Source organism: Phyllobates terribilis, unplaced genomic scaffold (assembly GCF_046119375.1).
Source record: "Phyllobates terribilis strain yellow unplaced genomic scaffold, ASM4611937v1 Scaffold_376__1_contigs__length_1858288, whole genome shotgun sequence".
In the NCBI taxonomy this organism is placed as follows: domain Eukaryota; kingdom Metazoa; phylum Chordata; class Amphibia; order Anura; family Dendrobatidae; genus Phyllobates; species Phyllobates terribilis.
Window position 1 is genome coordinate 309,025 of NW_027363136.1, and position 144,179 is coordinate 453,203.

The window sequence follows — 144,179 nt, forward strand, 5'->3', positions numbered from 1 at the left end:
GGTGGATGCTGGTATAGCATGGGGCTGAATGATGAGCTGCTCTTCGCCCGGCTTCTGTAGTTAGAGAGAAACCTCCCTACTAATTCTCTGGGGTTTCCTCTTCTCCTTGTCTCTACAGTCTGTGGTAGTGCAGATGAATCATGTACTGCTGAATACATGGACCTGATGCATGAAGACTAGTGATGAGCGAGCATGCTCTCTACTGCTCGGTGCTCGCCCCAGCATCTCACTGCTGGAGATGCTCCACGCTCGCCGAGTATTTCCGGGGTTGCTCGGCGGGAGCTCGAGTCCCCTCCCTGCATGTTTGTTGCTCTTTACCGAGCTAATGAACATGCAGGGATTGCCTGTCACTCATTGTAATGCCGCAGCCATGTTGGTTGTGGCATTACAGTGATTGGCTGGCCGCACAGAGTCATCAGGTCTATATCAGACCTGGGGCCGCTGTGCTCGTCAGTCACTCCGGAATCAGACAGTGGAGGGAGAGCAGGTAGATCTGTGGCTCACACCGCCGAGCCTAAAGCCAGGCATGGTCGTGTGTGACAATGGCCGGACCCTGGTGGCAGCTCTGAGGCGAGCTCACACACGTACCATGCCTGGCCCATGTGCTTAACCTCGTGGTTCAGCGCTGTCTCAAATCCTACCTGGAGCTGCCGGATCTGCTTGTTAAAGTACGCCGCCTGTGTGCCCATTTTAGAAAATCACCTACAGCTTCCGCCGCCCTTGCCGTGTTTCCGCAGCGTTTGCAGCTTCCGGCCCATAGACTGGTGTGTGATGTCCCTACGCGTTGGAACTCTACACTGCAGATGTTGGGAAGGATTTGTGAGCAGAAGAGGGCAGTTGTTGACTACCAGCATCAACAAGGCCGTCGGTATTCAGTTCAGACTCCACGTAACACCTCAGGAGTGGACATGGATGTCAGACATATCCTCCAAAACTTTGAGGACTCCACCAAGATGGTGAGTGGCGATGTCGCCATAATTAGGCTATGTGCCCACGATGCAAAAATGAAGCAGAAAATTTCTGCATCATTTCTGCATCTCCCTGGCAGATTATGCATGCGTTTTTCCTGCCAAATACATGCGGATTTGAAGCGTTTTCACATGCGTTTCCGCATGCGGATTGACAAGCGCTTTCCAGGCGATTTTAGCATCACTTGGAAAGTGCTTGACAACTAGGTCACACTATATAAATCCATGCAACCAGCATGGATTTATATAGTGTGACCGTAAGAATGTTTAAAAATAAAAAAATAAACCTATACTTACCCTCCGATGGCCCGGCGTGTGTAGCTGCGCTCGCTCCTGTCTGCCAGCTGATCGCAGGACACTGCACTGAAGGGCCTGCGGTCACATGACTGTGACGTCACCGCAGGTCCTTCAGTCCTGCCCGCAAGCAAAGGGAAGGAGACCGGGGGCCGTCGAAAGGTGAATATAAACTTTATTTTTTATTTTATTCTTTTTTTTACAGGTACAATGGTACCCAGGTCTGGATGAGAGTCTCCTCTCCTCCAGGACTGGGTACCATCCGCACATTGAAACGCATATAATCCGTGAGTACAAATGTACTGACACGAATTATGTGCGTCTCAATGCAAGTCAATGGCGGCGATTACGCTGCGCTTCCGCAAAATTAATGGACATGCTGCGGATTTTTGAGCGCAGCATAAACGCTGCGGAAACATCCGCAGCATGGGCATAGAACTTGCGGAATCCCCTTGGGGACCATGGGGGGCGGATTACCTAGCGTTTAACAAGCGTTTATGCTGCGGAAATTCCACAGCACATACGCTTGAAAAACGCTATGTGGGCACTTAGCCTTAGCGTCACCATCCTGCTTCTGTCTTCTGAAATGCTCTCTGCTCACAATAAAAGAGTATGCACTGCTGGCGGAGCACGATGAGATGGAGCAAGGAACCATACAGGGTGATTACACACAGCCCAGCCTCATCTCATCCCAATGTGGATTGGGTGACAATGAGGAAGAGGAGGAGTAAGAACAGGAGCTAGTTTCCTGCGCTATAGATGGTACTATCTGCACTACTGTCATACCGTCTGTTCAGCGTGGATGGCCTGGGGACAGAGAGGAGGAGAGCATGGTCAGTGGTCCTATTGGTGAGGACACAGAAGTATTGCCTGTTAGCAGTCTGGCACGCATGGCTGAGTTTGTTACGCTGCCTTTCCCATGACCCTCGCGTTCTCAAAATTTTGGGTGACCGTCATTACTGGTTGGTGACACTTCTAGACCCACTCTACAAGGAGAAATTTCTATCTCTTATTCCTGAGGCGGACAGGTCTACAAAAATGGGGCAGTACCAGAAGGCCCTTGTTGCGGAACTATTAAAAATCTGAAAACGCTGGTGGCAGAGGTCACAGTTCGTTGGACAACCAAGCAGCAGAGGCGAGAGACACAACTCCAATCCAGCAGAGGCAGTGGAACACTGTCCAAGTTCTGGGAGAATTTTCTCTGCCCCTCCCAGGCCCTGAGGCTCGGGGTACTCTCACAAGGAGAGCAAAGTTTGGGAAGATGCTGAGGGAGTACCTTGCCGACCGTACCAACGTCCTCTGTAATTCCTCTGTGCCTTATAATTGTTTGGTATCCAAGCTGGATACGTGGAATGAACTGGCTCTCTACGCCTTGGAGGTCCTGGCCTGCCCTGCCGCTAGTGTTTTATCAGAGCGGGTTTTTAGTGACGTTGGTGGAATTATAACTGATAAGCACATCCGCCTGTCAACTGAAAATGCTGACAGGCTGTCTCTTCTAATAATGAACAAGGGCTGGATTGGGCCAGACTTCTCAACACCACAGTATGAAAGCAGCGTAACATAAACTCAAATCCAGTGTCTTTTTTTTGGGAGGTGTATTCACATGCACCTTTTCACACCCACACATGGGTATACGCTTCCTGATTTTGGTGGCTATTTGCTCTTGTCCTCCTCCTTCTCCTCATCATCCACCACCATATCACCAGGGTGACCGTGGTCCGTGATGCAACACCCACAAATTTTTTTAAAGGGTGTTTATGATGCCCATAAAAAAAATTTTTTATGTTGTATGTTATCTGTCAGGACCCTGTAATGGGTAATTGCTGCAGTGTAGACATGGCGGCTGATCAGTGCTGCTCATAGCACTATGGATCTGTCAGGTCCCTGTAATGGGTAATTGCTGCAGTGTAGACATGGCTGCTGATCAGTGCTGCTCATAGCACTATGGATCTGTCAGGACCCTGTAATGGGTAATTGCTGCAGTGTAGACATGGCTACTGATCAGTGCTGCTCATAGCAGAATGGATCTGTCAGGACCCTGTAATGGGTAATTGCTGCAGTGTAGACATGGCTGCTGATCAGTGCTGCTCATAGCAGAATGGATCTGTCAGGACCCTGTAATGGGTAATTGCTGCAGTGTAGACATGGCGGCTGATCAGTGCTGCTCATAGCACTATGGATCTGTCAGGACCCTGTAATGGTAATTGCTGCAGTGTAGACATGGCTGCTGATCAGTGCTGCTCATAGCACTATGGATCTGTCAGGACCCTGTAATGGGTAATTGCTGCAGTGTAGATATGGCTGCTGATCAGTGCTGCTCATAGCACTATGGATCGATCAAGACCCTGTAATGGGTAATTGCTGCAGTGTAGACATGGTGGCTGATCAGTGCTGCTCATAGCACTATGGATCTGTCAGGTCCCTGTAATGGGTAATTGCTGCAGTGTAGACATGGCTGCTGCTCAGTGCTGCTCATAGCAGAATGGATCTGTCAGGACCCTGTAATGGGTAATTGCTGCAGTCTAGACATGGCTACTGATCAGTGCTGCTCATAGCACTATGGATCTGTCAGGTCCCTGTAATGGGTAATTGCTGCAGTGTAGACATGGCTGCTGATCAGTGCTGCTCATAGCACTATGGATCTGTCAGGACCCTGTAATGGGTAATTGCTGCAGTGTAGACATGGCTGCTGATCAGTGCTTCTCATAGCACTATGGATCTGTCAGGTCCCTGTAATGGGCAATTGCTGCAGTGTACACATGGCTCCTGATCAGTGCAGCTCATAGCCCTATGGATCTGTCAGGACCCTGTAATGGGTAATTGCTGCAGTGTAGACATGGCGGCTGATCAGTGCTGCTCATAGCACTATGGATCTGTCAGGTCCCTGTAATGGGTAATTGCTGCAGTGTAGACATGGCTGCTGATCAGTGCTGCTCATAGCACTATGGATCTGTCAGGTCCCTGTAATGGGTAATTGCTGCAGTGTAGACATGGCTACTGATCAGTGCTGCTCATGGCTCTATGGATCTGTCCGGTTCCTGTAATGGGTTGTTGCTGTGGTTGGAGGCACAGTCCTCTATTCTCTGGTCCTGGCATCTGTAGGAGGATCATCGCTATAACACTGGGCACCTGCTTACCAGGAATGGCTTCCTCTCCTGAGCTCACGCTATACTCCTCCTGACAAGGACCAGCATTATGAAGGGCTCCTCTAATATTCCTGAGTTGTGGTGTCAGGAGATTGTCCAGGGGTTGGTGAGGAGGACACTACTTGTTGGTGTGTTCTAAAATGAAACGTGGCTCATTCTTATATTTTGCCTGCAGAATCTGACTATAATGGCGACCGTGATCTACAGTGACCAGGAGAACGGTGATGTTAATGCTGCGCTGTTGTCCAGAGATCGTGCACAACTATCAGGTGCCGGTAAGTGGTTTCTAAAGGTAACGGCCGATCTGGCCCCAATTCATCAAGGGGTTTAATAGATTTCTAGCAGAACTCTGACAGGTCAAAACTTTTATGCAACTAGATGTTAATTTTTTTATATAATATATATATATATATAATTGGTTAGTATATGGGTACAGGAGGCGCTGTGGGCTCGTCACTACTAGTGGCAGCAAATTTGTGGACAGGGAACCAGGGTTGTCCAAATAAGTGTTGATATAGCCGAGAAGAAGTAAATTTGCGCTAGTGGTAGTGAACAGAAGGACGGCACGAGAGATTTTGAGTGCAAGGGATAATTTTATTTAATCGAACATGTGCTTAAAAATAGCTAGTTAAAATGATTCAGACTCAGTGAGGTCACTGGGTCGGATATAAGAATAGTTATTAAAAGTATTAAAAGTTATAAAATCGATAAATAGATCGGTGTCCACTGATACAAGGTAATCACTGATTGATAAAAATAGGCCTTTTTCCCTCGTAGTCTGAGGATGTTCGGTTGCAGTAGATGTATAAGGAGGCAAAGGCTTGTAGACCTGGTGGGATAGAATAGGAATGTATAAATATGGTATACTAATGAGCGATGGGGGAAGGGGTAGGTATCTGTTTGTCTGTGGTTACCTGATACTGGTGCCTCGTATGGGGTATGGAGGTTCACTGGTGGCACGTGTTGGTGCCTGGGAGGGAGGACGAGGGGTACCTAGAGTGGGGTACACAAAAAAATGTATGGATAAGTGGGGGTGGAACTCGACAGAGATGTCTCTGCTGGACTCTGAGTTGGGTCGTGAGTTACCTGTTCTTGGTATGGTACTCAATAGACTGTGGTAGTAGTTAGCTGTTGATCCACAGTAGCACTGCTACTGGTATGACAGTCAGCAGGCTGTGTGGATAATACTGGATTCACCGGAGCAGTACTATAGGGAGTGAGAGGAGACAAGTATTAAGAATAGGGTGCAGGGCTCAAGGGTTAAGGTACGGGGTTCAAAGAGGGTAGTTTTGGATTAGTTACCTTCTAGAGGGTAGCGGGGGGTGTCCTGATTATTTTGGATGACTAGGAGGTATCGGTCCTGGTCCTTCTTGGAGAGAGGTAGAGGATATGTCACACACGGCTGTGGGTTGATGATCTGAGTTAGATCTGCAGGGGGAAGGAATAGGGATAGATCATAAATTAACTGATGTAGCTGTGGTACAAGCCTTGGAGACAAGAGTTTTGGGGTTACCTGTTGGTAGGTACAAGGGGCATCCAGGGACGTCTTAGAATGAGCTGGAGGTAGTAGTCCTGGTCCCTTGTTGAGTGGAGGTAGCACGAGGAGGTCAGAAGTAGGATGCAGCAAGAGGCTTGTACTAGCATGTAATGCCTCTGTTCGCTGTATAGAGATCTGTAGGGAGGGGGAGGGGGTGTATCTGTTAAGGTATCACTGGATTGTGGCTGTAGCCTCCAGTTTTTACCCAGAGATTGTGATTTACCTGCTTCGTAGGGATTAGGGTGTCAATAGTAGATGCTGGTTCAGGTCTCCATAATGTAGATACAGCAGGGTGCTGTAGTAGGAGGCTATAGTTATGTCAGAGGTAACCAGAGATAGGATACAGTAGGAGGCTTATGTTTTCCTATGTTGGGTGCACCAGGAGGCTCTGGCTGGAAACAGTGGGTGCCAGATTCAGCAATAGGGAGGGTGGCTGGTGCAGAGCCCAACTGAAGGGGTTGATAGCAAGTACTGCGGGGAACAGGGAAAAACCGTTAAAGGGTCAGCTGCGTACAGTATGGACTTGGTGGGGCAGGGGCCCGTTGTTACTTACGGTCTGTAGAGGGCTTCACCATCTGGGGGTGGTCGAGGTCCGGAGCGAGAGCGGAGTCCTGGCCGGTGACTGCCGCGTGCTCGCTACTTCCGGGTAGGAGGAGGAGAGAGAGAGTATGTGGAGAGCGCACGAGAGGGGGGCAGCGTGACGTGGGGTCACGTGGCGTGCAGCGTGCACAAGGTACGGAGGCCTGTGGGCGCCTCTTTAGCTGTGTTAAGGGTCAGACCGACGCGTTTCAACAACTGCGGCTGTCTTCCTCAGGGATGGCTTAACCCAGTCAAATGGTGTCCTTATATATGCAGGGCTGGTGACGTCATAGGTCAATTTGTTAGTCATTAAATGCAAAGAGCTCTATTTCGCTGTTCAATCCTCTTGGTCTTAAGGTGTTCAGTTTAAAAATCCACTCACTTTCTTTCCTGGACATGCTCTTAATAAAATCTCCTTGTCTCCAGTTCTTGTGGACGATTTGTATACCTACTATTTTAATTCCTTTTATTGACCCATTGTGTTTTTTTATAAAGTGTTTTGAGAGAGGGTGGCCCATGTATTTATTTTTGATGTTCCTTAAATGTTCGTTGATCCTGATGTTCATAGGTCTTTTTGTTCTGCCTATATATAATTTGCCACATGGGCAATATAGCCCGTATATGACCCCTGTGGTGTTGCATGTTATAAAATCTGTGATGGGGTATATTTCTTTTTGGTGGCTGACGGTGTGTTGTTTTGGTGTGTTTAGGGTTTTGCATGTCTTACATTGTTTGCATGGAAAGAAGCCTTTTAGTTTTTGATGGAATGGGGTTTGAGGTTTTTGAGAACTGGTGTGTATCCTTACTGTGGGGGCTATAATTGATCCTAGGTTACGTGCCTTTTTGAAGATGAATTTGGGTCGGTTTGGGATTTTGTCATCGTGTTCAATTAAATAAAATTATCCCTTGCACTCAATATATATATATTTATTTATTTAAGCACTTTCACTCCAGCTCTGCCAAGTGGACGGAGCATGGTGAAGCCACCTGAGTCACAACTTTCCATAAATTAAGTGCACCCCATCACTATGGTGCGCCTCACCAGAAGTGTTAAGTGGAGTCCACCTCATAATAAACTTTGCTTTTACTTTTGCCCACCCATCTTTAAAGAATCTCTCCCATCAGTTTTTATTCTCTATATATTGCAGTCATCATATTATATAGCACTGTGTACTTACAATTGCTCATTTTGCCTTTCTACCCAGCTTATTGTCATTTACCTAATGGAAAAGAGATGTGATTAAAAACTGACTAGCTGAATCCTTCTAATCTCTATGTTAACACAAGGTGAACTTTTCCTGCATGAGTCATAAGTCCCTGCAGAGGAGGAGGGAGCAGCTGGGTCAGGAGGTGAAGAGGAGAATGATTTTTGCAGGGAAGAGGCTTCCTGTTTCTACATAGAAAAGAATTTACTGGATAGAAAGGTAAAGTGAGCAATTGTTAGTACACAGTCCTATATAATTACAATATATTAAGAGGATAAGCTCTGATGGGAGAGGTTCTTTAAGACTGTCATGTATTGGGTAATGAGTTGGGGTGTCAGTCTCCATCAGTGCTGGCTGAACACTGACTATCCTGCTCAGATTACTACACATGGCGCTGCTCCTCCCTGTAGTATGGGCTACGCAGGACGGGGCCGAGGCTCCAGATTCTACCTGCACAGCAACAAGGTCCCAACACTTCTACCTCTATAACTTGCCTAATGCAGACGCAAACCTGCAGCCTTTCCACTGAGATCTTGTCGGCCTTCTACACTGCCATGGCTTTGTCTGCACAATGTAGCTTAAAGGGAATGTCCACTTCTTAAGCATCCTAGAAGTCTACAATATAAGGTCAGTATTCCTCTAACCCTCTGCCTTATTTGGCTGCCATTGAAGGCAGTCAGCGAAATGGGTTCAATTTTCTATAGAAGTGGCAGAATTTAACCCCTTCCTGACCGTGTTATTTCCCATCTCTGCATTTTTCTTATTCTTCTAAGAGCAGTAACTTTATCTTTCTGTCAATACAGCCATATGAGGGTTTTTGTTTTTATGCCGTTCACTGATCAGGTAAATTATTTTTATATTTTGATTGGACTTTTACAGAAGTAACGCCCATATGTTTTATTTTAAAATGGGTCATAGAGGGGCAGGGGTGATTTGAAGGTTCAGATTATACTTTTTCCTTTTTGTCCCCTTAGGCTGTGTGCCCACGATGCATTTTTTAAGCATTTCCGCAGCGGCAAAAATGCTGCAGAAACGCTTAAAAAACACATGGTAGAAGGCCTGCCATGTTCCCCAATGATAACCCGCATGTGCTGTGCACATGCTGCGGAAATTTCTGCTGCGGATTATCATTGCGGAAAAAAAACGCAGCACTACCAATTATTTTGCGGAAGTGCTGCTTTTTCGCCGCCACTTACTTGCATTAGATCGCATGGATTACGCATCACTGTATATGTAGATGCGCAATCCACGCGTTCCAATGTGCGGATGGTTCCCAGGTCTAGAGGAGAGGAGACCGTCCTCCGGACCCGGGTACTATAGAAACTGTGAAAAAAAGAATAAAATAAAAACTAAATATGATACTTACCTTCTGGCGGCCCCCGCTGCGCCCCTCCTCTCATGCCGGCAAATCGCGATGGACTGAAGGACCTGCGCTGATGTCATAGTCATGTGATGGGTCACGCGACGCTGACGTCGGCAGGTCCTTCAGTGCAGTGTACCGCGATCTGCCTGCAGTCAGCACCGAGTGAAGCAAGACTCTGGGGTCTATCGGAAGGTAAGTATAGATTTATTTTTTATTTTTTGACATTCTCTCGGGTCACACTATATAAATCCATGCCGTTTGCATGGATTTATATAGTGTGACCAAGTTGACAAGCACTTTCCAAGTGATGCTAAAATCGCTTGGAAAGCGCTTGACAACCCGCATGCGGAAATGCATGTTAAGAACTCTTCATTTCCGCATGTCCCTGGCAGGAAAATGCATGTACAATCCGCATGTACAATCCGCATGTACAATCCACATGTACAATCCACATGCGTTTTTTCTGCCAGGGGAGATGCAGAAACGCTCAGGAAAAATCCGGAGTATTTCTGCATCGTGGGCACATAGCCTTAGGGGACTTGAACATGCAATCATCTGATTTCTTGTTACGTACAGCAATACTGCAGTATATAGCCAGCATTCACAGATCTGTCATGACAGGCATGGGTCTTTTCAGCAGACTCCTTTCTGGCAGTGATGGCATCCCACGATCGTGTTACAGGAGCACAGATGGGCACATGGCATGACTCCCTTCTCAGTTCGCTGTTAATGCCGCTGTCCGTCTCTAACAGGTGGAGCTGTGCCCTACATGTGGCTATTAGAGGTTGATGATGGCTAAATATCACAGCTGGCATATGATGTAACTGCAAATCATGTTGGTAAGGGGTTAAAGTGCCACTCCAGTGGGTTTTTTTTCTTTCACTTTTAGTGCAGAAATGATTTTCAAGTATGTGCTCAGATTGGGCATGGGTGCTGGGATTACTAGTACACCTGACATCCAGGTGGGCATAATTCTGTTCCTTGCGTATTGGAAGACTCTGCCACTGCTGCTTTGGTGTTGGCAATCTTTCAGTTTCTTGCCCATTGATGCTCGGGAACAGTCCTCAAAGTATCTATTTATCGGTCGACCATGACTGCACCACGAGAGAGGGAATCCGCCCACCAAGTACAAGAAACCTACAGGCTTAAAAGGGGCGGCACCTCTCGCCTCAGTTTGGTTTCCTATCCTTGATGAAGGGAACCTGTGGCAGGCTTACCTGTTGAAGATGTACGGATTCTGAAGAATCGAGCTGTCGAGCAGCGCCCACAGCCTGGGGTCGGCAGCTCCAGCATCGCTCTGCGTCAGTGGCTGTGGAGCGGCGCCTATGTCTGGGGTTGGCAGCCCCAGCATCAAATGGGCGCTGGATGGCAGCAGGGGCTGTGCCCCTGTCTGGGGTTGGCAGCCCCAACATCATGCTGGTGCCAGATGGTAAGGGGGAGCTGCGCCCCTGTCTGGGGTGGGCCGCCCCAGTGTCGTTCTGGCGCCAGGCAGTGGTGTCCCTGTGGGAAGTTGCAGCTTCAGTGCCGCATGATACGGCGGGGCCACACGCTTCCGGTCTCTCTATGTAGCCGGAGGCGTGGCATGATGCTGCTGTGCGCCCCGGTGGTCACGTGACCGGACCAGGAAGTTCTGGCCACATGTGTGCCGACTCCAAAGGGAGTGCTGCAATAACCTCTACGGCCAGCAGGTGGCACGCCCAGTGGTAGAATTAGCAACCCTTAAATCCCTCTCCCTTAAAACAGCACTACTAATAGCTTTAACCTCTGCTAGGAGGATTGGTCACATTCAGGCTCTGTCTACGGCCTTACGATTTACTCAAATCCTGGATGATAGGCAGGATCAGGTTTAAGAATGACTCTATCTCCCTAAGGTAGCTACTCATTTCCACTGACTTCAGGAAGTAGTACTACCCTCCTTCTGTCCTAATCCGAGTAACCAGAAGGAAGCAGAGTTGCATACATTAGACGTAAGGAGTTGTGTGGTTAGGTACCTCTCGGTTACCAAAGACTTTAGGAAAGAGAGCTCATTGTTTATATCCTACCAAGGGGTTAGGAAAGTGTTTAAAGTCAAGGTCCCTGTAGCTAGATGGATGAGGGAGGCTATTTCTCTAGCTTATGCGTTTAGTGACGAAGAAGTATCACAAGGGTTGAACGCTCACTCCACCCGGGCTGTCTATCTCCTGGGCAGAGAAGACGGGTGTCTCGATAGACATATGTAAGGCTGCTACCTGGTCTTCTCCCTCTACATTCTATAGGCACTATAGACTGGATATGGGTGTTTCATCTGACCTCACCTTTGGGAGATGGGTGCTCCAAGCTGTGGACCCTCCCTAGACTTCTTAATCTCTACAATTCTCTCGTGGTGCTGTCATGGTCGACCGATGGTCATAAGTTACTTACCGGTAACGGGATTTTTCTGAGACCATGACAGCACCCTTATATTTCCTCCCTTCATGTTTGTGGGAGCACTCTGTTTGTTAGAATTTCAGACTTAATGGGTGGTGTATGAGTAATTTTGTGATTGTTTGCTATGTTTATCCTGGCAGTCCTCTCAATACTCTGTAATCCAGACTGAGGCGAGAAGTGGCACCCCTTGTTAAGCCTGTAGGTTTGCTGTCCTTGGTGGGCTGACCCCCCCCCCCCCATGGTGCTGTCATGGTCTCCGAAAGATCCTGTTACCGGTAAGTAACTTGACTTTTTCCCTATAGGAAAGTCGCTTGTCAAAAGCCACAAGGGCAAAGTGCGCAGTTCTGCATCAAGTGGGAAAACATCAAGAAAAGCTCTGGGAAATGTCAACAAGCAAGTAATGACCCAGAAGAACGGGCAGCCTCTGAAAGGAGACCGGAAAGTGCCAAAGCCTGCGCCAGCTGTTATACAGGTATAATGTATTACCGCAGCTCTGATCATACACCGCTCTTGTGTTCTGCCCTGTACTGATGTACAGACTTGTATCTACATAATCCTAAAATGCCACAGGAACATCTGCAAGAAGATCACATGGCATGTTCTACTATTACAAGTCCCATTATTATCTGTTGGATTAAAGTGGGCTAATATCTGGCTAATCTAGCTGTGTAATGTGTATGGGGGTCTCCTGGCTGCCCTAACAAATGTTCAGTTCAAATACCCGCTCCTTGTTCTCTAGGCACAAATTGCTTAGAGGCAGCAGATTACCCTCCTCCCCACAGAACACATGAGAGCTCATCTGTATGTTGGGAGAGATGGCTGCTAGCCAAACAGTGTATGGCCAGGCCACAGCTATGCCACAGGGGCTTGGCTGACTCCTTTTCAGATCATATATGGAGAACCTAATGGCAAACACTGGATAAATGAAGCTTGTGACCTGGTTCCTGTTCCCCTCTAGGTTTCTGGCACTTCTGATAAGACAGACGAGCAGCAGTACCCCGACATTGAGAAGTTTGTTCCCTACAATCCTGCAGGTAACTCTTCCACACCTTGCTGTACCTATTGCCTGCCATTAGCCACTTGCCTTTACATTTAATTTTGAGCATGAGAATCAATTCTAATACTTGCACCTGAATCTGGATGGGGTTAGTGAATTTGTCACCAGGATTTTGCTGCCCCATCTGAGAGCAGCATGACTTAGGGGCAGAGACCCTGATTACAGTGATGGATCACTTGGTGCAGTTCAGAGTAACTGTGTCTGCTGCAGATCTACAAATGCCCTGAATGCTGGGCTCTGTATAACCCCACCCACATCACTGATTGGTAGCTTTCTGCCTATGCACAGTGTACAGAACTATCCATCCATTGTGGGGACAGGGTTGGACTACATGGCAGAAGCTTTACTAGTCATCTGGTGGCAGTCTCCTGCTTGTGGAGGATCTCTTATCAAAACTACAGCAATCAGCCCAGAAAGCAACACGTCACTGGAATTGGGGATCTTTGTCCCCACGTTGTGCTGCTCTCAGATCAGGTGGCAATAAACCTGGTGACAGATTCCCTTTAAATGCAGTTTAGGGCCATCTCTGTTACACTCTTACTCTCTATTAGCTGCAATGTCCCATCTGCCTAATGCAGCCACAGATCTCATGGCTGCAGTATCCGGATCTTCAGAAACTCGCTGACATCGTGTCAGTTAATCCAATGAGTGTTTGCAGTGACAGCAATGTCTGTTAGCTGGGCTTCTGCTGCTGCTCAGTTGTGGAGGAGAGCAGACAGATGTCAGTGTGGTGTTCGGAGGCTCCTGGGGCCCCTGCACGTGACATTAGGAGTGCCAGAGATCCAGAGTGTGGTCTTGGGCTCCACTATACAGGTGGGACTTTGCAGCTATTTGGGGGTGGGGAGAGGAGGACACAACACTGACGTGTGCAGTGAAGGTGGTTAAAGTTCATTGACGCTAGATGACTCATTTTGTTGCATTGAGCCCATAGACAAACTAGGAATGCCAAAGAACCAATCAAGAACAACCGAACTAAATAGTCAAATTCTGCAAAAATAGGAAATTTAAAAAACGTATAATGAATACACGGTTAAGTAAGTGACACCGTAGAGACAGGCACTCACACCAATGTACATACAATAGTTAAAATAGAAAAATATAGAATAGATGTATACTACCAGGAGTAGTTCTAGAACGCACACCAGGGGTAGGTGTAGAACCACCCGCCAGGGTTAGTACTGGAACCGCCCACTGGCACCAGGGGTAGTACTGGAACCGCCCACTGGCGCCAGGGGTAGTACTGGAACCGCCCACTGGTGCCAGGGGTAGTACTGGGACCGCCCACTGGCGCCAAGGGTAGTACTGGGACCACCCACTGGCGCCAAGGGTAGTACTGGGACCGCCCACTGGCGCCAGGGGTAGTACTGGAACCGCCCACTGGCGCCAGGGGTAGTACTGGAACCGCCCACTGGCGCCAGGGGTAGTACTGGAACCGCCCACTGGCGCCAGGGGTCATACTGGAACCGCCCACTGGCGCCAGGGGTCGTACTGGAACCGCCCACTGGCGCCAGGGGTCGTACTGGAACCGCCCACTGGCGCCAGGGGTCGTACTGGAACCGCCCACTGGCGCCAGGGGTCGTACTGGAACCGCCCACTGGCGTCAGGGGTCGTACTGGAACCGCCCACTGGCGCCAAGGGTAGTACTGGGACCGCCCACTGGCGCCAAGGGTAGTACTGGGACCGCCCACTGGCGCCAAGGGTAGTACTGGGACCGCCCACTGGCGCAAAGGGTAGTACTGGAACCGCCCACTGGCGCCAGGGGTAGTACTGGAACCGCCCACTGGCGCCAGGGGTCGTACTGGAACCGCCCACTGGCGCCAGGGGTCGTACTGGAACCGCCCACTGGCGCCAGGGGTCGTACTGGAACCGCCCACTGGCGCCAGGGGTCGTACTGGAACCGCCCACTGGCGCCAGGGGTCGTACTGGAACCGCCCACTGGCGCCAGTAAACGTACTGGAACCGCCCACTGGCGCCAGGGGTCATACTGGAACCGCCCACTGGCGCCAGGGGTAGTTCTTGAACCGCCCACCAGGAGCATACCAGGAACAGTACTAGAACCGCCCACGAGGACTTGCACGCTAGGAGTAATTCTAGAACCGCCCACCGGCACCAGGGGTTGTTCAGGAACCGCCCGCCAGGGGTAGATCTAGAACCGCCCTCCAGCACCAGGAGTAATTCTAGAACCGCCCACCATCACCAGGGGTTGTTCTGGAACCGCCCACCAGGGGTAGTTCTAGAACCGCCCACCAAAACTAGGGGTAGTTCTAGAACCAACCACCAGGGGTAATTCTAGAACCGCCCACCATCACCAGGGGTTGTTCAGGAACCACCCGCCAGGGGTAGATCTAGAACCGCCCTCCAGGAGTAATTCTAGAACCACCCACCATCACCAGGGGTTGTTCTGGAACCGCCCACCAGGGTAGTTCTAGAACCGCCCACCAAAACTAGGAGTAGTTATATAACCGCCCACCAGGAGCAGTACTAGAACTGCACACTAGGAGTACTTCTAAAACCGCCCATCAGCACCAGGGGTTGTTCCAGAACCATCCGCCAGGGGTTGTTCTAGAACCACCAGCACCAGGAGCAGTACTAGAACTGCCAACACCAGGAGCAGTACTAGAACTGCCAGCACCAGGAGCAGTACTACAGTAGAACCGGCAGCACCAGGAGCAGTACTAGAACCGCCATCACCAGGAGCAGTACTAGAACCGCCCCGCCAGGAGCAGTACTAGAACCGCCAGCACCAGTACTAGACCCGCCCCGCCAGGAGCAGTACTAGACCCGCCATCACCAGGAGCAGTACTAGACCCGCCCCGCCAGGAGCAGTACTAGACCCGCCCCACCAGGAGCAGTACTAGACCCGCCCCGCCAGGAGCAGTACAAGACCTGCCCCGCCAGGAGCAGTAGTAGACCCGCCCCGCCAGGAGCAGTACTAGACCCGCCCCGCCAGCACCAGGAGCAGTACTATAACCGACAGCACCAGGAGCAGTACTAGAACCGCCAGCACCAGGAGCAGGACTAGAACCGCCAGCACCAGGAGCAGGACTAGAACCGCCAGCACCAGGAGCAGGACTAGAACCGCCAGCACCAGGTGCAGTACTAGACCCGCCCCGCCAGGAGCAGTACTAGACCCGCCCCGCCAGGAGCAGTACTAGACCCGCCCCGCCAGGAGCAGTACTAGACCCGCCCCGCCAGGAGCAGTACTAGACCCGCCCCGCCAGGAGCAGTACTAGACCCGCCCCGCCAGGAGCAGTACTAGACCCGCCCCGCCAGGAGCAGTACTAGACCCGCCCCGCCAGGAGCAGTACTAGACCCGCCCCGCCAGGAGCAGTACTAGACCCGCCCACCAGCAGCAGGAGCAGGACTAGAACCGCCAGCACCAGGAGCAGTACTAGAACCGCCAGCACCAGGAGCAGTACTAGAACCGCCCCGCCAGGAGCAGTACTAGAACCGCCCCGCCAGGAGCAGTATTAGAGCCGCCCCGCCAGGAGCAGTACTAGAGCCGCCCCGCCAGGAGCAGTACTAGAGCCGCCCCGCCAGGAGCAGTACTAGAGCCGCCCCGCCAGGAGCAGTACTAGAGCCGCCCCGCCAGGAGCAGTACTAGAGCCGCCCCGCCAGGAGCAGTACTAGAGCCGCCCCGCCAGGAGCAGTACTAGAGCCGCCCCGCCAGGAGCAGTACTAGAACCGCCCCGCCAGGAGCAGTACTAGAACCCGCCCGCCAGCACTAGGAGTAGTTTGAGAACCTCCCACAGTCAGCAGAGGGTAGTTTTTTGACCGCCCCACAGTCAGCAGAGGGTAGTTTTTTGACCGCCCCACAGTCAGCAGAGGGGGTAGTTTTTTGACCGCCCCACAGTCAGCCGAGGGGGTAGTTTTTTGACCGCCCCACAGTCAGCCGAGGGGGTAGTTTTTTGACCGCCCCACAGTCAGCCGAGGGGGTAGTTTTTTGACCGCCCCACAGTCAGCCGAGGGGGTAGTTTTTTGACCGCCCCACAGTCAGCCGAGGGGGTAGTTTTTTGACCGCCCCACAGTCAGCCGAGGGGGTAGTTTTTTGACCGCCCCACAGTCAGCAGAGGGGGTAGTTTTTTGACCGCCCCACAGTCAGCAGAGGGGGTAGTTTTTTGACCGCCCCACAGTCAGCCGAGGGGGTAGCTTTTTGACCGCCCCACAGTCAGCCGAGGGGGTAGCTTTTTGACCGCCCCACAGTCAGCCGAGGGGGTAGCTTTTTGACCGCCCCACAGTCAGCAGAGGGGGTAGTTTTTTGACCGCCCCACAGTCAGCCGAGGGGGTAGCTTTTTGACCGCCCCACAGTCAGCCGAGGGGGTAGTTTTTTGACCGCCCCACAGTCAGCCGAGGGGGTAGCTTTTTGACCGCCCCACAGTCAGCCGAGGGGGTAGTTTTTTGACCGCCCCACAGTCAGCCGAGGGGGTAGTTTTTTGACCGCCCCACAGTCAGCAGAGGGGGTAGTTTTTTGACCGCCCCACAGTCAGCCGAGGGGGTAGCTTTTTGACCGCCCCACAGTCAGCCGAGGGGGTAGCTTTTTGACCGCCCCACAGTCAGCCGAGGGGGTAGCTTTTTGACCGCCTCACAGTCAGCCGAGGGGGTAGTTTTTTGACCGCCCCACAGTCAGCCGAGGGGGTAGCTTTTTGACCGCCCCACAGTCAGCCGAGGGGGTAGCTTTTTGACCGCCCCACAGTCAGCCGAGGGGGTAGCTTTTTGACCGCCCCACAGTCAGCCGAGGGGGTAGCTTTTTGACCGCCTCACAGTCAGCCGAGGGGGTAGCTTTTGACCGCCCCACAGTCAGCTGAGGGGGTAGCTTTTTGACCGCCCCACAGTCAGCCGAGGGGGTAGCTTTTTGACCGCCCCACAGTCAGCCGAGGGGGTAGCTTTTTGACCGCCCCACAGTCAGCCGAGGGGGTAGCTTTTTGACCGCCCCACAGTCAGCCGAGGGGGTAGCTTTTTGACCGCCCCACAGTCAGCCGAGGGGGTAGCTTTTTGACCGCCCCACAGTCAGCCGAGGGGGTAGCTTTTTGACCGCCCCACAGTCAGCCGAGGGGGTAGCTTTTTGACCGCCCCACAGTCAGCCGAGGGGGTAGCTTTTTGACCGCCCCACAGTCAGCCGAGGGGGTAGCTTTTTGACCGCCCCACAGTCAGCCGAGGGGGTAGCTTTTTGACCGTCCCACAGTCAGCCGAGGGAGTAGTTTATTGACCGCCCCACAGTCAGCCGAGGGGGTAGTTTATTGACCGCCCCACAGTCAGCCGAGGGGGTAGTTTTCTGACCGCCCCACAGTCAGCCGAGGGGGTAGTTTTCTGACCGCCCCACAGTCAGCCGAGGGGGTAGTTTTCTGACCGCCCCACAGTCAGCCGAGGGGGTAGTTTTTTGACCGCCCCACAGTCAGCCGAGGGGGTAGTTTTATGACCGCCCCACAGTCACCAGAGGGTAGTTTTATGACCGCCCCACAGTCACCAGAGGGTAGTTTTATGACCGCCCCACAGTCACCAGAGGGTAGCCCCTAACCTATTAGTCCCCTGTGCAGCTGCACTGGTTGCACCAATGATATCCACTTAGCCTAGTAAAATCTATCATCCCTTATCAAAGCTGAGCAACAAAAAACTCTCCTAGTTACCCATAGCAATCAGAAATTAAAAGGGTATTCCCATCTCCAAGATCCTATCGCAATATATAGTAGGTGTAATAATAATAATATTAGCAAATACCTCCAATAAGAAATGTAGAATACTTTTTCTGATTCGCTATGTTTCTTTCCTCATGTGCAGGCATTGCAGGACCTTAGGTATCTATGGTTACGACCACTAGCAACTAGATAACTATCGCTATAAGTGGTTTGTAAGCATGGATAGCTAAGGTCCTGCAATGCCTGCACATGAGGGAAGAGACATGGCGAATCAGAAAAACTATTCTACATTTCTAATTGGAGGTATTTGCTAACATTATTATTATTACACATACTCCATATTCCACAGTGATATAAAAAAAGAATAAAAAGGGGAGACAAGGGGCGCAGAGTCTAAGTGTAGATGAATATGTGCATTTGCCACAACAATATTTGTTTTTTGCACTCACCCTTTAGATGTCTTGTATTTTCACTCAAATGATCTGTATAGTGGATCAGCTCTTTGCAATCCTCTGGTCTGCAGCACAAATGCGGGAACTATGTCAGCCCTGGTATAAGGCTTGCATGTTGGATATTGTAGTGGAGAGAAGATTTCCCTTTTTCGGCGCTTCCAGAGGATAAGGATCGTTACAGATGAATTCTTTTTCTCAAAATCCGATTTATTCGGACACTATATTAAGAACAAACAACGTGTTTCTGCCAGCAACGGCCTTCATCAGGTATAATATGCACTTGTAAGGACTTTAAGGGAAGACCATCTTTATAGACTAGTTACTCTTAAGATGTCGTGTTTTTTTTTTTTTTTTCTTTCCTTGACTTGGTTGAATTGATTAGGATTGACACCACACCCCAATTAAGTTAGGAGAGTGGGTAGTTGTTCAGCATTACATTCTAGCACCATTCTGTGTACTAGAATGGTAGATTTTTTGATATTAGAATGAACATATATATAATAAAATTCCTTTCTCTTATCATTTCCTTCACTTTCCCCTCCTTATATATATAGAAAGAGAAAGTGATATATAATAGTAATTTTAGAATACATAGTTGTGATTAAAATATACCTGGTGATGGTTATATTTATATATAAAAAAATAATAATAAATAAATTACATAGTACTGATCATAAAAATACATAATTGTTAGTCTAGTATATAAAAAAATTCATAAAATATAACAGTTATTTTTACAGGAATGAGATCTTACAATAAAACAAATATTATTTTCAGTATTGGTAAATAGGGCTGTGCATTATTAAATATACATTTTTTTTCTTCTTTTCCCCCCTCACACATTTTCCACTATATCATTAAGACCATCTGGATATAGGGTTTTCAATCTAAAGATCCAAAAAGACTCTTTTCTGTTTAGTTTCTGGAGTTACCTTTATGTCAAATTGTTTGTGGTGTTTAACTAAAAGGTGTCTGGACAAACTGTGTTTTAAAAAACCTTTTTTGGTGTTGTGTCTGTGGCCATTCATACGCGACCGCAGTGTCTGTGTAGTGCGGCCCACGTATTGAAGACCACAGGCACAATTGATCACGTAGATAACGTGATCACTCTCACAAGTAAGGTGCTGGTTTATATTTATTGTCTCTCCTGTGCTTCTTGATGTGATACATTTTTGTTTGTGACTAATGATATTGCAGCAATGACATTTTTTTGATCCACATCTAAAAACTCCAAGGGGATTTTGTATAGGAGTCTTTTTTGGTCTTAAAGGAGAGAGGGGTTTCCCTAAGACACTAGGCGCAATAATGTTCCCAATAGTAACCGCCCTCCAGAATGTGATACCAGGATTCTCCGGTAGCCACTTTTTGAGAAAGGAATCCCTTCTTAGAATGTACCAATACTTTTTTTAAAAATAATAAATACAAAAATACTGAAAAAATATCATTCAGTACCAAAGACAATATTTCAAAATCAGAGAAGTTAGCTCTCAAGCAATTGAAAAATAATAAAAAAAATAGTCATCAGACAAGCTGATAAAGGAGGTGGAGTGGTCATTCAGGACAGGGAAACATATCTGCAGGAAGCTCACAATATCCTAGCAGATAAAAAATACTATAACAAATTAGATACAGATCCTGCAAAAACATTTAAATCAGAATACCACATGTTCATAAATGTAGCATATTCACAAAATATTATCAATAAAAAAAAAAAACGTTTCCTGACAAACAAAAACCCAAACACAGCAATTTTTTATCATTTACCAAAGGTCCACAAAAACCCTGTAGTACCACCAGGTAGACCGATTATTTCTGGTATTGGATCTCTAACTAGTCAGTTATCTCACTATATAGACTTACATCTTCAGGACCTTGTAAAAAAGCTACCGTCTTTCCTCCATGATTCTTACCAACTTATAAAGGAATATAGTTATTTAAACTGGGAAAATGATTATCTTTTCATTACACTGGATGTGAATGCTCTGTACTCCAATATAGAACATAATATGGGAGTTGAAGCAGTATCACACTATTTATCTGAGATTCCAAATATGCCGTCGGCCCAGAGAGATTTCCTTCTATTAGGCTTAAAGTTTATATTGGAGCATAATGTTTTTGAATTCCAGGGTGAATTGTTCCTGCAGCAGTTTGGCACCGCGATGGGGACTCGGGTCGCGCCAAGTTTCGCTAATCTTTTTATGGGGCGATTCGAGTCCTCATCTCCCATCAGCCAAACACCATTTAAGGAACACATATTGCTATATAGAAGCTATATAGATGATTTAATCATCTTCTGGAAGGGCACAGAAAAACAAGCTATTTCTCTTATAGAGGAACTTAACAAAAATAGTTGGGGTATTTCATTCACATATAACATGGATAAAGAAAAAATCCATTATCTGGACCTGGAAATCAGTCACTCTAATAATAAAATTATAAGTAAAACCTTTTTTAAAAAAAACGGATTCTAATGGATTTTTGGACTTTCGGAGCGCACATTATCCAAAATGGAAGCAGAACATACTGTTCAGCCAATAGCTGCGCATCCGAAAGAACAATACGAAAGACAAAGATTATGTGGAACAATCCAAAATTCGGACTAAAAAATTCTTGGATAAAAAATACCCCAAAAAATTTATAGCAGAAGCCTATGACACCAACCTGAAAAAAACTCAAAATGAATGTCTGTATGAAAAATTCACAGAAAAAAAACAGTGCTCTGTTATAGACAATGAACAAACAAATACGTACAAAAAGAGAGATAAAGAAAATAATACAAGATGGCAATATAATTTTATTACTGCTTTTAATCAGGGAAGTGTGAAAGTAAGACAGATTTTAAAAAAGTATTGGTACATTCTAAGAAGGGATTCCTTTCTCAAAAAGTGGCTACCGGAGAATCCTGGTATCACATTCCAGAGGGGGGTTACTATTGGGAACATTATTGCGCCTAGTGTCTTAGGCAAACCCCTCTCTCCTTTAAGACCAAAAAAGACTCCTATACAAAATCCCCTTGGAGTTTTTAGATGTGGATCAAAAAAATGTGATTGCTGCAATATCATTAGTCACAAACAAAAATGTATCACATCAAGAAGCACAGGAGAGACAATAAATATAAACCAGCACCTTACTTGTGAGAGTGATCACGCTATCTACGTGATCAATTGTGCCTGTGGCCTTCAATACGTGGGCCGCACTACACAGACACTGCGGTCGCGTATGAATGGCCACAGACACAACACCAAAAAAGGTTTTTTAAAACACAGTTTGTCCAGACACCTTTTAGTTAAACACCACAAACAATTTGACATAAAGGTAACTCCTGTTGAACAAATACCACAGAATGACATAAATAGGATCCAGAAACTAAACAGAAAAGAGTCTTATTGGATCTTTAGATTGAAAACCCTATATCCGGATGGTCTTAATGATATAGTGGAAAATGTGTGAGGGGGAAGAAGAAAAAAATGTATATTTAATAATGCACAGCCCTATTTACCAATACTGAAAATAATATTTGTTTTATTGTAAGATCTCATTCCTGTAAAAATAACTTATATTTTATGAATTTTTTTTATATACTAGATTAACAATTATGTATTTTTATGATCAGTACTATGTAATTTATTTTTATTTATTTTTTATATAAATATAACCATCACCAGGTATATTTTAATCACAACTATGTATTCTAAAATTACTATTATATATCACTTTCTCTTTCTATATATATAAGGAGGGGAAAGTGAAGGAAATGATAAGAGAAAGGAATTTTATTATATATATGTTCATTCTAATATCAAAAAATCTACCATTCTAGTACACAGAATGGTGCTAGAATGTAATGCTGAATAACTACCCACTCTCCTAACTTAATTGGGGTGTGGTGTCAATCCTAATCAATTCAACCAAGTCAAGGAAAGAAAAAAAAAAAAAAAACACGACATCTTAAGAGTAACTAGTCTATAAAGATTGTCTTCCCTTAAAGTCCTTACAAGTGCATATTATACCTGATGAAGGCCGTTGCTGGCAGAAACGCGTTGTTTGCTCTTAATATAGTGTCCGAATAAATCTGATTTTGAGAAAAAGAATTCATCTGTAACGATCCTTATCCTCTGGAAGCGCCGAAAAAGGGAAATCTTCTCTCCACTACAACCTACTCCATATTGGGAGAGGATTTTGGAGATGGGAATACCCCTGTAATAAAAGCTGAGCTCTGACTGGTTGCTATGGGTAACGAGAATAGTTGTAATTCTGCTCCATAATCTACATAGTTTCTCCCCTTTCTCATCATTCAGGTGGATGTGACGGGGTCCTGGGTCTCCTCCTCCGCTTCCATCCAGTCAGTCTTGTCATGACTCAGTGAAGGCTAAGAAGCGGGTTATTCTGTTCTTCTTGGCTTTCTCCTGTCCCTATTCTCCAATCGATTCTTCTTGCCTTCCTTGTGGTTTGTGAGCTCCCGTGTGTCTCCTCTCACCTGCGCTCCTGTGTATGCAGGCACCTGCCATTGTGATGTCATCGCTATGTCATAGATTCCACATTCCGGCACCTGCCATTGTGATGTCATCGCTATGTCGCCATGCTTCCACATGCTGGTATGTGCCTCTGTGATATCACAGCTTTGGCCAATATGCCTGTAGTCCTGGGGCAGCATAAGTCACATGACTGGTACAAGTCGTATGGTTCAGGACATTGCAGTCCAATTGAAGAAATCATTGCTAGAGATGAGCGTTGTTCTACTCGAACTGTTCGCCAATCTCAAATTCGAGCTGTTTTGGGCGGTGTTCGAGCCGGTCGGCGAACACGAACAATTTGAGAAAAATTCGGCTGTTCGAGGTTATGTTCGATAACTGTTCGTGCACCAAAATCATAACTGGATTTTTTCTCAGTAATGATGAAAATTAATGTTAATACGCAGTTTGAGTGTACAGCGGGGCGGGGGGAGGGGCAGGGGATGGATCTCTGCAGGAACAATGAAGATCTCCATTTTTTTTTCTCTTTCCCGCATTTGCAGTGGGGAGGTGCAATCTGTCAGCCTATCAGCAGCGCACACACGGAGCGAAGTGCTTTTTTTCACACAAGCAAGGGCATGTGTGATTGGCAGTGTATGTCACATGTCCTTGCCCTATAAGACCAAGCCATTTTCCCCGTCGCCACCATTTTCTCACTGCTGCAGCTGCGTGTTAGACGGCACCGCTGTTGCTGTGTGCGCTATACCTTGTTAATTTCAAGCCAATTTTCGCACAAATATACAGATAGCTTGGGAGTAGGGAATAGTTGTGATTGCAGTCCTTTTAAGGACTAGGTTACAGCATTTCCTACGACTTTTATCAGGCAGGTCTGTGCTCTTAAATAGATAGATTGTGGGAGTAAAGACTAATTGTAATTGGAGTCCTTTTCAGGACTAGGTTACATCAGTTCCTATCAGTTTTTGCCAGGCAGGTCTGTGCCAGTGCTGTGCAAGTTTTTTTCACAGCATTTGGCTGAATCTAGCAAAGCTAATCCTTTTTGGCCTATTGCAGAGTGTGTTAGTCAGTGGAGTAGCCTATCTGTGTTGCAAGATATACCACCTGTGTATAGAATACCAATTTTTTTACTGCACCTAGTGAAGTAAAATCTTTTGGGCATAGCATCATTCTATTAGTCCATCTATACTGACCTCCATCAGGTTGCAAACTGAATATAATTTTTTTCTGCATCTAGCTCTGAAAAAATATTTGGGCTTCTAGCAGTGTGTGGGACTTGGTCTATTAGTCCATCTATACTGACCTCCATCAGGTTGCAAATTAAAAATAATTTTTTTCTTCATTTAGCTCTGAAAAAATATTTGGGCTTCTAGCAGTGTGTGGGACTTGTTCTATTAGTCCTTCTATACTGACCTCCAGCAGGTTGCAAATTGAATATAATTTTTTTCTGCATCTAGCTCTGAAAAAATATTTGGGCTTCTAGCGGTGTGTGGGACTTGGTCTATTAGTCCATCTATACTGACCTCCATCAGGTTGCAAATTAAAAATAATTTTTTTCTTCATTTATCTCTGAAAAAATATTTGGGCTTCTAGCAGCGTGTGGGACTTGTTCTATTAGTCCATCTATACTGACCTCCATCAGGTTGCAAATTAAAAATAATTTTTTTCTGCATCTAGCTCTGAAAAAATATTTGGGCTTCTAGCAGTGTGTGGGACTTGGTCTATTAGTCCATCTATACTGACCTCCATCAGGTTGCAAATTAAAAATATTTTTTTTCTGCATCTAGCTCTGAAAAAATATTTGGGCTTCTAGCAGTGTGTGGGACTTGGTCTATTAGTCCATCTATACTTACCTCCATCAGGTTGCAAATTGAATAAAAAAATTTTCTGCATCTAGCTCTGAAAAAATATTTGGGCTTCTAGCGGTGTGTGTGGGACTTGGTCTATTAGTCCATCTATACTGACCTCCATCAGGTTGCAAATTAAAAATAATTTTTTTCTGCATCTAGCTCTGAAAAAATATTTGGGCTTCTAGCAGTGTGTGGGACTTGGTCTATTAGTCCATCTATACTGACCTCCATCAGGTTGCAAATTAAAAATATTTTTTTTCTTCATTTAGCTCTGAAAAAATATTTGGGCTTCTAGCAGTGTGTGGGACTTGTTCTATTAGTCCTTCTATACTGACGTCCAGCAGGTTGCAAATTGAATATAATTTTTTTCTGCATCTAGCTCTGAAAAAATATTTGGGCTTCTAGCGGTGTGTGGGACTTGGTCTATTAGTCCATCTATACTGACCTCCATCAGGTTGCAAATTAAAAATAATTTTTTTCTGCATCTAGCTCTGAAAAAATATTTGGGCTTCTAGCAGTGTGTGGGACTTGGTCTATTAGTCCATCTATACTGACCTCCATCAGGTTGCAAATTAAAAATAATTTTTTTCTGCATCTAACCCAGCCAATAGTTTTGGCCTAATACCACAGTTTGGCCACTCAGCTCTGCTCGGTTACCATCCATTGTTTTTTTGTGCAAACAACTCCAGAGTTGTGAATTAGTTAACCACCAAAATGAGTGGAAAAAGGCCTGCTGCTGGTGGAAAGGGGAATAGGCGTGTTGGGAAGGGGAAAAAAGGTTGTGTCCGTGGGGTAGGTGCAGAAGAAAGACCATCTTCCAGCCAAACTAAAATGTCTACTTCTTTTAGCGGACAATGTGATAAGATCCCTTTCTTACGGCCACGCCAATCGCTACAAATTCCAGATGAGGCACAAAAACAGCAGGTGCTTCAACGGATATCAAGTGCTCCTTTAAGTGGGCTCTCCTCCACATCAACTTCAACATCACAAATACTCCAGTCCTCAAAGGTGTCACCCAAATCGCACTTGCTTCCTCACAGCTCCCAAATCTCCAGCTGCCCGTCTGAGTATGAGGTAGAACAGATGGTTGAGTCTGCAGAGCTGTTTACTCATACTATAGCCTGGGAATCAGAGGTCGACTCCAGCGCTTCTGTGAATCCAGACGAGGAAATGATCTGCACTGATGCCCAGAATCTTTATGAGTCGGATCCAGGACCAGACGCAGAAGGTTCTGACCATAATGTAGACCCTCATTCCCAAACTGTAACTCCTGTTGGTGGAGACAATGAGGAAGACGATGATAAGACTCAAATACCTGATTGGAGCGACAACTTTAGTTTTTTGTCAGGGCAGGAACAGGTTGGCTCTGAGGACGACGGGTGTGATAACGCACAGGGTGATGATGATGAGGTCGGAGATCCCACTTACTGTCAACCCACAGTCAGCCAAGAGATGAGGTCAGCAGAGGAGGTGGAGGAAGATGCTAGTGACGACGAGGTCAGGTTGCGCCTTCCTGGACAGAGACGTAGTACTGGAAGCACGTCAACAACTGCATCCTCAAACACAACTCTGCCTCTCACCACAAGTCGTGGTGGCTCTTCAGGTCGCATGGGTGCTAAGCCTTGCATAGCCTGGGCATTTTTTCAGATCGATAAAGATGACCCAACTCGTGTTATCTGTAACATTTGTCAGCAAAAGCTAAGTAGAGGCCAAAAAATACATAGTTTGAGTACTTCATGCATGAACCGGCACATGGACATGAAGCATAAGTTGCAGTGGGAAGCTCAGTGTGCTACAATGCGGTCTAGCCGGCCGGGCCAACCACCGTCTGCCATATCTTGTGCATCCGCGGCCTCTTCATCCTCTGTGACTGGGGGGACAGCAGTCACACCTGTTTTGGGGCGCAGACCTGCCACCTCTTTACCCGCAACAGCCAGCGTGATTGGCAGGTCATCATTTTCTTTGGAGGTGGTAACACCAGCTGGTCTTGAGCGCTGTCCGACATCGATAGCACCACCTTTGGATCAAGGCAACCTAACATGTCCGCCTGCATCTTCCTCACAGACCGGCAGTTTGCCGGGGACACCCTTATCAACCCCGTCTAAGCACAATAGCCAGCCCTCGGTCCCTCAGATGTGGACAAGTAAAAGACCATTTCCTCCTAGCCATGAGAAAGCTAAGAGGTTGAATTTCACCATCTGCAAGCTCTTGGCTACAGAAATGCTGCCTTTCCGCCTGGTGGACACAGAGGATTTTCGAGACCTTATGTCCGTCGCAGTGCCCCAGTACCAGATGCCCAGTCGGCACTACTTCTCAAAGAAAGGTGTGCCTGCGCTCCACCAGCATGTCGCACACAACATCACCGCTTCTTTGAGAAACTCTGTGTGTGACAGGGTGCATTTCACCACAGACACTTGGACGAGTAGGCATGGACAGGGGCGTTACATGTCGCTGACTGGGCACTGGGTAACTATGGTGACAGCAGGACAAGGGGCTGCTGTCCAAGTCTTGCCGTCCCCACGAGTTGTGCGTCAATCCTCTTTATGTCATTTTTCCTCCACTGCTTCTGCCTCCTCAACCTCCTCTCGGTCTTCCACCTGCACCCAAAGCCTGTCTGGTCATGCCACAAGCTTTCTAACTGCGCAGAAGGGATCCTGCACACCTCCTTACTATGCTGGCAGTAGGGCTCAACGTCATCAGGCGGTTTTTACATTGAAATGTCTGGGAAATGTGAGTCACACAGCTGAGGAGTTGTGGTCAGCTCTGGAGAACCAATTTCATGAATGGTTGTCTCCACTGGACCTGAAACCAGGGAAGGCCGTGTGCGACAATGCTGCAAACCTGGGTGCGGCCCTTCGCCGGGGCAATGTCACACACGTGCCTTGTATGGCTCACGTGTTGAACCTGGTTGTCCAGCAATTTTTAGCCCACTATCCCAGACTAGATGGCCTTCTGCAGAGGGCACGGTCGCTGTGTGCTCACTTCCGCCGTTCGCATCCCGCAGCTCAGCGACTTACATCTCTACAGAAGTCGTTGGGCCTGCCACTTCACCGGCTAAAATGCGATGTGCCTACCCGGTGGAATTCAACTCTGCACATGTTGCAGCGACTGTGGCAGCACCGACAAGCCCTGGTGCAATACGTTCTGACGTATAGCCTGGGCCAACGAGATTCAGAGGTGGGGCAAATCACGCTGGAGGAGTGGTCTCAGATCAGGGACCTATGCACCCTTCTGCACAGTTTTGAAATGGCGACGAAGATGTTTAGTGCTGACGATGCCATTATCAGCATGACTATTCCGGTGATTTACATGCTGGAGCACATGTTAAACAGAATTCGGAGTCAGGTGGTGGCACAAGAGGAGGTGGAGGAAGTAGAGGAGGAGGAGTTGTATGCGGAAGGGCTAACATCTGCAAGGTCCAGACGGTCGGCAGCACCAGGGCGGCAGGCATGTGAGGGTGGGGGAGATGATTTTACCAGGGCGCATGGTAGCAGCCAAACTAGTGAGGAAGGTGCAGGAGCCCAGGAAGAAGTGGAGGACGAACTGATGGAAGACTCATCAGATGAGGGAGACCTTGATCACATTTCTGTTGTGCGAGGTTGGGGGGAGAGGACAGAGGAAGGAAGCATGATTGTTACCTCGCCACCAACACAACAGGGACTTGGTGCTCCTGGATGCGCAACACACATGAGTGCCTTCTTGCTGCACTACCTGCAACATGACCCTCGAATTGTGAGAATTAGAAATAATCCTGACTACTGGGTTGCCACACTGTTAGATCCCCGGTACAAAAGTAAATTTGCAGAAATTATTCCTGCCATAGAAAGGGATGCACGCATGCAGGAGTATCAGCAGAGACTGTTGCAGAATCTTACATGTGCTTTTCCACAAAATACCAGTGGTGCACGTAGTGAATCTCACAGTTCCAACTTGCCAACCGTGGGACCGTCAAGTGTTCAGCACTCAAACCGTAACAGAACCACAGTATCTGCTGGTAACATCAATTTTGCGGAATCATTTCACCACTTTTTTTGCCCATCCTTTGCAAGGCCACAGGAGACAAGAAGTCTGACACATAGTCAACGCCTAGAGACGATGGTACAGGAGTATCTCCAAGTAAACATTGAAGCCACGACTGTGTCACTGGACCCTTGCTCTTTTTGGGCTTCCAATCTGGATAAATGGCCGGAGCTAGCCACTTACGCCTTGGAGATCTTGTCATGCCCCGCAGCCAGCGTTCTGTCTGAACGTGTGTTCAGCGCTGCTGGTGGTGTGCTGACAGATAAGCGCACGCGGCTCTCCACTGATAATGTAGACAGACTCACGTTCATAAAGATGAACAAATCATGGATCCGAAACGACTTTTCTACCCCTGTGTCATCCTGGAGAGAGTAAAAGCTTGATGATTGGTTAAAATCACCCTACCAACCGTTTTAAGCTTTCAAATTACTAATCATGTTTATCTGTATCTTGACTGGAAAATAATTTGGGCTTTGTAGCAGTGTGCAGCACTGATCCTATTAGGCCATCTATAATAAGCTTCACCAGATTTAAAATTAAAAATAATTTTTAGCTGCATCTAGCCCGGAAAATAATTTTGGGGCTCCGAGATGCGCAAGACACATAAGTGCCTTCTTGCTGCACTACCTGCAGCATGACCCTCATATTGTCAGAATTCGAAGTAATCATGACTACTGGGTTGCCACACTCTTAGATCCCCCAAACTTTTCGATCAACCTTTTCATTTTAATAAAGACCAAAAAAATGGTCATTTTTGAAATTATAAGCATTAGCAGGTTGTTAGAAACTGAAATCAAACAGTTTTCAACTCAAAACTTTATTCTAGGTGATGTTACATTTTCACATAGGACCCCTTGTTCGAAAGGATCTTCTGAACTCTCTCGTCCATTGAATTTGTCAGGTTTTGGATGGTTTCTGCTTCAATTGTTTTGCATGAGGACAGAATACCCTCCCAGAGCTGTTGCTTAGATGTGAACTGCCTCCCGCCATCATAGACACTCCTTTTAATGATGCTCCAAAGGTTCTGAATGGGGTAGAGGTCAGGGGAGCATGGGGGTCACACCATAAGTTTGTCCCCTTTTATGCCCATATCAGCCAGAGATGCAGATGTTTTATGTGCAGCATGAGATGGTGCATTACCATGCAGAAAAATGATCTTGCTGTGAAATACACGGTTCTTCTTCTTGAACCATGGCAGGAAGTGCTGTTTGAGAAAATCCACATACATTATGGAGTTCATCTTTAGCGCCTTCAGGGATCCTAAAGGGGCCGACAATCTCTCTCCCCATGATTCCAGCCCAAAACATTACTCCACCTCCTCCTTGTTGGCGCTGTAGCCGTGTTTGCGTGGGGTGTCCATCAACCAGCCATCCTCCACTCCATCCATCTGGACCATCGAGCGCTGCACAGCACTCATCCGTGAACAAAACAGTTTTGAAATCAGTCTTCATGTAATGTTTGGCCCACTGGAGCCGTTTCTGCTTGTGTGAAGTGGATAGAGGAGGTCGACAGGATGGCGTATGCACAGCTGCAAACCTCTGAAGGACCCTGCATCTTGTTGTTCGGGGGACGTTGGAGGCACAAGCAGCTTCAAAAACTTGTCTGCTGCTATGACAAGGCTTTTTTGCCGCTGCTCTTTCAACCTGACATAATTGCCTGTAGGAAAGAGTCCTCAATTTGCCCTTATCAGCACGCACACGTGTGTACTGTGAATCAGCTACATACTTCTTGATTGCCAAGACACTTCATCCTGATCATCGCACAATGTTGATTGTAGTCATGCCTTGACCTAAACACTCCACAATTTGTTGCTTCTCAGCAGCCGACACATCCTTTTTCTTTCCCATTTTGGCAGAAAATGTAGGCTGCTGAATAATGTGAGAGAGCCTTCTTAAGTAGTCTTGCCTTTCATTGGACACACCTGACAAACTAATTAGCACTGGTGTCTGCAATTGCTTACAGTGATATAAAGAGCCCTGACACACATCACCATCAATGAGTTTAACTGACAAACAAACAAATTCTTCCCTTATCACTCCTAAACACTTTTTGCATAATAATTTGGAACACAGTGTACATGTGCTTTTCCACAAAACACCAGTGGTTCACGTAGTGAATCTTACAGTTCTAACTTGCCAACCGTGGTCTGTATGGAGTTGTTCAATAAAGGGCCCAAAATTAAGATAACATAGATGGGAGAGGTCTCTATGAATAGGAATTCCTAAGTATTTGATACCCTGTGAGGGCCAGGCAAAGGGAAAGTTGGACTGGATGGAATCCTATATGGATTTGGGGAGGGAGACATCGAGGGCCTCAGACTTCGCTGCATTGATTTTAAAATTTGACCATGTAACAAAGTGATCTATTTCAGCCATAACAGCATGGATGGATATATGTGATTGAGTGATATATACTAGGACATCATCAGCAAATAGAGAGCACTTGTACTCGGTGCCTCCCACCTCAATCCACCTAATATTGGGGTTATGGCGAATTGATGAGAGCAGGTGCTCCGTCACTAGGATGTATAAGAGAGGGGACAGAGAACATCCCTGCCTTGTCCCATTGGTGATTGTGAAAGGTGATGAAAATGTTCTGACGCGCCCCCTGGGCCTTGGGACACCCGGAGCCGGACCCTTTTTGGTGGATGCTGGTGGTTGTAGTCTTCGTGGCGGCGATCCGGTTCCGTGGCTCAGGGCGGTCAAACCAATGGCGGAACTATTTATGTGGTTTTGATGTTTAAATGTCCGACTACGCCACCCGTGGATTGCGGTCAGAGTGAACCGCCGCTACAGGGCAGACCGCTAAGGCTGGTGTTGTGGGTGCAGCAGAGCGTAGCATAACTCCCCACGGGAGGAGTATAGCCTCAGGGCAGTGTATGCGGAGGATGGGGGTGATGGTGCAGGGCAGCAGCAGTAACGACACGGAGTCAGTGATGCAGTTCAGGGCCTTTACTCACAGTTCTTATTATCCAGACCACGTCTGCAGGTAACGGCTGCCCACGTCGTACTGTGCTCACCAGGTGAGGGGCTCAGACAACTCCCAGATAACTTTGGAGCGCTTCACAGGACCCCCTTTGTGTGTCCTTTGTCTGGCCTTTCTTACCAACACTTCTGTCCGGCTGCCTCGGGCCTCCTCTTGGTAAACTTGGCGCCAGTTTCCCTGACCCTATGTGGTGCCTTCCTAGCGGGTGGAGCAAGGGGCTGCGCCACATAAAATGTCAGAGCCTCCGGTTTCTAGCTGAGGGTCGTTTCCTGCCTCCACTAGTTCGGGGACCGGTCTCCCCCTTTGGCCTGACCCCTCCACGCAGGTGGATTCGGGCGTGCGGTGGCGACTCGCCCGTCCGCACCCCTGGGATCCCTTCATTCCTCGTTCCTGGAGCCTTCTCCGCTCCTCTTCCTTCCTTCTCCCTCTTGCAGGCCTGGGCCTCTGTTACTAGGCCCGCCTCCGGAGCAGAGCTCATGCAGAGCCCCTGCTCCCTGCCACTTCTGCTCAGACTTCTCTGCACTGAACTAAGATGGTGCCCACCTTTTATACTCCCTTCTCAATGCACCCAGGAACTGCTTCCTCCCTGCTCCTGCACTGCAGGGTTCCCCTTCCTCAGTGTTCCCTCCCCCCACTCCAGCCAGGGACAGGGACTGTCGTGCCCATCTCAGGGGCATATTGGTCGCCCTGCCCCACGGCAATGTGGTGTAATGCATGCAGGTGTCGGGTCCTGATCCACACTCCATCCTTATCTGAGAGTGAGATATCACACCTCTGGGTGAGGTGCAATACGTCTGTAGCAACCGAGCCCTCGGTGTTACAGTTCCATTTATCTTCAGCCTAGGTGACGTATTGTGATACAGGGCCGTGATTTTGGCTATAAAAGGGTCCCCTAGACCCCTACCCCAAGCTTTTTAAGAGAATCATATATGGCGTGCCAGGAGACTCTATGGAATGCTTTCTCAGCATCCAACGAGAGTATCTACTTACAAATTTTTAACTGCATCTAGCCCAGGAAATACTTTGTGCCTAGTAGCAGTGTCTGCTAGTCAGCGGATTATCCCGGCTGTTAAGCAAGCTACACCACCTGTAGTTTGGACACTTAATTTTTTCAAAGGAAATGCTTCGGGACCACGGGATACTTAGTGAAGAGCATCAGGAGGCACCCCAAGGCATAGGGGCTGGGACTGGCACTAGGATGCCTTGCGGTGGACAGCCGAGCTCGATCCTTATAAAAGCTTTTTAACTGCAGCAGCTTTAGTGGACGCTACTGGAGCTGGAATTACGCGGCTGCTGGCATGAGACTTGCCCTCCAATAGATCCTTGTAAATGGATTTAAAGTGTATTCATTCAAATTAGAGGGACAATTTAAATTAAAAAGCTTAGAGCTGCCTCCACCACAGGGGGGCTCTCTCGACCCACCAGCGGACAGGCACCAGTATTGGGAGAGGGGGGCTGGCCGTCAGGGTTCACCGCGGCTCTGGCACAAACCCGGCGACACGGAGGTGGCACGGGCAGGAGCGGACTGGCCGTCTCGGCTTCTCACTTTTTGGATTTTAGAAGGGCATGACATGCCTATATCTGTGTCTCCCCCTCCTTTTACTCCTCCACCTCTTTTCTTTTCGCATGACTATATGTACTTGTCACTTTTCCATGTGTTAGTTGTGTCTTCTGAGCAGTTTGTCAGCTTTTGGACACCTTTGAAGGTGTTTTCTATGTGTTTCTATGTGTTTTTGTTTGCCTGCCATTGGTTTTAACGGTGTTCGAAGGTGTTCGACGAACAGTTCGACGAACAGTTCGGCGAACACACGGGTGTTCGACGAACCGAACCGAACTCGAACACTACGGGGGTGGCTCAACACTAATCATTGCTTGATTACAATCCGGTTTTCCACACAATTTACCTCACACACATTATTTACACCAGTGCATTATTAATGGCCGTACAGAACTAGGCCTCAAAAAGGCTGGGTTTATTGAGGTCCTGACAAGACCAGGTAATGAAGGGTTTATTACAGGGTTTGATATGGAGGTTGGATGTGGAACTAGGAATGTGATAGGCTGGTGGTGGAGTTCTAGTGAGATTTATATAATAGGAGGGCAGCCATATTTGGTGTGACATTCAGTGCTGGCTTCACTTTCCTCTCCTACAGACATCATTGATATCTGGAGGAGGTGGGAGAGCAGCTGCAGCGGTCAATTCCTCCAAAGTACGAGAGCGTGAAGACACCTCTGATTGGCCGCAGGGATCGCGGGCCCCGGAAGAGCCAGTGCTGACACTGCTGGAATGGCCAAACCAGGTCTTCATAGGTAATTGAATAAAATGGAGGTTTATTTAGAATAAAGTTACAAGTAAAGGTATAGATAAGGATAAGATATAAAAACCTTATCCAGAAACCCCTATGAATGAGAAGTGGGTCGGCCTTCTTGCAAAAGGGTGCAGTATTTAAATGTAAATTTCTCTCCTGCATGGAGTTTCCACGCACGCCCAGACAATATAATGAAATGACATGGAAATCTGTATTCCAAGCAAAACATCCATATTCACAGGTGATTTGAATGAGAGAAAAATGTATTTTGAATAATCGTTACAGTTCAGAGATGGAGATGAGACATAAAATGCGTATACAGGACCCCTATGAATGAGAGAGGGACCTACTCTGTTACAGAAGAGTGCAGGATCTAAACCAAAGTTCTGGCTCACAGTAACAAAGTTTCCATGCATGTTCAGATTAAACATTACAATTCTTAGTTCTCAAGGATAAGTCTGTTGCAGGAGACCTCCAGACGCCTGGTTTCTGTGAGTACATTTTATCTATGGAATAACATGGTACAGAACTTTCTAACAATATCTGCAGGCTCAGCCTTGATTTCCCTTACAGAAACAAAACATGATTTAATAAAGCTAGACTATATCAGACGTATCACAAGTAATATAACATATTGGAAAATTATGGATTATAATTACTGTATTGATTATTTTCTTTATTAGAAATATTTAAAGTAAAATATAATTAGTACTTAAGCATAAATCTGACAAGGAGGCTTCCAGGCGGTTTGTTTCTGAAAGAATATCTGATCTATAGTGCAATGTCTTACAGAACCTTCTGACCATATCGGAAGCTTAGCGCAGAGGCAGATCTGTTTTCCGGCACCCGGAGCAAGAATTCAGTTTGGTGCCCCCCCCACACACCGCTCATGCAGTTTGAATAGTAGTCATGTGACCGCTCATATACGATTTGCTTTTTGACAGTCACGTGACTAGCTGCTCTTCCTAATTCTCTCAATTTCAGTGAAAAACGACAGCCCCTATTTCATGAAGAGAAGCAGGATTAAAGGCTAGTTGTCACATAACCGTAAGTATGAAAATCACATACGAGTGGTCATGTGGTGTCTGCTGGACCCAGCTAGCAGAGCTGAATCCTGACATTGAGTATATTGCACGCTGTTAAGGTTGGGCATGCTACAGTACTTAATTTTATAATTAAAAGGGTTGTCCAGGTTTGTGATTAAAGTCGGCAGTAACTCTAGGTGGCTGCAGACTTCTGAATACTCGCAGCGCATGCACTGCACACTTTCACCTTTCCTCCAGCACAGGAGAATCCTGAAAGGTCATGTGAGTGCAAGTATGAGATTTTCATACTTCTGGCCACATTCCAACTAAACGTGACCAGCCTCACTCAAGTCATTTGTATAGAATGAGGCCACGCATGTCTAGTTGGCATGTGACCAAGTGTATGCAAATCGCATAATTGTGGTTTCAAGATTTCCTGCTCTCACCACTAGCGCCAGAGAGTCCTGACCGCATGCAGTGCACATGTTCACTGTGAGAATTCAGAGGTCTGCTGTCAGTGATTGTAGACTTTCATCACAAATTTGAACAACCCTTTTAATTTTCCTAAAACAAATAAAAACAGAGTAACTCTTGTCAGACAGCACAACACTTTATTAATATGGCCATGTATCATGTAATTTTATAAGTTATGGACTGTTCAATGTGTACAGGATCAGAACCAATAACTGCACAAAAATACATCAACATAACTACCAGCAGTATGCAAAAATACAGCATCACAACCCTCATCAGTACAGTACAACACCAGAACCACCATCAGTACATGTACTGTCTCCTCCTTGGTATGTCCTCACACTGTCTCTTCATGTTACCCCTTTCCCCACATTACCCAGTCTCTATTATGTGCCCGCACAAACTTTTCTCCTCCTATACTGTCTCCTGACACCCCCCCCACCATTCCTTATACTATTTCTGCACACATCCCCCCCCCGTTCCTCATTATTTCCACACACCCATTCACGCTTGCTCCTCACACATTCCCTCCCCGCAGTGTTTCCACACCCATTCCTCACCCCCGCTCACTATGCTGTTTCCTCACACATTCTCCCCTCGCTCTCCATTCTGTATCCCAATGCATCCCCCTCCCTATCCTGATCCCACACTCATCCCCCCCTCCTCTCCGTACTGTTTCTTCCCACATTCTCTCCATACTGTCTCCTCAAATTCACCCAGCATTACAATAATTCTTTGGTTCCTTCAGCTTAATTGGAGCGCTTGCCACACCAACAGACATTCTTCACGCCTATGTGTCGCTGAAGAGTGTCATCAGCAGTGTAATCAGATGACCTGATGACGCTGCTGACGTCGCCCTGACCCAGAAGTGCGGGAAGTCAGTGCTTGAATTGTTCTTGTGCATGAAAGACGTGAGTAAAGTTGATTGCTGGGAGCCGTTGTTGCACCTTCTCTGAGCCGGCCATCAAGCTAATAGTTGAATCCCACTATGGGGGCGGCAGAGACACGTCTGACCGCGACTTTAGGTGGCCCGATGGCGCCCCCTGGCCGGCTGCACTGAAGTTTAATGCCACACCTGCACCCCCTTAGATATGCCCCTGATTAGAATTGGTTTCTTTTAGCTGAAACAAAACATCACTTTATAAAGCTGACATATAATCCATCATTTGCCAATATGTTATATTACTTGTTTTAATAGCTATACGGATTATTTTCATCAGTTCCCACCTTTGTTTTGCACGTAAACAACTCTATGAATCACAAAATTAAAAGCAATAGCTACTTTTTCAAGCTTAAAAGTACACTGTTTCTATTTCGAATCTTCATGTGTATTTGCAATGTCTAGAATTATAATAACACAAATTGCAACAATAGGTTTTGAGGAATGAAACAAAGAACTCAATGAACTGAGCTCCTAGGGAACCTATTTTGGATGCTATCACTTGGAGCTCTTTTACATTCTTGAGATGCTCAATCACAACTTCAGAGCTATCAAAGATACAACATTAATCCTCCACGAATGAACACACAACCTTGAGCTGCCAGTAAGAAATCTGCTACTCTACATGTCTGTTCTAATTCTAAAGAGATTTCTGCCAGAGCATCAGAAGTCTCATCGATAACCTGGTCCATAATATTACTATACAGATTTAGCTTTTTCATAATGAGGATACCCCAACCTATCAAAATTGGGGCCATTGAATAGAATCATAGATTCGTAGCTGTAAGTGACCTCCACGTTCATCGTGTTCAACCCCCTGCTCAATGCAAGATTCAATAAACCATCTCCGGACAGATGTCTGTCCAGCCTCTGTTTGAAGACTTCTATTGAAGGCGAACTCGCCACCTCTCGTGGCAGCCTGTTCCACTCATTGATCACCCTGTCAAAATGTTTTTTCTAATATCTAATCTGTATCTGCTCCCTTTTCAGTTTTATTCCATTGCTTCTCGTGTTTCCATGTGCAAATTAGAATAAAGATGATCCCTCTACACTGTCCCATCCCTTCAGATATTTGTAGACAGCTATTAAGTCTCCTCTTGGCCTTCTTTTTGCAAGCTAAACATTCTCAGATCCTTTAACCGTTCCTCATTGGACATAGTTTGCAGTCCGCTCAATATCCTCGTGGATCTTCTCTGAACTTGTTCCAGTTTTTCGATGTCTTTTTCAAATGTGGTGCCCAGAAGTGGACACAGTATTTTAGATGAGGTCTGACCATGAAGGAGTAGAGGGGGATAATTACTTCCCTTTATCTAGATTCTATGCTTCTCTTAATACATCCCAGAACTGTTTGCCTTTATTTCTGCTGCATCACACTGTTGACTTATGTGCAGTCTGTGATCTATTATTATACCCAAGTCTTTTTCACATGTGCTGTTGCTTGGTTCTATTCTTCCCATTCTGTAGATGTCCTTTTCGCTTTTTTCTTGCCCAATGAATGTAATTTTAAAAGTGGTAAAAATATCCCTTCTGATAATGATAGCCATGTGATGTGAAGAGCTAATCAGTTCTTTAACCCCTTCACCCTTGTTTCACCTTCATGACTAGGCCAACTTGTACAATTTAGACCACTGCCACTTTATATTGTAGTAACTCTGAACGCTTCAAATCCCAATGATTGAGATTGGGTTGTTTTTTTTGACACATTGTACTTTTAGTGGTAAACTTACAGTTAGGTCCATATATATTTGGACAGAGACAAAATTTTTCTAATTTTGGTTCTAGACATTACCACAATGAATTTTAAACAAAACAATTCAGATGCAGTTGAAGTTCAGACTTTCAGCTTTTATTTGAGGGTATCCACATTAAAATTGGATGAAGGGTTTAGGAGTTTCAGCTCCTTAACATGTGCCACCCTGTTTTTAAAGGGACCAAAAGTAATTGGACAATTGACTCCAAGGCTATTTCATGGACAGGTGTGGGCAATCCCTTCGTTATGTCATTCTCAATTAAGCAGATAAAAGGCCAGGAGTTGATTTGAGGTGTGGTGCTTGCATTTGGAAGGTTTTGCTGTGAAGTCAACATGCGGTCAAAGGAGCTCTCCATGCAGGTGAAACAAGCCATCCTTAAGCTGCAAAAGCAGAAAAAACCCATCCGAGAAATTGCTACAATAATGTTTATTGCTCCTAATGTTTGGTAACAGCTCCATCTCCTGGCGATTAATGTATACATTTTAGTTTCAGTTTGCAATGTATTGTGGGAGGTTCCTGAGGCATTCTGTTATTATTGCAATGCATTGTGGTCTTATTATGACACTGTGAAAATACCAGCAGCCATTTCCTGCATTCTTCTGAGGCAAAACCACCTCACGTGTTGCTCTGTCTTGTTCTTTGCATACAGCCTGTTTTAGCATAGTTGGTAAGCTTCTATCTGTGTTACAATGCACTGATGTTAGAAGTGTATTGATGTATTAGATGGGTAATCATCAGCTTCCTGTCCATCTACAATCAATAAAAGAAGGTTACAAGTTCACAGCCAGGCAGGGGGTTTAGCTACATGTCTCACTGCACACCGTGCTATCGTGTGAGGACAGTATAGATATAAACGTTGTGCCTTCTTCATTTGTCTCATTAATTTGTAATCCTGCCTGAAGAAGCAGCCCCTGTGCTCTGAAAGCTTGCATATATATTTACTAGATGGTGGCCCGATTCTAACACATCGGGTATTCTAGAATATGTATGCGGCCGACCAGGCGCAATCAGCAGAACGTTGTTTAAATTTGCCGCCAAAATCGCTGATTGGTCGCGGCCGGCAACCGCGACCAAGCAGAAAAACGGTGTTTAAATTTGGCGGCAATATCGGTGATTGGTCGCGGGTGGCGGCCGCGACCAATCAGCGAACTGTGTTAGTGAGTACCGGAGAGCTTGTTGAAATTTGGCAATAAAATCGCTGATTGGTCGCGGCCGCAACCAATCAGCAGAGCAGGGTTTAAATTTGGCGCCAATATCGCTGATTGGTCGCGGTTGGCTGGTGGCCGCGACCAATCAGCAGAGCTTTTAAATTTGGCGCCAATCTCGCTGATATCAGCAGAGCGTTGTTTAAATTTTGCGCCAAAATCGCTGAATGGTCGCGGCGCACGACCAATCAGCGAATCGTATTAGTGAGGACCGGGCAGCGGCGCTGCCTGTGCGGCTACTTCCACTGCGAGAAGCCGGGAGATGAGTGCCTCGCGCCGCCTCATCTCCCGGCTGCATCGCCGCTGACCTCTGTCCTGCAGATGAGCCGCTAACTGCCGCCATCTTTTTCTCAAATCCCACGTCGCTGATTGGCCGCGGCCGGACCAATCAGCGACGCTGGATTTCCTGGACAGACAGACAGACGGGATAAGACGATTATATATATAGATTCTGGTTAGTCAATAAAGGTATCCAGGGCCGGACTGGGTCAAAAAAGCAGCCCTGCCGCACAAACCCCACCAGCCCACACACTAGAAGGGTATGTGCACACGGTCGGTATTGGCAGCGCTTTCAACGCAGTATACTTTATGCTGCATCCAAAGCGCTGCACGCAGGTGAATCCGCTTGTGTTCATTGAACCATGCGGATTCACTGCATCCTATACATTGCACTGATTGAATTTCTCTTGTGGAAACTAGCGATTCCGCAAGAGAAATTGACATGCTGCGGTCTGGAAAGACGCATCGCATCTCCGTGTCCGCGGGTGATTGTACAAATCCCATCTACTACATATATGCTGTAACATATGATCGTGTGCACATACCCTAACACTCGTTACTAGTGTTGAGCCACCGCCGTAGTGTTCGAGTTCGGTTCGGTTCGTCGAACACCCGTGTGTTCGCCGAACTGTTCGTCGAACTGTTCGTCGAACACCTTCGAACACCGTTAAAACCAATGGCAGGCAAACAAAAACACATAGAAACACATAGAAAACACCTTCAAAGGTGTCCAAAAGCTGACAAACTGCTCAGAAGACACAACTAACACATGGAAAAGTGACAAGTACATATAGTCATGCGAAAAGAAAAGAGGTGGAGGAGAAAAAGGAGGGGGAGACACAGATATAGGCATGTCATGCCCTTCTAAAATCCAAAAAGTGAGAAGCCGAGACGGCCAGTCCGCTCCTGCCCGTGCCACCTCCGTGTCGCCGGGTTTGTGCCAGAGCCGCGGTGAACCCTGACGGCCAGCCCCCCTCTCCCAATACTGGTGCCTGTCCGCTGGTGGGTCGAGAGAGCCCCCCTGTGGTGGAGGCAGCTCTAAGCTTTTTAATTTAAATTGTCCCTCTAATTTGAATGAATACACTTTAAATCCATTTACAAGGATCTATTGGAGGGCAAGTCTCATGACAGCAGCCGCGTAATTCCAGCTCCAGTAGCGTCCACTAAAGCTGCTGCAGTTAAAAAGCTTTTATAAGGATCGAGCTCGGCTGTCCACCGCAAGGCATCCTAGTGCCAGTCCCAGCCCCTATGCCTTGGGGTGCCTCCTGATGCTCTTCACTAAGTATCCCGTGGTCCCGAAGCATTTCCTTTGAAAAAATTAAGTGTCCAAACTACAGGTGGTGTAGCTTGCTTAACAGCCGGGATAATCCGCTGACTAGCAGACACTGCTACTAGGCACAAAGTATTTCCTGGGCTAGATGCAGTTAAAAATTTGTAAGTAGATACTCTCGTTGGATGCTGAGAAAGCATTCCATAGAGTCTCCTGGCACGCCATATATGATTCTCTTAAAAAGCTTGGGGTAGGGGTCTAGGGGACCCTTTTATAGCCAAAATCACGGCCCTGTATCACAATACGTCACCTAGGCTGAAGATAAATGGAACTGTAGCACCGAGGGCTCGGTTGCTACAGACGTATTGCACCTCACCCAGAGGTGTGATATCTCACTCTCAGATAAGGATGGAGTGTGGATCAGGACCCGACACCTGCATGCATTACACCACATTGCCGTGGGGCAGGGCGACCAATATGCCCCTGAGATGGGCACGACAGTCCCTGTCCCTGGCTGGAGTGGGGGGAGGGAACACTGAGGAAGGGGAACCCTGCAGTGCAGGAGCAGGGAGGAAGCAGTTCCTGGGTGCATTGAGAAGGGAGTATAAAAGGTGGGCACCATCTTAGTTCAGTGCAGAGAAGTCTGAGCAGAAGTGGCAGGGAGCAGGGGCTCTGCATGAGCTCTGCTCCGGAGGCGGGCCTAGTAACAGAGGCCCAGGCCTGCAAGAGGGAGAAGGAAGGAAGAGGAGCGGAGAAGGCTCCAGGAACGAGGAATGAAGGGATCCCAGGGGTGCGGACGGGCGAGTCGCCACCGCACGCCCGAATCCACCTGCGTGGAGGGGTCAGGCCAAAGGGGGAGACCGGTACCCGAACTAGTGGAGGCAGGAAATGACCCTCAGCTAGAAACCGGAGGCTCTGACATTTTATGTGGCGCAGCCCCTTGCTCCACCCGCTAGGAAGGCACCACATAGGGTCAGGGAAACTGGCGCCAAGTTTACCAAGAGGAGGCCCGAGGCAGCCGGATAGAAGTGTTGGTAAGAAAGGCCAGACAAAGGACACACAAAGGGGGTCCTGTGAAGCGCTCCAAAGTTATCTGGGAGTTGTCTGAGCCCCTCACCTGGTGAGCACAGTACGACGTGGGCAGCCGTTACCTGCAGACGTGGTCTGGATAATAAGAACTGTGAGTAAAGGCCCTGAACTGCATCACTGACTCCGTGTCGTTACTGCTGCTGCCCTGCACCATCACCCCCATCCTCCGCATACACTGCCCTGAGGCTATACTCCTCCCGTGGGGAGTTATGCTACGCTCTGCTGCACCCACAACACCAGCCTTAGCGGTCTGCCCTGTAGCGGCGGTTCACTCTGACCGCAATCCACGGGTGGCGTAGTCGGACATTTAAACATCAAAACCACATAAATAGTTCCGCCACTGGTTTGACCGCCCTGAGCCACGGAATCGGATCGCCGCCACGAAGACTACAACCACCAGCATCCACCAAAAAGGGTCCGGCTCCGGGTGTCCCAAGGCCCAGGGGGTGCGTCAGAACATTTTCATCACCTTTCACAATCACCAATGGGACAAGGCAGGGATGTCCTCTGTCCCCTCTCTTATACATCCTAGTGACGGAGCACCTGCTCTCATCAATTCGCCATAACCCCAATATTAGGTGGATTGAGGTGGGAGGCACCGAGTACAAGTGCTCTCTATTTGCTGATGATGTCCTAGTATATATCACTCAATCACATATATCCATCCCTGCTGTTATGGCTGAAATAGATCACTTTGTTACATGGTAAAATTTTAAAATCAATGCAGCGAAGTCTGAGGCCCTCGATGTCTCCCTCCCTAAATCCATATAGGATTCCATCCAGTCCAACTTTCCCTTTGCCTGGCCCTCACAGGGTATCAAATACTTAGGAATTCCTATTCATAGAGACCTCTCCCATCTATGTTATCTTAATTTTGGGCCCTTTATTGAACAATTCCATACAGACCACGGTTGGCAAGTTAGAACTGTAAGATTCACTACGTGAACCACTGGTGTTTTGTGGAAAAGCACATGTACACCGCGTTCCAAATTATTATGCAAAAAGTGTTTAGGAGTGATAAGGGAAGAATTTGTTTGTTTGTCAGTTAAACTCATTGATGGTGATGTGTGTCAGGGCTCTTTATATCACTGTAAGCAATTGCAGACACCTGTGCTAATTAGTTTGGCAGGTGTGTCCAATGAAAGGCAAGACTACTTAAGAAGGCTCTCTCACATTATTAAGCAGCCTACATTTTCTGCCAAAATGGGAAAGAAAAAGGATGTGTCGGCTGCTGAGAAGCAACAAATTGTGGAGTGTTTAGGTCAAGGCATGACTACAATCAACATTGTGCGATGATCAGGATGAAGTGTCTTGGCAATCAAGAAGTATGTAGCTGATTCACAGTACACACGTGTGCGTGCTGATAAGGGCAAATTAAGGACTCTTTCCTACAGGCAATTACGTCAGGTTGAAAGAGCAGCGGCAAAAAAGCCTTGTCATAGCAGCAGACAAGTTTTTGAAGCTGCTTGTGCCTCCAACGTCCCCCGAACAACAAGATGCAGGGTCCTTCAGAGGTTTGCAGCTGTGCATACGCCATCCTGTCGACCTCCTCTATCCACTTCACACAAGCAGAAACGGCTCCAGTGGGCCAAACATTACATGAAGACTGATTTCAAAACTGTTTTGTTCACGGATGAGTGCCGTGCAGCGCTCGATGGTCCAGATGAATGGAGTGGAGGATGGCTGGTTGATGGACACCCCACGCAAACACGGCTACAGCGCCAACAAGGAGGAGGTGGAGTAATGTTTTGGGCTGGAATCATGGGGAGAGAGATTGTCGGCCCCTTTAGGATCCCTGAAGGCGCTAAAGATGAACTCCATAATGTATGTGGATTTTCTCAAACAGCACTTCCTGCCATGGTTCAAGAAGAAGAACCGTGTATTTCACAGCAAGATCATTTTTCTGCATGATAATGCACCATCTCATGCTGCACATAAAACATCTGCATCTCTGGCTGATATGGACATAAAAGGGGACAAACTTATGGTGTGACCCCCATGCTCCCCTGACCTCTACCCCATTCAGAACCTTTGGAGCATCATTAAAAGGAGTGTCTATGATGGCGGGAGGCAGTTCACATCTAAGCAACAGCTCTGGGAGGGTATTCTGTCCTCATGCAAAACAATTGAAGCAGAAACCATCCAAAACCTGACAAATTCAATGGACGAGAGAGTTCAGAAGATCCTTTCGAACAAGGGGTCCTATGTGAAAATGTAACATCACCTAGAATAAAGTTTTGAGTTGAAAACTGTTTGATTTCAGTTTCTAACAACCTGCTAATGCTTATAATTTCAAAAATGACCATTTTTTTGGTCTTTATTAAAATGAAAAGGTTGATCGAAAAGTTTGGGGGATCTAAGAGTGTGGCAACCCAGTAGTCATGATTACTTCGAATTCTGACAATATGAGGGTCATGCTGCAGGTAGTGCAGCAAGAAGGCACTTATGTGTCTTGCGCATCTCGGAGCCCCAAAATTATTTTCCGGGCTAGATGCAGCTAAAAATTATTTTTAATTTTAAATCTGGTGAAGCTTATTATAGATGGCCTAATAGGATCAGTGCTGCACACTGCTACAAAGCCCAAATTATTTTCCAGTCAAGATACAGATAAACATGATTAGTAATTTGAAAGCTTAAAACTGTTGGTAGGGTGATTTTAACCAATCATCAAGCTTTTACTCTCTCCAGGATGACACAGGGGTAGAAAAGTCGTTTCGGATCCATGATTTGTTCATCTTTATGAACGTGAGTCTGTCTACATTATCAGTGGAGAGCCGCGTGCGCTTATCTGTCAGCACACCACCAGCACCGCTGAACACACGTTCAGACAGAACGCTGGCTGCGGGGCATGACAAGATCTCCAAGGCGTAAGTGGCTAGCTCCGGCCATTTATCCAGATTGGAAGCCCAAAAAGAGCAAGGGTCCAGTGACACAGTCGTGGCTTCAATGTTTACTTGGAGATACTCCTGTACCATCGTCTCTAGGCGTTGACTATGTGTCAGACTTCTTGTCTCCTGTGGCCTTGCAAAGGATGGGCTAAAAAAGTGGTGAAATGATTCCGCAAAATTGATGTTACCAGCAGATACTGTGGTTCTGTTACGGTTTGAGTGCTGAACACTTGACGGTCCCACGGTTGGCAAGTTGGAACTGTGAGATTCACTACGTGCACCACTGGTATTTTGTGGAAAAGCACATGTAAGATTCTGCAACAGTCTCTGCTGATACTCCTGCATGCGTGCATCCCTTTCTATGGCAGGAATAATTTCTGCAAATTTACTTTTGTACCGGGGATCTAACAGTGTGGCAACCCAGTAGTCAGGATTATTTCTAATTCTCACAATTCGAGGGTCATGTTGCAGGTAGTGCAGCAAGAAGGCACTCATGTGTGTTGCGCATCCAGGAGCACCAAGTCCCTGTTGTGTTGGTGGCGAGGTAACAATCATGCTTCCTTCCTCTGTCCTCTCCCCCCAACCTCGCACAACAGAAATGTGATCAAGGTCTCCCTCATCTGATGAGTCTTCCATCAGTTCGTCCTCCACTTCTTCCTGGGCTCCTGCACCTTCCTCACTAGTTTGGCTGCTACCATGCGCCCTGGTAAAATCATCTCCCCCACCCTCACATGCCTGCCGCCCTGGTGCTGCCGACCGTCTGGACCTTGCAGATGTTAGCCCTTCCGCATACAACTCCTCCTCCTCTACTTCCTCCACCTCCTCTTGTGCCACCACCTGACTCCGAATTCTGTTTAACATGTGCTCCAGCATGTAAATCACCGGAATAGTCATGCTGATAATGGCATCGTCAGCACTAAACATCTTCGTCGCCATTTCAAAACTGTGCAGAAGGGTGCATAGGTCCCTGATCTGAGACCACTCCTCCAGCGTGATTTGCCCCACCTCTGAATCTCGTTGGCCCAGGCTATACGTCAGAACGTATTGCACCAGGGCTTGTCGGTGCTGCCACAGTCGCTGCAACATGTGCAGAGTTGAATTCCACCGGGTAGGCACATCGCATTTTAGCCGGTGAAGTGGCAGGCCCAACGACTTCTGTAGAGATGTAAGTCGCTGAGCTGCGGGATGCGAACGGCGGAAGTGAGCACACAGCGACCGTGCCCTCTGCAGAAGGCCATCTAGTCTGGGATAGTGGGCTAAAAATTGCTGGACAACCAGGTTCAACACGTGAGCCATACAAGGCACGTGTGTGACATTGCCCCGGCGAAGGGCCACACCCAGGTTTGCAGCATTGTCGCACACGGCCTTCCCTGGTTTCAGGTCCAGTGGAGACAACCATTCATGAAATTGGTTCTCCAGAGCTGACCACAACTCCTCAGCTGTGTGACTCACATTTCCCAGACATTTCAATGTAAAAACCGCCTGATGACGTTGAGCCCTACTGCCAGCATAGTAAGGAGGTGTGCAGGATCCCTTCTGCGCAGTTAGAAAGCTTGTGGCATGACCAGACAGGCTTTGGGTGCAGGTGGAAGACCGAGAGGAGGTTGAGGAGGCAGAAGCAGTGGAGGAAAAATGACATAAAGAGGATTGACGCACAACTCGTGGGGACGGCAAGACTTGGACAGCAGCCCCTTGTCCTGCTGTCACCATAGTTACCCAGTGCCCAGTCAGCGACATGTAACGCCCCTGTCCATGCCTACTCGTCCAAGTGTCTGTGGTGAAATGCACCCTGTCACACACAGAGTTTCTCAAAGAAGCGGTGATGTTGTGTGCGACATGCTGGTGGAGCGCAGGCACACCTTTCTTTGAGAAGTAGTGCCGACTGGGCATCTGGTACTGGGGCACTGCGACGGACATAAGGTCTCGAAAATCCTCTGTGTCCACCAGGCGGAAAGGCAGCATTTCTGTAGCCAAGAGCTTGCAGATGGTGAAATTCAACCTCTTAGCTTTCTCATGGCTAGGAGGAAATGGTCTTTTACTTGTCCACATCTGAGGGACCGAGGGCTGGCTATTGTGCTTAGACGGGGTTGATAAGGGTGTCCCCGGCAAACTGCCGGTCTGTGAGGAAGATGCAGGCGGACATGTTAGGTTGCCTTGATCCAAAGGTGGTGCTATCGATGTCGGACAGCGCTCAAGACCAGCTGGTGTTACCACCTCCAAAGAAAATGATGACCTGCCAATCACGCTGGCTGTTGCGGGTAAAGAGGTGGCAGGTCTGCGCCCCAAAACAGGTGTGACTGCTGTCCCCCCAGTCACAGAGGATGAAGAGGCCGCGGATGCACAAGATATGGCAGACGGTGGTTGGCCCGGCCGGCTAGACCGCATTGTAGCACACTGAGCTTCCCACTGCAACTTATGCTTCATGTCCATGTGCCGGTTCATGCATGAAGTACTCAAACTATGTATTTTTTGGCCTCTACTTAGCTTTTGCTGACAAATGTTACAGATAACACGAGTTGGGTCATCTTTATCGATCTGAAAAAATGCCCAGGCTATGCAAGGCTTAGCACCCATGCGACCTGAAGAGCCACCACGACTTGTGGTGAGAGGCAGAGTTGTGTTTGAGGATGCAGTTGTTGACGTGCTTCCAGTACTACGTCTCTGTCCAGGAAGGCGCAACCTGACCTCGTCGTCACTAGCATCTTCCTCCACCTCCTCTGCTGACCTCATCTCTTGGCTGACTGTGGGTTGACAGTAAGTGGGATCTCCGACCTCATCATCATCACCCTGTGCGTTATCACACCCGTCGTCCTCAGAGCCAACCTGTTCCTGCCCTGACAAAAAACTAAAGTTGTCGCTCCAATCAGGTATTTGAGTCTTATCATCGTCTTCCTCATTGTCTCCACCAACAGGAGTTACAGTTTGGGAATGAGGGTCTACATTATGGTCAGAACCTTCTGCGTCTGGTCCTGGATCCGACTCATAAAGATTCTGGGCATCAGTGCAGATCATTTCCTCGTCTGGATTCACAGAAGCGCTGGAGTCGACCTCTGATTCCCAGGCTATAGTATGAGTAAACAGCTCTGCAGACTCAACCATCTGTTCTACCTCATACTCAGACGGGCAGCTGGAGATTTGGGAGCTGTGAGGAAGCAAGTGCGATTTGGGTGACACCTTTGAGGACTGGAGTATTTGTGATGTTGAAGTTGATGTGGAGGAGAGCCCACTTAAAGGAGCACTTGATATCCGTTGAAGCACCTGCTGTTTTTGTGCCTCATCTGGAATTTGTAGCGATTGGCGTGGCCGTAAGAAAGGGATCTTATCACATTGTCCGCTAAAAGAAGTAGACATTTTAGTTTGGCTGGAAGATGGTCTTTCTTCTGCACCTACCCCACGGACACAACCTTTTTTCCCCTTCCCAACACGCCTATTCCCCTTTCCACCAGCAGCAGGCCTTTTTCCACTCATTTTGGTGGTTAACTAATTCACAACTCTGGAGTTGTTTGCACAAAAAAACAATGGATGGTAACCGAGCAGAGCTGAGTGGCCAAACTGTGGTATTAGGCCAAAACTATTGGCTGGGTTAGATGCAGAAAAAAAATATTTTTAATTTGCAACCTGATGGAGGTCAGTATAGATGGACTAATAGACCAAGTCCCACACACCGCTAGAAGCCCAAATATTTTTTCAGAGCTAGATGCAGAAAATTTTTTTATTCAATTTGCAACCTGATGGAGGTCAGTATAGAAGGACTAATAGACCAAGTCCCACACACTGCTAGAAGCCCAAATATTTTTTCAGAGCTAGATGCAGAAAAAAATTATTTTTAATTTGCAACCTGATGGAGGTCAGTATAGATGGACTAATAGACCAAGTCCCACACACCGCTAGAAGCCCAAATATTTTTTCAGAGCTAGATGCAGAAAAAAATTATTTTTAATTTGCAACCTGATGGAGGTCAGTATAGATGGACTAATAGACCAAGTCCCACACACTGCTAGAAGCCCAAATATTTTTTCAGAGCTAGATGCAGAAAAAAATTATTTTTAATTTGCAACCTGATGGAGGTCAGTATAGATGGACTAATAGACCAAGTCCCACACACTGCTAGAAGCCCAAATATTTTTTCAGAGCTAGATGCAGAAAAAAATTATTTTTAATTTGCAACCTGATGGAGGTCAGTATAGATGGACTAATAGACCAAGTCCCACACACCGCTAGAAGCCCAAATATTTTTTCAGAGCTAGATGCAGAAAAAAATTATATTCAATTTGCAACCTGCTGGAGGTCAGTATAGATGGACTAATAGAACAAGTCCCACACACTGCTAGAAGCCCAAATATTTTTTCAGAGCTAAATGAAGAAAAAAATTATTTTTAATTTGCAACCTGATGGAGGTCAGTATAGATGGACTAATAGACCAAGTCCCACACACTGCTAGAAGCCCAAATATTTTTTCAGAGCTAGATGCAGAAAAAAATTATATTCAGTTTGCAACCTGATGGAGGTCAGTATAGATGGACTAATAGAATGATGCTATGCCCAAAAGATTTTACTTCACTAGGTGCAGTAAAAAAATTGGTATTCTATACACAGGTGGTATATCTTGCAACACAGATAGGCTACTCCACTGACTAACACACTCTGCAATAGGCCAAAAAGGATTAGCTTTGCTAGATTCAGCCAAATGCTGTGAAAAAAACTTGCACAGCACTGGCACAGACCTGCCTGGCAAAAACTGATAGGAACTGATGTAACCTAGTCCTGAAAAGGACTCCAATTACAATTAGTCTTTACTCCCACAATCTATCTATTTAAGAGCACAGACCTGCCTGATAAAAGTCGTAGGAAATGCTGTAACCTAGTCCTTAAAAGGACTGCAATCACAACTATTCCCTACTCCCAAGCTATCTGTATATTTGTGCGAAAATTGGCTTGAAATTAACAAGGTATAGCGCACACAGCAACAGCGGTGCCGTCTAACACGCAGCTGCAGCAGTGAGAAAATGGTGGCGACGGGGAAAATGGCTTGGTCTTATAGGGCAAGGACATGTGACATACACTGCCAATCACACATGCCCTTGCTTGTGTGAAAAAAAGCACTTCGCTCCGTGTGTGCGCTGCTGATAGGCTGACAGATTGCACCTCCCCACTGCAAATGCGGGAAAGAGAAAAAAAAATGGAGATCTTCATTGTTCCTGCAGAGATCCATCCCCTGCCCCTCCCCCCGCCCCGCTGTACACTCAAACTGCGTATTAACATTAATTTTCATCATTACTGAGAAAAAATCCAGTTATGATTTTGGTGCACGAACAGTTATCGAACATAACCTCGAACAGCCGAATTTTTCTCAAATTGTTCGTGTTCGCCGACCGGCTCGAACACCGCCCAAAACAGCTCGAATTTGAGATTGGCGAACAGTTCGAGTAGAACAACGCTCATCTCTACTCGTTACCCCCGATCATTGCTTTACTTTGTTGTGCCCCCTCACTCTCTTAAAAGGAGTTATTTGAAGAGGTGCATGTGAATGGCGCCACAGTGCGTATGATTGACTACAGCTCCATTTACATGGTGCTCTACAGAGCTCCGATTCTCGGGATCATGGGGGTTCCAACAGTCGGATCTCCAGCGATTGGACAGTTATCCCCTATCCAGAGGAGAAGGCATTACTTGGAATAATCAATTTAAACAGATTTTCCAATATTTATTTTTATTTGGCCATAGTAATATTGAAAATACTAAACCAATATTGACGCCTCTCCAACAACAGGACAGGAGGAGTGGTACTGTGCGGTTTATGTATACAGGACAGGAGTAGTGGTACTGTGCGGTGTATGTATACAGGACAGGAGGAGTGGTACTGTGCGGTGTATGTATACAGGACAGGAGGAGTGGTACTGTGCGGTGTATGTATACAGGACAGGAGGAGTGGTACTGTGCGGTGTATGTATACAGGACAGGAGGAGTGGTACTGTGTGGTGTATGTATACAGGACAGGAGGAGTGGTATTGTGCATTTTATGTATACAGGACAGGAGGAGTGGTACTGTGCGGTGTATGTGGACAGGAGGAGTGGTACTGTGCGGTGTGTATATTCAGTGGGTACGAAAAGTATTCAGACCCCTTTTAAAATTTTCACTTTTTGTTTCATTGCAGCAATTTGGTAAATTCTAAAAAGTTCATTTTTTTCTCATTAAAGTACACTCTGCACCCCATCTTAATTTTTTTTCAATTTACTAAAAAAGAAAAACTGAAATATCACAGTCATAAGTATTCAGACCCTTTGCTCAGACACTCATATTTAAGTCACATGCTGTCCATTTCCTTGTGATCCTCCTTCAGATGGTTCTACTCCTTCACTGGAGTCCAGCTGTCTATATAAGACTTCACAAATCACAGTGCATGTCAGACCAAATGAGAATCATGAGCTCAAAAGGAACTGCCCAAGGAGCTCAGAGACAGAATTGTGGCAAGGCACAGATTTGGCCAAGGTTACAGAATTTCTGTATTACTCAAGGTTCCTAAGAGCACAGTGGCCTCCATAATTTTTAAATGGAAGAAGTTTGGGACCATCTAAGCGATATGTGTGGAGAAAACCAGGCACTGCTCACCACTTGCCCCATGGTCATAAGTATTCAGACCCTTTGCTCAGTATTGAGTAGAAGCACCCTTTTGAGCTAGTACAGCCATGAGTCTTCTTGGGAATGATGCAACAAGCTTTTCCAGGACGTCCCTCCTGACAGCACCATCAGGAGGTCGTCCTTCATATCCTTGATAGGGACAGGAAACACACAAGAGGTTAAAAGGCCCCTCCCTCCACCCTCACTCCAGTGTTTTTCCTGTCCCTATCAGGGACGGACACAGAAGAAGATTACATACCGGGAGCAGGAGTTCCTGAAGCCGGGCGCAGGAGGATCGGGCCGGGGTCCTCGCACTCCTCCCTTCCCTCTTGCCAGGGTCCGGAGGCCGACACCCCGCTGAAACCAGGGGTCCCTCAGCCTTTTTTTTTCCGGTGGGAGTGAAACAGTCTCCCCGGAAAGGGGGCTCTTGGTTCCAGCAGCTGCAGCCCTGCATACCCCGGCGTGCGCAATATGGCGGAGACAGCACTTCCGGTTACAGAGGGAGCGATATGCGAACCTCTAGTAACCGACGTGCGTTCCACAGTGGAACGCACTTCCGGAAAATTTGAAAAAAATGGCGCCAAACTAAAAATTAAAGGAGAAACGCCCTTTTTTCTGACGATTCAGATGGAAGACAGGTGAGAGGGTCTATTTAAGGGGGGATGGGACTAAGGTTATCAGTCAACCAGCACACCAGCAATGGCAGATCAAACCACTGGTCGTTCTGACACTCAGACTGAACCTCCAGCCCAAGTAAATTTACTGGGTACTTCCCCTCTTCTCACTTCATTACCATTGGTATACGGTAGTAAAAGTCTTGTGCTCCTTGTCTTTTTAGGACAAGGAGACACCTAAAAAAGACTCGATAACATCAGCTCCTAAGAAAACGAGATGCACCATCTGTAACAAGAAACTACCGGACACATACGGGAAGCAGTTATGCTCTACCTGTATTGCAAAAATTGTCAAAGAATTACATTCCTCCTTCATGTCAGACTTAAAACCCATAGTAAGAGAGGAATTGCAGAGTACTGTCACAGACTTAGTCGCTCCCCAAGCTCCTCAGGGTGCGCCCCATCTCAAGAGGCCACCTCAGGAGCTGGAGTCCAGTTCTGGGGAAGAAGAATTGTCGGATTTTTCTGCCCCCGATCAGGACAGGGAAGACTCTATCATTAACCCTCCAGAAGAGAAGAAAAAAAATCTCTTCTCCTGGGAAGATACCGATACACTGTTAACCGCAGTAAGAAACACTATGCAAATAGAAGACACTTATCAACCGTCATCAGTGCAGGATGAGATGTTTGGGGGGTTGAGAACCCGCAGGAATAAGGTTTTTCCCGTAAACTATCACATTAAGGCAATGATCCTGGAAGAGTGGGAGGACGCAGAGTAGAAGCTAGTAATTCCCAGAAGCTTCAGAACTCGCCTACCATTCAAACCAGAAGATATAAAATTATGAGAGGAAACCCCAAAAATTGATATTTCGATTGCCAGGGTAGCGAAAAAAACATCCATCCCGTTTGAGGATTCATCATCTCTAAAGGATGCAATGGATAGGAAAGCAGACAGTCTCCTTAAAAAGACCTGGGAAACATCTGCAGCAATAATAAAAGCCAATATCGCATCCATGAGTATATGACTGGAACAACTGGAAGACCACCTGAGGAGGAAGACATCCAGAGAGGAGATCCTCTACTCCATTCCGCTACTTAAGATGGCAACAGGGTTTGTCGCAGATGCCTCAGCAGAATCAATAAGATTTGCTGCTCGGAATGGGGCCCTTTCTACTACATCCAGAAGAGCAATATGGCTAAAAACCTGGTCAGGTGACAGTCATTCTAAAAGTAAATTATGTGCCATTCCCTTTTCAGGCCTCCGGGTGTTTCGTCCAGTATTGGATGAAATACTGGAGAAGGCCTCAGATGAAAAAAAGGGATTTCCGGAGGAGACACCTAAGAAGGTGTCCTCCTTTCGGAAACCTCGTTACCAGCAAAAGCCAGAATATTCCGGAAAAGGAAGTCAGGTAGATGGAGCTACCAGAAGGGAGGTATCTCGAGGAATCCCCTTCCCTCTACAAGTGCTAACACATGTAGAAGATGACGCCAGGACAGTGGGTGGAAGACTCCAATTTTTCCACGGAGCTTGGATGAAGATTACCAACAGCCCATGGATTCTTCAGTCTATCGCACAGGGCTACAAGATAGAATTCGGACAGATTCCGCAGGGAAGGTTTCACCTAACAACAACCCATTCCGCCCAGGTCTCCAAAAGGCTGCTAACAGACGTGAGGAAGCTGATAAAATCGGGAGCAGTAATACCAGTACCAGAAGCAGAACAGTTCCTGGGCTTTTACTCGAGTCTTTTTTCAATAAAGAAACCTGGGGACGATTATCGCACCATAATAAATCTGAAATCTCTAAACAAATCAGTCGTTTACAAAAAATTCAAAATGGAATCAATCAGGTCAACAATTCCCTTAATCGGACACAACATGGTGATATGTACAATAGATCTCAAAGAGGCTTATTATCATGTCCCAATTCACCGTCACAGTCAAAAATTTCTACGGTTTGCTCTAAAAGGAGACACCATTCTACACTACCAGTTTACTTGTCTTCCGTTTGGCCTATCTTCAGCTCCACGTATCTTTACCAAACTGATGGCCGAAGTTATGGCGTTCCTCAGGGAACAAGGAATATTAATCATTCAATATCTAGACGACTTCCTGGTATTGGCAGACTCTCCACAGCAGCTAAAAACCAACCTAACATCTACCATCCTGACCCTAAAAAATTTAGGATGGATTATAAACTGGGAAAAATAACATCTTGTACCAGAAAGAAGAAAGATTTTTTTGGGAATCCTACTAGACTCAGAACAACAAATGTCTTGTCTGCCGGAAAAGAAACAGACAGAGCTCAGGGTCAAGATCAAGAAATTCATGAGGAACATGAAAGTTACGATTCGGGAATGTATGAAAATCCTGGGTCTCATGACAGCTTCCATACCGGGAGTCAGGTGGAGCCAATTCCATTCAAGACAATTGCAACAACAAATTCTATCAACCTGGAATCGGAAAATGGTCGATCTGGACAAAAAGGTTTCCTTATCAAAGGTAACCAAAAGATCATTGACTTGGTGGACCTCCAAGGCCAACCTACAGGAAGGAGTCATGTGGAAATTAACCCCATTCGTGACTCTCACTACCGATGCGAGCAGCAGAGGCTGGGGGGCTCACGTAAACAGTCAATACCTACAAGGTACCTGGCGGACGCAGGATCATCCCAGATCATCAAATCTAAGAGCGCTTCAGGCCGTCTGGGAGGCGTTAAAGTGTCAAAAACATCTAAAAGGTCAACATGTCAGAGTATTAACAGACAACATGACATCAGTGGCTTTCCTCAAACATCAGGGAGGTCCTCGTCACCACCTTCTACAATCCTTGGCGGGCAAAATCTTCCAGTGGACAGAAAGTTCGGTCCTTTCAATATCTGCAGTACATCTAAAAGGCTCTCAAAATACAGTAACAGACATCCTCAGTCGAGAAACTGTTCTACAGTCAGAATGGGAGTTGAATTGGAAGGTGTTTCGTCAGGTAAGACATCGATGGGGCATTCCCCAATGGGATCTTTTCGCCACTCGGAAAAACGCAAAGGCAGAAAAATTCTTCTCCCTCAATCCAGAAGACAGACCAGAAGGGATAGATGCTTTATCTCAAAGATGGAACATGAATCTAGCATATGCATTCCCTCCTATACCCTTGATACCGTGGGTGCTAAAGAAGATTCAGGAAGACCGAGCCAGGGTGATAATAATCCTCCCTTCCTGGCCCAAGAGAAGTTGGTTCCCCTTACTGAAGAAAATGTCCCTGGAGGATCCAATAATCCTTCCGGAGAGGCAGGACTTGCTGTTTCAGGGCCTGATATTCCATCCCGATGTGAAATTTCTCCAGCTTTCGGCATGGACCCTGAAAGGCAGATCCTGAGATCTAGAGGCCTATCAGACGCAGTAATCTCAACCATGCAAATAGTAGGAAACCTGTAACATCGGCCATCTATACAAAAATCTGGAAGAGATTCTGTTTGCAGTACCAACCAGCATCTGAGAGTTCCGTTCCAGACTTCCCCAAAATATTAGAATTCTTGCAGACAGGGTTTGAAAAAGGTCTAAGGCCCAGCACATTAAAAGTACAAATTGCTGCATTGAGTGCTTTCATGGATTACCCACTATCTCACATCCATGGGTAGAAAGATTTGTTAAGGCTACAACAAGGTTAAGACCAACAATTAAAACCCATATCCCACCATGGGACTTGAATATGGCCCTAAAGAGCCTATGCAACAAGCCCTTCGAGCCTCTCATAGAATCAAACATAAAATTCTTCTCACTTAAGACAATGTTCCTAGTCACAATAACCACAGCGAGAAGGATAGGGGAAATTCAAGCATTCTCTATCAGAGACCCATACTTGAAATGCCTAGAGGATTGTATTATCCTTAGGTTAGACGCAGCTTTTTTGCCAAAAGTGGTTACCCCTTTCCATATGAATCAGGAGGTAGTTCTACCCTTTTTTTGTCAGGACTATAAGAATGATCAAAAACTAACTTTCCACTCACTTGATGTCAGGAGAGTAGTTCTACACTACCTAGAAGTCACAAAGGACTGGCGCATAGATTCCAACCTATTTATACAGTTTGGGGGGAAAAATAGGGGGAAAAAAGCAACAAAATCTACATTAGCAAGATGGGTTAGATCAGTAATTAGTCTAGCCTATTTAGCCGAGGGGAAGTCCCCTCCAGAAAATATTAGAGCCCATTCTACCAGGGCTATGTCCGCATCATGGGCAGAAAGAGCAGGGGCATCTGTGGACCAAATCTGCAGAGTGGAAACTTGAACAAATCTGAACACCTTCTGTAAACATTATACAGTTATATGAAAAAGTTTGGGCACCCCTATTAATCTTAAGCTTAATGTTTTATAAAAATTGGTGTTTTTGCAACAGCTATTTCAGTTTGATTTATGTATTAACTGTTGGACACAGTAATGTTTCTGCCTTGAAATGAGGTTTATTGTACTAACAGAAAATGTGCAATCTGCATTCAAACAAAATTTGACAGGTGCATAAGTATGGGCACCCTTATCATTTTCTTGTTTTAAACACTCCTACCTACTTTTTACTGACTTTTTTTGGTTTTGTAACCTCATTGAGCTTTGAACTTCATAGCCAGGTGTATGCAATCATGAGAAAAGCTACTTAAAGTGGCCACTTGCAAGTTGTTCTCCTGTTTGAATCTCCTCTGAAGAGTGGCATCATGGGCTCCTCAAAACAACTGTCAAATGATCTGAAAACAAAGATTAGTCAACATAGTTGTTCAGGGGAAGGATACAAAAAGCTGTCTCAGATTTAACCTGTCAGTTTCCACTGTGAGGAACATAGTAAGGAAATGGAAGAACACAGGGACAGTTCTTGTTAAGGCCAGAAGTGGCAGACCAAGAAAAACATCAGAAAGGCAGAGAAGAAGAATGGTGAGATCAGTCAAGGACAATCCTCAGACCACCTCCAGAGAGCTGCAGCATCAACTTGCTGCAGATGGTGTCACTGTGCATCGGTCAACTATACAACGCACTTTGCACAAGGAGAAGCTGTATGGGAGAGTGATGCGAAAGAAGCACGCCACAAACAGAGTCGGCTGAGGTATGCGAAAGCACATTTGGAGAAGCCAATTTCCTTTTGGAAGAAGGTCCTGTGGACTGATGAAACCAAGATTGAGTTGTTTGGTCATACAAAAAGGCGTTATGCATGGCGGCAAAAAAACACAGCATTCCAAGAAAAACACTTGCTACCCACAGTAAAATTTGGTGGAGGTTCCATCATGCTTTGGGGCTGTGTGGCCAATGCCGGCACCGGGAATCTTGTTAAAGTTGAGGGACGCATGGATTCCACTCAGTATCAGCAGATTCTTGACAATAATGTTCAAGAATCAGTGATAAAGTTGAAGTTACACAATGGATGGATCTTTCAGCAAGACAATGGTCCAAAACTCCGCTCCAAATCTACTCAGGCATTCATGCAGAGGAACAATTACAATGTTCTGGAATTGCCATCCCAGTCCCCAGACCTGAATATCATTGAACATCTGTGGGATCATTTGAAGAGGGCTGTCCATGCTCAGCGACAATCAAACTTAACTGAACTGGAATTATTTTGTAAAGAGGAATGGTCAAAAATACCTTCATCCAGGATCCAGGAACTCATTAAAAGCTACAGGAAGCGACTAGAGGCTGTTATTTTTGCAAAAGGAGGATCTACTAAATATTAATGTCACTATTCTGGTAAGGTGCCCATACTTATGCACCTGTCAAATTTTGTTTGAATGCAGATTGCACATTTTCTGTTAGTACAATAAACCTCATTTCAAGGCGAAACATTACTGTGTCCAACAGTTATTACATATATCAAACTGAAATAGCTGTTGCAAAAACACCAATTTTTATAAAACAATAAGCTTAAGATTAATAGGGGAGCCCAAACTTTTTCATATAACTGTAAATTGGACATTCTATCAGGCCAAAAGATGGCCTTCGGAAGGAAGGTCCTCCAGGCAGTGGTCCCCCCCTAAAATGTATTCTCTGGTATTCTCTTGATGGTGCTGTCAGGAGGGACGTCCTGGAAAGTAGGCATTAGACCTACCGGTAATAGGGTTTCCAGGAGACCCTCATGACAGCACCCATTATATTCCCCCTCTAAATATTCCTAAACGGCTATGTGAAATTAACATAGATTGTTGAAAGGCAAATAAAATAGAGTTGCATCCATCCTGGTGTGGTACTTGGAAAATCACTGGAGTGAGGGTGGAGGGAGGGGCCTTTTAACCTCTTGTGTGTTTCCTGTCCCTATCAAGGATATGAAGGACGAGCTCCTGATGGTGCTGTCATGAGGGACTCCTGGAATCCCTACAGTCATGGCCAAAAGTATTGAGAATGAGACAAATAGTAATTTTTCCAAAGTATACTGCTTCATTTTTTGTAATGGCAATTTGCATATACTCCTGAATGTCAAAGAGTGATCAGCTTAACTGCAATTACTGTTCTTGCAAAGTCAATATTTGCCCAGAAAATGAACTTTAACCCCCAAAACACATTTCAACATCATTGCAGTCCTGCCTTAAAAGGAGCAGCTAACATCATTTTAGTGATTGATCCATTAACACAGGTGTGGGTGTTGATGAGGACAGGGCTGGAGATCAATCAGTCATGATTAAGTAAGAATGACATCACTGGACACTTTAAAAGGGGGCTGGTTCTTGGTATCATTGTTTCTCTTCAGTTAACCATGGTTATCTCTAAAGAAACACGTGCAGCCATCATTGCACTGCACAAAAATGGCCTAACAGGGAAGAGTATCGCAGCTACAAAGATTGCACCTCAGTCAACAATCTATCGCATCATCAAGAACTTCAAGGAGAGAGCTTCCATTGTTGTCAAAAAGGCTCCAGGGCGCCCAAGAAAGACCAGCAAGCACAAGGACCGTATCTTAAAACTGTTTCAGCTGCGGGATCGGACTTCCAGCAGTGCCGAGCTTGCTCAGGAATGGCAGCAGGCTGGTGTGAGTGCTTCTGCACGCACTGCGAGGCGGAGACTCTTTGAGCAAGGGCTGGTTTCAAGGAGGGCAGCAAAGAAGCCACTTCTCTCCAGAAAAAACATCAGGGACCGACTGATATTCTGCAATAGGTACAGGGAGTGGACTGCTGAGGACTGGGGCAAAGTCATTTTCTCTGATGAATCCCCTTTTCGATTGTTTGGGACATCTGGAAAACAGCTTATTCGGAGAAGAAGAGGTGAGCGCTACCACCAGTCTTGTCTCATGCCAACTGTAAAGCCTCCTGAAACCATTCATGTGTGGGGTTGCTTCTCAGCCAAGGGAATCGGCTCACTCACAGTCTTGCCTAAAAACACAGCCATGAATAAAGAATGGTACCAGAATGTCCTCCAAGAGCAACTTCTCCCAATCATCCAAGAGCAGTTTGGCGCCCAACAATGCCTTTTCCAGCATGATGGAGCACCTTGCCATAAAGCAAAGGTGATAACTAAATGGCTCATGGAACAAAACATAGAGATTTTGGGTCCATGGCCTGGAAACTCCCCAGATCTTAATCCCATTGAGAACTTGTGGTCAATCATCAAGAGACGGGTGGACAAACAGAAGCCAACAAATTTTGGCAAAATGCAAGCATTGATTATGCAAGAATGGACTGCTATCAGTCAGGATTTGGTCCAAAAGTTGATTGAGAGCATGCCAGGGAGAATTACAGAGGTCTTGAAGAAGAAGGGGCAACACTGCAAATATTGACTTGCTGCATTAACACATTCTAATTGTCAATATAACCTATTGATACTCATAATATGATTGCAATTATATTTCTGTATGTGATATAAACATCAGACAAACACTAATAAAAACCAGAGGCCAGCAGATCATGTGAAAATATAATTTTGGTGTCATTCTCAAAACTTTTGGCCATGACTGTATTACCGGTAGGTCTAATGACTACTTTCACACCTGGATTTGGGGATCCTCTGCCATTCTTCCTTGCAGATCCTCTCCAGTTCCGTCAGGTTGGATGGTGAACGTTGGTGGACATCTCCAGAGATGGTAAATTGGGTTTAGGTCAGGGCTCTGGCTGGGCCAGTCAAAAATGATCACAGAGTTGTTCTGAAGCCACTCCTTTGTTATTTTAGCTGGGTCATTGTCTTGTTGGAAGGTGAACCTTCGGCCATGTCTGAGGTCCAGAGCACTCTGAAAGAGGTTTTCATCCAAGATATCTCTGTACTTGGCCGCATTCATGTTTCCTTCAATTGCAACCAGTCGTCCTGTCCCTGCAGCTGAAAAACACCCCCATAGCATGATGCTGCCACCACGTTTCACTGTTGGGATTATATTGGGCAGGTGGTGAGCAGTGCCTGGTTTTCTCCACACATACCGCTTAGAACTTTTTGGTGATAATTCTATCTTCGTCTCATTAGACCAGAGAATCTTATTTCTCATAGTCTGGGAGTCCTTCATGTGTTTTTGAGCAAACTATATGAGGGCTTTCATATGTCTTGCACTGAGGAGAGGCTTCAATCAAGCCACTCTGCCATAAAGACCTGACTGGTGGAGGGCTGCCGTGATAGTTGACTTTGTGGAACTTTCTCCCATCTCCCTACTGCATCTCTGGAGCTCAGCCACAGTGATCTTGGGGTTCTTCTTTACATCTCTCACCAAGGCTCTTCTCCCCCGATTGCTCAGTTTGGCTGGATGACCAGGTCATGAAGACTTCTGGTGGTCCCAAACTTCTTCCATTTAAAAATTATGGAAGCCACTGTGCTCTTAGGAACCTTGAGTAATGCAGAAATTCTGTAACCTTGGCCAAATCTGTGCCTTGCCACAATTCTATCTCTGAGCTCCTTGGGCAGTTCAAATGAGAATCAGGAGCTCAAAAGGGTCTGACATGCACTGTGATCTGTGAGGTCATATATAGACAGCTGGACTCTAGTGAAGGAGTAGAACTATCTGAAGGAGGATCACAAGGAAATGGACAGCATGTGACTTAAATATGAGTGTCTGAGCAAAGGGTCTGAATACTTATGACTGTGATATTTCAGTTTTTCTTTAATAAATTTGCAAAAATTTCTACATTTCTGTGTTTTTTTTCAGTCAAGATGGGGTGCAGAGTGTACTTTAATGAGAAAAATAATGAACTTACCAAATGGCTGCAATGAAACAAAAAGTGAAAAATGTAAAGGGGTCTGAATACTTTTTGAACCCACTGTATACAGGACAGGAGAAGTGGTACTGTGCGGTGTGTGTGTATATACACAGGACAGGACAAGTGGTACTGTGCTTTGTGTGTGTATATATATATATATATATATATGTATATGTATGTATATATATATATATATATATATATATATATATATATATATATAATATATATATATATAATATATATACTACCGTTCAAAAGTTTGGGGTCATTTAGAAATTTCATTATTTTTGAAAGAAAAGCTCATTTTTTTTCGATGAAGCTAATAACATTATATGAATCAGAAATACACTCTATACATGATTAATGTGGTAAATGACTATTCTAGCTGCAAAAGTCTTGTTTTTATTGCAATATCTACATAGGTGTAAAGAGGCCCATTTCCAACAATCACCACTCAAGTGTTTTAATGGTACATTGTGTTTGCTAACTGTGTAAGAAGGCTAATGGATGTTTAGAAAACCCTAGAAAACCCTTGCACAAGTATGTTAGCCCAGCTGAAAACGGTTTGGCTGATTTGAGAAGCTATAAAATTGACCTTCCTTTGAGCAAGTTGAGAATCTGGAGCATTACATTTGTTTGTTCTATGACTCTCTCAAAATGGCCAGAAAAAGAGAACTTTCATGTGAAACTCGACAGTCTATTCTTGTTCTTAGAAATGAAGGCTATTCCATGCGAGAAGTTGCCAAGAAACTGAAGATTTCCTACAACGGTGTTTACTACTCCCTTCAGAGGAGAGCACAAACAGGCTCTAATCAGAGTAGAAAGAGAAGTGGGAGGCCCCACTGCACAACTGAGCAACAAGACAAGTACATTAGAGTCTCTAGTTTGAGAAATCGACGCCTCACAGCTCCTCAACTGGCAGCTTCATTAAATAGTACACACAAAACGCCAGTGTCAACGTCTACAGTGAAGAGGCGACTCCGGGATGATGGCCTTCAGGGCAAAGTGGCAAAGAAAAAGCCATATCTGAGACTGGCTAATAAAAGGAAAAGATTAATATGGGAAAAAGAACACAGACATTGGACAGAGGAAGATTGGAAAAAAAGTTTTATGGACAGACGAATCAAAGTTTGAGGTGTTTGGATCACACGGAAGAACATTTGTGAGACGCAGAACAACTGAAAAGATGCTGGTAGAGTGCCTAACGCCATCTGTCAAGCATGGTGGAGGTAATGTGATGGTCTGGGGTTGCTTTGGTGCTGGTAAAGTGGGAGATTTGTACAAGGTAAATGGAATTTTGAGTAAGGAAGGCTATCACTCCATTTGCAACGCCATGCCATACCCTGTGGACAGGGCTTGATTGGAGCCTATTTCATCCTACAACCGGACAATGACCCAAAGCACACCTCCAAATTATGCATGAACTATTTAGGGAAGAAGCAGGCAGCTGGTATTCTATCTGTAATGGAGTGGCCAGCGCAGTCACCAGATCTCAACCCCATTGAGCTGTTGTGGGAGCAGCTTGACCATATGGTGCACAAAAAGTGCCTATCAAGCCAATCCAACTTGTGTGAGGGGCTTCAGGAAGCATGGGGGAAATTTCTCAAGATTACCTCAGCAAATTAACAGCTAGAATGCCAAAGGTCTGCAATGCTGTAATTGCTGCAAAGGGAGCATTCTTTGACGAAAGCAAAGTTTGAAGCATAAATTATTCTTTCAAATAAAAATCATTATTTCTAATCTTGTCAATGTCTGGACTATATTTTCTATTCATTTTTCAACTCATTTGATAAATATAAGTATGAGTTTTCATGGAAAACACAAAATTGTCTGGGTGACCCCAGACTTTTGAACGGTAGTGTGTATGTATGTATGTACACAGGACAAGTGGTACTGTGCGGAGTGTATGTATACAGGACAGGAGGAGTGGTACTGTACAGTGTGTGTATATAGACAGGACAGGACAAGTGGTACTGTGCGGTGTGTGTATATATACAGGACAGGACAAGTGGTACTGTGTGGTGTGTATATATACAGAACATGTGCAGCACTAAATCAAAGGAATCTGTCACCCCTTGGGAAGTTTTTAAGCTATTAATACGATCATACAAGTGATAGGACTATTGTCAGCATTCTACCTGTATGCTCATATCTGTGGTCTTGTTGTGGAGAAATCATCTTTTATTTCTTTATGGTAATGATTTCTTCCAGGTTCAGGGGCGCACGGTGCCTGGAAGAAAACTCTGCCTCCGGTTTTCATTTGCGTACCATCCCTCTCCCATCAGCGTCACGGGGTCCTGTGATGTGTATTGGTGGCCCAGGAATCCCGCCCCTGCAATAGTGTGATTATACGCACCTTTTCTGTCATTCAATGGGCAGAGTACAGGTCACAGGGTCCTGTGACGCTAATGGGAGAGGTGACACGCAAATGAAGACACCGGAGGCAGAGTTTTCTTCCAGGCATCACACCCCGCAGAGCCTGGAAGAGATCATTACCATAAAGAAATAAGATGATTTCTCCACAACAAGACCGCAGATATGAGGCATACAGGTAGGACTATTATAACCATTCTATCACCTGTATGCCCGTATTAATAGCTAAAAAACGTCCCAGGGGGTGACAGATTCCATTTAAGAAGTGGACTCTTTATTAGCCCATGTAACAACATTTCAGTTCCATAGCAGAGAAATGTTCTGTTGTGGATCCGAAACATTGCCACATGGGCTAATATATATATATACTAGATGGTGGCCCGATTCTAATGCATCGGGTATTCTAGAATATGCATGCGGCTGACCGGGCGCGACTAAGCAGCGAAGCAGTGTTTAAATGGGTTGTGCACTACTTTTAATTAACTTTACAATGTATCCCCTCGGTGCCCCTAATGAATTTTACGTCATGCTGTCAATCCTGCTTGTGACAACATCGCTGACGACGCACAGCCAGCACGTAATTCTCCCGCCTGCAGCCGGATCTTTCTTCCGTTTACATCGCGACTATTTGCGGCTGCAGCCAGGGGTCTGCTGTTCCGCGCACCACAGTGAATGACGGGCTGTGGCCGGGGTTATCCCACATCGTGTCACATCCAACATCCACAGCGCGGTCTGTCAATGTGGTTTGTATGGCTCCATCATTCCTCTAATCTTGGTTTGTATGGCTGACTTATTTTGGATTGTACGCCTTCCTTATCTTAGCTTGTATGGCCCCCTTATCCTGGTTTTGTATGACCTACTCATTCTCCCATCTCCACAGCACAGTTAAATAACTAAACCCTAATCCTCCCCTTGTTTCCTTTCTCTGCTCCAGCGCTGTCTGTCCTGTTTTCAGCAGCTCCTCGCAGGATGTGAGGCACAGCACGCGCTCTCAGATACTGCTGTGATTAGCTGCTGTCTGTAGATTCGCTGCTTTCCACGCCAGGACTAAGTGCGTGGAGAGGCACAAATCTGCATTCACTATAGTAGCACATGCTGCAGATGCGGCTATGAAGATTTAAGAATAATACTATGAATACACAAAATAATACTTTATTATGAACTATTACTGGTTATAGAACTTAATACAACTGAACAAAATTATTAAACAAATGATCAAAATATATAAACTATTCCATGAATATGTAACAATATTTTACAATAAATCATCGGACAAAAGAAGTACGACCCTAGAATCTATTTCTTAACAATATCAACCTAAAATATTTTTGTACACAGCATTTTTGGTGAATACTTTTGGACTATCTGTAAGCAACTTTCCTTGTAAATGGGTATCCAAAACTTGCACCTTGACATTGGATCTCATTTTAACTCTTGAAAATGCAACATAGAGTTGTCCATGACCAAAAACGGGCTCCGGTAAATATATGCCAACACGGTGTAGAGTTTGACCTTGTGACTTGTTTATTGTCATGGCAAATGCTGGTTTTACTGGAAACTGTTGACGTTGAAGCCTAAATGGAAGACCGGTGTCTGAAGGACATAAATCAATGCGTGGAATGAACATTTCGTCTCCTTTTGCAGATCCAGTGATCACTGTTGCTTGAATTATGTGGGAATGGAGTCCAGTAACAATAAGGCGAGTTCCATTACATAGACCATTTCTTGTATTTAGATTCCGCAGCAACATTACGATTGCTCCAACTTTAAGTTGTAGTCTGTGGGATGGCATTCCTGATGGCGTAACACTATTTAAAAATTCAACTGGATAATGCTCTCGTTCATCTTCATTGTCAACATCCACTGAATCATCACTTTTGTACAATTTATACTCTCCAGGCATTCTATCCATCACACGCGAATTTAGCAGAGCTACGTCATCGTTCTTGGGACAGAGAATTGCATAGGAAGAGGCCCTCTGCTTTGGTCGTTCACATCTATTTCAACGCGTTGTCCAAAAGCATCACTTACGATGCAGTCAGTGCACACCATGTCGTCTGGTATTTCAATAATGTCTTCTCCAAGGTTATATTCATTGCTAAGTTCACCATTACCAAGTTTAAGAAGCCAGTTGCTGTACTCTGGGTCAGAAGATCGCATGTTGTTAATTAGTTGGAGTTTATTAAACTCTTTCCAAAGGTCTGACATTTTTAAGGTTGACTCGATAATATTTGTTCTTGTTCCATTTGGTACAACTGGAAGGCATTGCCTAAAATCTCCGCCAAGGACAAAAACTTTACCTCCAAAAGGAATTTCATTTTTTTCTGCAATATTTGTAGTCATAACTTCACGCAGAAGTCTGTCAATTAAGCTCAAAGCATATTTGGGCGCCATGGTGCACTCATCAAGTATCAAAAGATTTGCACTGTTTAACTGCTTTCCTGCAAATGTGTCTTGTTTGATTCTGGAAACGGAGATTTCATTGACTGGAACTGGTATCTCAAAGAGTGAATGCATAGTGTGACCTCCTCTTAAAAGGTTTGCTGCAATACCTGTTGTAGCCGATGGCAATACGACTTTTCCCAACCCTCTAACGTGATGCATTAAAAATTCCGAGAGGTATGTTTTACCGTTGCCTCCAAGACCGTCAATAAAGAAACATTTTGGCGTTGGATCAGCTTGGTTTTCTACAGCGCTCACAATAGTGTCATATGCAATCCGTTGTTGTTGATTTAAGGAGTTTTTCTTCTCTGTTGCCAACAATAATTCATAAGCTTCGTCATACTCTTGAATTTGTGCAACTTGACTTGCAGGCTGTGGCAAATTAAAGTCTGAAAACGTTTTTCCATGCAGTAGTAGGACATATTGGACATCTTGCATGGCATAAGATTCGCAATTTTGACAATTTCCACTTTTGTTGTGAAGACGTAATCTTCAATTATATGTTCTTTGAAATTTGTCCAAAGTTGAGCCGGATTTGTAGGCGGTCCAAAGACACAAATGTAGGCAAACAATTCACGAAGTTTCTTAGACATATGTAGGGTAACTGCGTCTTCTAAAGTAAGTGTCCACATAGTATCATCCAATAGAAGTCCTAAAGCCAAAGCTGCAGCTTTAAATGTATCGTGCAATACTCCATTAACTGTTTTCAAATCTTCGTAACTTCTAGCTCCTTTGACATGCAGTAGTAACAGCCGAAGGCAATATCTTTCTTGATCCTTGACACTAACTGTATACATGCGTCCAATTATTCTGCAAAGTCCTCGTTGTCTTGGCTTCCAAGTTTTATTCCAAACGTAATGCTCTGGAATCTCTCGATACAAATACTGCCTTGCATTTTCGTCACGTTGGTTCAGCAAAAAACATTCCATTAATGTTGACGTTGTGCTTAAATTTTTTGAGACATCTTCGACTTGAGCATTTTCAAAGAAATAAAGCTGCTGTTGATTTGGTAAATGAATAGCTAAACGTATGATGGCATGGGACTGTGAATGCATTGGAAATGCAAATATTCTCCAAGCAGCTTCTGGAGCACTGACATATCTTGAGTCAACAAACCGTGATGATTTATCGTGATTGACTGTTTTTTGTTGTAATTCGACGTTAGCTTTGTCATGCCGCTTGTAGATGTACTTGAAAAGATATTTAACACTTTTTATTGAAGCGCAGATTTCAACGTTGATGTGACAGTTGTAGCGTTTTAATAAGTACGGGTTGTATGGAACTATCCATGAGTTATTTATAATCTTTTTGTTGTGTACAATGTTAGCAATCAGTTGTCTCCGGTAGGATGGGTAGCCGTTCAAATCTTTAACAGTGTGCTGTTTCAACTGCTTTGGAAACCCTTTTGTACACTTTCCGTTTTCCATGCATGGACTTTTTGGATTTGCTACACCGCATGGGCCATGAACCATATTACAGATTACAATATTATACAATTCAGGATACTTTTCATGGTTAGGAATTTCAGCCCACACTATGTTGTCAATTTCGTCCTCCGTGCGAAACTTGGAATCCACGACTAAAATAATTAGTACATGCGCATGTGGGAGACCTCGTTTCTGAAACTCTATGACGTGTACCATTGCTACGACTGTTCCAAAAAGCCCATTTTTGATGTCTTTAAAAAGGTTGCTAAGTTTTAGTCGAAATACGCGTGCAGCTAAGTCCGGCCTGTGTTCAACTTGCTGCCAGGGTTGTAGATTTTCGGTAATTTCCGGCCATTTAGGATTACAGGTCATTGTTAAAAAAATGTCAGGTCTTCCATACTTTGTTACTATTGCCATTGCATCTTGATAACGCTGTTGCATGTTGCTGGGGCTACCTTCAAAGGACGACGGGAGAATTACTGTTTTTCCAATTGAAATTCCTTTTTGAATGGATTGTTTTTGCAAATGTTCTTGAAGAACGCAGTAGTCTTCAACTTTAAGTTGTTTTTGGTTCATTCGTATGAAATTGAGCCGATTAGCTTCAATTTTAACGTATGCGTCCACTAAGTACTGTTGTGTCAGTTTCCCACCGTTTAAAATAGGATTGAAGTAATTTCGCACAGACAGAAGAAAACTGTAGTACTGTAGTTGTGTAATTCTTCTTGAAGTTCCTTGCTGGTGTAGGTTTTCATGCCATCCTTGATCACCGCTTGGAAAGAATAGCGGATACAGAAGAGCATCAAGGTTGCTGTGCAAAATGCTAATAAGTTGTGTTTTAGGAACAAAAGGGTTGTTTTTGTCTGGCATAAGATGGACTAATATATCTCTTTGAAAATGAGGCTCTCCATCATCGTTTTGAAAAACAACTGCGACCTCACTTACACGTGGTTTGTTGTAACATCGGTGATCTTGTTGACGTTCTTGTTTAATGGCCATGATAATAGAAGGCATTTCCGTCCCATTTTGTATAGCTCTCTGTTCCTCCTCAGCTTCAACGTCTTTTAGCATGCGATATGCAGCAGCAAATGGGCTGATTGTTTGTAAATGTATGGCAATTAGGTTCATCAGTTCTGCATTACACTTTTCATTTTCTTTTTGGTTCATCCTTTGTTCTGTAGCCTCATTTGGATCAAAGATGTATAATTGTGCAAATGTTGGTGGTTGTCCTAGTTCTGGGTGAAGTGTTCCAGTGCGGTGGTAGATCTGGCCATGAATTTTAAAACAATACGGTCCGAATCCAGGGGGCGGTGCAATGTTGGCACCAAATGAAGCAAACGCATGAGAACTGTTGATACTTCTGATATTTTCCATAAAATTTCTACTGTGTTCAAGCGTTCCTTTCATCAACTGCTCAAACAGATCTGAGTTGTGACATCTTGGTAGCATCACTTTTCCTTTTTGGCAGCATTGAGTAAACTGATTGTCAGATGTTTTTTCCTCGATGAAATTCAGAGAGTCGCATTTTGAACAAACTGCATTCATCTTCCCACAGTAGTGTTGAATAATTATAGTTTCATTGTCTGTTACATAACGTGCAAGTTGTTGAATGTTCTGCTGGGTTTGCCTTAGTTGGTAGAGCATTCGTTTTTGATAAATTTGACGATCGTGTTGTTCTCGGTTTGTCCTGGATTCTGGAGATTCATTCAGCCGACATTGTCTATGGGATTCCGCATCGTGTTCGTGTCTAGCCGCAGTGTGTTGCGGTGTTTCCCGTTCCCGACGTTGTCTGTGAGATTCCGCATCCTGGGCTTGTCTGGCGGCAGTGTGTTGTGGTGTCTCCTGTTTCCGACGTGGTCTGTGAGATTCCGCATCCTGGGCTTGTCTGTCGACAGTGTGTTGTGGTGTCTCTTGTTCCTGGCGTTTTTGGTGAGATTCCGCATCCTAGGCTTGTCTGGTGGCAGTATGTTGTGGTGTCTGTTGCTCTCGACGTTGTCGTTTTCTTACTGCTTCTGCTGCTTTTCTGTATTCCTCCGTGGCGTATTTTCGCTTACGACCCATTATAAAACAGGAAGCGTAAAGAAGTATCTCTTCAGCGCACTGTCACTGGCAGAACGTGTTCAATAAACCTGACTGAAGTCCCTCGCACAGTGTGACTGAAGTCCCTCGCACAGTGTGACTGAAGTCCCTCGCACAGTGTGACTGAAGTCCCTCGCACAGTGTGACTGAGAAAACCTGCTCAGTACGTCATGAGCAGCTTGTGAGTCACATGACCACATGGGCGGAGTTAGCCCTGCTAGCTCCCGAAGGTGCCGTAGCAATTTGAAATGTTGTGGTAATTGGCCGGAGAGCTTGTTTAAATTTGGCGCGAAAATCTGTGATTGGTCGCGGGCGGCGTCCGCGACCAATCATAGAAGCGGGTTTTAAATCTTGCGCGCCGTGTTACTAAGGAGCGGACATCGTGTTTGAATTTACCGTTAAAATCTCTGATTGGTTGCGGCAGGAGGGCGCGACCAATCAGCGAATTGTATTAGTGAGGACCGGGGTGGGGCTGCCTGTGCGGCTACTTCCGCTCCGAGAAGCCGGTAGATGAGCGACTGCTCACAGCAGAAGTATCCCGACCCGCAGCGCCGCTCCCCGGTCCTCCCTTGACACGCTAGCCGCTGATCTCCCGACAGTAGCCGCATGGTGTTACTAAGGACCGGACATTTGTGTTCAAAATAGCTGATTGTTCGCGGGCACTGCCCGCGACCAATCACCGATTTGGGCGCCAAATTTAAATAGCGGGCGCGACCAATCACCGATCTTGGCGCCACATTTAAACACCATTATGCTGATGGGTCGCGGGCAGCGCCCGCGACCAATCACCGACTTGGGCGCCACATTTAAATAGCGGCAGCGACCAATCAGCACAGCGGTGTTTAAATGTGTCTGCAAGATCGGTGATTGGTCGCGGCCGCTATTTAAATGTGGCGCCCAAATCGGTGATTGGTCGCGGGAAGCGTCCGCGACCCAATCAGCACAGCAGTGTTTAAATATGGCGCCCAAATCGGTGATTGGTCGCGGGCAGCGTCCGTGACCAATCAGCACAGCGGTGTTTAACTTTTGCGGCAACATCAGTGATTGGTCGCGGCCGAAGACCGCGACCAATCATCGAATAGTATTGTGAGGACCGGGGAGCGGAATCGTATTGGTGAGGACCGGGGAGCGCCGCTGCCTGTGCGGCTACTTCCGCTGCGAGAAGCCGAGAGATGAGTGACCGCTCGCAGCAGAAGTATCCCTACCCGCAGCACCGCTCCCCAGTCCTCCCTTCCGCATGGAGGTCAGCGGTGCCGGCGGTCCTTCTGCTGCTACCGGCCAGGAGATGAGCGCCTCGCGCCGGTCATCTCCCGGCTGCATCTCCGTCCCGCAGATGAGCCGCTAACGGCCGCCATCTTTTTTCAGAAATCCCGCGGCGCTGATTGGCCGCTGCCGGACCAATGAGCGACGCGGGATTTCCAGGACAGACAGACAGACGGGATAAGACGATTATATATATAGATATATATATGCAGCACTCCGATTAATTGTGAAATAAATGGAGGATACTTTATTAGCACATGTGGCAATGTTTCATGTATACAGGACAGCGGAAGTATGCACGACATGCATAGCTCCACAATATATACTGTGTTAGGTAATATACAGTGGAGCGGTGTGCTGTGTATATAGTGTGGATTCCACACTATATACACAGCACCATACTATTTAAACACCTGTACACTATACAGTGCCTTGGGAAAGTATTTGCCCTCCTTGAACTTTTCTACATTTTGCCACATTTCTGGCTTCAAACATAAAGATATAAAATTCTAATTTTTTGGGGAAGAATCAACAACAAGTGGGACACAATCGTGAAGTGGAATGAAATTTATTGGATATTTTAAACTTTTTTTAATAAATTAAAAACTGAAAAGTGGTTCTCTATGGGGTTCAGATCAGGTGAACAAGGGGACCATGTCATTATTTTTTCTTCTTTTAGACCTTTACTGGCCAGCCACGCTGCGGAGTAGTTGGGTGCATGCAATGGAGCATTGTCCTGCATGAAAATCATGTTTTTTTTTAATGATACCGACTTCTTCCTGTACCACTGCTTGAAGAAGTTGTCTTCCAGAAACTGGCAGTAGGTCTGGGAGTTGAGCTTCACTCCATCCTCAACCCGAAAAGGTCCCACAAGTTCATCTTTGATGATACCAGCCCATACCAGTACCCCACCTCCCACCTCCACCTTGCTGGCGTCTGAGTCGGAGTGGAGCTCTCTGCCCTTTACTGATCCAGCCTCTGGCCCATCCATCTGGCCCATCAAGAGTCACTCTCATTTCATCAGTCCATAAAACCTTTGAAAAATCAGTCTTAAGATATTTCTTGGCCCATGCTTGACTTTTTATCTTATGTTTCTTGTTCAAAGGTGGTCGTTTTTCAGCCTTCCTTACCTTGAGGAATCGCTCACCTTGTGCTTTTTGATACTCCAGTAACGTTGCAGCTCTGAAATATGGCAAAACCGGTGGCGAATGGCATCTTGGCTTGATTTTCCTCAATTCATGGGCAGTTATTTTGCGCCTTTTTTGGCCAACACGCTTCTTGCGACCCTGTTGGCTATTTGCCATGAAACGCTTGATTGTTCGGTGATCACGCTTCAAAAGTTTGGAAATTTCAAGATTGCTGCATCCCTCTGCAAGACATCTCACAATTTTGGACTTTTCAGAGCCCGTCAACTCTCTCTTCTGACCCATTTTGCCAAAGGAAATGAAGTTTCCTAATAATTAAGCACACCTTATATAGGGTGTTGATGTCATTAGTCAACACCCCTCCTCATTACAGAGATGCACATCACCAGATTTACTTAATTGGTAGTTGTCTCTCAAGCCTATGCAGCTTGGAGTAGGACAACATGTATAAAAAGTATCATGTGATCAAAATACTCATTTGCCTAATAAGTCTGCACACAGTGTATACAGCAGTATCACCTATATAATGTAAACAGCAGTTGCAGTATCACATCCATAACTTATACACAGCTGTCTATATACATTATACAGGTGATACTACGACTGCTGTATATACAATATACAGGTGATACTGCGACTGCTAAATATATATAATATATAGGTGATACTGGGACTGCTGTATATAATCACAGTATCAGCTATGTAATATATATACAGCAGTCACAGTATCACATATATTGTATACACAGCAGTCACCATATCACCTATATATTGTATATACAGTAGTCTATATACAGTCTACAGGTGATACTGCAACTGCTGTATATACATAAAACTTTCCATATTGGGACTCACTCAGAACCCTGAGAAGGGGGTAGGATGAAAAGCTTAAGAGGGTTCATCGTTAGGTGTGGAGAAGAGTGGATCCCTGGCTGGGGCTGGTGATTGAAGCAGGATTCGGAACCATAAAAATGGTGGTCTGACGCTGGTACAGGCTTGTGCGCGCCGCGGTGGCCCTTTCAAACCTTTGGTTGAAGGCCCATTGTGCGCGCGAGGCCGCACGCTCTCTTGCTTGCACACACTGACAAGTGACGCACTCACGCACTCACTGACTGGCAGGGCCGCAGCCACGGCGCGCACGCTCTCACAGGGGTCGCAGTGGCCTTTGCCAGTGTGTAGAAGTGAAAGGGCACGCAGCCGCGCGCGCACATCGGGCCTTTGGTGAGACTTTTAAAGGGCTACCAGCCCACTCTGTAGTACTGAGCCACCGGGCATCTGCCCGCTTTAGAACATTGCCAATCCGGGCCTAGCTCTCTGGTTGTGTAATGTCTTCATCCTGGAAGAAGAAATCACAGGTAAATAAGAGAGATAAAACAATTCACAAGAGACCATAATATTAAAGTGGTTGTCCGGTCTTAAGCTACAATATCTGCAGTCACTTATGTGACTGCAGACCTGGGAATCCCCACATCGTGTGCACAGCGCTCTATGAGGATTCACCGGTTTCAGTGCCGGGAACAGCAGTCATGTCACTCCAAGTATGCGTTACGCACACCCCCCGTCCACATTCCGACTAGACGTGGAAGCCTCGCTTAGCATACTTGCATTGAACAAGGCCAGAAACAGTCTAGTCGCAATATGTGGCTAGGAGCGACTGCTCGCTCTGTGTCGGCACCGGAGAATCCTTACAGTGCGCAGTGCATGCGATGTTACTATGCACTAGTCTGCAGTCACATAGAGTGACTGCAGACTTGTAATTTTAGACCAGAAAACCTCTCTAAGAACACTGAATGCATGAAAATGGATTAAAAGCAAATGCTTCATTTTCAGACTATTCAAAGATTTAACAATTCTAAAAAAAAATTGGTCCATTTTTTTAAGAAGGGAGGAAATAATGTATTGCAAGATTTGGCTCATTATAAATTTGTTTCAAGTTTCCATAGATGCAACAATGAAACTCTGGAACGATGAAACCATTATGGAAATCACAGGATGGATTGACATGTCAATGATATGCAAACGATGAAAAAAAAATGGAAACAAATGATTTAAAACCTCTCAATTTATTCAATATGGACTATGAAAGAGCCATGCACAGAAATCCCTACACTTGTATGCTTTGTCTGCTTTCAATTAGGTTATTATTGGTTGTTTAAGGAATGTTCTGTCACTTTGGCAAATCATCAAGATCCGCTGCTGGCAGCTCCCCATGTAATTGCCGGCCAATGACATCACAAATGCGCTCAATGGGAGACAAGTCTGGAGATGCTGCTAGACATGGTAGCACGCTTGGACCAACAAGCTTACAATTTTTCATCATTTGCATATCATTAACATGTCTATCGATCATACGATGTAATTAATTCCATAATTTTTCCTTCTTGGTGTTGCAATTTAATACAGACGTATTATTATCTAACCTAAATCATGACATGGTAACTACACCATGATGCCGAAAAATATCCTGATGCAGAAACTGTAAATGGACACGTAACACATTAAAAGCCACTAAACATGTCAAGCTAGGTGTGGACTTTTCTCACTGTGCTATGTGCGATATGCCACATCTGTAGTTTACCCCACAGTGGAAGAATAAATAACTCGATCTGTGTTCCTTGTCCTTTACCAAGTAATATAATGGAACAAAAAGTACAGTTATCAGAAGCTAATGGAAAGAATACTATAGCACACAATGTAACAGCAACCTCAGAGCAGATCCGCATCCACAACTTCCTGGAGACCTCCTCAACTCTGGATGTGACATCTGAGCAGCAGTCACAAACCGCATGGCTGAAAGGCTCCCTGTAAAGGCCAATATGCAAATTGCCTCTTCAGAGAAAAAGAGGACTTGAACTCTATGGCGCCACCTATTGGAAGCAGCAATCCTACAAGTCACAATCAACCCTTTAACGAGTCGTGCAATATGACTTAGGATAATAATAAATAAAGTCCAAATAATTCAAAGACCTGAACTGTGTCCAAGAACGGAACTAACATTTATTCTTTGGCTTTTTGACAGGTTTTTCAAAATGTTCCTGAGTAGTTTTTGCAGAGTGGTAAAGGCATTATCCTGCTGAACGGGGCCACTGCTATTGGGGGACATCGCTGCTATGAAGGGGTCCTTGCTCTGTAACAATGTTTAGGTGAGTATAGCGTTCACATGCTGCCGGCTCACCACACTTATAACATATTCCTCACCCAGGAAAGGTGATGTTACATGATACATAGGATATAAGTATATGGGTAAATGGTGGTTTTGCCGTCCCTATTTTGCACCACACGGCCATCCTACCCTCCTATTCCTTCTCAGACACAGGAAATACTAACCTTCATTAATCATAACATTAAAGACATCACTTGGTCTCCGTAAAGGAACTTGATAAAACTCATTCAGCCTTCTCAGGTCCCTTGCCATGTAGGCGCCTCTTTGGAACCAGGGCAGGGGGTGAGTTACCTATAGATAATAAATAAGAGTCATTTCTGATACTGTAACATCATCGGATCTGCTATATTGTGAAATTGACACATTTTAGAGTACATTTCAATTCCGATATAAATCTGACTTATGCAGCAACTCAGCACCAGGACACGCGTGTAATCACCTTACAACCTTCAAAGGAATCTGTCGCTAGGTTTTTTGCTACACCATCTGAGAGCAGCATAATATAGGGGCAGAGACCCTGATTCTAGTGTTGTGTCACTTACTGGTCTCCTTGCTGTCATTTTGAGAATAGCATTATTTTTTCTGCTTCGGATCTACCAGTTCTCTGAATGCAGACCTCTTTATAACCCTGCCCACACCACTGATTGGCTGCTTTCTATGTACACTGTGCATAGGGAGAAAGCTGCCAATCAGTTGTGTGGCTCATGAATATGAATTTACACCTCAATTTACACCTTTTGGCCTGGGACAGCTCATAGTCTCACGGCTTTCAGTATCACCTCTATGCTGATGACACACAGATCTACCTCTCTGGACCCCATATCTCCTTCCTACTAACCAGAATCCCACAATGTTGATCTGCTATTTCATCCTTCTTTTCTGATAGATTTCTAAAACTTAACATGGATAAAACAGAATTCATCATCTTTCCCCCATCTCACTCAACCCCCTCATCTGACCTATCTATCAACGTCAATGGCTGTCCACTCTCCCCAGTCCCACAAGCTCGCTGCCTTTGGGTAACCCTGGACTCTAATCTCTCCTTCAAACCACATATCCCCATGCCCTTTTCACTTCCTGCCGACTCCAACGCAAAAATATCTCAACCATAAATCTGCAAAAACACTAGTGCACGCCCTCATCATCTCCCGCCTCAACTACTGCAACCTTCTGCTTTGTGGCCTCCTTTCTACAACTCTCGCACCCCTCCAATCCATCCTAAACTGTGCTGGCCGACTAATCCACCTGTCACCCCACTAGTCCCCGGCTTGTCCCCTCTGTCAATCTCTTCACTGGCTCCCCATTGCCCAGAGACTCCAGTTCAAAACCCTAACCTTGGTATACAAAACCATCCACAACCTGTCTCCTCCTTACATCTGTGACCTAGTCTCCTGGTACTGGCCTGCACGCAACCTCCGATCCTCACAAGATCTACTTCTCTACTCCCCTCTTATCTCTTCTTCCCACAATTGCATGCAAGATTCCTCCTGTGCATCCCTCCTACTCTGGAACTCTACCCCAACATATCAGACTCTCGCCTACCGTGGAAGCCTTCAAAAGGAACCTGAAGACCTACTTCTTCTGACAAGCCTACAACCTGCAGTAACCCTCACTCCACCATACCGCTGCACGACCAGCTCTACCCTGACCTACTGTATCCCAACCATCCCTTGTAGATTGTGAGCCCTCGCGGGCAGGGTCCTCTCTCCTCCTGTACCAGTCGCCGTCACATTTTGTTCAAGATTATTGTAATTATTTTTGCTATGTATACACCTTTTTCACATGTAAAGTGCCATGGAATAAATGGTGCTATAATAATAAATAATAATAACACTACACCAAATAGCCCAGTAAGTGACACATGGCTGGAATCAGGGTCTCTGTCTCTACAGTATGTTGCACTCAGATTAAGTAGCAAAAGATCTGGTGACAGATTCCCTTTAATGAGACCACTGAGGTGGTGTAGGGAGACTTATAAACCAGGCAATGCTCCTTGGGAAATAAAATATGCAGAGAGCCTCTTCACAGAGGAAGCACAAATGGTCTCTGACTCTTGTAAGTAGCAATCCCATAAGTCAACATTGACCTTATAAATTGTACAAGCTTTTATATGGCTGCAACATAATTGAGTAATTATGAACTAATATTTTAATGTTACACAGAGTTCAGGAGATAAGTAAAATGTACTGTATCTACCTCCTTCTAGGTTGTGCCTGGATATGTACACCCACTATATACTGTGTATGTCTGCACCACTTCAGTGCAGTAAGGCGACATTACTGACCACGGAGCAGCCGTGCTCTTTAGAGCTGATGTATTTTTATTTTTGTGAATTGTTTCAGCTGCCTGACGACCATTGCTCGCCATCTACCATGGGAACAGGAACCGAGGAGTTAACTCCCGTGGGGAGTTATCCTACCCCTGTGCTGCACATCAACATCAGCCTCAGCGGTCTGCCTCGCAGCGGCGGTTATCTCTGACCGCAATCCACGGGTGGCGTAGTCGGACATTCACAAAACACTGATAAATAGACTGCCACACAATTTGGTCTGACCACCCTGCGCCACAGGATCGGGCTGCCACTACTACCCCCAGCATCGTACAGAAGCCCGGTTCCGGGTGCCCCACGGCCCAGGGGGCGAGTCACAAACGCACCAAGATATGGCCGTCCAGCCAAAGTGACAACCCAAGCAAGGAGAGCACTACTTAAGGAAGCAGTCAAGAGGTCCATGGTCACTCTGAAGGAGCTGCAGGGATCCACAGCTCAGGTGTGCGATTCTGTCAACAGGACAACTATTAGTCATATACTCCACAAATCTGCCCTTTATGGAAGACTGGCAAGAAGAAAGCATGGCATAAGAAGTCACGTCTGCAGTTTACAAAAAGCCATAAATAGCAAAAAAGTGGTACCCAGTTAGTTATAATAATAAATAGCAAGAGGGTAAAACATAACCTTTTATTCAGTATTATTTTAAAAAAAGGTTCAAAAAGGTGCAAGGTGCATGCATAAGTACAAGAAGTACCAAAGTACAATAATATTACGACACAATAGGAAACTTATCCTTATCCTGATGATGTTCCTATATAAAAAAATAGGTCATACAAGACCTTTGAGGAACTGATTTCTCAGGTAAATGATGAATACTAACAAAGATAATCTGGCTGGTATAGTCCACCAAACAACCGTGTCCTCTCTAGCTATTTCCCATCCATAATTCAGCCAAATAAGATAAGGTATTGATGTAGATACAATACACAGCGTATGGGAAAGGTATATGCTAGTAAATGTATAAAGCTACTCAGCCAACCATATAGAACAACAACAACAGCACAAATGTATTCATTATATCCACAACTGAATAAACTAATTTGTGGCATTAAACATTATTATATAATCATAGAGGAAATGTTTCAACTTATCTGATCCTCCATTAACCACTTCGCCCCAGAGCCTGTTTTTGCCTTCGTGACCGGGCCAATTTTTTCAATTCTGACCACTGTCACTTTATGAGGTAATTACTCCGGAACGCTTCAACGGATTCCCCTGATTCTGAGACTGTTTTTTCGTGACATATTGTACTTCATGATAGTGGTAAAATTTCTTCGATATCACTTGCGTTTATTTGTGAAAAAATTGGAAATTTGGCGAAAATTTTTAAAATTTTGCAATTTTCAAACTTTGAATTTTCATGCCCTTTAATCAGAGAGATATGTCACACAAAAGAGTTAATAAATAACATTTCCCACATGTCTACTTCACATCAGCACAATTTTGGGACCAAAATTTTTTTTTGTTAGGAAGCTATAAGGGTTAAAAGTTGACCAGCGATTTCTCATTTTTACAACAAAATTTACAAAAACATTTTTTTAGGGACCACATCTTATTTGAAGTGACTTTGAGGAGCCTTTATGACAGAAAATACCCCAAAGTGATACCATTCTAAAAACTGCACCCCTCAAGGTGCTCAAAATCACATTCAAGAAGTTTATTAACCCTTCAGGTGCTTCACAGGAATTTTTGTAATGTGGAAGAAAACAATGAACATTTAACTTTTTTTCACAAAACTGCTACTTTAACCTCAAATTTTTAATTTTCACAAGGGCAGCCAGAAAAAATGGACCCCAAAATGTGTTGTGCAATTTCTCCTGAGCACGCTGATACCCCATATGTGGTGCAAAACCACTGTTTGGGCGCACGGCATGGCTCGGAAGGTAAGGAGCGCCATTTGACTTTTGGAATGGAAATTTAACTGGAATCGATAGCGGACGCCATGTTGCATTTGGAGAGCCCCTGAGGTGCCTAAACAGAGGAAACCCTCAACAAGTGACCCCATTTTGGAAACTAGACCCCTCAAGGAACTTATCTAGATGTGTGGTGAGCACCTTGAACCCCCAGGGGCTTCACAGAATTTTATAATGTTGAAGTGTGAAAATAAAAAAACACATTTTTAACACAAAACTGCTAATTTAGCCTCAAATTTTTAATTTTCACAAGGGCAGCCAGAAAAAATGGGCCCCAAAATGTGTTGTGCAATTTCTCCTGAGCACGCTGATACCCCATATGTGGTGCAAAACCACTGTTTGGGCGCACGGCATGGCTCGGAAGGTAAGGAGCGCCATTTGACTTTTGGAATAGAAATTTGACTGGAATCGATAGCGGACGCCATGTTGCATTTGGAGAGCCCCTGAGGTGACTAAACAGAGGAAACCCCCAACAAGTGACCCCATTTTGGAAACTAGACCCCTCAAGGAACTTATCTAGATGTGTGGTGAGCACCTTGAACCCCCAGGGGCTTCACAGAATTTTATAATGTTGAAGTGTGAAAATAAAAAAACACATTTTTAACACAAAACTGCTACTTTAGCCTCAAATTTTTAATTTTCACAAGGGCAGCCAGAAAAATGGACCCCAAAATGTGTTGTGCAATTTCTCCTGAGCACGCTGATACCCCATATGTGGTGCAAAGCCACTGTTTGGGCGCACGGCATGGCTCGGAAGGTAAGGAGCGCCATTTGACTTTTGGAATGGAAATTTGACTGGAATGGATAGCGGACGCCATGTTGCATTTGGAGAGCCCCTGAGGTGCCTAAACAGAGGAAACCCACAACAAATGACCGAATTTTACAATCTACTCCTCTGTATAAATTAATCTAGTGGTGGGAAAATAAGTAGATAGGTAAATGGTCACTAAACCCATAGATGAATTCCCACAGAGGTGTCATTTCCATAATGGGGTCACTTCAGGGGGGATTATGCTGTTCTGGCACTTTTCAGAGTACCAGAGCTAAAGAATCCCTCCTGAAGTGACCCCATTTTGGAAATGACACCCCTCTGGGAATTCATCTATGGGTTTAGTGACCATTTTAACTCAATGGATGATTTCCAGGAACAAGCACGTAATGGAAGGTTTAGATTCTGGAGAACCCCCCCTGGAAATTAAGTGAGCTCTACTCGAATGTGTCATTCACTAAATGAACCAAATGTTTGAATGACAAAATGGGATACATTTTTACAGTTTAAAAACGTGGTTCTGTGTGGAAGATTTTAAAGCAGTCAGTGACGCATAAGGCTGGCAATGATGGGCATTGTGGGCAATAGTAGCGGGTATCACGCCTCATTCCTCTCTTAGTACATACACGACATCTTTTCTGGGGGTTCCTTCTCGTTTCCGTTGCTGGAATAAGTGCAATAAAATGTCGCTCAGTGAGTCTTTTCACATCCTCAGATTCTAATGGATGAGCGGGGCTAACACTTTGAAAGACAAGATTTTCAATTACCTTTTCTTGATAATCAAGAAAAGGATCTGAATTTCCTGCTTTTTTGTACAACACAAAAGAATTGTATGTGGCCACCTGAAACAAATAAATAACCAACTTTTTATACCAGGTATAGGACTTTCTTGATACCTGGTATGGCTGTAGAACCTGGTCTGCAAGGTCCACACCCCCCATGTGTTTGTTGTAGTCAATGACTGACACAGGTTTTTGCTTCGGAGTGGTGGATCCTAGTTCTACAGTGGCCCTTGTGGCATCTGTGTGGATCGAGCTGAGGACAAAAATATCCCTCTTATCCCTATATTTCAGGGCAAGCAGCTCTCCGTTGCGTACAGCCCCTGGCTGCCCCTTTTCAAACTTTTGGTTGACCAATGGTTGTGGAAACCCCTGACGGTTTTTACGGATAGTCCCACAAGCTCCGATGTTGTGTTCAACCAGACTTTTAAATAGGGGTATGCTGGTGTAATAATTGTCCACATATAGATTGTAGCCTGTTTGAAAAAATGGACTTATCAGCTCCCAAACAATTTTTCCAGATGTCCCCAGATAAGTAGGGCATCCTGGTGGGTTTAGTTGGCTATCTTTCCCCTCATATATGTGAAAAGCGGATGTATATCCGGTTGAACTTTCGCACATTTTATAGAGCTTTATTCCAAACCTTGCCCTTTTAGATGGGATAAACTGCTTGAGGTGCAGTCTTCCTTTGAATTTTACAAGGGACTCATCTATAGAAATATTTTGTGTTGGGGTGTAGAGGCTTAAGAATTTTTCTGACAAATTTTCAATGATGGGTCTAATTTTATATAACCTGTCATGTTCTGGGGCATTTCTGGGCAGGCATTGACTATTGTCGTTAAAATGCCAAAACCGCATGAGCATTTCATAACGGGTCCTAGGAAGAACGACTGAAAACATAGGGGTGGCTTGAACAGGGTGGTTGGACCAGTAGGATCGAATGCTCGGTTTTTTAACAAGCCCCATAGCAAATGTAAGTCCTAAAATTTTTTTTATTTCCGGGACATTAATTGGTGTCCATAAATTTGCCCTAGCATAGTAAGATCGGGGATTCTGGCTTATGAATTGGGATGCATATAAATTTGTTTGCACGACAATATGCTCTAGCAAGCTGTCTGTAAAAAACAAATTAAAAAAATGAATTGGTCCAAAATCTTCCACCTCCACATTTATACCAGGAATGGCGTTGAAATCAGTGCTGAATGGAGCAGCCGAATTCGAAGCCTCCCATCTGGGAAATGCTAGATCATGTGGCAACGCCCCTTGTACACTGGCGTGCACCAATTCACTAGTAGCAGGGACAGCGCTTGTACTGGGCAGTGTTCCCTGATTTGGAGACGTTTCTCCAGTAGCGCTATTTGCCCCTATTGCTGTACTGGTCCTTGGGCTTGAGGATGGAACAGAATCACTGCTCATTTCTGAGCTCTCAGTGTCGCCACTACTAAAGCCCTCAAAATCCACATCTCCATCTGAGATTGCACTGTCGTCAGTGTCAGAACATAGCAGGGCATACACCTCTTCTGCGGTATAAGTCTGACGGGCCATTTTATTTTTATATTTTTTGACTGGACTGAACGGACCGGACTGAACGGACGGGACCGGACTGGACTGACCGGACTGGACTGACCGGACTAGACTGACCGGACTGGACTGATAAGACTGACTGATCTGACAGGACTGACTGATCTGACTGGACTGATCTGACAGGACTGACTGGACTGATCTGACAGGACTGACTGATCTGACAGGACTGACTGACTGATCTGACAGGACTGACTGACTGATCTGACAGGACTGACTGGACTGTTCTGACAGGACTGACAGGACTGACTGACTGACAGATCTGACAGGACTGACTGACCTGACAGGACTGACTGACTGGACTGATCTGACAGGACTGACTGACTGACAGGACTGACTGATCTGACAGGACTGACTGACTGACAGATCTGACAGGACTGACTGACTGACAGATCTGACTGGACTGATCTGACAGGACTGACTGACTGGACTGACTGACTGACTGATCTGACAGGACTGACTAACCCTAACTCTTACTTTTTTTATTTTATTTTTTCACTTTTACTGTGGCAAGGCTGACAGCTCTTGTCACAGTGTTTCTCCTCTGCTCTTTCACTGAGATCGGAGGAGAAACAATGTATTTATCAGGCAGATCGCCCGGGAAAGTTTGTTGCTAAAACAAACTTCCCTGGTGATCTCTCTGATTGGCTGGTGTGACGCTGACATCATCGAGACCTGAGCCAATCAGGTCTCGATGATGTCAGAGGTCACAGCACCGGGATCCCCGCCGCTGGCTGGTATGTGGGGGGTCCCGATCGCCGACCACCGGCTGTCACTATCTTTTAAATGCCGCGATCGCTATGGAGAGCGGCATCTAGAAGATAGGAACAGGTTAACATCATGGGGACCTGATCCAATCAGGTCCCCATGATGCCACATGTCAGAGCTATCGCTCTGAACCGGTGCCGCAGCGCTAGCAGGACCCTGGGGGTCCTGAGCGCTGTGGGACCACCCACCGTTTTTAAACGTCGGCGCTGCACAGAGCCCAGGCAGCGCCGACGTTTATGTACAGTGGGCGGTCGGGAACCGGTTAATGATGGGTATGCAGTCTCAACGCAGGTAGGCTCCCGACGCGTTTCCCTTTGATCATCAGGGGAGTAAAGTGCCTATAATCATGCCCCCATTCGTTGGATATGCTTTAGTGGCTGGACCATGGGAATGGTCCTTTTACCCCCCTTAAAAATAAAAGTAGAAATATGCCTCCGGTGTCTGGTGATCCTGGATCCATTGAAGTTTTCCTTGATCTCGCTACTCTGGACATTATGGATTTACCTTGTAAAAAACCTTTTTCTAAAAACAATTTGACTAGGCTTGAAATGCAGAGTCTTTGCAATCTTGAGAGTGACACCAGTATAACCATCAAGCAGTCTGACAAAGGTGGGAATATAGTGGTAATGAATACTTGTGAATATAAGAACCTATGTCTGACATTATTGAATGACCACACTAGTTACGAGGTTGTAACCACTAATCCCACCAACGGTCTCTTAAGGGAGCTGAAGCTTCTTGTTGATGAAGGGGTTGCTACTGGGGTCCTGGATAGTAAAGAAAGAGAATTTCTCTATCCACAATTTCCGATCATGGCCACTTTTTATTGTTTACCCAAAATTCATAAAGGGTTTAATCCCTTAAAGGGTAGACCTATAGTGGCAGGGACCGACAGTCTAACACAAAAATTGGGTGTTTACCTTGATTGTATACTTAAGCCATTTGTGGGGTCACTGAGCTCGTACACAATGACACAACGGACCTTTTGAGTAAATTAGATGGAATTTGTTTGGAACCTGATATGTTGTTGTGCAGCATTGATGTGGAAGCACTTTATACCTTCCTTCCTCATGCATTGGGATTACAAGCAGTTAACCACTATTTGAGCACTAGAGGTCGTCAGTTTCATAGACACAATACCTTTGTCTTGCGTCCTCTGGAATTTTGTCTCAAAAATATTTTTTTTCTTTTTGACAGGAAGTACTTCCACCAGCTCAGGGGTACCGCGATGGGGAGCCCTTGTGCCCCCTCGTATGCTAACTTTTTCCTGGGCTGGTGGGAGGAAACTATGGTCTTTTGTGAACCAGCCATCCCTCAGAGTGACAAAGTCATTGTTTGGCTCCGCTACATTGACGACATTTTTGTTATCTGGAGGGGATCGGAATCTTCGTTTGGTGATTTCGTTACACAACTTAATGTGAACAACATTGGTTTAAGATTCACACATGAATGCAATTATAACAAATTACCGTTTCTTGATGTCTGTGTTCAGAGAAATAACACTGGTGAATTGAGCACTAGTAACTATAGGAAACCAACGGCTACAAACTCTCTCTTGAGATGAGAGAGTAGTCATCCTGGCCCTCTTAAGAGAGGAATTCCGAAAGGACAATATTTAAGGATAAGCAGGAATTGCTCTGATCTCAGTACTTTTAAGAAACAGGCCCATGATTTACGTGGACGTTTTGTTGAGAGAGGCTATCCTGAATACATACTTGCTGAGGCCTATAATGACTCACTATCTAGAGATCGAAAGACTTTGTTGACCCCAAAGGTTATGAAAGAAAAGGAGGAGATTTCAAGGTTCATTACTACCTTCTCCAGTGGGGCCAAGGGAGTCAGAGAGATTTTGAAACGCCACTGGCCGATCTTACTTATGGATGCAGACATCAAAGATACGGTAGGTCCCTTTCCTCAGATTACCTTTCGTAAAGGCAGATCGCTCAAGGACAGGTTGGTTCATAGTTTTTTCAAAGAGACATCAGATCCATCATGGTTGGGTAACAAGACAAAGGGATGCTACAGTTGTGGCAATTGCTGCGCATGTAAATCCGTGATAAAGGGCAGATCCTTGGTAGGGAATGTGACTGGGAAAGAGTATGCTATACGTCATTTTATCAACTGTCGCACAACAGGAGTGATTTATAAAGCTACATTGGAATAGAATATGTGGGCAAGACTAGACGGGAATTTAGAAGAAGGATAAGAGAACATGTCAGTGATATTGTAAACAAACGTGACACCCCGATATCGAATCACATTAATATCAGTCATGGGGATGATGTTAACTTCATTCAGTTTATGGGAATTGACAGGATTGCACCCTCAGTCAGAGGTGGTAATTGGGACCAGAAAATCCTACAAAAAGAATGCAAGTGGATTTTCTGGCACAGGACAACACAACCCTCAGGTTTAAATGAACAACTATCCTTCTACTCTTTTTTATAGTGAGAGGGCCAATCAGGGTTATCTTAGCGAGGGTCAGCCGTCGACGAGTGGGGGCGCCATTCTCGTTTCCCTTAGGGTGCCAACCTCCGCGGTAGGTAGGGCTAGTTGAGTCCAGCTACCATAGGGACATGCTAGACCCTCTCCTTTCTCCCCCCTTTTTCCCACCTTGCCATACACTGTTTGTGTCGGTATGTGAGCTCAGTGACCCCTGGCTATTTTTTCTATTTTTTGTTTACCTCTATACTACCATATTTTTTCCTTATCTTTATTGACTTTGGTAATTCAGCGTTCATTTGTGTACGCTTATGTAGATCTGTGACTAGGTACTGTACATACTTTGTGGTATGTGGTCTGTTGTGGCTCTTATTCTTTATATTTGGGCTTATTTGATCACATTTTGATGCTTTCATATTGCTTATTACAAAAAGCCATGTAGGAGACACAGCTAGCACGTGGAAAAAGGTGTTCTGCTCAGATGAGACCAAAGTAGAAGTTTTTGGGCTAAAAAGAAAATGTTATGTGTGGTGGAAACCTAACACTACACATCATCCTAAAAAAAACACCCCCACCGTCAAATATGGTGGTGACAACATCAAGCTGTGGGGATGCTTTTCTTCAGCAGAGACAAGGAAGCTGGTCAGAGTTGATGGGAAGATGGAGGGAAATCCTGGAGGAAAACCTGTTAGAGGCTGCAAAAGACTTGAGACTGGGGTGTAGGTTCACTTTCCAGCAGAACAACGACCCTAAACATACTGCCAGAGATACAGTGGAATGGTCTAGATTAGAGGTCCCCAACCTTTCTGACCTTGATAGCCACATTCAGCTATGAAAGAGGTTTGCGAGCCACATCCAGCTCCTGCCCCACTCACAGTAGTGACACCCAGAACCCCTATTACCAATATAATGACAGCCAAAGCTTTTCCACTGAAATCACACCAGGGCAATATGCCAAGCTCCAGAGCTTCCTATCTTACCCCCATTCAGATCTGCTCTTCTGTACAGGGATACACACAAAAGTCACCATCTAGAGATCTACTCTCAATAGCAGTTTGCTACACCTGGTGCTAATGCACTAAGCTGGCAGACAGCCACGAGCCACACATCACGGGCCCGCGAGCTACATGTGGCTCTCAAACTACAGGTTGAGGACCCCTGGTCTAAATAAAAGCATATACATGTGTGTGAATGGCCCAGTCACAGTCCAGATCTAAATCTCTTTGAGAATCTGTAGCAAGACTTGAAAATTGCTGCTCACAGACGCCTCCATCCAATCTCACTGAGCTAGAGCGAGTGTGCAAGAAAGAATGGGCAAAAATTTCAGCCACTATTATTATTTATTTATATAACGCCATTGATTCCATGGTGCTGTACATTAGAAGGGGTTACATACAAAATACAGATAGCACTTACAGTAAACAAACTAACAATGATAGACTGCTACAGAGGGAAGAGGACGCTGCCCTTGCAGGCTTACATTCTACAGGAATGGGGAAAGACAGTAGGTTGGGGGGTTGCAGTAGCTCTGGCGTTGTTCAGGTGGCAGCAAGCAAGGTCATGGCAGGCTGTAAGCTTGTTTGAAGAGATGGATTTTCAGGTTCCGTCTGAAGGATCCAAATGTGGAGGCTAATCAGACATGTTGGGGCACAGATTTCCCTAGGATGGGGGATATTCGGGAGAAATCTTGGAGGCGATTGGGTGAGGAATGAATAAGTGTGGAGGAGAGAAGGAGGTCTTGGGAGGACCGGAGATTACGTAAGGGAATATATATCAGGAGATTAGTTCAGAGATGTATGGAAGAGAAAGGTTATGGATGGCTTTGTAGGTCAGTGTTAGTAGTTTGAACTGGATATGCTGGGCAATTGGGAGCCAGTGAAGGGACTTGCAAAGGGGGGTAGCAGAGGAGTAGCGAGGCGAGAGATGAACCAGTCGCGCAGCAGAGTTGAGGATGGACTGGAGGGGTGCGAGAGTGTTAACAGGTAGGCCACAGAGGAGGGTGTTGCAGTAGTCGAGGCGGGAGATGATGAGGGCATGCACAAGCAGTTTAGTAGATTGAGGGTTGAGGAAAGGACGGATTCTGGAAATATTTTTGAGCTGGAGGTGATAGGAGGTTGCAAGAGCCTGGATTTGGGGTTTGAAGGACAGGGCAGAGTCAATGGTTACTCCGAGGCAGCGGATTGCCAGTACAGGGGAAAGTGTGATGTCATTTATTGTGATATAAAGATCAGGTGGGGAAGATATGCGAGTTGGGAGAAAGATGACGAGTTCAGTTTTGTCCACATTGAGCTTGAGGAAGCGAGAGGAGAAGAAGGAAGATATGGCTGATAGATATGCTGGAATTCTGGACAGCAGATAGGTGACATCTGGGCCAGAGAGGTAGATCTGGGTGTCATCAGCGTACAGATGGTACTGGAAGCCATAGGATTTTATGATCTGTCCCAGGCCAAGGGTATAGATTGAGAAGAGTAGGGGTCCTAGGACAGAACCTTGAGGGACTCCAATAGAGAGGTGGCGGGATGAGGAGGTAGTGTGGGAGTGGGAGACGCTAAATGTGCGGTTGGAAAGGTATGAGGAGATCCAGGATAGGGCAAGGTCTTTGACTCCAAAGGAAGAGAGGATCTGCAGTAGGAGGCAGTGGTCAACTGTGTCGAAGGCAGAGGACAGGTCAAGAAGAAGGAGTACAGTGAATTGTCTGTTAGCTTTGTCTGTAAGTAAGTCATTAGTAATTTTGGTAAGAGCAGTTTTGGTTGAATGGTGGGGGCAGAAACCAGATTGCTGGTTATTGAAGAGAGAGATAGATGAGAAGTGAGAGGAAAGTTCAGCGTGAACGTGTTGCTCAAGGAGTTTGGAGGCAAATAGGAGAAGCGATATGGGGCGGTAGCTGGACAAGGCGGTAGGGTTGAGGGATGGCTTTTTGAGGATGGGAGTGATTGTGGAATGTTTGAAGGCAGAGGGGAAGGTAACAGAAGTTAGTGATAGGTTGAAAAGATGGGTTAGGGATGGGATGAGTGTGGGGGTGAGGTTGGGGGGGCTGGGATGGGGTCGAGTGCACAAGTGGTGAGGTGTGATTTGGAAAGGAGACGAGTGAGGTCTCCTTCCATGATGTTGGAAAGGGAGGTTATGGGGGAAGGGCAATGGTCTGGGAAACAAAGGGGTTGTGGTGGTCGGACAGTAAAGATTTGCCGTGTTTGGTCAATCTTGTTTTTGAAGTGTGTGGCAAACTCCTCAGCAGAGATGACGGAGGTCGGAGGGGGCAGTGGTGGGCGGAGAAGAGAGTTAAAAGTGTTGAATAACTGTTTGGGGTTGTAGGATATGGAAGATATGAGGATTGTGAAGTAGGCCTGCTTAACAGAGGCGAGGGCTGATTTGAATGCGAGTGTTGTTGTTTGAATGCAGTGAAGTCATCTTGTGAATGTATTTTCTTCCAACGCCGTTCCGCAACCCTGGACGCTTGCCGAAGCAGTTTAGTGAGGGTGTTGTGCCAGGGTTGCCTATTGACTCATCGCGCTCTGCCATGCACAAGAGGGGCGACCGCGTCAATAGCTGATGCAAGAGTGGCATTGTAGAAAGCAGTGGTGCTGTCAGTGTCGTGGAGTAAAGATATGGATGTCAGTGGTAGAACAGAGTCAGAGAGTGTGTGAGTGTCTAGATATGCAAGATTTCTGAGGGGGTGTGCTAGTTGCTGGACATGTGTGACAGGTAAGGAGGACAAGGATGAGAAAGTGAGTAGATGGTGGTCAGATAGGGGTAGGGGGGAGGTTGTGAGGTTAGATAGGGAGCAGAGTTGGGTGAAGAAGATGAGGTCTAGTGTGTGTCTGTCTGTGTGGGTGGCTGAGGAGGACCACTGAGTAAGTCCAAAGGATGAAGTAAGCGACAGGAATTTGGATGCTGTTGACTGGCGAGTGTCAGTGGGGATGTTGAAATCGCCCATGATGATTGTGCAATGTCAGCAGAGAGAAAGTAAAGAAGCCAGGTGGAGAATTGGTCAATAAAGGCAGTGACTGGGCCTGGAGGTCGGTATATGACAGCTAATTGGAAGGAGAGTAGATGAGGACAGAGTGGACTTCAAAAGAAGGGAGAGTAAGGGAGGGTAGAGGTGGGATAGGGCTAAAGGTGCATTTGGTAGAAAGGAGAAGACCCACTCCTTCACCATGTCTGTTACCAGGGCGAGGAGTGTGGGTGAAGTGGAGGCCACCGTAACACAGCGCAGCAGGGGAGGCAGTGTCGGAGGGTGTCAACCATGTCTCAGTGATGCCCAGGAAAAAGAGATGACGAGAGGTAAAGAGGTCGTGGACAAAACGGAGCTTGTTGCAGACATAACGGGCGTTCCAGAGTGCTCCAAAGAGAGGGAGCAGGGTGGGTGGGCATTGGTCTTCAGGTTCCTTTTGATGGTTTCCACGGTAGGTGAGAGTCTGATATGTTGGGGTAGAGAGTTCCAGAGTAGGGAGGATGCACAGGAGAAATCTTGTATGCGATTGTGGGAAGAGGAGACAAGAGGGGAGTAGAAAAGGAGATCTTGTGAGGATCGGAGGCTGCGTGCAGGTAAGTACTGGGAGACTAGGTCAGAGATGTATGAAGGTTTATAAAAAATTTCAATAAAAAACATTGAAACACAAGATATATGGGGGAGACAGGTTGTGAATGGCTTTGTATACCATTGTGGCGCCCCTGAGGGTTCAGTCGCCACAGAGGTACTGCACTTCAACCAGAGGTGTGGTGTCTCTCTTCTCTCAGGTAAGGAGGGAGTGCTGCTCGGAACCCCAAACACCTGCATCCAACACTACACTGCTCCAGGCCGGCTGGAAGGGCAAGATGCAATGTGTTTTCTGCTGAGCCCTGTCCCTGGCTGGAGTGGGGTAACCAAAGGTAGGGGGAACCAGTAGTGGGTGTGGGTGGAGGAAGTAGTTAGAGGAAGCACTTGTAGAAGGAGATATAAATAGGGAAGCCATCTTAGTGTGTTCAGTCAGAGGAGGAGAGTGAGAGGAGCAGAGGCTCTGCAGGAGCTCTGCTCCAGAGGCGGGCCTAGCCAGTGAGGCCCAAGTCTGAAGAGTTCAGTTAGGTCAGTTCTAGGGAGCAGTTCAGAAGAACAGCTCGGGTCAGTACAGAAGAACAGTCTGGGGGCAGAGTCTCATTAGGACATCTGCTCCACAAGTAGGGTGAAGTCAGGAGGCCCAGGTGGGGAGCAGGGAGTAGGCTCCGTTCTACAGAAAGGATCCCAGGGGGTATAGTGCGTGCAGGACGGCACCCGTACGCCCCGCATCTGTCAGAAGACAGAGGGATCGTTGCAGCATTCTAATCCCCAGGAGGGTCAAGTAGGTCCAGGATCCGACGTACTGGAAGGACTTCAGAGCACCCGAGCGGGATTGAGAGTGGGCAGCGCAGAGCAGGAGGGAGAAGGACCAGTGTGAAGACGGTCAAAATAGGAACACGAGAAAGTGGGGTTCTGCCAGGTATTCCCAAACTGCCTGAGGAAGGATTGAACCCCTGCCCAGTGAACGCAGCGCGACGAGGGAGGCCTTTACCTGCACAGTGCACCTGTGAAGTGTCTTAAGAACTGTGAGTAAAATCTTGGATGACTGCACTGCATTGCCTCAGTCCATTCTTTCAGCGACACTATTGTTCCCCCTGCACTACAATGCCCAGCCCAACCACCACTTCATCTTACACTGCCCTGAGGCCTGCTCCACCTGTGGGGAGCAGTCCTATCACTTGCTGCCCTAACATCTGCCTCAGAGGACACCACAGGTGGCGTCACAAACTTTCTAACAATAACCCCTTTTTGCACTGACCGCCCTGGGTCATGGACCGGGCCAGCCACCGTGATATCCCCTGCCAACCGGCATCTAGAGGCCCGGCTGCCGAGTACCCCATGGCCCTGGGGGCGCGCAACCATGGTTAGGGTTTTGAACTGGAGTCTCTGGGTAAATGGGAGCCAGTGCAGGGATTGACAGCGAGGAGAGGCCGGGGAACAGTGGGGGGACAGGTGGATTAGTCAGGTAGCAGAGTTTAGTATAGATTGGAGGGGTGCAAGAGTGTTGGAGGGGAGGCCACAGAGCAGGAGATTGCAGTAATCAAGGCAGGAGATGATGAGGGCGTGCACTAGTATTTTTGCAGATTTGTCGTTGAAAACCAGGGGAGGAGTCCTGAGGAGATAATTTGCATATTCCCACTGCATTTTGGGGTAAGTGAAGAGTCTCCGCGAGCTCAAAGAACACTGGATTTTGGCTGTTGGAGCTGAAAAGAGGACATCGGTAAACCAGGGGAGGAGTCCTGAGGAGATAATTTGCATATTCCCACTGCATTTTGGGGTAAGTGAAGAGTCTCCGCGAGCTCAAAGAACACTGGATTTTGGCTGTTGGAGCTGAAAAGAGGACATCGGTAAACCAGGGGAGGAGTCCTGAGGAGATAATTTGCATATTACCACTGCATTTTGGGGTAAGTGAAGAGTCTCCGCGAGCTCAAAGAACACTGGATTTTGGCTGTTGGAGCTGAAAAGAGGACATCGGTAAACCGCGCGCCTACCGCCGCGCGCATTTTGAAGCTTTTTTTTTAAGCTTTTTTCACTGTTTTCAGAACATTAACAATAAGAACATGGAAGAGTCCAGGAGCCATTTGGTGAGCTGCATATCCTGCTACATGTTCACAGACTTGCCAGTGGAAAAGCCAGACTTCACATGCCAGAAATGCAAGCTTGTGTCCCTGTTGGAGGAAAAGTTGCGAAATCTAGAAGAGAGGTTAACTACCTTGAAAATCATTAAGGAAGGTGAAGAGTTCTTAGACAGAGCAGAATTATCTCTTCATGATTCAGAAAGAGAAGAAATTCGAACTGCACCTGACGAAACAGAGGAATGGAAGCATGTGACCCACCGAAGCAGGAGGATCGAGAGGCAGTCAGCACCCATACTGCTCAGGAACCAGTACCAGGCTCTCACACAGGAGAACCATGAAGAAATACAGCAAGATAAGACTTTGCCAGCAATGAATAACCTTGTAAGCCCTCAGAATCCTCCTGGATGGAGAAAGAAGAATGTTGTGAAGAAAAAACGGAGAGTGGTGGTCATGGGGGATTCCCTGTTAAGAGGAACAGAGGCCGCTATCTGCAGACCAGACATAACCTCAAGAGAAATGTGCTGTCTTCCAGGAGCAAAAATTAAAGATGTGTCTGACAGGATATCAAGACTCTTCAGACCTACAGATCACTACCCATTCCTGCTAATACATGTGGGGACAAATGACACCGCAAGAAAGGACCTGGAAACCATCTGCAGTGACTTTGAAGACTTAGGCAAGAAAGTGAAAGAATTGGGAGCGCAGATGGTCTTCTCATCCATCCTCCCAGTGGATGGCCATGGAACAATGAGGTGGAATAAGATTCTACAGGTGAACAACTGGCTACGTCGATGGTGCCGTCAACAAGGATTTGGATTTCTGGATCACGGAATGAATTACTTATACGATGGACTACTTGCTAGAGATGGGGTGCACCTTACGAAGACTGGAAAACATGTATTTGGAAGTCGCCTTGCTACACTCATCAGAAGAGCTTTAAACTAGAACAATGTGGGAAGGGAAGCAAAAGGCCAGAAAAAGCCATACAGCTGACAAATACTATTGAGATCTCTGCTACTGGAAGTGGAAAAGAAGAACAAAGACAAAAAAATCTAAATAATAAAAATATGGGAGGAAGAGAAACCAATCACAAACTAAAATGTTTTTATACAAATGCACAAAGCATGGGCAACAAACAAGGAGAATTGGAACTACTAATGCAGGAAAAGGAATATGATGTCATTGGAATCACTGAAACTTGGTGGGACGATACACATGATTGGAATAAAAGGCTAAAAGGATACAACTTATTTGCAAGAAACAGACTTGATAAACGAGGAGGAGGTGTTGCATTGTATGTTAGAAAAGCGTATATCTGCACAGAGATTGAAGCTTCAGAGACTGGGAGTTCTGTGGAAACTGTTTGGGTAAGAATACAAGGAGAGAACAACGGAAAGGACACCATTGTAGGCATTTACTACAGGCCACCTGGGCAAGCTGAAGATATGGATGGACTCTTTATGTATCAAATGACCAAGTTCTCCAAAAAATATGACGTAGTGGTCATGGGAGATTTCAACTATCCAGACATTTGTTGGGAATCTCTCTCAAGTAAAACTAACAGGTCAAGCAAATTCTTATCCTCTCTTGCTGACAACTTTATCTTCCAAAAGGTAGGGGAGAAAACAAGGGGATCTGTTACTTTGGATCTAATCCATATAAACAGGGAGGAAATGGTTGAGGAGGTAAAGGTGGCTGGGACCCTAGGAGGCAGCGATCATGCTATTATAGAATTTTGGATAACTAGAGGAGGAAGACATGTGAAGACTCAAACTTCAAGGTTAGATTTTAGAAAGGCAGATTTTAAGAGACTCAGAAAGAGAATAGGAGGGATCCAATGGCTGGATGTCCTTAAGGACAAAAATGTCCAGGAAGGATGGGAAATTTTTAAAAATGAGATTCTCAAAGCACAATCGTTAACAATCCCGAAAAGTAGGAAGAATGGGAAGCATTTAAGGAAACCAGGATGGATGAACACAGAACTTAAACACATGCTAAAAAGAAAGAAAGAAATGTTTATTAAATGGAAAGAGGGAGGCATATCTAAAGAAGATTATAATGCAGTCTGCAGATCCTGTAGGGCACGTATCAGGTTAGCTAAAGCTGACAATGAATTAAGGCTTGCAAGAGATGTCAAAAGCAATAAAAAAGGATTTTGGGGGTATGTCAAAAGTAAAAGAAAAGTCAAAGATGCTATAGGATTTTTACAGGATGAAAATGGAGAAATGGTAAGAGAGGATGTTGAGAAGGCCGAACTTTTTAATTCCTATTTTGCATCTCTTTTCTCTCAGAAAGAAAATGTAACATCAACTGATCTTCACTGTCCTTTTAAAGGAATAGAGGAATCCAAGTTATCAGTAAACAGAAAGATTGTGAGGGAATATTTAGCTAACATAAATGAGTTCAAGTCTCCAGGTCCAGATGAATTACACCCCAGAGTACTGAAGGAGATTGTAGAAGAAATTTTAGAACCACTCTCCATAATCTTTGAAAATTCTTGGAGAACAGGAGAAGTCCCAGAAGACTGGAGAAGAGCAAATGTTGTTCCTATCTTCAAAAAGGGGAAGAAGGTGGACCCAGGGAACTATAGGCCGGTGAGTCTGACTTCTATACCAGGAAAGATCTTTGAACAAATTATTAAACAACATGTATGTAAGTACATGGATAAGAATGAAGTGATTAACCAGAGTCAGCATGGGTTTGTAACTAACAAGTCATGTCAGACTAACTTAATTTCCTTCTATGACAGAATCACTGACTGGGTGGATCAGGGAAATGCTGTAGTTATAGTATATCTTGACTTCAGCAAAGCATTTGACAAAGTATCTCACATCATCCTTATTGAAAAAATGACCAAGTATGCAATGGACCAGGCAACTGTTAGGTGGATTCATAACTGGCTTAGTGATCGGACTCAAAGGGTGGTTGTAAATGGCTTCACATCCAGCTGGATGAATGTCTCAAGTGGGGTACCACAGGGCTCCGTCCTGGGACCTGTATTGTTCAACATCTTTATCAATGATTTAGATGAAGGAATTGAGGGTAAACTGATTAAATTTGCTGATGACACAAAGCTAGGAGGGATAGCTAATACTAGAGAAGAGAGAGAGAGGATTCAAAAAGACCTAACTAAACTGGAGCAGTGGGCAGCAACCAACAGAATGGTTTTTAACAGGGAAAAATGCAAAGTACTACATCTGGGCAATAAAAATGAAAAAAGCATATACAGAATGGGAGGAATAGAGCTAAGCAACAGTACATGTGAAAAAGACTTAGGTATACTAATAGATCATAGACTGAACATGAGTCAACAGTGTGATGCAGCAGCAAAAAAGGCAAATACAATTCTGGGATGTATTAACAGAAGCATACAGTCTAGATCACGTGAAGTCATTATCGGTCTTTACTCCTCTTTGGTCAGACCTCATCTGGAATACTGTGTACAGTTTTGGGCACCACATTTTAAAAAAGACATCAACAAACTGGAGCAAGTTCAGAGAAGAGCGACCAGAATGGTGACTGGTCTGCAAACCATGTCCTATGAGGAACGGTTGCAGGATTTGGGAATGTTTAGCTTGCAAAAAAGAAGACTGAGAGGAGACTTAATAGCTGTCTACAAATATGTCAAGGGCTGTCACATTGTAGAAGGATCATCTTTATTCTCATTTGCACAAGGAAAGACTAGAAGCAATGGGATGAAACTAAATGGGAGGAGACACAGATTAGATATTAGAAAAAACTTTTTGACAGTTAGGGTGATTAATGAGTGGAACAGGCTGCCACGAGAGGTGGTGAGTTCCCCTTCAATGGACGTCTTCAAACAGAGGCTGGACAGACATCTGTCTGAGATGATCTAGTGAATCCTGCTTTGAGCAGGGGGTTGGACCAGATGACCCAGGAGGTCCCTTCCAACTCTACCATTCTATGATTCTATGAATGTACGGATCCGGGAGATGTTTTTGAGTTGACGTTGGCAGGGAGTGGAAAGGGCTTGGATATGTGGTTTGAAGCACGGTTTGTTTCTTAAAAAAAAAAAAAAATGCTGTGTTGGAATGGGGGTTGTCTGAAACAGGATAACCCCCTTAAAGTGAATCTGTCACCAGGTTTTTGCTATCTAATCTGACAGCAACATAATGTATGAGCAGAGACCCTGATTCCAGCGATGTGTCATTTATTGGGCTGGTTGCTGTAGTTTTTATAAAATCACAGTTTTATCAGCAGGAGATTATCACTAGAGGACTAGTAAGCCTGCTACTAGGTAGTCCTCCGTATTCATGTGCTCTGCATAACCCCATCCCCACCACTGACTGGAGGAAAGCTGCCGATCAGTGGTGTGGGCGGGGTTATACAAAGCTCAGCATTCAGAGAAGTACTAGAGCTGCAGCAGATAAAACACTGATTTTATCAAAATAGCAGTAAGCAGCAAAAAGCATGAGATATCACTGTAATCAGGGTCTCACCCCTTATATCATGCTGCTCTCAGATGGGGCATCTAAAACCGGGTGGCAGATTCCCTTATGATTTAACTTCACTTTCAGATGACTTTTTAGAATAAGGAGTACTATATAAGGAATAATTGCCACTCATTATACACTCCTGAGTGTACATGAATGTATGGGGAGTGTACATTATATGATGGGTATCCTGCATTTTTTCTCTGCATTATAAGCCTCAGCATTTACCTTTTCTGTGCTCTGCTTTTTCTCCCTCCAGCTCCCCCTTCCATAGGTTTATAGGGGCAGCGCAGACATTTTTGTTGAAATGAACCTGTGGCGTTCCTCCCGGTAGCGTTCGACTTCCGGTCACCGGGGTGGCACTGCTCTGTGTATAGGAAGTGGCGCCTGTAACTGTGACCCCTGTAGTGACTGACGGCAGCTCAGCATTAGGGCCGGCTGTCAATCAGGGCTGGGGGCACGGTTACAGCCGTCACTCTCTATACACAGAGCGGTGACTGAACCAGTGCCCCAGGTAATGGGGACAAAAATCAAAATGCCAGAATTACGTTTTTTTGGCTGCCACGGCATTGCAGTAGTGTAGTAAGCTCGGTTCTGTTCCCATATTTATGTAGTAAGCTCGGTTCTGTTCCCATATTTATGTAGTAAGCTCGGTTCTGTTCCCATATTTATGTAGTAAGCTCGATTCTGTTCCCATATTTATGTAGTAATCTCGGTTCTGTTCCCATATTTATGTAGTAAGCTCGGTTCTGTTCCCATATTTATGTAGTAAGCTCGATTCTGTTCCCATATTTATGTAGTAAGCTCGGTTCTGTTCCCATATTTATGTAGAAAGCTCGGTTCTGTTCCCATATTCATGTAGTAAGCTCGATTCTGTTCCCATATTTATGTAGTAAGCTCGGCTCTGTTCCCATATTTATGTAGTAAGCTCGGTTCTGTTCCCATATTTATGTAGTAATCTCGGTTCTGTTCCCATATTTATGTAGTAAGCTCGGTTCTGTTCCCATATTTGTGTAGTAAGCTCGGTTCTGTTCCCATATTTATGTAGTAAGCTCGGTTCTGTTCCCATATTTATGTAGTAAGCTCGGTTCTGTTCCCATATTTATGTAGTAATCTCGGTTCTGTTCCCATATTTATGTAGTAAGCTCGGTTCTGTTCCCATATTCATGTAGTAAGCTCGGTTCTGTTCCCATATTTATGTAGTAAGCTCGGTTCTGTTCCCATATTTATGTACTAAGCTCGGTTCTGTTCCCATATTTATGTAGTAAGCTCGGTTCTGTTCCCATATTTATGTAGTAAGCTCGGTTCTGTTCCCATATTCATGTAGTAAGCTCGATTCTGTTCCCATATTTATGTAGTAAGCTCGGTTCTGTTCCCATATTTATGTAGTAAGCTCGGTTCTGTTCCCATATTTATGTAGTAAGCTCGGTTCTGTTCCCATATTTATGTAGTAAGCTCGGTTCTGTTCCCATATTTATGTAGTAAGCTCGGTTCTGTTCCCATATTTATATAGTAAGCTCGCTTCTGTTCCCATATTCATGTAGTAAGCTCGATTCTGTTCCCATATTTATGTAGTAAGCTCGGTTCTGTTCCCATATTTATGTAGTAAGCTCGGTTCTGTTCCCATATTTATGTAGTAAGCTCGATTCTGTTCCCATATTCATGTAGTAAGCTCGGTTCTGTTCCCATATTTATGTAGTAAGCTCGGTTCTGTTCCCATATTTATGTAGTAAGCTCGGTTCTGTTCCCATATTTGTGTAGTAAGCTCGGTTCTGTTCCCATATTTATGTAGTAAGCTCGGTTCTGTTCCCATATTCATGTAGTAAGCTCGGTTCTGTTCCCATATTTATGTAGAAAGCTCGGTTCTGTTCCCATTTTAGCTTTGAATTTCGGAGACATGTTGTCAGTAGTTTATAGACTAAAACAACAATCTTTATTTTTGCCAGAGCTGTATATATATCTATCTGAACTAACAGTCCTTCTGAGGACTAATCCAGCTGCATATTTTCAGTGGTGAAGGTGATAGCAGGAGTTAGGCAGGAAGGCAGACAGTGTATATGGCAGACTGCAGTGCATATAGTGCAAGAGGGTCCATTGAACGTCCTGTTAGTATAGGTATTACACAACATATATATACAGTACAGACCAAAAGTTTGGACACACCTTCTCATTTAAAGATTTTTCTGTATTTTCATGACTTTTAAAATTGTACATTCACACTGAAGGCATCAAAACTATGAACTATCACATGTGGAGTTATATACTTAACAAAAAAGTGTGAAACAACTGAAAATATGTCTTATATCCTAGGTTCTTCAAAGTAGCCACCTTTTGCTTTGATACCTACTTTGCACACTCTTGGCATTCTCTTGATGAGCTTCAAGAGGTAGTCACCAGAAATGGTCTTCACTTCACAGATGTGCCCTGTGAGGTTTAATAAGTGGGATTTCTTGCCTTATAAATGGGGTTGGGACCATCAGTTGTGTTGTGTAGAAGTCTGGTGGATACACAGCAGATAGTCCTACTGAATAGACTGTTAGAATTTGTATTATGGCAAGAAAAAAGTAGCTAAGTAAAGAAAAACGAGTGGCCATCATTACTTTAAGAAATGAAGGTCAGTCAGTGCGAAAAATTGGGAAAACTTTGAAAGTGTCCCCAAGTGCCGTTGCAAAAACCATCAAGCGCTACAAAGAAACTGGCTCACATGAGGACCGCCGTCATTCCTGTGCTTCCTTCTGCAGTCAGTCTTCTGCCATTCCTGTGCTTCCTCACTCCTCCACCATTCCTGTGCTTCCTCACTCCTCCACCATTCCTGTGCTTCCTCACCCCTCCACCATTCCTGTGCTTCCTCACCCCTCCACCATTCCTGTGCTTCCTCACCCCTCCACCATTCCTGTGCTTCCTCACCCCTCCACCATTCCTGTGCTTCCTCACCCCTCCACCATTCCTGTGCTTCCTCACTCCTCCACCATTCCTGTGCTTCCTCACTCCTCCACCATTCCTGTGCTTCCTCACTCCTCCACCATTCCTGTGCTTCCTCACTCCTCCACCATTCCTGTGCTTCCTCACCCCTCCACCAATCCTGTGCTTCCTCACTCCTCCACCATTCCTGTGCTTCCTCACCCCTCCACCATTCCTGTGCTTCCTCACCCCTCCACCATTCCTGTGCTTCCTCACTCCTACACCATTCCTGTGCTTCCTCACTCCTCCACCATTCCTGTGCTTCCTCACTCCTCCACCATTCCTGTGCTTCCTCACTCCTCCACCATTCCTGTGCTTCCTCACCCCTCCACCATTCCTGTGCTTCCTCACTCTATTTTTTAGAAAACACCCATAACAATGCTGGACGGCTTACGTGCACCTTATTTTGGGTAATCTTTATTTACCGCCATTTACGTAGATGAGTAATCTATTGGCTAAAAAATAATATGTCACTGTGTATAATCCCCTGGCAGCAGCCGCAGAGCGAGCAGAGCTCACTGAGCGAGTGGCTGTTCCATCCTGCTTTATGCCGCACATAATAGGGGTTGAACTCCTTGAAGATGTTTGTCATCCAACCTTTTATGTGAAACCATATTAAAAAACAATCCTTGGATGTTTCCTCCTGCTATATACGCGGAGGGCAGAGGAGATCGGTAATAATAATCCCTTATTTCTTTCGCTCCGTTCTGCATAAAACGAATAATAATGTTTTTTTTATTTGTTGTACGAAAGGAAAATTTGCATTTTTAGGTGTAGAGAAATGACTCCGAGAAGTCGGCAATTTACAAACGATCTCTATGGGCTTAATTCCATCTGTTTTAGTAGATACTTCTGAGCATTTTAGAACTCACTGTTGTGCCGTTCCTCTGTTATTCCTCCTGGAAATGTAGAAATAAATTGACAGCTTAGTATTACCGTGCTCCATGGGATGTTATTCTACACAGTTTTATCATTGATTGCACAGTGGGTATGGACAAGGGAATGGCAACACCCAGTTTTCAGATTACTCATTCATTCCCAGGAGGGAAAACAGAGGGTCAAAGTAGAGATGCTCTAAAATTCTCATTTCATGCAAAATATGGGAGTGTACTAAAACAGATATGTCTGAAAAGGATAATTCTATAAAATATTTTATTGAACTCTGTTTTGTGCTTTTCCTCTTTTACCCCTCCTGGAAATGTTTTTTTTTTTATTGACAGCTAGGCTTTGCCTTTCCCCATGGAGATGTCTCTACACAGTCTGCCATTGACACACTTGATTGGACGTCCCATTGACAAACAGAATGGGGACTTTGGCTGTCAATTTATTCACACATTTCCAGGAGAGATAACAGAGGAACTGCATAGAGCTTAGTTCTTAGAAATGAGGCTTCTGAATAGGTATTTCATGAGAAATATGGGAATTTATTAAAAACAAACATGTCTGGATAGCTGAATTTTGTAATATCTTTTTTTAACTCTGCTTTATACTGTTCCTCTTGTTAGCCCTCCTGGAAATGTATGAATAAATGAAAGCTGGGGGTAACCCTCCCCATTAAGGAAAGACAATATATGTATGGATACAACCCATTGACGAAGAGAATGATAACACCAACAGTCAATTTAGTCATAAATTTCCAGAAGGGATAACGGAGGAACTGCAAAAACCTTCTAAAATATGAGGTTTCTGTATCGGTATTTCAATAGGTAGAAAAGAATAGACTAAAACAAACTTGTCAGGAGAGCTGAAATCTGTAGCATCTTTTATCAAACACTGGTTTGTGCTGTTCCTCAGTTATCCATCCTGGAAATGTATGAATAAATTAAAAACTGGTTGGAAAACCTCCCCATTAAAGACAAGACAGAATGGTTAGGGAATAGGGATACATCCCATTGACAAGGAGAATGGAAACGCCAACAATCAAATTAATCACACATTTCCAGGAGTGATAACAGAGGAACTGCACAAACCTTACTTAAAAAATGAGGTTTCTGAATTGGTATTTCATTGAGGAATAGACTAAAATAAACCTGTCAGGAGAGCTGTCAATTTTTTATGTTTTTTTTTACATTTACAGGAAGGATTACAGAGGAAGTGCATAAAGTAAAGTTCTTACCTTTCCAGGAGGAATTACAGAGGAAATGCACAACGTTCTTACATTTCCAGGAGGGATTACAGAGGAAGTGCACAAAGTAGATTTCTTACATTTCCAGGAGGAATTACAAAGGAAGTGCATGAAGTAAAGTTCTTACATTTCCAGGAGGAATTACAGAGGAAGTGCATGAAGTAAAGTTCTTACATTTCCAGGAGGAAAAACAGAGGAAGTGCACAAAGTTCTTACATTTCCAGGAGGGATTACAGAGGAAGTCCACAAAGTAGAGTTTTTACATTTTCAGGAGGGATTAAAGAGGAAGTGGACAAAGTAGAGTTCTAACATTTCCAGGAGGGATTACAGAAGAAGTGCACAAAGTAGATTTCTTACATTTCCAGGAGGAATTATAGAGGAAATGCACAAAGTAGATTTCTTACATTTCCAGGAGGGATTACAGAGGAAGTGCAGAAAGTAGAGTCTTTATATTTCCAGGAGTATTTACAGAGGAAGTGCATAAAGTAAAGTTCTTACATTTCCAGGAGGAAATATAGAGGAAATGCACAAAGTAGAGTTCTTACATTTTCAGGAGGAATTAAAGAGGAAGTGCAGAAAGTAGAGTTCTTACATTTCCAGGAGGAATTACAGGGGATGTGCACAAAGTAGAGTTATTACATTTCCAGGAGGATTTACAGAGGAAGTGCATAAAGTAAAATTCTTACATTTCCAGGAGGGATTACAGAGGAAGTGCCTAAAGTAAAGTTCTTACATTTCCAAGAGGAATTATAGAGGAAATGCATGAAGTAAAGTTCTTACATTTCCAGGAGATATTACAGAGGAAGTGCATAAAGTAAAGTTCTTACATTTCCAGGAGGAATTATAGAGGAAATGCACAAAGTAGAGTTCTTACATTTCCAGGAGGAATTAAAGAGGAAGTGCAGAAAGTAGAGTTCTTACATTTGCAGGAGGAATTACAGAGGAAGTGCACAAAGTTCTTACATTTCCAGGAGGGATTACAGAGGAAGGGCATAAAGTAAAGTTCTTACTTTTCCAGGAGGAATTATAGAGGAAATGCACAAAGTAGAGTTCTTACATTTCCAGGAGGAATTACAGAGGAAGTGCATAAAGTAGAGTTCTTACATTTCCAGGAGGAATTACAGAGGAAGTGCACAAAGTTCTTACATTTCCAGGAGGGATTACAGAGGAAGTGCACAAAGTAGAGTTTTTACATTTCCAGGAGGGATTAAAGAGGAAATGCACAAAGTAGAGTTCTTACATTTCCAGGAGGGATTACAGAGGAAGTGCATAAAGTAAAGTTCTTACATTTCCTGGAGGAATTATAGAGGAAATGCACAAAGTAGAATTCTTAAATTTCCAGGAGGGATTATAGAGGAAGTTCATAAAGTAAAGTTCTTACATGTCCATGGGGGAATTACAGAGGAAGTGCATAAAGTAAAGTTCTTACATTTCCAGGAGGGATTAAAGAGGAAGTGCATAAAGTAGAGTTCTTACATTTCCAGGGGGAATTAAAGAGGAAGTGCAGAAAGTAGAGTCCTTGCATTTCCAGGAGGGATTACAGGGGATGTGCACAAAGTAGAGTTCTTACATTTCCAGGAGGATTTACAGAGGAAGTGCATAAAGTAAAATTCTTACATTTCCAGGAGGAATTATAGAGGAAATGCATAAAGTACAGTTCTTACATTTCCAGGAAGGATTACAGAGGAGGTGCATAAAGTAAAGTTCTTACATTTCCAGTAGGGATTACAGAGGAAGTGCATAAAGTACAGTTCTTACATTTCCAGGAAGGATTACAGAGGAGGTGCATAAAGTAAAGTTCTTACAATTCCAGGAGGAATTACAGAGGAAGTGCATAAAGTAAAGTTCTTACATACACAGGAGGGATTAAAGAGGAAATGCATAAAGTAGAGTTCTTACATTTCCAGGGGGAATTAAAGAGGAAGTGCAGAAAGTAGAGTCCTTACATTTCCAGGAGGGATTACAGAGGAAGTGCATAAAGTAGAGTTTTACATTTCCAGGAGGGATTACAGAGGAAGTGCACAAAGTAGAGTTCTAATATTTCCAGGAGGGATTACAGAGGAAGTGCACAAAGTAGAGTTCTTACATTTCCAGGAGGAATTACAGAGGAAGTGCATAAAGTAAAGTTCTTACATTTCCAGGAGGGATTACAGAGGAAGTGCATAAAGTAAAGTTCTTACATTTCCAGGAGGAATTACAGAGGAAGTGCATAAAGTAAAGTTCTTACATTTCCAGGAGGGATTACAGAGGAAGTGCATAAAGTAAAGTTATTACATTTCCAGGAGGGATTACAGAGGAAGTGCATAAAGTAAAGTTCTTACATTTCCAGGAGGATTTACAGAGGAAGTGCAGAAAGTAGAGTCCTTACGTTTCCAGGAGGGATTACAGGGGATGTGCACAAAGTAGAGTTCTTACATTTCCAGGAGGATTTACAGAGGAAGTGCATAAAGTAAAGTTCTTCCATTCCCAGGGGGAATTAAAGAGGAAGTTCATAAAGTAAAATTCTTACATTTCCAGGAGGGATTACAGAGCAAGTTCATAAAGTAAAGTTCTTACATTTCCAGGAGGAATTATAGAGGAAATGCACAAAGTAGAGTTCCTACATTTCCAGGAGGGATTACAGAGGAAGTGCATAAAGTAAAGTTCTTACATTTCCATGAGGGATTACAGAGGAAGTGCATAAAGTAAAGTTCTTACATTTCCAGGAGGGATTACAGAGGAGGTGCATAAAGTAAAGTTCTTACATTTCCAGGAGTAATTAAAGAGGAAGTGCACAAAGTAGAGTCCTTACATTTCCAGGAGGATTTACAGAGGAAGTGCAGAAAGCAGAGTTCTTACATTTCCAGGAGGATTTACAGAGGAAGTGCATAAAGTAAAGTTCTTACATTTCCAGGAGGATTTATAGAGGAAGTGCATAAAGTAACGTTCTTACATTTCCAGGAGGGATTACAGAGGAAGTGCATAAAGTAAAGTTCTTACATTTCCAGGAGTAATTAAAGAGGAAGTGCACAAAGTAGAGTCCTTACATTTCCAGGAGGATTTACAGAGGAAGTGCAGAAAGCAGAGTTCTTACATTTCCAGGAGGATTTAAAGAGGAAGTGCATAAAGTAAAGTTCTTACATTTCCAGGAGGGATTACAGAGGAAGTGCAGAAAGTAGAGTCCTTACATTTCCAGGAGGGATTACAGGGGATGTGCACAAAGTATCGTTCTTACATTTCCAGGAGGATTTACAGAGGAATTGCAAAAAGAAAAGTTCTTACATTTCCAGGAGGGATTACAGAGGAAGTGCACAAAGTAAAGTTCTTACATTTCCAGAAGGGATTACAGAGGAAGTGCAGAAAGTAGAGTCCTTACATTTCCAGGAGGGATTACAGAGGAAGTGCAAAAAGTAAAGTTCTTACATTTCCAGAAGGGATTACAGAGGAAGTGCAGAAAGTAGAGTTCTTACATTTCCAGGAGGGATTACAGAGGAAGTGCAGAAAGTAAAGTTCTTACATTTCCAGGAGGATTTACAGAGGAAGTGCATAAAGTAAAGTTCTTACATTTCCAGGAGGAATTACAGAGGAAGTGCATAAAGTAAAGTTCTTACATTTCCAGGAGGGATTACAGAGGAAGTGCATAAAGTAAAGTTCTTACATTTCCAGGGGGAATTAAAGAGGAAGTGCAGAAAGTAGAGTCCTTACATTTCCAGGAGGGATTACAAGGGATGTGGACAAAGTAGAGTTCTTACATTTCCAGGAGGATTTACAGAGGAAGTGCATAATGTAAAATTCTTACATTCCCAGGAGGGATTACAGAGCAAGTGCATAAAGTAAAGTTCTTACATTTCCAGGAGGAATTATAGAGGAAATGCACGAAGTAGAGTTCTTACATTTCCAGGAGGGATTACAGAGGATGTGCACAAAGTAGAGTTCTTACATTTACAGGAGGGATTACAGAGGAAGTGCATAAAGTAAAGTTCTTACATTTCCAGGAGGGATTAAAGAGGAAGTGCATAAAGTAAAGTTCTTACATTTCCAGGAGGAATTAAAGAGGAAGTGCAGAAAGTAGAGTTCTTACATTTCCAGGAGGAATTACAGAGGAAGTGCACAAAGTTCTTACATTTCCAGGAGGGATTACAGAGGAAGTGGACAAAGTAGAATTTTTACATTTCCAGGAGGGATTAAAGAGGAAGTGCATAAAGTAAAGTTCTTACATTTCCAGGAGTATTTACAGAGGAAGTGCAAAAAGTAAAGTTCTTATATTTCCAGGAGGGATTACAGAGGAAGTGCACAAAGTAGAGCTATTACACTTCCAGGAGGAATTATAGAGGAAATGCATGAAGTAGAGTTTTTACATTTCCAGGAGGGATTACAGAGGAAGTGCATAAAGTAAAGTTCTTACATTTCCAGAAGGAATTACAGAGGAAGGGCATAAAGTAAAGTTCTTACATTTCCAGGAGGAATTATAGAGGAAATGCACAAAGTAGAGTTCTTACATTTCCAGGAGGAATTACAGAGGAAGTGCATAAAGTAGAGTTCTTACATTTCCAGGAGGAATTACAGAGGAAGTGCACAAAGTTCTTACATTTCCAGGAGGGATTACAGAGGAAGTGCACAAAGTAGAGTTCTTACATTTCCAGGAGGGATTACAGAGGAAGTGCATAAAGTAAAGTTCTTACATTTCCTGGAGGAATTATAGAGGTAATGCACAAAGTAGAATTCTTACATTTCCAGGAGGGATTACAGAGGAAGTGCATAAAGTAAAGTTCTTACATGTCCAGGAGGGATTACAGAGGAAGTGCATAAAGTAAAGTTCTTACATTTCCAGGAGTATTTACAGAGGAAGTGCAAAAAGTAAAGTTCTTACATTTCCAGGAGGGATTACAGCGGAAGTGCAGAAAGTAGAGTCCTTACATTTCCAGGAGGAATTACAGAGGAAGTGCACAAAGTAGAGTTCTTACATTTCCAGGAGTATTTACAGAGGAAGTGCACAAAGTAAAGTTCTTACATGTCCATGGGGGAATTACAGAAGAAGTGCAGAAAGTAGAGTCCTTGCATTTCCAGGAGGGATTACAGGGGATGTGCACAAAGTAGAGTTCTTACATTTCCAGGAGGATTTACAGAGGAAGTGCATGAAGTAAAATTCTTACATTTCCAGGAGGGATTACAGAGGAAGTGCCTAAAGTAAATTTCTTACATTTCCAGGAGGAATTATAGAGGAAATGCATAAAGTACAGTTATTACATTTCCAGGAGGGATTACCGAGAAGGTGCATAAAGTAAAGTTCTTACATTTCCAGTAGGGATTACAGAGGAAGTGCATAAAGTAAAGTTCTTACAATTCCAGGAGGAATTACAGAGGAAGTGCATAAAGTAAAGTTCTTACATTTCCAGGAGGGATTAAAGAGGAAGTGCATAAAGTAGAGTTCTTACATTTCCAGGGGGAATTAAAGAGGAAGTGCAGAAAGTAGAGTCCTTACATTTCCAGGAGGGATTACATAGGAAGTGCATAAAGTAGAGTTTTACATTTCCAGGAGGGATTACAGAGGAAGTGCACAAAGTAGAGTTCTAATATTTCCAGGAGGGATTACAGAGGAAGTTCACAAAGTAGAGTTCTTACATTTCCAGGAGGAATTACAGACGAAGTGCATGAAGTAAAGTTCTTACATTTCCAGGAGGGATTACAGAGGAAGTGCATAAAGTAAAGTTCTTACATTTCCAGGAGGAATTACAGAGGAAGTGCATAAAGTTAACTTCTTACATTTCCAGGAGGGATTACAGAGGAAGTGCATAAAGTAAAGTTCTTACATTTCCAGGAGGAATTACAGAGGAAGTGCATAGAGTAAAGTTATTACATTTCCAGGAGTGATTACAGAGGAAGTGCATAAAGTAAAGTTCTTACATTTCCAGGAGTATTTACAGAGGAAGTGCATAAAGTAAAGTTCTTACATTTCCAGGAGGAATTATAGAGTAAATGCACAAAGTAAAGTTCTTACATTTCCAGGAGGAATTAAAGAGTCAGTGCAGAAAGTAGAGTTCTTACATTTCCAGGAGGAATTACAGAGAAAGTCTACAAAGTTCTTCCATTTCCAGGAGGGATTACAGAGGAAGTGGACAAAGTAGAATTTTTACATTTCCAGGAGGGATTAAAGAGGAAGTGCACAAAGTAGAGTTCTTACATTTCCAGGAGTATTTACAGAGGAAGTGCAAAAAGTAAAGTTCTTACATTTCCAGGAGGGATTACAGAGGAAGTGCACAAAGTAGACTCTTTACATTTCCAGGAGTATTTACAGAGGAAGTGCATAAAGTAAAATTCTTACATTTCAGGGAGGGATTACAGAGGAAGTGGTTAAAAGTAAAGTTCTTACACTTCCAGGAGGAATTATAGAGGAAATGCATGAAGTAGAGTTCTTACATTTCCAGGAGGGATTACAGAGGAAGTGCAGAAAGTAGAGTTCTTACATTTCCAGGAGGGATTACAGAGGAAGTGTATAAAGTAAAGTTCTTACATTTCCAGGAGGGATTACAGAGGAAGTGAATAAAGTAAAGTTCTTACATTTCCAGGAGGAATTACAGAGGAAGTGCATAAAGTAAAGTTCTTACATTTCCAGGAAGGATTACAGAGGAAGTGCAAAAAGTAGAGTTCTTACATTTCCAGGAGGGATTACAGAGGAAGTGCAGAAAGTAGAGTTCTTACATTTCCAGGAGGATTTACACAGGGAGTGCATAAAGTAAAGCTCTTACATTTCCAGGAGGGATTATAGAGGAAGTTCATAAAGTAAAGTTCTTACATTTCCAGGGGGAATTAAAGAGGAAGTGCAGAAAGTAGAGTCCTTACATTTCCAGGAGGGATTACAGAGGAAGTGCACAAATTAGAGTTCTTACATTTCCAGGAGTATTTACAGAGGAAGTGCATAAAGTAAAATTCTTACATTCCCAGGAGGGATTACAGAGCAAGTGCATAAAGTAAAGTTCTTACATTTCCAGGAGGAATTACAGAGGAAGTGCATATAGTAAAGTTCTTACATTTCCAGGAGGGATTACAGAGGAAGTGCATATAGTAAAGTTCTTACATTGCCAGGGGGAATTAAAGAGGAAGTGCATATAGTAAAGTTCTTACATTTCCAGGAGGGATTACAGAGGAAGTGCATATAGTAAAGTTCTTACATTGCCAGGGGGAATTAAAGAGGAAGTGCAGAAAGTAAAGTTCTTACATTTCCAGGAGGATTTACAGAGGAAGTCCATAAAGTAAAATTCTTACATTTCCAGGAGGGATTACAGAGGAAATGCACAAAGTAAAGTTCTTACATTTCCAGAAGAGATTACAGAGGAAGTGCAGAAATTAGAGTCCTTACATTTCCAGGAGGGATTACAGAGGAAGTGCAAAAAGTAAAGTTCTTACATTTCCAGAAGGGATTACAGAGGAAGTGCAGAAAGTAGAGTTCTTACATTTCCAGGAGGGATTACAGAGGAAGTGCATAAAGTAAAGTTCTTACATTTCCAGGTGGGATTACAGAGGAAGTGCAGAAAGTAGAGTCCTTACATTTCCAGGAGGGATTACAGAGGAAGTGCACAAAGTAGAGTTTTACATTTCCAGGAGGGATTACAGAGGAAGTGCACAAAGTAGAGTTCTAATATTTCCAGGAGGGATTACAGAGGAAGTGCACATAGTAGAGTTCTTACATTTCCAGGAGGATTTACAGAGGAAGTGCATAAAGTAAAGTTCTTACATTTCCAGGAGGATTTACAGAGGAAGTGCATAAAGTAAAGTTCTTACATTTCCAGGAGGAATTACAGAGGAAGTGCATAAAGTAAAGTTCTTACATTTCCAGGAGGGATTACAGAGGAAGTGCATAAAGTAAAGTTCTTACATTTCCAGGGGGAATTAAAGAGGAAGTGCATAAAGTAAAGTTCTTACATTTCCAGGAGGATTTACAGAGGAAGTGCATAAAGTAAAGTTCTTACATTTCCAGGGGGAATTAAAGAGGAAGTGCAGAAAGTAGAGTCCTTGCATTTCCAGGAGGGATTACAGGGGATGTGCACAAAGTACAGTTCTTACATATCCAGGAGGATTTACAGAGGAAGTGCATAAAGTAAAGTTCTTACATTTCCAGGGGGAATTAAAGAGGAAGTGCAGAAAGTAAAGTTCTTACATTTCCAGGAGGATTTACAGAGGAAGTGCATAAAGTAAAATTCTTACATTTCCAGGAGGGATTACAGAGCAAGTGCATAAAGTAAAGTCCTTACATTTCCAGGAGGAATTATAGAGGAAATGCACAAAGTAGAGTTCCTACATTTCCAGGAGGGATTACAGAGGAAGTGCATAAAGTAAAGTTCTTACATTTCCAGGAGGGATTACAGAGGAAGTGCATAAAGTAAAGTTCTTACATTTCCAGGAGGAATTACAGAGGAAGTGCATAAATTAATGTTCTTACATTTCCAGGAGGAATTACAGAGGAAGTGCATGAAGTAAAGTTATTACATTTCCAGGAGTGATTACAGAGGAAGTGCATAAAGTAAAGTTCTTACATTTCCAAGAGGATTTACAGAGGAAGTACAGAAAGTAGAATCCTTACGTTTCCAGGAGGGATTACAGGGGATGTGCACAAAGTAGAGTTCTTACATTTCCAGGAGAATTTACAGAGGAAGTGCATAAAGTAAAATTCTTACATTTCCGGGAGGGATTACAGAGCAAGTGCATAAAGTAAAGTTCTTACATTTCCAGGAGGGATTACAGAGGAAGTGCATATAGTAAAGTTCTTACATTTCCAGAAGGGATTACAGAGGAAGTGCATATAGTAAAGTTCTTACATTTCCAGGAGGGATTACAGAGGAAGTGCATAAAGTAAAGTTCTTACATTTCCAGGAGGGATTACAGAGGAAGTGCATAAAGTAAAGTTCTTACATTTCCAGGAGGATTTACAGAGGAAGTGCATAAAGTAAAGTTCTTACATTTCCAGGAGGATTTACAGAGGAAGTGCATAAAGTAAAGTTCTTACATTTCCAGGGGGAATTAAAGAGGAAGTGCAGAAAGTAAAGTTCTTACATTTCCAGGAGGATTTACAGAGGAAGTGCATAAAGTAAAATTCTTACATTTCCAGGAGGGATTACAGAGCAAGTGCATAAAGTAAAGTTCTTACATTTCCAGGAGGAATTATAGAGGAAATGCACAAAGTACAGTTCCTACATTTCCAGGAGGGATTACAGAGGAAGTGCATAAAGTAAAGTTCTTACATTTCCAGGAGGGATTACAGAGGAAGTGCATAAAGTAAAGTTCTTACATTTCCAGGAGGAAATACAGAGGAAGTGCATAAAGTAAAGTTCTTACATTTCCAGGAGGAATTATAGAGGAAATGCACAGAGTACAGTTCCTACATTTCCAGGAGGATTTACAGAGGAAGTGCATAAAGTAAAATTCTTACATTCCCAGGAGGGATTACAGAGCAAGTGCATAAAGTAAAGTTCTTACATTTCCAGGAGGAATTACAGAGGAAGTGCATATAGTAAAGTTCTTACATTTCCAGGAGGGATTACAGAGGAAGTGCATATAGTAAAGTTCTTACATTTCCAGGAGGGATTACAGAGGAAGTGCATAAAGTAAAGTTCTTACATTTCCAGGAGGGATTACAGAGGAAGTGCATAAAGTAAAGTTCTTACATTTCCAGGAAAGATTACAGAGGAAGTCCACAAAGTAGAGTTTTTACATTTCCAGGAGGGATTAAAGAGGAAGTGCACAAAGTAGAGTTCTTACATTTCCAGGCGGGATTACAGAGGAAGTGCAGAAAGTAGAGTCCTTACATTTCCAGGAGTATTTACAGAGGAAGAGCATAAAGTAAAATTCTTACATTTTCAGGAGGGATTACAGAGGAAGTGCCTAAAGTAAAGTTCTTACATTTCCAGGAGGAATTATAGAGGAAATGCACAAAGTAGAGTTCTTACATTTCCAGGAGGAATTAAAGAGGAAGTGCAGAAAGTAGAGTTCTTACATTTTCAGGAGGAATTACAGGGGATGTGCACAAAGTAGAGTTCTTACATTTCCAGGAGGATTTACAGAGGAAGTGCATAAAGTAAAATTCTTACATTTTCAGGAGGGATTAAAGAGGAAGTGCCTAAAGTAAAGTTCTTACATTTCCAGGAGGAATTATAGAGGAATTGCATAAAGTAAAGTTCTTACATTTCCAAGAGGGATTACAGAGGAAGTATATAAAGTAAAGTTCTTACATTTCCAGGAGGAATTACAGAGGAAGTGCACCAAGTTCTTACCTTTCCAGGAGGGATTACAGAGGAAGTGGACAAAGTAAAATTTTTACATTTCCAGGAGGGATTAAAGAGGAAGTGCACAAAGAAGAGTTCTTACATTTCCAGGAGTATTTACAGAGGAAGTGCAAAAAGTAAAGTTCTTACATTTCCAGGAGGGATTACAGAGGAAGTGCACAAAGTAAACTCTTTACATTTCCAGGAGTATTTACAGATGAAGTGCATAAAGTAAAATTCTTACATTTCCGGGAGGGATTACAGAGGAAGTGCCTAAAGTAAAGTTCTTACACTTCCAGGAGGAATTATTGAGGAAATTCATAAAGTAGAGTTCTTACATTTCCAGGAGGGATTACAGAGGAAGTGCATAAAGTAAAATTCTTACATTTCCAGGAGGAATTACAGAGGAAGTGCATAAAGTAAAGTTCTTACATTTCCAGGAGGGATTACAGAGGAAGGGCATAAAGTAAAGTTCTCACATTTCCAGGAGGAATTATAGAGGAAATGCACAAAGTAGAGTTCTTACATTTCCAGGAGGAATTAAAGAGGAAGTGCAGAAAGTAGAGTTCTTACATTTCCAGGAGGAATTACAGAGGAAGTGCACAAAGTTCTTACATTTCCAGGAGGGATTACAGAGGAAGTGGACAAAGTAGAATTTTTACATTTCCAGGAGGGATTAAAGAGGAAGTGCACAAAGTAGAGTTCTTACATTTCCAGGAGTATTTACAGAGGAAGTGCAAAAAGTAAAGTTCTTACATTTCCAGGAGGGATTACAGAGGAAGTGCACAAAGTAGACTCTTTACATTTCCAGGAGTATTTACAGAGGAAGTGCATAAAGTAAAATTCTTACATTCCAGGGAGGGATTACATAGGAAGTGCCTAAAGTAAAGTTCTTACACTTCCAGGAGGAATTATAGAGGAAATGCATGAAGTAGAGTTCTTACATTTCCAGGAGGGATTACAGAGGAAGTGCAGAAAGTAGAGTTCTTACATTTCCAGGAGGGATTACAGAGGAAGTGCATAAAGTAAAGTTCTTACATTTCCAGGAGGGATTACAGAGGAAGTGCATAAAGTAAAGTTCTTACATTTCCAAGAGGAATTACAGAGGAAGTGCATAAAGTAAAGTTCTTACATTTCCAGGAGGAATTATAGAGGAAATGCACAAAGTAGAGTTCTTACATTTCCAGGAGGAATTATAGAGGAAATGCACAAAGTAGAGTTCTTACATTTCCAGGAGGAATTGCAGAGGAAGTGCATAAAGTAGAGTTCTCACATTTCCAGGAGGAATTACAGAGGAAGTGCACAAAGTTCTTACATTTCCAGGAGGGATTACAGAGGAAGTGCATAAAGTAAAGTTCTTACATTTCCAGGAGGGATTACAGAGGAAGTGCATAAAGTAAAGTTCTTACATTTCCAGGGGGAATTAAAGAGGAAGTGCAGAAAGTAAAGTTCTTACATTTCCAGGAGGATTTACAGAGGAAGTGCATAAAGTAAAATTCTTACATTTCCAGGAGGGATTACAGAGCAAGTGCATAAAGTAAAGTTCTTACATTTCCAGGAGGAATTATAGAGGAAATGCACAAAGTACAGTTCCTACATTTCCCGGAGGGATTACAGAGGAAGTGCATAAAGTAAAGTTCTTACATTTCCAGGAGGGATTACAGAGGAAGTGCAGAAAGTAAAGTTATTACATTTCCAGGAGTGATTACAGAGGAAGTGCATAAAGTAAAGTTCTTACATTTCCAGGAGGAAATACAGAGGAAGTGCATAAAGTAAAGTTATTACATTTCCAGGAGTGATTACAGAGGAAGTGCATAACGTAAAGTTCTTACATTTCCAGGGGGAATTAAAGAGGAAGTGCAGAAAGTAGAGTCCTTACATTTCCAGGAGGGATTACAGGGGATGTGGACAAAGTAGAGTTCTTACATTTCCAGGAGGATTTACAGAGGAAGTGCATAAAGTAAAATTCTTACATTCCCAGGAGGGATTACAGAGCAAGTGCATAAAGTAAAGTTCTTACATTTCCAGGAGGAATTATAGAGCAAATGCACATAGCAGAGTTCTTACATTTCCAGGAGGGATTACAGAGGATGTGCACAAAGTAGAGTTCTTACATTTCCAGGAGGGATTACAGAGGAAGTGCATAAAGTAAAGTTCTTACATTTCCAGGAGGGATTACAGAGGAAGTGCATAAAGTAAAGTTCTTACATTTCCAGGAAGGATTACAGAGGAAGTCCACAAAGTAGAGTTTTTACATTTCCAGGAGGGATTAAAGAGGAAGTGCACAAAGTAGAGTTCTTACATTTCCAGGAGTATTTACAGAGGAAGTGCAAAAAGTAAAGTTCTAACATTTCCAGGAGGGATTACAGAGGAAGTGCAGAAAGTAGAGTCTTTACATTTCCAGGAGTATTTACAGAGGAAGTGCATAAAGTAAAGTTCTTACATTTCCAGGAGGAATTATAGAGGAAATGCACAAAGTAGAGTTCTTACATTTCCAGGAGGAATTAAAGAGGAAGTGCAGAAAGTAGAGTTCTTACATTTCCAGGAGGGATTACAGAGGAAGTGCAGAAAGTAGAGTTCTTACATTTCCAGGAGGATTTACAGAGGAAGTGCATGAAGTAAAATTCTTACATTTTCAGGAGGGATTACAGAGGAAGTGCCTAAAGTAAAGTTCTTACATTTCCAGGAAGAATTATAGAGGAAATGCATGAAGTAAAGTTCTTACATTTCCAAGAGGGATTACAGAGGAAGTGCAGAAAGTAAAGTTCTTACATTTCCAGGAGAAATTATAGAGGAAATGCACAAAGTAGAGTTCTTACATTTCCAGGAGGAATTACAGAGGAAGTGCAGAAAGTAGAGTTCTTACATTTCCAGGAGTAATTACAGAGGAAGTGCACAAAGTTCTTACATTTCCAGGAGGGATTACAGAGGAAGTGGACAAAGTAGAATTTTTACATTTCCAGGAGGGATTAAAGAGGAAGTGCACAAAGAAGAGTTCTTACATTTCCAGGAGTATTTACAGAGGAAGTGCAAAAAGTAAAGTTCTTACATTTCCTGGAGGAATTATAGAGGTAATGCACAAAGTAGAATTCTTACATTTCCAGGAGGGATTACAGAGGAAGTGCATAAAGTAAAGTTCTTACATTTCCAGGAGGGATTACAGAGGAAGTGCATAAAGTAAAGTTCTTACATTTCCAGGAGTATTTACAGAGGAAGTGCAAAAAGTAAAGTTCTTACATTTCCAGGAGGGATTACAGAGGAAGGGCATAAAGTAAAGTTCTTACATTTCCAGGAGGAATTACAGAGGAAGTGCATAAAGTAAAGTTCTTACATTTCCAGGAGGGATTACAGAGGAAGGGCATAAAGTAGAGTTCTTACATTTCCAGGAGGAATTACAGAGGAAGTGCATGAAGTAGAGTTCTTACATTTCCAGGAGGGATTACAGAGGAAGTGCACAAAGTAGAGTTTTTACATTTCCAGGAGGGATTAAAGAGGAAGCGCACAAAGTAGAGTTCTTACATTTCCAGGAGGGATTACAGAGGAAGTGCATAAAGTAAAGTTCTTACATTTCCTGGAGGAATTATAGAGGTAATGCACAAAGTAGAATTCTTACATTTCCAGGAGGGATTACAGAGGAAGTGCATAAAGTAAAGTTCTTACATTTCCAGGAGGGATTACAGAGGAAGTGCAGAAAGTAAAGTTCTTACATTTCCAGGAGTATTTACAGAGGAAGTGCAGAAAGTAGAGTCCTTACATTTCCAGGAGGGATTACAGAGGAAGTGCACAAAGTAGAGTTCTTACATTTCCAGGAGTATTTACAGTGGAAGTGCACAAAGTAAAGTTCTTACATGTCCATTGGGGAATTATAGAAGAAGTGCAGAAAGTAGAGTCCTTGCATTTCCAGGAGGGATTACAGGGGATGTGCACAAAGTAGAGTTCTTATATTTCCAGGAGGATTTACAGAGGAAGTGCATAAAGTAAAGTTCTTACATTTCCAGGAGGGATTACAGAGGAAGTGCAGAAAGTAAAGTTCTTACATTTCCAGGAGTATTTACAGAGGAAGTGCAAAAAGTAAAGTTCTTACATTTCCAGGAGGGATTACAGAGGAAGGGCATAAAGTAAAGTTCTTACATTTCCAGGAGGAATTACAGAGGAAGTGCATAAAGTAAAGTTCTTACATTTCCAGGAGGGATTACAGAGGAAGGGCATAAAGTAGAGTTCTTACATTTCCAGGAGGAATTACAGAGGAAGTGCATAAAGTAGAGTTCTTACATTTCCAGGAGGGATTACAGAGGAAGTGCACAAAGTAGAGTTTTTACATTTCCAGGAGGGATTAAAGAGGAAGTGCACAAAGTAGAGTTCTTACATTTCCAGGAGGGATTACAGAGGAAGTGCATAAAGTAAAGTTCTTACATTTCCTGGAGGAATTATAGAGGTAATGCACAAAGTAGAATTCTTACATTTCCAGGAGGGATTACAGAGGAAGTGCATAAAGTAAAGTTCTTACATTTCCAGGAGGGATTACAGAGGAAGTGCATAAAGTAAAGTTCTTACATTTCCAGGAGTATTTACAGAGGAAGTGCAGAAAGTAGAGTCCTTACATTTCCAGGAGGGATTACAGAGGAAGTGCACAAAGTAGAGTTCTTACATTTCCAGGAGTATTTACAGTGGAAGTGCACAAAGTAAAGTTCTTACATGTCCATTGGGGAATTATAGAAGAAGTGCAGAAAGTAGAGTCCTTGCATTTCCAGGAGGGATTACAGGGGATGTGCACAAAGTAGAGTTCTTATATTTCCAGGAGGATTTACAGAGGAAGTGCATAAAGTAAAATTCTTACACTTCCAGGAGGGATTACAGAGGAAGTGCCTAAAGTAAATTTCTTACATTTCCAGCAGGAATTATAGAGGAAATGCATAAAGTACAGTTCTTACATTTCCAGGAGGGATTACAGAGGAGGTGCATAAAGTAAAGTTCTTACATTTCCAGTAGGGATTACAGAGGAAGTGCATAAAGTAAAGTTCTTACAATTCCAGGAGGAATTACAGAGGAAGTGCATAAAGTAAAGTTCTTACATTTCCAGGAGGGATTAAAGAGGAAGTGCATAAAGTAGAGTTCTTACATTTCCAGGGGGAATTAAAGAGGAAGTGCAGAAAGTAGAGTCCTTACATTTCCAGGAGGAATTACAGAGGAAGTGCATAAAGTAGAGTTTTACATTTCCAGGAGGGATTACAGGGGAAGTGCACAAAGTAGAGTTCTAATATTTCCAGGAGGTATTACAGAGGAAGTGCATAAAGTAAAGTTCTTACATTTCCAGGAGGGATTACAGAGGAACTGCATAAAGTAAAGCTCTTACATTTCCAGGAGGAATTACAGAGGAAGTGCATAAAGTAAAGTTCTTACATTTCCAGGAGGGATTACAGAGGAAGTGCATAAAGTAAAGTTCTTACATTTCCAGGAGGATTTACAGAGGAAGTGCATAAAGTAAAATTCTTACATTTCCAGGAGGGATTACAGAGGAAGTGCATAAAGTAAAGTTATTACATTTCCAGGAGTGATTACAGAAGAAGTGCATAAAGTAAAGTTCTTACATTTCCAGGAGGGATTACAGAGGAAGTGCATAAAGTAAAGTTCTTACATTTCCAGGAGCGATTATAGAGGAAGTGCATAAAGTAAAGTTCTTACATTTCCAGGAGGATTTACAGAGGAAGTGCATAAAGTAAAGTTCTCACATTTCCAGGAGGGATTACAGAGGAAGTGCATATAGTAAAATTCTTACATTTCCAGGAGGGATTACAGAGGAAGTGCACAAAGTAGAGTCCTTACATTTCCAGGAGGATTTACAGAGGAAGTGCAGAAAGTAAAGATCTTACATTTCCAGGAGGAATTACAGAGGAAGTGCATAAAGTAAAGTTCTTACATTTCCAGGAGGGATTACAGAGGAAGTGCAGAAAGTAGAGTCCTTACATTTCCAGGAGGGATTATAGAGGAAGTTCATAAAGTAAAGTTCTTACATTTCCAGGGGAATTAAAGAGGAAGTGCAGAAAGTAGAGTCCTTACATTTCCAGGAGGGATTACAGAGGAAGTGCACAAAGTAGAGTTCTTACATTTCCAGGAGTATTTACAGAGGAAGTGCACAAAGTAAAGTTCTTTCATATCCATGGGGGAATTACAGAGGAAGTGCAGAAAGTAGAGTCCTTGAATTTCCAGGAGGGATTACAGGGGATGTGCACAAAGTAGAGATCTTACATTTCCAGGAGGATTTACAGAGGAAGTGCATAAAGTAAAATTTTTACATTTCCAGGAGGGATTACAGAGGAAGTGCCTAAAGTAAAGTTCTTACATTTCCAGGAGGAATTATAGAGGAAATGCATAAAGTAGAGTTCTTACATTTCCAGGAGGGATTACAGAGGAAGTGCATAATGTAAAGTTCTTACATTTCCAGTAGGGATTACAGAGGAAGTGCATAAAGTAGAGTTTTACATTTCCAGGAGGGATTACAGAGGAAGTGCACAAAGTAGAGTTCTAATATTTCCAGGAGGGATTACAGAGGAAGTGCACAAAGTAGAGTTCTTACATTTCCAGGAGGAATTATAGAGGAAATGCACAAAGTAGAGTTCTTACATTTCCAGGAGGAATTGCAGAGGAAGTGCATAAAGTAGAGTTCTCACATTTCCAGGAGGAATTACAGAGGAAGTGCACAAAGTTCTTACATTTCCAGGAGGGATTACAGAGGAAGTGCATAAAGTAAAGTTCTTACATTTCCAGGAGGGATTACAGAGGAAGTGCATAAAGTAAAGTTCTTACATTTCCAGGGAGAATTAAAGAGGAAGTGCAGAAAGTAAAGTTCTTACATTTCCAGGAGGATTTACAGAGGAAGTGCATAAAGTAAAATTCTTACATTTCCAGGAGGGATTACAGAGCAAGTGCATAAAGTAAAGTTCTTACATTTCCAGGAGGAATTATAGAGGAAATGCACAAAGTACAGTTCCTACATTTCCCGGAGGGATTACAGAGGAAGTGCATAAAGTAAAGTTCTTATATTTCCAGGAGGGATTACAGAGGAAGTGCAGAAAGTAAAGTTATTACATTTCCAGGAGTGATTACAGAGGAAGTGCATAAAGTAAAGTTCTTACATTTCCAGGAGGAAATACAGAGGAAGTGCATAAAGTAAAGTTATTACATTTCCAGGAGTGATTACAGAGGAAGTGCATAACGTAAAGTTCTTACATTTCCAGGAGGATTTACAGAGGAAGTGCATAAAGTAAAGTTCTTACATTTCCAGGGGGAATTAAAGATTAATTGCAGAAAGTAGAGTCCTTACATTTCCAGGAGGGATTACAGGGGATGTGCACAAAGTAGAGTTCTTACATTTCCAGGAGGATTTACAGAGGAAGTGCATATAGTAACGTTCTTATATTTCCAGGAGGGATTACAGAGGAAGTGCATATAGTAAAATTCTTACATTCCCAGGAGGGATTACAGAGCAAGTGCATAAAGTAAAGTTCTTACATTTCCAGGAGGAATTATAGAGGAAATGCACAAAGTAGAGTTATTACATTTCCAGGAGGGATTACAGAGGAAGTGCATAAAGTAGAGTTCTTACATTTCCAGGAGGGATTACAGAGGAAGTTCATAAAGTAAAGTTCTTACATTTCCAGGAGGGATTACAGAGGAAGTGCATAAAGTAAAGTTCTTACATTTCCAGGAGGGATTACAGAGGAAGTGCATAAAGTTAAGTTCTTACATTTCCAGGAGGATTTACAGAGGAAGTGCATAAAGTAAAGTTCTTATATTTCCAGGGGGAATTAAATAGGAAGTGCAGAAAGTAAAGTTCTTACATTTCCAGAAGGATTTACAGAAGAAGTGCATATAGTAAAATTCTTACATTTCCAGGAGGGATTACAGAGGAAGTGCATAAAATAAAGTTCTTACATTTCCAGGAGGAATTATAGAGGAAATGCACAAAGTAGAGTTCTTACATTTCCAGGAGGGATTACAGAGGAAGTGCAGAAAGTATAGTTCTTACATTTCCAGGGGGAATTAAAGAGCAAGTGCATAAAGTAGAGTTCTTACATTTCCAGGAGGGATTACAGAGGAAGTGCATAAAGTAGAGTTCTTACATTTCCAGGAGGGATTACAGAGGAAGTGCATAAAGTAAAGTTCTTACATTTCCAGGAGGGATTACAGAGGAAGTGCATAAAGTAAAATTGTTACATTTCCAGGAGGGATTACAGAGGAAGTGCATAAAGTAAAGTTCATACATTTCCAGGAGGGATTACAGAGGAAGTGCATAAAGTAAAGTTCTTACATTTCCAGGAGGGATTACAGAGGAAGTGCATAAAGTAAAGTTCATACATTTCCAGGAGGAATTACAGAGGAAGTGCATAAAGTTATTACATTTCCAGGAGTGATTACAGAGGAAGTGCATAAAGTAAAGTTCTTACATTTCCAGGAGGATTTACAGAGGAAGTGCAGAAAGTAGAGTCCTTACGTTTCCAGGAGGGATTACAGAGGAAGTGCATAAAGTAAAGTTCTTACATTTCCAGGAGGGATTACAGAGGAAGTGCATAAAGTAAAGTTCTTACATTTCCAGGAGTAATTAAAGAGGAAGTGCACAAAGTAGAGTTTTTACATTTCCAGGAGGGATTAAAGAGGAAGTGCACAAAGTAGAGTTCTTACATTTCCAGGAGGGATTAAAGAGGTAATGCACAAAGTAGAATTCTTACATTTCCAGGAGGGATTACAGAGGAATTGCATAAAGTAAAGTTCTTACATTTCCAGGAGGGATTACAGAGGAAGTGCATGAAGTAAAGTTCTTACATTTCCAGGAGTATTTACAGAGGAAGTGCAAAAAGTAAAGTTCTTACATTTCCAGGAGGGATTACAGAGGAAGTGCAGAAAGTAGAGTCCTTACATTTCCAGGAGGGATTACAGAGGAAGTGCACAAAGTAGAGTTCTTACATTTCCAGGAGTATTTACAGAGGAAGTGCACAAAGTAAAGTTCTTACATGTCCATGGGGGAATTACAGAAGAAGTGCAGAAAGTAGAGTCCTTGCATTTCCAGGAGGGATTACAGGGGATGTGCACAAAGTTGAGTTCTTACATTTCCAGGAGGATTTACAGAGGAAGTGCATAAAGTAAAATTCTTACATTTCCAGGAGGGATTACAGAGGAAGTGCCTAAAGTAAATTTCTTACATTTCCAGGAGGAATTATAGAGGAAATGCATAAAGTACAGTTCTTACATTTCCAGGAGGGATTACAGAGGAGGTGCATAAAGTAAAGTTCTTACATTTCCAGTAGGTATTACAGAGGAAGTGCATAAAGTAAAGTTCTTACAATTCCAGGAGGAATTACAGAGGAAGTGCATAAAGTAGAGTTCTTACATTTCCAGGGGGAATTAAAGAGGAAGTGCAGAAAGTAGAGTCCTTACATTTCCAGGAGGGATTACAGAGGAAGTGCATAAAGTAGAGTTTTACATTTCCAGGAGGGATTACAGGGGAAGTGCACAAAGTAGAGTTCTTACATTTCCAGGAGGAATTACAGAGGAAGTGCATAAAGTAAAGTTCTTACATTTCCAGGAGGGATTACAGAGGAACTGCATAAAGTAAAGCTCTAACATTTCCAGGAGGAATTACAGAGGAAGTGCATAAAGTTATTACATTTCCAGGAGTGATTACAGAGGAAGTGCATAAAGTAAAGTTCTTACATTTCCAGGAGGATTTACAGAGGAAGTGCAGAAAGTAGAGTCCTTACGTTTCCAGGAGGGATTACAGGGAATGTGCACAAAGTAGAGTTCTTACATTTCCAGGAGGATTTACAGAGGAAGTGCATAAAGTAAAATTCTTACATTCCCAGGAGGGATTACAGAGCAAGTGCATAAAGTAAAGTTCTTACATTTCCAGGAGGAATTACAGAGGAAGTGCATATAGTAAAGTTCTTACATTTCCAGGAGGGATTACAGAGGAAGTGCATAAAGTAAAGTTCTTACATTTCCAGGAGCGATTATAGAGGAAGTGCATAAAGTAAAGTTCTTACATTTCCAGGAGGATTTACAGAGGAAGTGCATAAAGTAAAGTTCTCACATTTCCAGGAGGGATTACAGAGGAAGTGCATATAGTAAAATTCTTACATTTCCAGGAGGGATTACAGAGGAAGTGCACAAAGTAGAGTCCTTACATTTCCAGGAGGATTTACAGAGGAAGTGCAGAAAGTAAAGTTCTTACATTTCCAGGAGTATTTACAGAGGAAGCGCAAAAAGTAAAGTTCTTACATTTCCAGGAGGGATTACAGAGGAAGTGCAGAAAGTAGAGTCCTTACATTTCCAGGAGGGATTATAGAGGAAGTTCATAAAGTAAAGTTCTTACATTTCCAGGGGAATTAAAGAGGAAGTGCAGAAAGTAGAGTCCTTACATTTCCAGGAGGGATTACAGAGGAAGTGCACAAAGTAGAGTTCTTACATTTCCAGGAGTATTTACAGAGGAAGTGCACAATGTAAAGTTCTTTCATATCCATGGGGGAATTACAGAGGAAGTGCAGAAAGTAGAGTCCTTGAATTTCCAGGAGGGATTACAGGGGATGTGCACAAAGTAGAGATCTTACATTTCCAGGAGGATTTACAGAGGAAGTGCATAAAGTAAAATTCTTACATTTCCAGGAGGGATTACAGAGGAAGTGCCTAAAGTAAAGTTCTTACATTTCCAGGAGGAATTATAGAGGAAATGCATAAAGTAGAGATCTTACATTTCCAGGAGGGATTACAGAGGAAGTGCATAATGTAAAGTTCTTACATTTCCAGTAGGGATTACAGAGGAAGTGCATAAAGTAAAGTTCTTACATTTCCAGGAGGAATTACAGAGGAAGTGCATAAAGTAAAGTTCTTACATTTCCAGGAGGGATTAAAGAGGAAGTGCATAAAGTAAAGTTCTTACATTTCCAAGGGGAATTAAAGAGGAAGTGCAGAAAGTAGAGTACTTACATTTCCAGGAGGGATTACAGAGGAAGTGCATAAAGTAGAGTTTTACATTTCCAGGAGGGATTACAGAGGAAGTGCACAAAGTATTGTTCTAATATTTCCAGGAGGGATTACAGAGGAAGTGCACAAAGTAGACTTCTTACATTTCCAGGAGGATTTACAGAGGAAGTGCATAAAGTAAAGTTCTTACATTTCCAGGAGGATTAACAGAGGAAGTGCATAAAGTAAAGTTCTTACATTTCCAGGAGGAATTACAGAGGAAGTGCATAAAGTAAAGTTCTTACATTTCCAGGAGGGATTACAGAGGAAGTGCATAAAGTAAAGTTCTTACATTTCCAGGAGGAATTACAGAGGAAGTGCAAAAAGTAAAGTTATTACATTTCCAGGAGTGATTACAGAGGAAGTGCATAAAGTAAAGTTCTTACATTTCCAGGAGGAATTACAGAGGAAGTGCATAAAGTAAAGTTATTACATTTCCAGGAGTGATTACAGAGGAAGTGCATAAAGTAAAGTTCTTACATTTCCAGGAGGATTTACAGAGGAAGTGCATAAAGTAAAGTTCTTACATTTCCAGGGGGAATTAAAGATTAAGTGCACAAAGTAGAGTCCTTACATTTCCAGGAGGGATTACAGGGGATGTGCACAAAGTAGAGTTCTTACATTTCCAGGAGGATTTACAGAGGAAGTGCATATAGTAACGTTCTTATATTTCCAGGAGGGATTACAGAGGAAGTGCATATAGTAAAATTCTTACATTCCCAGGAGGGATTACAGAGCAAGTGCATAAAGTAAAGTTATTACATTTCCAGGAGGAATTATAGAGGAAATGCACAAAGTAGAGTTATTACATTTCCAGGAGGGATTACAGAGGAAGTGCAGAAAGTAGAGTTCTTACATTTCCAGGAGGGATTACAGAGGAAGTTCATAAAGTAAAGTTCTTACATTTCCAGGAGGGATTACAGAGGAAGTGCATAAAGTAAAGTTCTTACATTTCCAGGAGGGATTACAGAGGAAGTGCATAAAGTAAAGTTCTTACATTTCCAGGAGGATTTACAGAGGAAGTGCATAAAGTAAAGTTCTTATATTTCCAGGGGGAATTAAATAGGAAGTGCAGAAAGTAAAGTTCTTACATTTCCAGAAGGATTTACAGAAGAAGTGCATATAGTAAAATTCTTACATTTCCAGGAGGGATTACAGAGGAAGTGCATAAAATAAAGTTCTTACATTTCCAGGAGGAATTATAGAGGAAATGCACAAAGTAGAGTTCTTACATTTCCAGGAGGGATTACAGAGGAAGTGCAGAAAGTATAGTTCTTACATTTCCAGGGGGAATTAAAGAGCAAGTGCATAAAGTAGAGTTCTTACATTTCCAGGAGGGATTACAGAGGAAGTGCATAAAGTAGAGTTCTTACATTTCCAGGAGGGATTACAGAGGAAGTGCATAAAGTAAAGTTCTTACATTTCCAGGAGGGATTACAGAGGAAGTGCATAAAGTAAAATTGTTACATTTCCAGGAGGGATTACAGAGGAAGTGCATAAAGTAAAGTTCATACATTTCCAGGAGGGATTACAGAGGAAGTGCATAAAGTAAAGTTCTTACATTTCCAGGAGGGATTACAGAGGAAGTGCATATAGTAAAATTGTTACATTTCCAGGAGGGATTACAGAGGAAGTGCATAAAGTAAAGTTCATACATTTCCAGGAGGGATTACAGAGGAAGTGCATAAAGTAAAGTTCTTACATTTCCAGGAGGGATTACAGAGGAAATGCATATAGTAAAATTGTTACATTTCCAGGAGGGATAACAGAGGAAGTGCATAAAGTAAATTTCTTACATTTCCAGGAGGGATTACAGAGGAAGTGCATAAAGTAAAGTTCTTACATTTCCAGGGGTAATTAAAGAGGAAGTGCAGAAAGTAGAGTCCTTACATTTCCAGGAGAGATTACAGGGGATGTGCACAAAGTAGCGTTCTTACATTTCCAGGAGGATTTACAGAGGAATTGCAAAAAGAAAATTTCTTACATTTCCAGGAGGGATTACAGAGGAAGTGCACAAAGTAAAGTTCTTACATTTCCAGAAGGGATTACAGAGGAAGTGCATAAAGTAGAGTCCTTACATTTCCAGGAGGGATTACAGGGGAAGTGCAGAAAGTAGAGTTCTTACATTTCCAGGAGGAATTATAGATGAAGTGCAGAAAGTAAAGTTCTTACATTTCCAGGAGGAATTACCGAGGAAGTGCAGAAAGTAGAGTTCTTACATTTCCAGAAGGGATTACAGAGAATGTGCAGAAAGTAAAGTTCTTACATTTCCAGGAGGAATTACAGAGGAAGTGCAGAAAGTGGAGTACTTACATTTCCAGGAAGGATTACAGCGGAAGTGCAGAAAGTAGAGTTCTTACATTTCCAGGAGGGATTACAGGGGATGTGCACAAAGTAGAGTTCTTACATTTCCAGGAGGATTTACAGTGGAAGTGAATAAAGTAAAATTCTTACATTTCCAGGAGAGATTACAGAGGAAGTGCATAAAGTAAAATTCTTACATTTCCAGGAGGGATTACAGAGGAAGTGCATAAAGTAAAGTTCTTACATTTCCAGGAGGAATTAAAGAGGAAGTACATAAAGTAAAGTTCTTACATTTCCAGGAGGATTTACAGAGGAAGTGCATAAAGTAAAGTTCTTACATTTCCAGGAGGATTTACAGAGGAAGTGCAGAAAGTAGAGTCCTTACATTTCCAGAAAGGATTACAGGGCATGTGCACAAAATAGAGCTCTATGAAATAAGCCTCCCGATTTGGTATTTCATGGAGAACAAAGGAATTTAATGAAACAGATATGTAAAAAAGAACTAAGTTTAATTTGAATTCTCTGTTATCCCTCCTGGAAATGAATGTCTCAACTGATAACTGGGTGATACAATTTCATGGTAAAAATATCAAACTGTGTAGAGACTCACCACACATTAAAAAAAGAGCACCCTTCTTGTCAAGTAATTTACACGTTTCCAGGAGGAATAATAGAGGAACAACATAAAAAATGCTACAGAATTGTAAAGAAAGTGTATAGTATAAGCCCAGCACTAAGAGAGGAGCATTCTCCTGTGTCCGCAGGGTGGTCCGGCCCCCCAGAGGATACGTCCTCCAGGGCTATATCTGTCCTTGTCACTGAGTCAAGTGCCTGGTCAGGTCTAGCCCCTGTCTGTGACCACCAGGGAATCTGCACTATTCCCAGACCCCATAGTGCCAGGACGCAGGCTGTGATCAGCGCCCCCCCTGGCATGTAGGAAATACTGCACCCAAAGTCTCTCCAACTTCTGCACTAATTGAGTGACTCAAAAAATCTTTAGATAAAATATTTTAAAATTTTATTTTACTTTATCGGCCCATTGTTATATAGATCAGTGAAAAGAATTTGACTTTAAAAAAAAAAGTGCCGTTCCTCTATTATTCCTCCTGGAAATGACTAAATAGGCAACTGGGTCTTATCGTTCCATTATTCATGAGTGTCCAATCAGTACTGACAATATTAGTCACACTCTGTTTTAAATGGGAATGATTGTGCCAAGTTATAAATTGATGCACAGATTTCCAAGAGGAATAACAGAGGACAAGACAGGAGAATTAATCAGTATTTGATCCAAAATGACACTTATTTCCAACATTTCAGGTATTTTATTGGTCCAATGTTATAGATTAGTGAGATGAATTTTGCAGCATTTTTTTTTCTTCTTAAAATTGTGCCACTACTCTGTTATTCTTCCTGGAAATGTATGACTAAATCGACAATATTATAGTTTAGTGCATTGGATTTACACATAGGATCTGTCCTGACATATCACTGATACTTCCCCCAAAAAACAATAATTTGGGAATATTTTTCCTTGGTTATTCTTCCTGGAAATGTATGACCAAATTGACAACTACATGTTTGTCCCTTTGTCTTTGAGAATGTTTCTGTCCTATCAGTGCTGCTGATTACGATAGCCACGCCCTATTGATAAGTGGGTGTGTCAATGGGGCGTGTCTCTACACAGAATGTCCCTCTCTAATCACTACTGACAATGTTAGTCACGCCCTGTTGTAAGGTTAGTACATTTCCAGGAGGAACAACAGGTGAACAGCAAAAATAAATAAAAAAATAAAAAACAAAATGTGTTCTAAAATAGTCATTCCCCCTGTTGTTCCTCTTGGAAATGTATTTACCTTATAATAGGGAATGACTAGCATTGTCAGCCGTGATTGGACAGGGACATTGTGTAGGGACACGCCTCACTGATGCAACCTATAAAATAACAATTCTGGAACATATTTTTTTTTCTGTTCCCATGTTGTTCCTCCTGGAAATGTAAGGTGAAGACATTTCAAGAGGAACAACATGGGAAATAGTTATTCTGGAACATATATTTTTTTTTTATTGATGTTCCCATATTGTTCCTCCTGGAAATGTATTAACCTTTCATTATTTTTGAAAGAAAAGCACATTTTTTTCAATGAAGCTAACATTAAATGAATCAGAAATACACTCTATACATTGTTAATGTGGTAAATGACTATTCTAGCTGCAAACGTCTTGTTTTTATTGCAATATCTACATAGGTGTATAGAGGCCCATTTCCAACAACCACCACTCCAGTGTTTTAATGGTACATTGTGTTTGCTAACTGTGTAAGAAGGCTAATGGATGTTTAGAAAACCCTTGCACAAGTATGTTAGCCCAGCTGAAAACGGTTTGGCTGATTTGAGAAGCTATAAAACTGACCTTCCTTTGAGCTAGTTGAGAATCTGGAGCATTGCATTTGTTTTTTCTATGAAACTCTCAAAATGGCCAGAAAAAGAACTTTCATGTGAAACTCGACAGTCTATTCTTGTTCTTAGAAATGAAGGCTATTCCATGTGAGAAATTGACAAGAAACTGAAGATTTCCTCCAAAGGTGTGTACTACTCCCTTCAGAGGAGAGCACAAACAGGCTCTAACCAGAGTAGAAAGAGAAGTGGGAGACCCCGCTGCACAACTGAGCAACAAGACAAGTACATTAGAGTCTCTAGTGTGAGAAATCGACGTCTCACAGCTCCTCAACTGGCAGCTTCATTAAATAGTACACGCAAAACACCAGTGTCAACGTCTACAGTGAAGAGGCGACTCCGGGATGCTGGCCTTCAGGGCAAAGTGGCAAAGAAAAAGCCATATCTGAGACTGGCTAATAAAAGGAAAAGATTAATATGGGCAAAAGAACACAGACATTGGACAGAGGAAGATTGGAAAAAAGTTTTATGGACAGACGAATCAAAGCTTGAGGTGTTTGGATCACATAGAAGAACATTTGTGAGATGCAGAACAACTGAAAAGATGCTGGAAGAGTGCCTGACGCCATCTGTCAAGCATGGTGGAGGTAATGTGATGGTCTGCGGTTGCTTTGGTGCTGGTAAAGTGGGAGATTTGTACAAGGTAAATGGGATTTAGAATAAGGAAGGCTATCATTCCATTTTGCAAAGCCATGCCATACCCTGTGGATAGCGCTTGATTGGAGCCAATTTCATCCTACAACAGGAAGATGACCCAAAGCACACCTCCAAATTATGCATGAACTATTTAGGGAGCAGGCAGCTGGTATTCTATCTGTAATGGAGTGGCCAGCGCAGTCACCAGATCTCAACCCCATTGAGCTGTTGTGGGAGCAGCTTGACCGTATGGTGCGCAAAAAATGCCCATCAAGCCAATCCAACTTGTGCGAGGGGCTTCAGGAAGCATGGGGGTAAATTTCTCAAGATTACATCCGCAAATTAACAGCTAGAATGCCAAAGGTCTGCAATGCTGTAATTGCTGCAAATGGAGCATTCTGTGACGAAAGCAAAGTTTGAAGCAGAAATTATTCTTTCTAATAAAAATCATTATTTCTAACCTTGTCAATGTCTGGACTATTTTCTATTCATTTTTCAACTCATTTGATAAATAAAAGTATGAGTTTTCATGGAAAAAACAAAATTGTCTGGGTGACCCCAAACTTTTTAACGGTAGTGTGTATGTATATATATATATATTTGCAAAGGTTTAGGTTTGGGGCTCATATATATATATATATATATATATATATATATATATATATATATATATATACTGCTCAAAGAAATAAAGGGAACACTCAAATAACACATCCTAGATCTGAATGAATGAAATATTCTCATTGAATACTTTGTTCTGTACAAAGTTGAATGTGCTGACAACAAAATCACTCAAAAATCATCAATGGAAATCAAATTTATTAACCAATGGATGCCTGGATTTGGAGTCACCCCCCAAATTAAAGTGGAAAAACGCACTACAGGCTGATCCAACTTTGATGTAATGTCCTTAAAACAAGTCAAAATGAGGCTCAGTATTGTGTGTGGCCTCCACGTGCCGGTATGACCTCCCTGCACCCCTTGGCCAGGCTCGTGATAAGGTTGTGGATGGTCTCCTGTGGGATCTCCTCCCAGATCTGGACTGGTGTTCTGTGGCAAGCGTCCTGCACGATGTTGGACTGTGAGCACAACCCCCATCTGTGGACGTCGGGCCCTCATACCACCCTCATGGAGTCGGTTTCTAACCGTTTGTGCAGATACATGCACATTTGTGGCCTGCTGGAGGTCATTTTGCAGGGCTCTGGCAGTGCTCCTCCTGTTCCTCCTTGCCCAAAGGCAGAGGTAGCGGTCCTGCTGCTGGGTTGTTTCCCTCCTACGGCCCCCTCCACATCTCCTGGTGTACTGGCCTGTCTCCTGGTAGCGCCTCCAGCCTCTGGACACTACGCTGACAGACACAGCAAACCTTCTAGCCACAGCTCGCATTGATGTGCTATCCTGGATGAGCAGCACTACCTGAGCAACTTCTGTGGGTTGTAGAGTCCGTTTCATGCTACCACGAGTGTGAAAGCACAACCAACATTCAAAAGTGACCAAAACATCAGCCAGAAAGCATTGGTACTGAGATGTGGTCTGTGGTCCCCACCTGCAGAACCACTCCTTTATTGAGTGTGTCTTGATAATTGCCAATAATTTCCATCTATTGTCTATTCCATTTGCACAACAGCATGTGAAATTGATTGTCAATCAGTGTTGCTTCCTAAGTGGACAGTTTGATTTCACAGAAGTTTGATTTACTTGGAGTTATATTCTGTTGTTTAAGTGTTCCCTTTATTTTTTTGCGCAGTGTATATATATGCATGCGTGTGTGTTAATGTATAAATAGTCAGTTTCTGCATACAGTTGAAACCAGAAGTTTCCATACACTATATAAAAAGACACATATTCATGGTTTTTCTCAGTATGTGACATGAAAACAGAATAAACCTTTCCCGTTTTATGTCAATTAGGATTACCATCATTTTTAATATTTGCCAAATGCCAGAATAATGAGAGAGAAAGAGAGAATGTTTTAAGGTATTTTTATTACTTACGACCAAGACGTAAGTTTCCCTACATTTCATTAGTATTTGGTACTATTGCCCTTAAACTGAATGACTTGTGTCACACGTTCGGGATATCCTTCCACAAGCTTCTCACAATAGTTGGTCGGAATTTTGGCCCATTCCTGACAAAACTGGTGTAACTGATCCAGGTTTGTAGGTCGCCTTGCTCGCACCTGTCTTTTCAGCTTTGCCCATACATTTTCAATAGGATTGAGATCAGGGCTTTGTGATGGCCACTCCAAAACATTGACTTTGTTATCCTTAAGCCACTTTGTTACCATTTTGGCAGTATGCTTCGGGTCATTGTCCATTTGGAAGACCCATTTCCACTCAAGCTTTAACATCCCGGTTGATGTCTTGAGATGTTGCTTCAGTATTGCCACATAATCTTCTTTTCTCATGATGCCATCTATTTTGTGAAGTGCACCAGTCCCTCCTGCAGCAAAACACCCCCACAACATGATGCTGCCACCCCTGTGTTTCACCGTTGGGATGGTGTTCTTAGGCTTCCAAGCTTCTCCCTTTTACCTCCAAACGTAACGATGGTCATTATGCCCAAAAAGTTAAATTTTAGTTTCATCAGACCACAGGACATATCTCCAAAAATTAAGGTCTTTGTTCCTGTGTGTATTTGCAAACATTAATCTGGCTTTTTTATGTTTCTTTTGGAGTAATGGCTTCTTCTTGGCAGAGTGACCTTTCAGCCCATGTTGATACAGTACTCGTTTCACTGTGGATATTGACACAATCTTACCAGCTTCTGCCATCATATTCACAAGGTCTTTTGCTTTTGTCCTTGATATGCACATATCGGACCAAAGCACGTTTATCTCTGGGACACAGAACCCGTCTCCTTCCTGAGCGGTATGATGGCTGGACATTCCCATTTTGTTTGTACTTGAGTATAATTGTTTGTATAGATGAACGAGACACCTTCGGGTATCTTGAAATTGTACCCAAGGAAGAGCCAGACTTGTGCACGTCCACAATTCTCTTCCTGATATCTTTGTTGATTTCTTTAGACTTTCCCATGATGCTACACAAAGAAGCAGTGTGTTTCAGGTGTGCATTAAAATACATCCACAGGTGTGTCTCTAATTAACTAAAAAAAAAAATATCAGAAGCTTCCAAACACATGACATTGTCATATGGGCAGTCCAGAATTGTTTAAAGGCATAGTAATCTTAGTGTATGTAAACTTTGTGAGAAGCTTTTGGAAGGATATCCCAAACGTTTGACCCAAGTCATTCAGTTTAAGGGCAATGGTACTAAATGCTAATTAAATGTATGGAATCTTTTGACTTTGCAGTAAGTAATAAAAATGCCTGAAAACATTCTCTCTCTCTCTCTCTCTCATTATTCTGGCATTTGGCAAATATTAAAAATTATGGTAATCCTAATTGACCTAAAACAGGAAAGGTTTATTCTGATTTCGTGTCAGATATTGATAAAAACATGCAGATGTGTCTTTTTATAGAGTGTATGTAATCTTCTGGTTTCAACTGTATATATCATTGAACTTTTTGTAAGTAGTCATGAAGTCCGGCCTTCAAATCCGTCCCCTGCCTCTCCCGTGTCTCAGATGCACCATTGCCTTGTGCTCCCCGCAGATGTGCAGTGCATACTCTTCTTGCCATCATTTCTTGTAGATATTACATTTTATTCGTATACACTGTATATATAGTATTGCATATTGTATGTTTCTAATCCTATATGGATTCAGGCAATTATTTTGCATTTACTGACAGTAAACAGAGAACTTGGATAACATATGATAATCATATAGAAATAGATAATAACAGGAATTTACAGTGATGCCAATCAATTATCCGCACAGATACCACTTAGGTCATCTTGTGGGCAGAGTGGCCTTTGGGCCCTTACAAGCCCAGAGGAAGAGGTGTCCCCCCTACTTCTGTCCCCCTATAGCTTCTTCCCCAGGTGCAGGATCTTCAGTGAATTCAGTGGAGTGCATCATGTGTGCCAATCATATTTACCTTGTCTAATAATCCTGTCCACCACATGTATTACTTCATGACTGTAAAACACAGGGTAATTAGTGATGAAGATCCAGAGATGGGGCGCCTTGTGAAGAAGGAATTGAATTAAGTACTTGTCATGATAACCATAAACCCCCCAATGAGTGATAGTAATTATTTTGATAGTAATCCCTTCTCGATCTTTATTTAGCAAGTATAATAAATACCCTGCCAAATTCTCTGGATCACAAGTTTCCACCTTCAGTAATTAGAGCCAGTGTACCGTGCAGGTCACTCGTCCTACACACAGAGTACATCTCACCCCTGCCGAGCAGGTTATAAGTAAGAACAATGGTGTAAGACAGATTGTCTGTGTACAAGGTAAAGCTGGATGTGGTCGGCCAAAGAGCGCGACAGCAAGACACAATGTAGCCAAAAAGCTGCTACATAAGGCAGATTCTATCTAATATCTATCTCTATCTATCTAGCTCATATCTATCTATCTATTTATCTATTTGTTACTCTATCCAGCGCCGGACTGGAGTACCAGGGGCCCACCAGGAAAAAATCAATCTTGGGGCCCACCAGCACCATGCAGTTACCGTATATAGGAATAACATAAGTCCACAAACTCTTTCAAAATGAATCAACTTTATTAACCAATAAATCTCTGCTGCTGTGTAGTAGTCACAACACAGGGAGAGGTTAAACATCCAAGTATTTAATATGTATTGCAAATAAAGAATGTTCCCATTCTTAATATCCGAAAAAACAAATGACTGACAACCATCCACTATACCTAGACTAATAATACCATATAGAAGAGAGAAATACCGCCACACCATGACCAGAACACATACCACCACATAGTGATCAAATACTACCAAGTACAAGGTATATATACTGCCACACCATGAGAAGACCACATATTACCACCACATAGAGACTGTCTGAATAATACCACATACAAGGGACAAATACCACCACGCCATGACCATGTAGAGGTAATACAGTGATCACCAGTAACATTATACACAGGAGCTCTGTATATAGTCAGTGTACAGATAATGTAGAGATTATCAGTGACATTATAAACAGGAGCTCTGTGTATAGTGTCAGTGTACAGGTAATACAGGGATCACCAGTGACATTATGCACAGGAGCTCTGTGTATAGTGTCAGTGTACAGGTAATACAGTGATCCCCAGTGACATTATACACAGGAGCTCTGTGTATAGTGTCAGTGTAGAAGTAATACAGGGATCACCAGTGACATTATACACAGGAGCTCTGTATATAGTGTCAGTGTACAGGTAATACAGGGATCACCAGTGACATTATACACAGGAGCTCTGTGTATAGTGTCAGTGTAGAAGTAATACAGGGATCACCAGTGACATTATGCACAGGAGCTCTGTATATAGTGTCAGTGTACAGGTAATACAGGGATCACCAGTGACATTATACACAGGAGCTCTGTGTATAGTGTCAGTGTAGAAGTAATACAGGGATCACCAGTGACATTATGCACAGTAGCTCTGTATATAGTGTCAGTGTAGAGGTAATACAGTGATCACCTGTGACATTATGCACAGGAGCTCTGTATATAGTGTCAGTGTAGAGGTAATACAGTAATCACCAGTGACATTATGCACAGGAGCTCTGTGTATAGTGTCAGTGTACAGGTAATACAGGGATCGCCAGTGGCATTATACACAGGAGCTATGTGTATAGTGTCAGTGTACAGGTAATACAGTGATCACCAGTGACATTATACACAGGAGCTCTGTGTATAGTGTCAGTGTACAGGTAATACAGTGATCACCAGTGACATTATGCACAGGAGCTCTGTGTATAGTGTTAGTGTACAGGTAATACAGGGATCACCAGTGACATTATGCACAGGAGCTCTGTATATAGTGTCAATTTGTGTGTATAGGTAATACACATACTTACCAGTGATGTCTCTAGGTGAAGTTCTTTATCTGCAGACCGATATATCACATCTTCTATACAGGACTTATTTCTGCAGAAAATAACATAGTTAGCTATAACTGATCACTTCCAGAGCACAAGCCACACTTTTCCCAAGATTTCTACACTGCATGAAATGACAAAAAAGGAAACATAGCACTTAACTACACAGTAACAGTGCTCCAGTGTCATTCTGTGCCTGCTCATCTGTCAGCAGACATATTTGTCTGATGGCAAAGATCTAGCAGAGCTGAAGACAGAAGACCTATGGATTACGTTGGAGTGAGGATTTTTCTTTATTAAAGATGGAGTCCCTAAATGTGTTTTATTTTTAATAAAAAAAAATAAATCTGTCCTTTTTTTTCTGTTTACTAGAAATTGATGGTGGCTATGTCTAATTTGGTGTGAAACCATGAATTTAGGGCTTAGAACCAACTGATAATACAAAGCTGGCCTGGTACTAACCCTATTATTACCTAGGGTGCCACTCACCACCAGGGCCACTGGAAGAGCCGGGTAAAGCACCTGGAAATGGTGCCATGATGAATGCGCCATTTTCAGGGGTGGCTGTGGGCTGCGATTTTCAGCGTGGGGGCCAAGAACGCTTGGGCCTTACCATGCTGAGAATCCCAGCCCCCAGCTGCCTTGTTTTATCTGGCTGGCGATCAACATATGGCGGGAAAAAAAAAGTTAAGTAAGTTTAAAACAAATATTCGGCTTCTCTGTCTTTTGATCGCCAGCCAAGGTAAAGCCAGGCAGATGGGGGTGGCAGTACGTAGCTGTCTGCTTTATCTGTGGTGAGAATCAAAAATTCTGCGGAGCGCTACATCGTTTTAAGGCTGAGTTCACACGATGCGTTTTTCATGCGTTTCCGCGGCGTTTTTGCAGTTGCGTAAACGCCGCAGAAACGCATGAAAAACGCATGGCAGAAGGGCAGCAATGTTCCCCAATTGAAATCCGCATGTGCTGTGCCCATGATGCGGATTTTTCCGCAGCGTAAACGCTGCGCTCAAAAATCCGCAGCATGTCATTTAATTTTGCGGAAACGCTGCTTTTTTGGCGCCATTGACTTGCATTAGACCGCATGGATTACGCATCACTGTATATGTTGATGCGCTTTTCATGCGGTCTAATGTGCGGATGGTACCCAGGTGTGGAGGAGAGGACTCTCATCCAGACCCAGGTACCATTAAAAAAAAAAATAAAATAAAAAAAATATATATATATATATACACACTCACCTTCTGACGGCCCGCGCACCGCTACTGCTTGGTTCCCGGCACTTCGCGGTTGAATGAAGAAGGACCTTCGCTGACGTCAGAGTCATGTGACGGGTCACGTGACGCTGACGTCGGCAGGTCCTTCAGTCTTCACTGCCGGTAGCCGGGACCGAGCGAAGCAGGAGTTTTTAAACTAGAGACGGGGGGGGGGGGGGGGGAACCAAGGAAATAGGTGGGATGTGAGGCAAGCAAGGGGAAGGGGAGAAGTGAATATAATGAGGGTGGAGAGGGGGGTGGGGATAGTACAGTTAGATCGTTAGAGAAGAATAGGATGCTAAATAACCCCAAAGTTTTATCTTGCATGCTGACCAACGCAAGAAGCCTGACCAAGAAGACGGATGAGCTGCAGGCGCTTATATCGGAGGAGAGGTATGACATCGTAGGTATAACAGAGACTTGGCTAGACGATAGCTACGACTGGGCGGTAAATTTATTAGATTATAGTTTATTTAGAAGGGACCGGAAACAGGGGAAAGGCGGAGGAGTCTGCTTATATGTAAAGTCATGTCTAAAACCCAGACTAAGGGAAGATATAGGAGAGGGAGAAGAGGGGGTCGAGTCCATGTGGGTAGAGATAGAGGGAACTAAAAATAATAATAAAATATTACTGGGGGTCTGCTATAAGCCACCCAATATAACAGAGGAGAATGAGAATCTGCTATTAGGACAAATAGACAAAGTAGCAAAACATAATGAAGTGATTGTAATGGGGGATTTCAACTACCCGGATATTGACTGGGAAACAAACCTGTAGATCTCAGAAAGGAAAAAGGTTCTTGACAAATATTAAGGATAATTATCTCTCCCAACTAGTGCAGGAACCAACGAGAGGGAAGGCCGTGTTGGACTTAATATTGACTAATAGGCCTGATAGAATAACTGAGGTACAGATAGGGGGGCACCTAGTTAATAGCGATCATAATATTATCGACTTCAAAATGCCCTTCAGTAGGGTTATCAATAAGGGAACAACAAAAACATTAAACTTTAGGAGGGCGAAGTTTGATCAGCTGAAAGAAAGCCTTCAACTTATTGACTGGGACAAAGTTCTTAATCAAGGAAATACGAATAGTAAATGGGAAACCTTCAAAATAATTCTGAATACTCAGTGCGAGAGGTATATACCGTATGGGAATAAAAGGGCCAGAAATAAGAGGAAACCAATATGGTTGAACAAAAACGTAAAAGGGGCGTTAAATAGCAAAAAAGAGGCATTCAAGAGATTAAAACAGGAAAACAGCAAGGAGGCACTAATGTGTTACAAGGAAAAAACGAGAACCTGTAAAAAACAAATAAAAATAGCGAAGGAGGAAACAGAGAGACGTATTGCTAGGGAAAGTAGATCAAATCCCAAACTGTTCTTTACGTATATAAATAGTAAAAGGATTAAATCGGATAATATTGGACCGATAAAAAGTGAGGAAGGCAAAATCATAGAGAAAGATGAGGATAAAGCTAATCTATTAAATAATTTTTTTTCGACAACTTTCACAAAGGAAATCGAACTAACAGGAGAAATGAGAAGTGACAAACTTAATCCTCCACTAAGTATGACAAATCTAACCCAAGCTGGGGTACAGAAACGCCTCAGTAACATTAAAATAACCAAATCACCAGGACCTGATGGCATACACCCACGGGTACTAAGGGAACTAAGTAATGTGATAGACAGACCGTTATATCTTATATTTAAGGACTCTGTTGAGACTGGGTCTGTGCCACTTGATTGGCGACAGGCGAATGTAGTGCCAATATTCAAAAAGGGAGTGAAAAGTGACGCCGGAAACTATCGGCCGGTGAGTCTGACGTCCGTTGTGGGCAAAATTTTTGAAAGCTTCATTAAAGAGGCAATTACGGAGCATCTTGATGCTAATAATCTTTTAATCCCGAACCAACATGGATTCATGAGAAATCGCTCCTGCCAAACAAACCTGATTGACTTCTACGAGGAGGTTAGCTCTCGAGTAGATCAGGGGGAACCAGTGGATGTCGTGTATCTTGACTTCTCAAAAGCGTTCGATAGCGTGCCACATAATAGGTTGGTATACAAAATGAGAATGATGGGGCTGGGGGAAAATGTCTGCAAGTGGGTAGCTAACTGGCTAAAGGATAGAAGACAGAGGGTGGTTATAAATGGAATATACTCAGATTGGGTAAGCGTCACTAGTGGGGTACCACAGGGGTCTGTACTAGGCCCAATGTTATTTAATATCTTTATTAACGACATAGTCAACGGGATAAATAGTAAAATATCAATATTTGCAGATGACACAAAGTTATGTAAAACAATTAATACAAAAGAGGACAGTGCAGACCTACAGAGGGATTTGGATAAGCTGGGTAGGTGGAGCATTCAATGGCAAATGAGGTTTAACGAGGAGAAATGTAAGGTCATACATATGGGAAGGGAAAATGGAAGTCACCAATACTCACTGAATGGGAAATCATTGGGGAATTCAGAGATGGAGAAGGACTTGGGCATCTTGATTGATAGCAAACTAAATTGGAGTGCCCAAAGTCAGGCCGCTGCTGTAAGGGCAAACAGGGTAATGGGATGTATCAGAAGAGGTATAGCTGCAAAGGATGAGAACATTGTTCTTCCACTGTACAAAGCACTGGTCAGACCACACTTGGAATACTGTGCTCAGTTATGGGCCCCAATATATAGAAAGGATATAAATGAGCTTGAAAAGGTACAAAGGAGGGCAACAAAATTAATAAAGGGAATGGAGGGACTGCAATACCCAGAGAGGTTGGCAAAACTAGGACTATTCAGCCTGGAAAAGAGAAGGTTGAGGGGGGACATAATAAATGTGTACAAATATGTTAGGGGACAGTATAGAGATCTTGCCCTGGATTTGTTCAAAAGGAGGGATATTACGGTAACAAGAGGGCATTCACTAAGACTGGAAGAGAAAAGGTTTCAGCACCAGCATAGGAAGGGGTTCTTTACGGTAAGAGCAGTGAGAATATGGAATTCACTGAGTGAGGAGACGGTGATGTCAGATTCACTACACCAGTTCAAGCGGGGACTGGATGCATTTCTAGATACCAGGCAGATTTCTGCATATACTTAAAAATAAAATAAAATAGTAGGTTGATACAGGGATTTATTCTGACTGCTGGTTTCAGAGTCGGGAGGGAATTTTTCCTCAGGTGAAGATTGGCCAAATCATTTGGGGTTTTTGCCCTCCTCTGGATCAACTTTAGCAATTACAGAACTAACAGGTCGAACTTGATGGACGCAAGTCTTTATTCGGCTTTACAAACTATGTTACTATGACACCGGGGGCCATCAGAGGGTAAAGTATATATTTATTTTTTGACATTCACACACTATATAAATCCATGCCGGTTGCATGGATTTATATAGTGTGAAGTAGACAAGCACTTTCCAAGTGATGCTAAAATAGATTGGGAAGCGCTTGTCAACCCGCATGCGGAAATGAAAGTGAAGACCGCTTAATTTCCGCATGTCCCTGGCAGGAAACCGCATGTACAATCCGCATGCGTTTTTTCCTGCCAGGGAGATGCAGAAATGCTCAGGAAAAAATCCTGAGCATTTCTGCATCGTGTGTACATACCCTAAAAATTTCTTTTCACACTTCTATATGTGACAGACCCAACAGCCAATCGCAGATGCTGTCAAAGAGGATGGGCGTCTGTGATTGGCTGTTTGAGTAATGTACAATCAGCCCATACATTCTAGTATGGTACTATGTATGGGCTGCTTTCAGGTTACTCAAGCAGCCAATCACAGACGCCCATTCTCTGTGTCAGCGTCTGTGATTGGCTGTTGGGACTGTCACACATATAGAAGTGTGAAAATAAATAAATAATAAAACAAAAATGACATAGCGCTCTGCAGAAATTTTGATTCTCAGCGCAGATAGAGGTGGCAGCCCGTAGCTGTCTGCTTTATCTGCCTGGTTTTACCTTGGCTGGCGATCAAAAGTCAGGAAAGCCCAATGTTTTTTTTTATTTAAAAAAAAAAAAAAAAATGAGTGGGCTCTCGCCATATTTTGATCGCCAGCCTGGTGAAACCAGGCAGCTGGGGGCTGGGATTCTCAGCATGGTAAGGCCCATTCTGGGCCCCCCACGCTGAAAACGGCAGCCCGCAGCGACCCATGGAATTGGCGCATTCATCGTAGCGCCATTTCCAGGCACTTTATCCTGCTCTTCCAACGGCCCTGGTGGGGGGTGGCACGCTGGGTAATAATGGGGTTAGTACCAGCTTTGTATTATCAGCTGGCACTAAGCCTGAAATTCATGGAGTCACGCCAAACTAGACATGGCCACCATGAATTTCTAGTAAACAGAAAAAAAGAAAAACAGAACACAGAATTTTTTTTTTAATAAAAATAAAACACAAAACACATGTAGGGACTCCATCTTTAATAAAAAAAAACAAAATCCTCGCTCTGACGTAATCCACGGATCTTCTGTCTCCAGCTCTGCTACATCTTTGCCATCAGACAAATATGCCTGCTGACAGAGATGAGCAGGCACAGAATGACACTAGAACCCAGTTGTCAGAGAAGTGCTCAGCTGGCCTCCAGCCGCCGACCATGTTTTCCTGTGCGTTGCAAATAATGCATACTTTCAAACGCATGCCTATTTTTGCAATGCAAGTCTACGGTACATTGCGTCTGCACTGATTTACAACGGATCCGTTGTAACGCACAGCATAAACGCAATGTTAACCCAGCCTAACAGCAGCGAGAAGGGGAGACGGAGCCCTGGAGACCGCGTAGTCAGTCTACTGCTGGTACTATCATGCCCATTGCCCAGTATGTACTGCCAGCCTCTGTGGTACTAGCATTCAAGCTCACATGGCATATCCTGCCAGCCAGCCACTGGTGTTAGTACTAGCATGATAGTACCACACCACCAGTGGCTGGGCAATGGGCATGCATGATGGTACCACCAGTGGCTGGCAGGACATGCTGGGCATGATTCATGCCTTGTATGTCTTGCCAGCCTCTGTGGTACTATCATGCCCACCCGGCATGTCCTGCCAGCCAGCCACTGGTGGTAGTAGTACTAGCATGATAGTACCACAAAGGGCAAGCTCTAGGTTTTTCTGGGCCCCGGGCGAAAGAGTCTCAGTGGGCCCCTTTTAACACATACCACGATTCATGATGCACAGATACTGCAGATAAATATAAGTATAGTACAATGCAAAGATTTCACTTCTTATATTACATGAGTGATATCTATTGTAAATTCTACAATAGCTCAGAAACCGGCGAATCGCTCCACACAGTATACTGGCCCCCCAAGAATGCTCCATACAGGGAACTGGCCCCCATATAACGCTCCATACAGGATACTGGTCCCCATATAACCATATAACGCTCCACACAGGACACTGGCCCCCAAAAAATGCTCCATACAGGATACTGGTCCCCATATAACCATATAACGCTCCATACAGGACACTGGCCCCCCCCAAAATGCTCCATACAGGATACTGGCCCCCATATAACGCTCCATACAGGATACTGGCCCCCATATAACGCTCCACACAGTATACTGGCCCCCATAAAATGTTCCATACAGGATACTGGCCCCCTTATAATGCCCCATGCAGGATGTCACCTCCTATATAATGCCCCTTGCAGGATGTCACTTTTCCCCCTCATATAATGCCCTATGCAGGATGTCCCTTTCCCCCCCATATAATGCCCCATGTAGGATGTCCCCCCCCCATATAATGCCCCATGCAGATTGTCACCCCTCATATAATGCCCCATGCAAGATGTCACTCCCCCCCATATAACGCCCCATGCAGGATATCACTCCCCCCCCATATAATGCCCCATGCAGGATGCCACCCCCCATATAATGCCCCATGCAGGATGTCACCTCCCCCATATAATGCCCCATGCAGGAGGTCACCCCCCATATAATGGCCCATGCAGGCTGTTAACCCCCCATATAATGCCCCATGCAGGCTGTTAACCCCCCATATAATGCCCCATGCAGGCTGTCACCCGCCATATAATGCCCCATGCCTCCATACATTGAAAAAAAAAAATCAAATACTCACCTCCCTCCTCCTCACCTGCTGCCGCTGCTCAGGTCTGCACTTCAGCGTCGCTGGCGTCTTCCCGCTCTGCGCTGCCTGTGACGGCTCAGGGGAGGGCGCGGTGTAAAGACGTCACCGCACCCTCTGACCTGAGACGTCACAGGGAGCGCACAGCAGGAAGACAGTGGATCTGCGGAGGCACGAGGAGAGGTAAGTATCTGGCTGCAGGGGCCCTGAGCAAGTGGGGGAGAAGGGCGGGCGATGGCACTGCTCTTCTCCACCCATAGCCCGGCAGGGAGCCCGATGGCGAGTGGGCCCCCCGTCTGCTCAGGGCCCCGGCACTTGCCCAGATGCTGACGCCGGCCCTGACTACCACACCACCAGTGGCTGGCAGAACATGCTAGGTGGGCATGATAGTACCACAGAGGCTGGCAAGACACACTAGGCAGGCATGTTTCATGCCTAGTATGTCATGCCAGCCTCCTTGGTACTATCAGGCCCACCCAGCATGTCCTGCCAGCCCCTGGTGGTAGTACCTGCTGCTAGGCATAGTACCAGTAACCAGAGGCTGGCAGCAGGACATGCTAGGCAATGGGCATGATGATAATCATGCCCATTGCCCAGTAGTATTTACTGCCAGCCTCGGCCAGGGGTCCTCCCAGTCACCCCTCCCCCCTATCCCTTCCTCCCCTCCCGGCCCCTGCTTTTCATAGTCACGCGTCGAGATGAGCTGCAGCCGCTGCCTGGAGCGACGCAGGGTCCGTACTCCACAGCGCGCACAGGAAGCAGTCCCAGGGCGATGACGTCATCACCCTGAGACTGACCTCCTGCGCACGCGCCGGCAGTGTCGCTGCACAGAGGAGGCAGAGGGGCAATGCGGCAGCAGGCAGAGCAGGGAGACTGCTGCAGAGGGGCCATCACTAATCATATCGGCAGTGCTGCCGACATGAATCGGGGGGCCCTCTGTTCTCTGTACAGGGCCCAGGGGGTGTAGAGGGGCGGGGCATGGGACGTGGCCATCGGGGCCCACAGGGGGTTTTCCCGATCCTCCGGTGGGCCAGTCCGCCCCTGCAGAGGGGCATATGTATACATGCAGGTCGGCCACATCCCAGTGGTGCAGACACATCCACACTGCTCCCTGTATACTTGTGCACTGCCGTCTGCTGCAGTGGTAGGAGCCGCCTGAATGCATCTTCTTCCTGCCGGAGAGGAGCTTGTGGGCCTGTGCGGTGAGGAGGTGGACGCTGCGCACCTCCTGAGAAGTATATGGCTCTCCATGTATCTGTGCACATAGTATACCACTCTAGTATATAGCAGAAAGGAGACATCGACCAGAAGAGTCCAGGCATGTGGGTGATGCACATAATTATTATATTGATAACCAGGTGGAAGAGGAGGAAATGCAAAAAAAGGGGGGAATTAACTATACGCAAAGGGGACGTCGAGACAGGAATTACAATTAAAACCAGTGGGAATGGATCATGATTAGAACAGCAAAGGGATAATACAGAGAATCAAGCCCAAATTAATCCAGTATCTAAAAATATATATACATATCATTAGTTAGATATATCTGTACATATGATTGTTTAATTATCATAAACTTTACATAAAGTGCAAGTGCCTCCAAAGAATAAATCTACATAAATTATATATCTCATATGTGAACAAATACAGGTGTTTCTCACTACATTAGAATATCATCAAAAAGTTAATTTATTTCAGTTCTTCAATGCAAAAAGTGAACCTCATATATTATATAGAGTCATTACAAACAGTGATCTATTGTTTATTTCTGTTAATGCTGATGATTATGGCTATACGAGTTTCACTTTTTTGTATTGAAGAACTGAAATAAAGTAACTTTTTGATATTCTAATTTAGTGAGATGCACCTGTGTATGTATATATACAAGGGCTGGTCCCTTATTATTTGGATGTCAGTGTGAATCCTGTAGAGCAGTGGTCCCCAACCTTTTTTGCACCAGGGACCGGCTTGAAGCAAGATCATTTTTCCATGGCCCAGCAAGGAGGGGGTGGGGTGGGCGGGGCTTTGGTCATATGGGGGCGGGGTAATGGAGGGATT